Here is a 121896-nt window from a genome sequence, read left to right on the forward strand (position 1 = left end):
GAGAGGCGTGCACGCATGTACACACACACACACACACACACACACACACACACACACACACACACACACACACACACAATGTGAGGTGGCACCAGAAAGAACACCACAGGCCACATTCTTCACAAACACAGATAATCCCTGCAAGGTAGATGTGATCAGACCTGTTCCTTACTTTTCTGAGTTGATGTCCAGGACTTTTTCAAGTTGCTTGTGTCGATGTCTTTATCATGGTCATCAGTAGCACCATATTTTTGTTGTTATCATAGACAGGGTTGACTATGTAAGCCAAGCTAGCCCACACTAATGGTTTTCCTGCATCAGCCTCCTGAAAGCTGCCATTACGGGCAAGTAGTACTGTCCCTTCTTACAGCGTGGTGTCCTCCCATGGACACGAACAATTGCACAGGGTTGATTCTGCACCATCTCTAGACAACAAGGCTCTCCTCCAGAACAAAGTTGAGAAGGCATTTTTGATCACTAGTATTGTCATTTGGTTTTTGTCTTAGGATTTTTTTTTTAATAAACCCCCAGGTGACTCTGTGCTTGAGGTTTTTGATATTTTTCTTAAACATCGGTTGCTCTTTGTTGCTGCCTTTGCTTTTGTTCTGAAGCTGACCTTCACAGCCATATATTGTAAGCTATTATTAAGGCCTCTCTGACATTTTCATATAATATGTTCTAAAATGCTCTGGAAACTTGTTTAAAAGTCAGGGCATTTGTAGTGGGAGGCATTTAGTACATCTCTCCTGAGCACAGTAATTTATTCAGAAAGCTGTGCCCAATGCCACAGTCAGCCACTAAGCATTGTTTCGTGGGCCGTTGTATGACACACTGTAGACAGAGTCTCTTACGATAAGGCAGGCCTTACTCCTCTGCCTAGCCAGTCAGTGATCTCTGTGTAACCTTTACCCATGCATTTAGCAGTAGATTTAAACCTATATGGTAAGTCATTCTTATAGCCTCTGTAGCTCAAACAATTCTAAACAGGCGTTATAAAAATTCCCCCCATCAATTACATTTAAAACGTTCAAGCTGCTGGTGTCATGTTTTAAATGAAAGCAGTCCACAAGGCTGCCTGTAAAGTAGCCATGCTCGTGACCACTCCTCTGATACCCTGGTCCCACTGAATGAACCAGGAGGCCAACTCTTCTCAGATGACTAGGGAACAGGAGTCAACTTGAGGTTTTCCCAACCTATTAGGGAAAAAGAGTAAACAAACAGCACAATGGGGAGACTGAGATTTAACACACATATGCACACATCCACACCGTGCCCGATTCTGAATATTTGAATAGGGAGAGGCTCTGTGTCTGGCAGCCACTGGCTGACTCTGCCGTGAGGTGCTGCAGGATGGAGCCTCTGGAAACGCCTTCCATGGCTCTCCCTGTCCTGCCTGAGCCGATGCAAGGGTGGCTAAGCTCATGACTGTGTAACATTCTGCAACAGTATTTTCCTGCCCTCCTAAGAGCAGGCAAGTTCCACTGGGGTTCACAGTTATCCTGCTCTTGTGACATCAGGGACGTAGGCTATAAGAATGCAGTGGTCCCCTAGAGCTCTTTTCTCATAGCTTATAATCACTACCTTTAGATTCTAGAAATGTCCTAAACTATGAGGACATAAATTGCCATGGACCTGCAAAAGGAAGCCCATCACTTATGCTCTGTGTTAAGTTAGGAAAGGTGAGCGAGGGGGAACCACTAAGCCCGTTACTGGAGCTTCCATTTCCTACCAGCGTCAAAACACTAGTAGCCTGCAGAGCATGTAGGGGGCACCTGCTGTGTGGGTGACTTTGGTGAGCAGCTATGGATGCCTGATAGTGTTAGGAAGCTGGCTGAAGGCTGAGAGAGAATGAGAAAGGGTTGTAGAGTCATAGCGGATAGGGTCCTAGTTTCATGGGCCTGCTCTCTGTCCTCCTGGGAGAGGTGAAGGAGAGCATGGAACCAAGATTTGGTGACAACCTCACCAGGGGTCTATGACCTATTTTAATGCTATACAAGGCATTCGTCTGGTTGCTGGGAAAAGAATGTAGTGTAAGAGGATTGCAGTAACAATGCAGAGAATGCCCAGGGCACCTACTGATAAGCAACAGTGCGGACATGAGGTTGCTTCCTCCTGACTTCCTAGTGTTGGTCATTGTGAGTACATATGTCAGAGAGATGAAATTAAGCCCTCCCCCATCATGATCACTAACAACACCTTCATCCCTATCCCATGAAAAGCAACCCAGTTTTCTCCCATTCAAATGATGCTTTCAGATCTTCTGTTGACTTAGGGTAACTTTACTTGCAGATTAATTACTGAAGTTGACAAAAACAACATTTCCAGTTTTAGACTGTTCCTTTGTATGCTCTAGACTACTATGAAACATTTACACCACACATACATTCCAGTGAGTGTTTTTAAAGGTACGTTGGAGAACAGATATCTGTTAAGATGTTTTAATGATTCGGCTTTGTTTAGTTGCTGTCTTTAAAGACATCCTTTGTCTAAAAACAAAAGGCAAGAAAGATCTCCCTGCCTTCAGGTGTCTCTGCAGTTCCCTGTGACACCTTCAAACCTGACTATTCTTCATTCTACATGGTTTGTGTGTTCAGACTTGAAACAGTGGACTTTGGCTTAAGTAGCTAATGTGCCAACTGCCTTTCTATAGTTAACCAGAACTACTACAGAGCTCTCACTCAAACTTAATACTCTTTTCTAGTCAAAAACATATCTGTGCAGCTGGCAAGGAGAAATGCTGTGCTTCACGGTGGATTTTGCTCTGGGATTCACCTGCTTTGATGGTAAAACAAAGGTAAGATACAGGGAACCCCTGTGGATACTAGACGTGTTACATTGCACTTACTCAGAGATGTCTGAGAGCAGACAGCTCCCAGCAGCTGTGCATGGAGCCCAAGGTCTGACTATATAATTCATCCTCCTTCTGCTAGTTTGAGGTTCCTGGGTGTTCACAAGTCCTAGAACCAATGCAGCAAAAACTCCAATGAAATGGGGTTTAACAACTATGATTCAGAAAGAGAAAGGGGGGGAGGGAAGGAGAAATGGAGGGAAGGAGAGAGAGAGAGAGAAGAAGAAGAAAGAGGAGGAGGAGAAGGAGGAGGAGGAGGAGGAGGAAGAGGAGGAGGAGGAGGAGGAATGAGGACAGAGGAAAACGCAGAATGGGTTTTCTTGACGTCCCTGAAGAAAAAAACCTACAACAATAAAATTCAGTGAAAAGAATCCTAACCGTTGTTTAAAACCTGAGTAGTTTTAGTGACTTTAAGCTCTGCATGTTGGTAGAGCACGTCCAGGAATGGAAAACTGCCCTCAGTTCCAGCCTTATCGATTAAAGCTGCCTGTGTAAGCCGTGGAAATCACTGGATTATTTCCATCATCATCTCCTAATGACATGTGTTAAGAAATTGTTGGCCAAAGTGAAGAGCCAGTGCTTTGTCATACAATATTTATAAAAGCCTACTTAGCTAATTAAGAATGAGTGGAGACTGAGAAAGCATCCCTCTGATGAGTGCTGCTGTGAACACAGGGTGCCAGTCGATTTAGTTTAGAGAGCTCACGGGTAGGGGCTGTAAGACTGAGACCTCTAGAGAGATCTCTAGTCTATTCCCAGAGTCTCCACTAAGAGACAGAGTCCATTGTCGATGCAAATGCATAAGAATAGGAATTTATTGAGCCATCGCGGTGGGGTCTGTCCAGCTCTTTCAAACTGCAGACCCTGAGAAACAGACGCATGAGCCTTTTATAGGTTTTTGACAAAGAAATGAGTTTTACAGTATGTGATTGGTTGGCATTTGGGCAGAAAAGCTGCAAGCAGGCAGTTACAAGTCTTGGTGTTTGGTGGTTGGATAATGGGTAGACAGGCAGGTTAACCTATGGAAAAGATTGGTTGAAGCAGTCACAGGGGGTAGTTTAGGAACTTTTTTAGTTGGGGAGGGGTAGTGGAAATTTTAAACACAGCTGGTTGTCCTTGAGTCTAGCTGGACCCTGAACCCAGACTGAGACCTCGAGTCAAGTTGGACTCTTCAAGGTTTTTCCTGTCCCTGCCACACACATACAGTGATCTGATATCTGTCTGTCCTTGGTTCAAGATGGACCCTCTAGAAATTTACATGCTTTGGCCTTAATGGGGGTCCTTAATGGCGCTGGTTCCTTCAGGACAACGCTAACAGCACACTGCAGACTCGCGGGGTAGAAGGGTGGTTTCTGGGGGTGGCTTCAGCAGGATCAAGGAGCCTTGTGCTATGGAACCCTATGGCTCACAGAGTGCTGCTTCCTGTTGCATCTCTTGCAGAACAGAGTAAAAAAGATGTCCTTACTGTCCACTCAGACTAGCTTGGTCCCTTCAGATAGATTGCTGCCGGTCTGCACTTAGGGAAATCTGGACTGTTGGGGATATTCACGGTGAGCAAAGCTTCAGTGTGATTGATGCGCCACTAGACACGAGTGATGCCAACCTAGTCTGGTCTCTGGGGCCTCATGCTTAAGCTAATCCATACACAGGGATTCTACTAGATAGTGTCTTCATTTCTGTCGCTAGGCATAATCAGATTTCCAGAAACCTGCTTTCCCACACACATTCCTGTGTAGGCTCAGCTTCAGCCTTCCACTGTTCCCAGAGCCCACACTGAAGAAGTGAAGGCTCCCAAAAGCCAGCCACCGTTCTCTCGTAATTGTTCCCAAACTGACATATCTGAGCCTCTTGGGCTAGGCTCCTTTGTGACCCAGTCTCTGCAGCCAGTTGATAAGTACTCACAGACAGCAACTTTGCCTAGACCTCTTCCCTTTGCAGCTCCTTCTGCCCAAAGAAAGATTTCAGCCAGGACAAGTCTGCCCTCTAGGGGAGGAGGTTTTTTATTACCAGTTCCTGAAAGGGCACTTCTGCCACTTAGGGATGTCCATGATGGGGGATGCACTGCTGCTCAGCACCTGTCATGAAGAGGACAGAGCAGCACATGTGGAATTAGCATATCCGAGCAACCCGTGTGCAGAGGCGGAGAAATCCTGAGACAGAGAAGAAAGCTGCTTCTGTTATAGAACCCTGGCACCTGAAAATGCACTAAAAACGCTGTCACTTCACTTCCTCCCAGGGAATTTTCAGGATGGTTCCCAGTATGTACTCACACAGTGATTGTAGTAATAACTAAATGCATAAAACTAATTGCATAAAAATTTAATATCAAGAGTGGATTTCAATTCTGCATCCAACATCAAAGACTTAAAGCACAGAGTCCATGAGCAAATGACTTCCTGATCCTCATCAAGGGTCCTTCTTGCTGTCCCTTTCTGCTGACCATGGCAGCTGCACAGGTACCAGACCTGCACTTACTGTAATATGGTCAAGAATCCCTAGACCTGCATACTCTTGCTATGTGTGTCCTGCATGTGTGTGGTGTTACAGCATCTTCCGTGGAGGAAGGAGTGCACACCACGTGGTTTCTACCCCCTTGCTTTCATGTGGGGGCTGGTCCCATAGTGCACACACTTTCCCTCCAGTGTTGGGCTGAGTGCTTTGGGATGTTGAACACTTGTGGACGGTTGGAAGTGATGATGTTACATTATCAACTAAATCATGCATCAGCTATATTCCTTCACTTCTGAATCCCTTCCTGCCCCCTGCCCTCCTTTTCACCAGGGGATGTCCTTAATTCTCATGACAGGTCTCAGATGGGGCTCTGAAGACATGTCTTGCTATTTAATCTGGTATCCTTCCCTTAAAAGTAATCTTCAAAGTTTTTAAATGGTGTCATTTGTTTCATAATGCTGTACATGACTGCCGCGAGCCCTTGGAAACTGGACTCCCTGGTGAGAGACTAATCAATCTGAACTTTGGCCGTTAAACATTAGAATGTATGTCAGGCCTTTAATGCCTCCTTGGGCTAGACAAGGTTGGCTGCTCTTTACCCAGAATGCATTGCGTAATGATAGGGTAAGACTGTGGTTTCCCATGGAGACCCAACAGGTCCCTATCTCAGCTCAGCTCCCCCAGGTTCTCTGCTGTCCACCACCACTGTGAGCCTCGCACCTGATTGCTACCTCATCCAGTAGATGGCAAGTTTTCCTGAAGATCTAGTTATAGTGCGTTTTGTTCATCTGACCCTGAGCTTAGGCCACAACCTCCTGACTGTGCCATCTTTAAAGGTGAGCTGTCACTTCCCTGCCTTTGCAACTTTTTCGTGGCCACCTCTCCAAGTCTATACAGAGACAATTTCCCCAACTGAGCTGTGACAGGTAGACAGGGTCCTGAGTCCACACGGCACTACCCACTTGACATTAATGACAAGTTTCCCCGACTGAGCTGTGATAGGTAGACAGGATCCTGAGTCCACACGGCACTACACTACTTGACATTAATGACAAGTTACACTCCCAAAACAAGTGCTGCATTTCTAAGCTCCATGTAGGGAGGTTTAAATTATTGCTGTAAACTCTGAAATGACTGTGAATCTAAATAACAACCAATCCTGAAATACTGATGGATAGCTGTACTTTTCGCTCAAGTCTTTATGGGGAAAACCAAATAGACTACCGGGCTGGCCATGTTGAGATTTGGGTGTGTAAAACTTAGACTCGCTGGAGCTGAGGAGATGGCTCAGTTAATAGAATGCTTGCCTTGCAAGCATTAGGTCTAGTCCCAGAGCCCACATAAGGAAGCCAGAGGGGGCAAAGACAAGTCAATCTCAGGGGGGTTATTGGCCAAGCAATTTTACCTATTTGGTGAGTCCCTAGCTAATGACAGGGCTATCTCAAAATAAATAATGTGGATGACACATGAGAAACAACTGAAGTTAGCCCTGTGTCCTCCACATGCATACATATATGCATGCTTATACCAGCATAGACACATATACCTACACACACACACACACACACACACACACACACACACACACACACACACACACACGCTGTGCTGGGGTTCTGATAACTGCTCATGTTTTTGTGGCTATCCACACAGCCATCCCTCACGCACTAATGACTCAATCCTGTAATCAACACTTCTCTTTCACCAGGGCGAGATGAGCAGTTGTCTCCAAGCGTCATCCATTCTTATTAGCTATCTATTTCACCAACCTAAAGAATATCTAAGAAGGACCAGAAACATGGTCAAGCACATTTCCTGCGCTGACACTAAGTGAGAAGAACAGAGTCTAGCACACCTTTGTTCATTTCTAAAAAGATATTTTAAAACCATCGAAGTGCAAGTAAGAAGGACACCATCCAAGGTATACCACCCTAGCCTAGCCCTAACCCGGATGCAGGCTGGCTGGCATTAGAACACTGGTCACCACAACTTTGTTCGCTCCATGGCTTGATCCTAGCTGATGTTCTGGTTTTGTCCTGGCACATGGAAGCAGGAGAAGAGTTGGAGATGCAGGGGAGATCAAGCAGATAGTGACCGCTACTCGTTGCTCTCTAAGCTCCAGGCTCACATGTACAGCCAGATCCCTCAGGGAGCCCTTCCTCCTTCCCCGGCTATTGTGAACAGTTTGAATGCCCAGCCTTGTCTCTAGTGGGATTACAGTAGCAACCAAGGGCCAAGGGCTCTTATCCCTTGCTGGTATAAGCCACGCTCTGGAATTTTCTACCACTCAGGACTGGAAACGGTAAATATTTCTGGTGCCACTACTGGAGAATCCCTGGAATGCTGGGACGGCTTTTCTCACCTCACGGGCGCTCCTCGTTCACAGCAGCAATACACCAATTCACTCAGTGCAGATCTCCTGGTTGTTCAATGCTGTGCTGGTGCCTATGAACCCTGATCTCCAGGCTGAGATCCCATAATTCTGTGAGGTTAAGATGGTAGAGGTGGAGACATAGAGAGACCAAATTCAGAAGAAAAAGGAAGTGATGAAGGTATGGAGGTCATTCTGCCAGAAGCGAAACACCACCCTTCCAGTGACACAGCCTCTGTGGACTCCACCAGGCCACCTAAATAGGAATCAGTGTCACTTTCTATGTTCAACACCTTAAAACCCCAAGTAATTTTGAAGGAGCAAGCAGTGACTGACAACAAAACTGTCAATGATGAAAGCAAAGCAAAAGGTCACTGTGTTTCATATATATACACCATGTAACTGGAGACCTGTGCTTTGGTTGCTAAAACCAGACAAAGATGCTTCCCGCTCCATGATTGAGAGCTGAGTGGTGAGATGTCCCTCAGCCTTTATTACTCCAGTGACACCCAATGCCCTTTGAAGTCCATCTCCAGATGCCTGAACTAAAGTGAGCACTATCTGTACCCTGCTCTCCAAGCCTCCAATCTGGGCTCTGAGTTCCCAGCTTGCAAACCCAGACCTGTGTACAGAGTCTCAATCACATATTTAAGAAGGCCTCATAGTCTGGAACTTACTTAGACTACAGGCAGAATTAGCTTTCATGGTTTTCAGAAATAGTTTTCATTTAAATAAAAAATATATATATTTTAAGTACATGAGAGAAAGCTTGAGAAAACTGAGGTAAGTTACTATTGGTCATTAAAGACAACTAGATCTGGGTACCAATGGACAGAACACTCTCCACAGTAGAGTGAAGAGTGGGATATTACTTTCTCACATACTCTGGTACCTCACCTTTGACCATGTCCCCTGGAGGGGGAGACCTGGTAGCACTCAGAGGAAGGACAGCAGGTTACCAAGAAGAGACTTGATACCCTATGAGCATATACAGGGGGAGGAAATCCCCCTCAGGAACAGTCATAGGGGAGGGGAATAAGGGGAAAATGGGAGGGAGGGAAGAATGGGAGGATGCAAGGGATGGGATAACCATTGAGATGTAACAAGAATAAATTAATAAAGGAGAAAAAAAAAGACAACTAGGTATATAAGTGTCAGCTATCCAAGGGTGCTTATGGCATCACCGAGCTAAGGACATCAGGCTCAAACAAGAAAAAAAGGAAATAAGCCTGCCCCATTCACCATGTGTTTTGTAACACATCGCAGACCAGGAGAGTCAGAAGGACATCATTGCCTTACGTCACCCCAAACAAGGGCTACATGACAAAACAGGCCATCTTGAGCAGATCATGTTCTCATCCCAAGCCTCTGGTAATTCCTGATCTGAAGACACCCTGATCCCTGGATCTTCCAGAACAGGCAGAGGCTCAGCCTCGGCACCGAGGGAATGTCATGATGGAGTGAATGGTTCCCCAGACACCGTGGACCCCAAATGTCTTGAAATAGAGACAGAGCATGAGCTTCGAGACTTTTCCATTGACCTGTATCTTCAACTCAACATGAAGAGTATCACACGGAATCCTGAGGCTAGTGTGGATGGTGTGGGACATGGCTTGCCATCTGAAGGGACAAAAATGCATTGAGACTTTCCATTCCACCACCTCCCCCCCCCCCCGCCCGACCACCTCCTTTTCTGTCTGACACTGAAAAAGGCTTTGCTCATTATTTAGAAAATCATGTTTCCAATAGAAATTTAACCTGAAGGTTGCTAAAACACTGCTAGTTTCCATTGGTGTTTTTCTAGGACGGTAAGGATTGTATTTTCTTGTTCTGCGAGGCAGCTTCTCCCCTGTAGCCCTTGCTAGTTTGAAGCTCACTGTGTGAACCAGACTAGCCTCAGACTCATGCTTGACCTCCCTTCTCAGCCTCCTGAGAGTTGAGATTACATTTTACTTCTGAAGCACCTGAGCAGGTGCTAAGCAAACTGGAAACAGTAGTGGAAGGCAGCGCTTCCTATGGTATCCTGTTGGTTCTTGGGACCCTGAGGATGTAGCCCTGCTGGAGTAATGTAAGCCAGGATTCAAGCTCTCCATTTTTAACTGCACTACGATAGGTATCCTCCAGGCCAGGAGGCCTGCCTTCTGTAAGTTCTGTAAGCTAAGAAGGAAGCAAAGGTCTTAGGAAATGTCCAGGGTAGGTAAAATCAGGGTGAGCATTAGAGAGGTTAGTATGTAGCATGAGCTGGCTGGGCGCACACTGAAGGTGGACACGTCATAACAAATGGTGTTTACCCAGATAGGTGCTTTAAGTTATTAACAGGTAATAATTAAATGAATGAATGAATGAATGAATGAATGAATGAATTAAATGTATTCATTTGTTTCATTTCTTTGCAGAATGTACTCTGGAGGTTCAAGTTCTCTCAACTTAAGGGATCTTCAGATGATGGGAAAACTCGAGTAAAGCTGCTGTTTCAGAACCTGGACACCAAACAAATTGAGACGAAGGTAGTGCCTGGGCATCCTGCACCCAAAGACACATAGGGAGAGGGAGTCAGCTGATTAAAAAAAAAAGGTGGCATGAGGAGGGGGCAAGCGCACCCCAAAGCTGGAAGTCAACTTAACAAACCCAAGGCTGATATTTTTTTTTCTACTGAGAGTTTGTGACCTGAAATTGTGACAGATAAAGTGGAGTATTTAATTCTATAAAAATCCACAAGCTGCTTGGTAAATAGCAGCAGGAAGTTGGTACTTTAAAATGCTCTGGAAGCCACAATCTGATTGAAGAGTTTTGCAGGCTTCATTGTCTGATGGAATGTCTATGGTACTAAATGTAAGAAAAAGTCCCTTGTCCCTTTCCAAAGCACTATACTGAGGTATCTCTTTATTATTAATATGTGGGCTTTCATCATGTGTTTACATATGGCAACAAGCTAGCTTTAAGGCAAACTAAAGCCAAATGCAAGTATAAATTTAGTACACTAAGGGGTGTTTTGTTGGGGGGACACACCCGTTGTTTAGAAAAAGAATGTTACCTCTCCCCTTGCATTTCTTTCTTATAAAACTCATCTGAGCAACATGACCCACCTGACATTGTTATGTGTGAAAGCTTAGGGTCTCTTTTTATCCTTCCCTTGTCTCACTCCATGGAAAAATGTTTCAGAACTGCTTTCTACAAAGAAGAGAAATTGTGTAGTTACTTGGCTCTTCTGTGTAGAGAACTGACCAAAGCAAGTGGTCAATGTATACTGCGTGGGCTGTGGAGAGTTCAGGGTGTGGAGTCCTGAAGGGAAGTGGGAGACTGTGGGTTCCTTAGATGGGTCATTCAGGCTCTGGGTTCCTGAGGTGAAGGCAATCTATGGAGGGCTTAGGTGGTAAGTTAGGGGACACATGCTATGGAACCTTGAGTTCGGGGAAGAGGGGAGCTGTGGCGCCCTGAGCTGGAGGAAGGATGTGCAGCTCTGCAGTGGGTGGAGGCAATCTATGAAGCCCTAAGGTGGGGTAAGCTGTGGCCTCCATATTGAGGTTAGAAGTGGGCTGGGGTGGCGGGGGTGGGGAGGTGAGACTCTTGGCACAGCAGGCTGTCTGGGGAGGCTGCATGCTGCCACTCTGCTGCCAGCCAAGTCCTGTGGTCTGAGTGGGAATTACTCAGTGGGGAGAGTGTAGCACTTTCAGGTCAGGATGTCTTCTTCCCTCAGGTCTGTTCACTGATGGGGCACCTGTGGTGGGGCAGGGAGGGGTGTCTTACCTTTCCTTGCTTCCATCCTGTCAGTCCTTCAGCCTGGACAGGGAGGGGCCTGTCACCTTCCCTTGCATTGTTAGTCCTGTCACTTCCTCAGCCTGGGAGTCACAGGGCCTGAGGATTTTGGCCCATGGTATACTTGAGGCTCCGTTGCTTCCTGGAACACAAGCTGAAGGAACAGCACGTGCTTGCCTGGCACCGGAGATGCCCCTTAGCAGGTGGTGCTGTGGGATTTAAAGGTATAAGTTCCTATATTTTAACCATCAGTCAGTCAACTGAAGGTTAGCTGTGCTGATAAAGGGGAGGATGTGTCCACATGAGACGAATGTGAATTTGAAATAAATGCTCACTGTTCTGTGGCCCTTAGCTTGGGTTATATGGGTTTCCATCCTAGTTGGTAGAAAAAAGAAAGACTCAATATTAATAGAGGCATGGAGATGAGTATTGGGTAACTAATCATAAAATCTTAAACAACCTGTGAGCATCTTTTTAAGAAAAAATGAGATAGTTTATGAATATATATAAACATGTCTGAGAGGGGTGTGGATAATCTTAACAAATTCAAATGCATCAACTTGCAGCCCAACCCTGATCCTTCACAGTTCTCAGACTACCAGGGATTCTTTTGGAGCACAAGCTGGGGATGGACAAAAAAAGAGGCTGAGGCTTTAACTGAAGTGAAACAAGAACAGGGGCACGTCCCGGCCTTGAAGGCCTCTGCAGGCACAGCCCAGAGCTCATCATGATAAGGGAAAGATACAGGAGTGAGGACTCACCTAACTATCCCTGCCCATCTCAGAAATGACCTCCCCAGCTGCATCTGCTATAGCTTATGAAACAGGAAAAATGTTAGACCTCTGGGTGTTCTTGGAGTCAGTTCACAGCCTCAATCAATCAATCAATCAATCAATCAATCAATCAATCAGTATCTCTTTCTCTGTGTATGTGGCATATGGGTGTTCATATAAATATGTGCACATGTGCATGTGGGTGTATATACATACATATATGTCTACTATATATAGAGGCCAAACATTAATGTTGGATTTCTTCCTGTTTTTTTAAAATATTTTTTAATTTTTACATATACATTAATATTTTTACACATATATAAAATATACTACATATAGCAAAAAGAACCTCAAAACAATCAGAAATTATATAAGTGTTATATTCTTAGTGTTTTGGCTATTTGTATTTGGCAACCTTGAAGAAAACATCTATTCTATCTTGGTGAGTCTAAAATTCTGAATGCAAATCAATATCTATCATATCTCATCATTATCAACTTAAAACATCTCCTAAATCTAAAACCATCTTAACCCCTAAACAACTAAGCTTAATTGTAAAACTAAACTGTCTGGTCTTCAACTCCATTAGAGACTTGGGAAGGTATAAAATTAATTACCTGAGTAAACAGGGAGTGCAGGTTAGCAGCTTCCCAAGTGGAGAAAAAAATGTCCTTGTTTCGGCTACAGACAGAAGTCTGCCTGAAAACGGGCAAGCTTTGATGCAGGCAGAGTTGATGACCGAACTCTGCCAAACCAGAGTAAAGTAAGTCCTCAATAGTTCCTGCCTCACAAATATGTCTGCCTTATTTTTTTGAGGCAAAGCCTTTCTCTGGCCTGGGCCTCACTAATTCTGCCTGCCTGGCTGGCCATGGAGCTACAGGACTCCACCTGCCTGTGCCTGCCTAGGGCTTGGATTCAGGCACTGATGTGACTAGCTGCTGAGTATGTGAGTTTAGGGCTTCTTGCTTGTATGGCAAACACATCACCAACTGAGCCATCTCCCTCACTTCCAAAATCTTCATAAATGAAAGACTGACTTTGCTGGAGTTCTATTCAGCTGCCTGGTTGTATGACTTACCATGAGATTATGAGGAGGCAAAGAATAAGGTAATGGTGGAAGACCTGCCCCCACCTCCACAGCTAGCTCCTGCTGTGATGTGGTGACTCCCAGTCTTATTTCTCAGTGCAATGGATATATTTAAATTTCTAATGGTTTCCTCTGTTTCTGAGACTTAGCTTCACGGGACAGGTTTAGATAGGTTATTTTTGCAACATAAAGTCCACTGCACAAGTGTTTAATAAATACTTTTTAAATTAATAGGTTAACAGTGAAAGAGAGAGAAGTTTCACATAGAAAGTACTGTAAACTGTTGGGTGTGGTGGTACATGCCTGTAATCGCAGCCGTTGGGAGGTAGAGAGAAAAAGATGGCAGATTGAAAGTCATCCTTGGCTACATAGCAAGTTCAAGGCCACCCTGAAATACATGAGACCCTGTCTTGAGGAAGAGAGAGAATAGGGAGGATAAGAGAGAAAAAGGATGAGGGGAAGAAAAGAGGAGGTCTTACCAAACATATTCATAGTTTTCCAGTTTCTCAGGAAAAAATTATTCTCATTCCTAAAATGAAATGCTTCCATTATGGCATGCCAACGCAGTCACCTTACTCCTAACATCCCCATCTGTATCCCTGTAACAACACACAGTCTAATGAAGAATAATCCAACTTTGGAGGAAACAATAGCACATAATTTTCACTCTGTAAGGGTGGTCTCTGTGTCATCAGGAAGTCAGTGAAGCCTATCAGATGCAGAGAGGGAGACCGGCTGGGTGTGGGCAACCACGCACTAAGAGCATGCAGCGGAGAACTCCACTGCCGAGTCTCCCCGCAGAGGCCAATGCTGGGCGTGCACTGCTGATGCCGCTAAGGGAGTCACACTGGGAAAAAAAATGCTTCAGGAGGTCAGAAGGAGCAAAGTGGAGTGGACAGCCCAACCCATGACATTAGACAGCTTGTTGTGACATTGCTCATGAGGAGGAACCAGGGACAGCTGAATGACCTGTGCAGCAGCAAGAGTAGGGGAAGAGGTCCAGTACCCTCAGATGCAGTGCCCAGTTCCGGTGTTCCTCCGAGTCCTTTGAGAGTCTGCTCCCACACAAGCTTAACTACACAATTTAGTCATCACACCACAACAGGTGGCCTTCTTTGGCTGTGTTTTGTTTTGTTTTGTTTTGAGTGTGTCTTGTCTGTTTCAGAATTAGAATTACCATGTCCTGTCTGACCATGGAATTAGAATTGCCGCATTAACAGAAACACATCATTAAATGTAACCTCTAAGTATTGGTGTAACTCTTCTTCCAGCAGGGAGACACTCAAAGTAGTGACTTGATGACAGAGTTGCCCCATCTAGAATGCCACTGGGCTGGGGCTGGTTTCTGAGGCTCTCTGGCAACTCGTATCCTAAGGTTCCTGAACAAGCCGCCCTTGCAGTCAGGCAAGCAAGTATGGCGCCTATTCCCTAAAACAATCTCTGAAACTTTTGCTACCAACTCCTCTTAGGCTAGAAGAAGGAAGAAAACGAGGCCAAGGCAGGAAAAATCAGCATAATTAGACACTGGGATGCTCTTTCTGGGGTGGAACAGGTAGACACCAGATGGACATCACCATATAGCTGCGGCTTGCGGACAGGTCTGTTCATAGTCCTGGGAGCTCCAAATTTTAGGTCCAACCAGACCTGGTCTCTGGTGTCTGAGAGTTCCTAGTTCACAAATGCCACCTTCTCTGTGTCCTCCCTTAGTGGAAGAGACTTTTAGACAAGAGCACAAACCCATGAGGTGCTCTCCACTCATGTGATCCCCATCATCTCCAAAAAGTTCTTTGAGCACTGGGGACCAGGCTGTGACATGACTTGGGGTACACATGGACTCTTCAGCTGATAGCTCTGTTTTCTATCTGCATGGATAGATAGATTCACTCTTGCTGAATGTGCCTGTCTTCCACACTTGGCAAGGCTTGCGCAGATGCTTCTACCTGTGGGCAGGCGCGGGATCTGCTTCTAACCATCACCAATATTTCCACTCGGGATGGCATCCATACAGTGTGCATCAGGGCCAGCTCACCCAAACCTTTGGAAGTGATTCTTTTCTTTTTTTTTTTTTTAAATGAGCTATAAGCTTTTGGAAGGTAATAATAAATTGTAGTGTCTGTTTAAATTTTAATTCTTAATTAAAATGTAAAGGTTTTATTAGTGACAAGTAAATGCTACCTAGTTAGATGATCAGAAAGCTCCAAGAGGTCACCTATTCATATACTATGTCCCACATCCCTTCTAGAATGCATATACCACTCTCTGGGTGCCACTTATTTGGAGAAAGGCAGAGGACCCCCAACCCTTGGGAGTGAGCATGTTCTGAAACATCACAGAGCTAAGGCTCTACCTGGAAAGATAAGATATCCAGAAAGCTAGCTGAGTTCCTAGGAACTTTGTCAAAGGAGCATCTCCACATAGGAAGAAGACACTGTCCCCACAGCCAGGCATCACACGAGTGTTGGATACCCTGAGGCCCCGATGGCCTAGCTGCCCCAGCAGACACATGTTGTACACTCACTTTCTCTGTATCCGAGGCAAATGCCTACATTGTTTCTTCTACTCCCCAATTACAGCTTATTAAATAACAGATTCTACAAGCAGAGGCAGGGACCTGATTTCTGTCTATGTTTTGGAATGTGAGTGGACTCTCATTATTCACTCTCCCTGGAGATGAATAAAGGCTGGAAATTTGCATTCAAAGAAACATAACTAATGTTAATGACAGAATGAAATTAAATCTGAGCGCTGTGTTTTTAAAAGAGGGAAACAGAAACACAGCATGAATATGCCCCTAAACAGGGAGATGGAAGTTATCACCCTGCTGTCCTCACTGAGACAGGAAGCAGAGCCAGGAGGCTACACTGGGCAGCCTTGCAGAGGTTAATGATACTCTGGGTGGCAAAGTACATACTGTGGTGAGCCAGTGCCAGTTTTGTGCATTTGTAAATTATTTGTACAGCAGGATAACCTGAAGGTATCTTTGCAATGCATCACTATCAATATCTTACCCTTCACCATTAAATTAAAAATGAGGAAAGTTCTATACTGTCCTTCAAGATATTGACCTTGGTTGAATAAAATGTGTAGAGGTTATTTATCTTTGTCAGAATGTGAAATTTTCCAAATAAAATATTTACCAGCACAGGGGGGAAAAAAATAAAACTACACAGGTGCATTTGCGGCTTTCTCGCTCTCAGTGTGTATGTGAGCTACCCCAGAGCCAGTGCAAATTACAGAAACTAAATTAGTTAAAACAGCTTTGCCAAAAGTTGCTGTTCATCTTAAAATATGTGGAAACAGCAAAAGTGGCAGAATCATTTGGAGAAGTTGGCCTTTTTTTTTTTAACATCCTTCCAAAGTCAATAAAATGTATTAATTTGCAATTCTGTTATTTACCCAAGGAGAAAGATTAAGAGTGTGAACCAGAGATCCTGGGGAGACGGCTTAGTGGTTAAGAATGCACAGTGCTCTTGTAAAAGACCCAAGCTCAACCTGCAGCTTGTAGTGCTTATAACTCAGTTGTAGGGAATCTGATGCCTCGTTTTGGCCTCCATGGGGACTTGTAGTCACATGTACATCCCTGGCATAGACATACAGCCATACACATAATTTTTTTAAAACTTCTTCTTTTCCAAAAGAGTGTAAACCAGAGAAAATATAAATCTCATCGCCTAACGCAGACCACAGCCTACAGACATATTACAAAGCCAAATTTGAGGGTGGCAGCAAACATTTTTAAAACAAAGTATATACACCTTCAAATCCTGCCCAGCACGGTGGTGGTTTGAATAAGTATGGCACCTATGCCCATGTATTTGAATGCTGACTCACAAGGAGGTGAACTATTTGAAAGGATTAGAAGGCTTAGGAGGAGGTGTGTCCTTGTTGGAGGAAGCGTGTCACTGAGGGTAAGATCTGAGGCTTCAAAAGCCCATGCCAGGAGCGCTCGCTCTCTCTCTCTCTCTCTCTCTCTCTCTCTCTCTCTCTCTCTCTCTCTCTCTCTGTGTGTGTGTGTGTGTGCGCGCGCGCGCGCGCACGCACACACGCGTGCGCGTGCATATGCGCAGACCAGGACGTGAAGTTCTCAGCTACTTCTCTAGTGTCACGCATGCTGCCATGCTCCCTGTGATGATGATAATGGACTAAGCCTTTGAAACTGGAAGAAAGCCTCACCTTGGTCATGGTGTCTCTTCACAGCAATAGAACATAGACTAAGACAAACATAAACTTGGTAGAAAAGATGACAAGGTTTCCATTTCCAGAGAGCTTGTTCTTAAAAATCCCCGACCTGGGGGCTACTGGAAGCCAAGATAGTACCTGTTTTGAGTTGTGTCTGAAGTGTTCGGCACACATGTTTGAACCCTTGATCTACAGCTGCTGGTGCTGATCTTGACCTGAATGAAGTCTCTGCTTCTTGATCTGTCAAGGTGTAGGGAGATGCTGCCACATGCTCATACATTTCCCCCAACTGTGAGCAGCTCTCATCTGGAGCCACCATGATGACCTGCAATCCCCTGAAATCTTGAACCAAAGTAAAATCTCCTCCTTTACATTTCTTCTGTCAGATGCTTTGTCGCAATGATATAAAAGTAACCAACTTAACACTGAGACCCGTGCACCTCTGCTTTCTCCCCTGTGTGCCATACAACTATTCCTATACAAGTGTATGATAAACTTAATTAACTCTTTTGCTTGAGGGAAGCACTTTACGTCTTCTCATTGTCATATCTGAATTGACATTACCTATACTCTTCTACTTTGGGGGACATCATTAAGTAAAATAACAGTCACTGTGGTGCCAAGACAGTTGATCTGATAACAGATCGCTCCTGAATGACTAGCAGCAGGCAGCGTAGACAGTGTGTACACACTGGACAAAAGGGTGTCTCCCGTCATGGGTAGAACAGAGGGGACAGTGTGTGGCTCCATCAAGCTACACGAGATAGTGGGTAGCTTAAAACTTACATATTACTGACTTCTGGAAATTTCTAGTATTTTCATGTTGCAGTGAAAGACTCAGAAAGTAAAACCACAAACAGTCTACCCCAACTGTTGCAAGTAAATTCCGAATAAAATGAGACGAGCCTCCCCCTTTGAGGAGAGCAGTTTACTCTTATCATCCCTTTTAGTCCCCTCCAGCTCCAGACAGTACCTTGAGTTGATCTTCCCTTGTTGTGCTTCCTCCTCTTCCTTCCTCCCTCTCTCTCTCTCTCTCTCTCTCTCTCTCTCTCTCTCTCTCTCTCTCTCTCTCTCTCTCTCTCCGACCCCCTGCTGATTGTTTCACCGTTCCTGGAGAACACATCTCACATAGATGCAGTCTGATACTTTTGGAGGTCTCTTATCTGGGTTGTACCAAGAAGACCAATGCTGGCCCTGCATATAACTTCAGTTGTTCAAAGATGACATTGCCTTTCCTTTTTACTCTAACTCAAGCCCTCACCTATTCTCACGGACTCTTGTCCTTCCCCGTAGGCCTTTCCATCCTGTCTCATGCTGGACAGGTGTCCTTGCCCCACCGACACCTGTCTTTCTCCTACACAGCCGCCATTCACAGCTCCCGGCACTTCCTGAAGGGCTGTCCTTAGAGTGGTGTTTGTGGCTCTGTGCTGTGACCTCAAGGATCTCTCAGACCCTACTCAGCATTGTTCCTGCTGTGGGGTTACAGTTTCACTGACAGGGACATTTCCCCCAAGATACACAGTCTTCTGGCTGCCCACCTCAACCCTTTGCTATCACAGTTCCTCATGATCCCCATGCACAGACCCATAGCTACCAACTGCTTTTTGCTTTTGGTCCTTGGCTCCCGCCCTTCCTGTGACCAAATGCAAAAAAAAGCTTTATTCAGGGATTGATACACATAGGAGGTACCATCAAAATTACCTTCTCCTCCATTCCTTGACACTTACTGTGGGGTTACTGGCCATGTCCCTCCACTGTGATGGCACCTGGCTTACCTGGGTGCCCCTTCAACAGTACCACCCAGCTGTCAAGGTTTGCCCTAGACAAAGACAGCTGAGGAGTTGGGAGGCTGGATAAAGTTGAAATTCTGCACATTGGGGAATTTCAGGAATCCTGATAGTGCAGGATTGCTCAGGGTAGCTCTCAACATAGCTACACTATTGTACCAAGTTCCTACAGCTCTAGCAGGGGAAGCTGGGAAGCCCTGTGGGGCTTCCGGGATCCCTGACTTCAAGTGACATTTCTGCAACTAATTGGCCTTGTCACTTTGGAAGATTGCTTTGAACTCCGTTTCCTCATTTTAAACCTGGAACTGGCAGCCTTTGACTTTTATCTTACTTTACATTGTAATTTTGAGGCTAAGGAGATGTTATTAATTTGACAAAGCTCTGTTGATAAAGAATAAGATCCATCTCACGCTGATGTTGCTCCAGCGACTGTCCCCTGTTCCCTGTTCTCAGCCACCTTAATTAATCCCATGGGGATGCTAAGGGAGCTGCTGTGGGGTTACAGTTTCACTGACAGAGAAATTTCCTCCAAGATACAGTCTCGCAGCTGCCCACCTCAACCCTTCTCTGTATTTGATCAGAACCACACCAGATTTATGGAGTAAATTTTCAGAAAATGACTAGCCATGTGGTAAGCCATTAGTACTTTAAAGACCATCTTCATAGGACTGTTGGTACCAGAGAAAGGAACAAATGTTGAAAACATTGGGGTGGCAGTTAACAGTGCCCCACTACCTAACTGCACAGCCAGTAAATGGAGGAACGAGAGTCTGAATTGCAATGTTACAGCTCTGTGTCAAAGACATTAGCCATCAACTCAGTTCCAACCTGGCCTGGCCCTGGGTCCCTGGTCAGGGCTAATTTCCACATTTGCCTTCTCCACTGATCTGAGGCTCTACTGACAATAAGCTCTGACTAAATGTAGAAATACCACCCCCTTTTTTAAAAGCAGTATACATAGCACCCCTGCCAAGAATCATGATATTTTCATCCTAACCGGGCCTCCTCATGCCTTCATTACACTTGTGGCCAGTGGGCATCAGGAGGCCTCAGTCTCCAAATGTCAAATGTGTTTGAAAAACATAGCACATATCACTTTTAGAGAAGCCAGTGCAGCTGACATGGGAAAGGAGAAGCAACAGTCTACAGTTACACACACTATATGGCTTGCTCAGCTTTTCTTCACATTTGTTTTTAAAAGAATTGTATTTATTAAATATACCTCAGACCCGTGAGACAAATTTGGAGGAGGTTGCTGTGTCCCTACTGTGTGACTTCCTACTCAAGGGTACAGGTTCTCTTTCTCAGCAGTGGGAACTGGCAGCCCACCACCTCCTGGGACATGTGTTTGCAAGCCCATCAGGGAATGGCAGGCACAGAGATGGCTCTGGAACCACTGTGAATGTCCAGTTCAAACAGAGGCCAAACATGGCTCTGCCTCATAACACTTGCAGAGGTGCAGTTCAGGGTGGCCCTGCTGGCAGCATCTGCTTAGGAGCTAAGCGGAGCAGCAGGGTTATGACTTGGCCGAATCGAGGATGCTCTGCGAAATGTTCAGATTCTGTATCTGGATCAGGACTGACTCCTGCTTCTGAAGCTTGCACTTGACTCCTGGATGGGACCACTCTTGGCTGAGATGTTGCACGGAGTAACTCTCTTGTGATAGTCTTTTAAAATATATATATATTTTTGATGTGGCTTCAAATTACCATGCCAGGAAATACCAAGGCTGCTTTGAGATGTGTGCCTCAATGCCAGTGGCCATCTGGTTTCTTCTTCTTCTTCCAGTGTGTCACGCTGTTATTGAGTAAATCATAGGAATTTGTAAAGCAATTTTCAGCCTTTATACATAAGGCACAGCTGCTGAAGTGCACGTGATGAGGGCTCTTTGATTTTGTTCTTTCACTTGTCCCCTTGAGAAGGTGATTACTGCCAGGAGCGTACAGACTGTAGTAGAGTTTTGTTAAGCTTGCAAGAACCTTGTGTTTGTTTGCGAATTTTGCTTGGTCTTCCTCTCTTCTGGAGAAAAATCATAGCTAATAAACTATCTTGGCTATCATCTCAGGGTGTGCAGAAAACAAGTGGCTCCTGTGTGGGTTGACTTCTGGCAAAGGAGCTAGGTGACTCAACCCGTGGATTCTACAAACCACCAGGACGGAGGCGCCTGTGTAGCAAGCAGATAGCTTCACTATGAGATCCCTTTAGCAATGTGGAGAGAACCCTAAGCATCTACAACATCTTGTTCATTACTCACCCACACAAAAGTCAAAGCAACACATTCTTTCATGCAGGTATAATCAAGGTTAAGCTCCACCTGCATACAAAAGAGCATCTTGCATTGGCAGAAAGAAAAGAGAGCCCTTTGGCCACAGGCATAAGGAAGTGGAGGACAGCTTTCAAGGGCAAGGAACCCCATCCCCGTGTCTTTTCTATCTCTGGCCAGGTAGGACTTCATGGGATCCATTTTCCAGCTGGCTCACTCTCCACAAACTAGCAGCCAAACTTCTTTGTCATTTCAAAGTGAAAACACCTGTCCCCTTTCCTGTATCACCCTCCCATGGTACTCTGGTTGGCCCAAGGTCCCAAGTCCCAGTACAGGGGCAGTTTCTGAAAAGACAAGAGGCTAAGAGGTATTTGGGTGGAGTCTTCTATAAAGGAGGGTAGAAGGTTGTTTGACAGACTGGAATCCTTCGCTTAGGAAGAGAAGAGCCTTAGTAAAACCAACAGGGCTTCTGGAGGACTTCAGCACCTGCCGCCTGCGGACAGCTTCCATCCCTCCTCTAGGCAGGTGGGCTGACATCCCATCCCAGAGGTCCTTCCTAGCAAGCTTCAAGGAGCACAACTGGGGACTGACAAGCCTGAGCAGGCTGTCCTAAAAATAATGAATCTTTCTCTGTGGTGTTGTCTCGGCAGCTTAGAAGATGATAGAATTTTGCTCAAATTGAATAAGTGGGGTGTCAATGAATGAACAGTCACCTCAAAAGGAACCATGCTGTTCTGCACCATATTGAAACTTCACCATGTTGAAACAACACAGAGAAGAAAAAAGTCATCAGTGATGTACTTCCATCACCTCTTCTGCCTGTGGGTTGGGTGGCAGGTTGTGGTGGACTTGTATTCCAAGACACTAAGCTCGCTCTTCCCAAAAGGACCATGATATTTGAAGATGGCTCAACTTAGGCTTAGCCTTGCAGGCTCGTTGCCAACTTTTGTTGTTCGGAGCTAGGGACTCTGTGTGGGGAAGTATGGAGGGAAAAAGAATAGTCCCGGAGACCAGTGAGATGCCTCTAAGGCTGAAGGCCTATTGGAGGACCCAGCTGTTTGAGGTTGCAATCCTCCCTGTCTGGATAGCCTTTCTGAGCTCTGCATTAGATGGAGACTCCCTCTCCCCAGAAGGGCCTCCGCCGGCTCTCTGTCTGACCTATCTGGAGAGTGTCTTTAGGCATAGATACTTTCAACCTTATCTGGAATATGACATTTGGCACAGTTCCCTGCTAGCACTCCCCTCTCCCTGCTGCCCATAGGATAATTAGGTACCATGTTCCCATCCATATGATAGGACCATGCTGCCAAGTGCAGATAAAGCATTCCTGGAATTCCTAGGTATAATTTAACCAATTATGTACATCTACCCTGTAAACCCCCCCCCATCCACTCCCCAAGGACCATACAAACTTTGTTGAGCTATCTCGCTGTAGTGGCTCCCAGCAGTCATTCTGTTGTTTTTATGTGCTATCCAAACCCTCAGTTTGTCACTTCTGCTCCCTTGTTCCTGAGGACCGGTGGCCAGTGACCCCAGGAACATGGGAGAGCCACAGTACTAGAGGCCTGAATTGGATCCCCAAACCCATAGTAGAAGAGAATTAGCTTCACAAAATTGTACTCTGATCTTTCCAAGTGTGGCGAATTCACGAGATATGTAAAAAAATAAAAAATAAAAATAAATAATAAATTGATACTTGTGAAAGGATTACTACAGCGTATATAGGTTTTATTCTTAAACATTAGTGTTTGAGAGTTTTAAGGTGGAGAAGTAAGGACCAAGGAATTTAAGATATGTTTTCCTATAATCTGTGCTGGTGAAGTGTAACATTTTCTAAAGGATGGTGTTCTTGAGCATCATTTCTTCCTTTTGCTGACATGACAACTGGATGAGGAAGAGCCAAGGTCTCTCTCTCTGGGTGTCCTGCTCACACAACAGGACTCTGACTGTCCTTCCAAAAGTGCCCATTATGAGGCACACATGGAAGAGTGCACAACTGCAACAGGGAGAGCAAATACCCAGCTCCGCTACCATGAGATGCTAATCTCAGCGCCACCACTAGCCCTGGCACTTGTGCTTGTGGTGAAGACAAAACATACCTCTCATCTTTAGGTCTGATTAAGATCTAGAACAAACTAAGGAGGAGTGCCAAACAAAGGGTATGCATGTCAGCCAGGCACACGGTAGCACACGCCTCTAATCCCAGCATTCTTGGAGGCAGAAGTAGGCAGATCTCTGTGAGTTCAAGGCCAACCTGGTCTGCAAAGTGATCCAGGATAGCCAAGGCTACACAGAGAAGTCCTGTCTCAGACAAAAAGAGGGAGCATGCATGTCACCCTATGAGGAGACCAAGGAAACGCAGCCTACGTAGGCTAAGTAGCAATACAAACAACAGTGTACCCATCTTTATAAACACATGGTCATTGTGCTGCATGACCTTTATCACATCGACCTGTTTCGATGTGAATTTGTACTTACTTGGAGGAAAAAGTCTTGGAGCACACAAAAAACTCAACTTGCTAAAAGTTGCCAAAGTGCATCTCCCCAGTGACCACAGTCCTGTCTCATTTCCCCTCAGGAGCTGGAGTTCCAGGACTTGACGGCGGTCCTCCACTGCATCCACTCCTTCATTGCTGCCAAGGTGGCCTCCCTGGACCCCGTATTCATGGACAGCCAGAGCATGGCAAGAAGATACATGTGCAGCAGCTAAAGCGAGTCTGGAGAGTGCTGCGAGCAATTATATTATTTTCTTAAGAAACAAATCCTTCCTGCACAATGTTGCAACTTTGTGTGGTTTTATAATGAGCCTACAGTTGTGATACCAATAAAGACATCACTAGTTTCACAGATGGGTCAGACTGTTGAATCTGACAGTTGGGGTACGAACCTGACCAGGCACAGTGGAGGTAGGAACTCAGGGTCTTCTGAAACCATCCCACCTCAGCCTGTGGCAAACAGCCAGAGATGCAACACCATAGCCTACTGCTCAGATTCGTGAAACCCAAAGTTTATTTTTGCAGAATACGAGATAGGAGAGTGAGAAGCCGCCATGTGTTCTTTCATAGGAGAAATGGGATTTCCATAGGCAGGTTGGCAATGTTCCCTTTTGTCACGGGTGAGACCAGCATTTGATGAAATGAATATGGGGGTAAATGAATAGGAGGATGAAGGTATTTTAATTATTTAGTTTTATATTAAATGCTTACGTGTTTATTATGTAATTGAATTAAATATCATTTAAATGTGAATTCTATTTTTTCCTAATTAATCAAATACAGCACATTCTTTGGTTTCCTTGTCTTTCATATTGTTTATAATTTCTAATCTGGGAACTTTTCTATTTTTCTTATTAAAAGCAATTTAATGGAATTTCTTGAGTTTCCTTTCAGAAATTCAGGCTCTGGTTAGGAAAAACTGTGATCACGTTCTCATTTCCTAAGGCTTCTCTAAAAGGAGGAACATAGACCATCAAACTGCAGAGCACGGGAGCCTAAGGAAGCACAGGGGCTCTGTGGGAAGCAGAGCAGTGACACATGGCTGGAGCTGGCCATCCTTCAGACCTGAAGCAGAGTGACACAGCCGAGGCTAGCCATCCTTCAGACCTTGACACAGTGAAGGTTTTGGCCATCAGTCACAGCTCCTTGACTGCCATCCAGCCATGCTTATCTGTTACCTGGAAGGAAGGAAATACTTTTCACATATCAAATAGAGTTTGTGCTTCTTTGTTGAAATTACAACCTCCTTCCATCACAGTGTTTAGCCATCATGTATATAGAACGTCTGTTTTACCCCTCTGAACACTTTAGGTTCCTCTCAGACTCCAGTGGGAGTGGAGTGCTCCTCGGATTCTATCCTACCAACGGTATCCATGGAGGACCTGGCAGCCTTGTCTGTGCTGGGGTTGGTTCTGGTGTTTCTACTTAAACTTCCGGTTTAAGCTCCCGTCTGTAGCAACAGGAATTAATAGTTCTGTGAACACTCACTCAGGAAAAAAAAAGACAGAATAAGATTTCTTCTCTCCAAATCCTCTTTTGGGACATATTAGAAGATGCTCTGGACTAGAGTTGAGGAAATGGGGAAAGTTTTTATTTTGCTTTCATGAAAACACTCAATATTAAATATGGACTTTAGTGGATACCAGAGAAGGTCATGACATTTCTCCAGAAAATTAAACACTAAAGTTTATTTTCACATTAGGGTGAATTCACAGCTCTTCCTAGAAGATGAACATTTTTAAAAATGACCAGATGCCCACTGCCTTCTGCACATGACACAGGTTCCAAGAATTGCACCCCGGAATGCTCTCAGGCACATGTTAAGCCCATGCTTCTCCAGGGCATCACCACTTTTAGAACAAGATATCTCCAAGATCTCAGCATCTTCTCCTGCTTAGTTCTCCACAACAGGGATTGGGTCCGAAATTCCTTTGTTATATTTGGGGATATATAGCTGAGATTGTCACAGTTCCATATTTCTGTTGGGAAATAGCCAAAATCAGCTGTGATCTCTATAGAGGAAATTTTTGGATCCCCACGGGGTCCTTGCAACTCACAGCTCACATAGGTAAAATCAGTTTTGGGCTCTCACTTCCAGGTCAAAGATCCTGGGGCTTATGAGGCTCCACATGAAACTGGCAATGAGCCAAGCCTAGGCCAGCATCCGTAGTGCCAATCACACCCCACTTATTGTTTGTACTTCCACCAAGCAACCTGTAGACTCCGAAATGGTACGGGTGATTATCTTATAAGCATGAACATTCATGCATATTATACCTCATTTGAATACTAAGAACAGAAAGCTGTCTGTTAATGAAGGGTGAGTAATGGTGAATCTCATTTTGGAAATTATTTTAATCCAAGTTACCAACCCTCATTTAATTTACAATTCAAATATGGGTAGAAGATTATTCCAAGTAGATAATTCCCATTGGTTGTCTTTATTGATAACTGTTGCTCTTGATATTTTATTCACGACAGTCATGAGGAAGACTAGGAATGCCAATGACCCTAAAGGGCAAAAAATTAAGTTACATGGATTTCATTGTGTATGTGTCATGGAGTAGCACCCCAACCCATCTGTGTGTCTTTCCCTCAGAGTGGGCTTGTGGGGCTCCTGAACAGCACCTTGGATTTTAACAAAGGGAAGCTAGCTGATGCAATTGAACTCTGTTACAGATGGGGGAAAAGAGCCCCATCTCTATTAGAAAAAGATCAGTTGAGACATAATTTCAGCTTAATACTATGGTCTCGAGAAGAAGAAAAAATAGGTTTCAAAGAATGTAAGCTAGATTAAGAAAAAGAAATATACTGTATTTTTTGGACTATAAGACACACCTGACCATAAGATACACCCAGTTTTTAGAGCAGTAAAACAAGAAAAACAGTAAAAACAGCAATCAGACCATAAGGCATACCCTAACTTCCCCACACACACACAAACACACTGCTACTTTGGGGGGGGAGTGTGTCTTATGGTGTGAAAAATATGGCATTAATTTGGTAATGGGCTTCAATAGCTGACACCTTGCATATCAGGGCTAAATTTTAGTAAGAACAGGATGCATAGCAAATAGTCTTGAACCCTGGGAATGTTCTAGGGCAGCAGGAGATGCTCCCTCAGGCTGGAACCCCGCACCTTGCTCATGCTAGGAAAGCACTCTACATCTCTTCAGCTCTCTTTTTGCTTCTTGTTTTGAACAAGCCTTACTGACTTTCCCAGGCTGGCCTTGAACTCTGTCATCCTAGTGGGCTGCCTTATTCCTGCCTCAACCCCTCTAATAGCTGAGTCTACAGACCTGCACTATCAGATTTGAGTTAAGAGAGAGATTTTAAAGTTACATTTGATTTTACTCTGCTTTTGTGATCTGAATTTTGGTGACCTCTAGGTTCATTTTGGTATTTCCACTGCACTGGACTGCAGACAATAAGAACAGAGCCTTGAAGATACTGGCAAGTCACTCAGAGTCTCCTTTGATATTGGTTTTAACTCCTTTTTGAATATGCCACTCAGCTGACTAATAACCTTCAATGAGCCTTGAGTTCTGACACACTGACATACCATTTTATTGTTTACACTTTGTTTTCTTTCTAGGTATCTTGGTTCTGCTTATTCCCCTCTCTGTTCCAGTTTTTCTGCAATGTTGCTTTGGTAAACATGATTTTTTTTTTAGCCTGTTTTATAGCATGGAAAGTTGTGTCTTTCTCCTTCAACTATGGCAGAGAGTTTTAGTTGTCACAGTTTAGTCATGACAGCCTAAGCCAAGAGGCATGACCCCTTTGGGCCTGGAGTGTATTGCTACAGGCTCTTGTGGCTTCTAGAGTTTCTATTAAGAAATCAGATAACCGGGCATGGTGGCACACATCTTTAATCCTAGCATTTGAGAGGCAGAGGTAGGTGGATTTCTATGAGTTTGAGGCCAACCTGATCCACAAAGGGAATCCAGGACATGCCAAGGCTACACAGAGAAACCATGTGCCCCCACCCCCACCCCGACTCAAAAAAAGAAGCTACCCTGATGTATTTTCCCTTTCACGTGCCTCTTCTTAGCCTCTTGCAGCTTTCGATATACTTTCTTTGTTCTGTGTACTTAATACTTTAACTATGATATGCTTTGGGGAGGTTTGTTTATGGTCTTCTCTGTTGGCTGCTCTTTGTGCCTCTTGTATCCGTGTGGCTGTGTCTTTCCTAAACTAAGACATGATTTCTTCTATTTTCTTGTTGGAGATCTGGTCTATGCCATTGTCCTGGGATTCTTCTCCCTCATCCGAGCCTATAGTTGGAAGGGTTGGTTTGTTGTTGTTTTTGTTTTTGTTTTTGTTTTTTTGTTTTTTTGGGTTTTTTTTTCATGCTGTCTTATAGTTCTTGTGTGTTCCTTTCCTGCGTTGTTTCATACCTTTGCCTTGTGTGGCCTCATCCCTTTACTCTCCCTCTGAGGCCTGATAGTCTATCTTCTGCTTGATCCCCCACTGAGTTTCTGATTGGTTTATCGAATTTGTCAGTACTATCTTCAATTTCAGCTTGAGGTCCCTTCAATGTTCCTGTCTCTTTTATTGGACTCGGTTTTCTGCTTCTAGGCTGCTTTTCTGATTTCATTCAGCCTTCTGGTTGTTTTCTTGGGCATCACTCAGGTATTGCTCGAGTTCATTCTCTATAAGTTCACTGACTTATCAGTGTTTTCTTTAAACTCCTCTGATGACGTTGTTTGTGATTGTTTCCTGAGTCAGGTAATTTTCACTGAAGGCCATTTCTACAGGGCTGATAGATTGGGAGGAGGTGTGTACCTTTTTCTACTCTCCACACTCTTGTACATTGGAGATAAGACTTAGGCATGTGGATGTTTCTGGTGATTGTGTGTCTCCTGTGGGCACAGCAGGCAGGATCGACTCACAGGATGTGTGCATCCTGACCCAGACTTGAAGCTTGGGAAAGAGCAGGCAAAGCTTCTAAGGCTGGATGAAGCACTGTGCTCCTGGGCCCCACCTGAAGGGCCATAGGGATAGCACCGTGAACTCAGCAGGCTTGAGCAGAGCACAGGAACTGGGAGCTGAGATGGCCTGGAAGATGACTATGACATAGGGGTTGTCAGGGTAAAGTATTGCTGACAGAGTGTGCAGGTCGGGAGCAGATGTGCACCTTGGTCCAAGCCTGGAGACTGGGAAGGCACAGACACCACTTAGACTAGGTTGACACACTGAGTGTGGGACCAGAGCTCCGTCCTATGACTAGCTTTTTACAGAGTGATCAATATAAAGTGCCTACACCTACTGTAGAAGCCTTTTCACTCCTCAAAAAGGACAATGATATTTGAAAACTCCTGGAGGCTGGAGAGTTGGCCTGGCAGTTAAGAGCACCTGTTGTTCTTCCAAAGGACCAGCATTCGGTTCCCAGTACCCACTCGCCTATAAGTATAGTTATAGTGATCCAAAACCCTATTCTGGTCTCTTCTGGCAGCTCAATGAACATATGTGTACTTACACAGGCACACACACACACACACACACACACACACACACACACACACACACACACACACGTTCTTATTAAGCCTGATTTTTGTCAGTATTTTATCAGCAGCTAAGTCCAGGAACTTCTGTTTGAATCATGGAGGAGACACTTGTCCCCAGTCAGCAAAGATGGAAGCACAGAAAAGGACAAAACAAATGAAACCTATGTGGGCCCACAGTCCTGAGGGAAACTCAGAGAGATCATTTCGGTACAGGTCCTGCCAACCTTTGCTAACGTCAAACCCCAGATTCTTCACATTCCAACCTGGACTGAAGACCAGTGGCTCTCTAGAATCTTCCAGTCCCTCAGGGCCAGATTAGGACTGTTGAGGTACCAGACTCATGGGCTGAGCATCTGCTGGCCTCTCAGCCTCTTCAGCATGCAGATTGTCATTGTTGACCAACCCAGCCCCATATAAACCAAGCTAATAAATCCCATTTGTAACATGCACTTGTTTCATTACTTCTGTCCCTCTAGAGAACCCTGACTAATCTTGCAGTGAAGACATCTAACAGAAAAACTACATCTCTTGACAGAACAGCATCGTTCTAAAAGCTGAAGAAACTTAAATGATGCTGGAAGTGAGTGGAAAGCCAAATTCATATCTCTAAATTTAAAAATAAATCCCCCAACAGCTTTGGCAGTATGACAGCAGTATTAAAAGAACAGTGCATGGGGAGGCAGTGAAGACAGCTTTAGTGAACACTTGACTTTAAAAAAGATACTATTTTATATTTGGAAGTGGCAAATAGATTCCACAGGATTGGCTGGATGAAGGATGGGTGTTTTATTGGTTTTGAACTCTTACATTTTCACAAGAGTATCAACTAGAAACTTAAACAACATATATTTACCACCAAGAAAAATGTTTCTCTTGTGAGAAACTGATCATTTAAAACTGGGATGCAGAGCAAATGTGAGGCTTGGCACACACAGTGAAGAGGGAAGACGGTCCCCTTTGAGGTAGATTTGTGGCTGTTCTTTAGCTCAGTCTTCAGATCAAGCAGGGAGGCGGCTGCACACAGAGCAAGCTTCCTGTGCAGGTTGTTTTGGGGAGGATGTACAGTTCCTAGCAGAATCCCAGGGCAGGAGGAAAAGGGTAGTGAGTGACTTTTGCATAGCCATGACCAAAATGTTAGATGTGAACATCACAAAGGCAGGTTGTTATTTTGTTTTGTTTTGTTTTGTTTAATATATACTTTTATTTTATTACACATGTGTAAAACAAACTACATACAGCAGGGAGAACCATGTGACAATCATGAGAATACTGAGTACTATATATGTTACATTCATAGTGACTTGGCCATCTGCATTTGTCTCGTTTGAAGTAAGTGTTTTTCCTGTCTTTTTGGGTCTAGATTTCCGAATGAGATTCAATATCTATCTTATCTCAACTCTAATAGCTTAACTTCTTTATCTTGATCTAAAAAGATCTTCTCCCCTAACCAGCTAAACTTGGTTATAGAACTATACTATCTTGTCTTCATAGCGTTCGGTCTAGGGTGGTCTACCATATGCTTTTGGACATGGCACCATGTCGTTAGGAGTGTGTAACGGAGGAGCTTCTCCATCTCGTGTTAGCTCGCAAGCTGCTTCAAGCTCCTACTATATTGCCTTCCCCGCCCCTCGTGATGACCTGTGAGCAGTAAAATGAAATAAACCCTTTCCCCATAAGATGCTATTGTCGGGGTATTTTATCATGGCAACAGGGGAAAAAAACTGAGACAGCCACCAAAGGCTTCACTTCCCTGGATCAGTGTGTCCAGAAGGCAGAGCAGGTACATGCAGGGAATGGTGGCCTTGTTTAAGCGCAGTCACTAAGAAAATAATGAATTCCTCTGGACCCTTCCCCACTGACTTTAAACTTAGGACTAACAGAACTTATGTGGCTATCTCTACTATTTTTAATTGGTCAGTGTTTTTTAGTGTGGAGGGACTAGAAAATATCAAGTGCAGCCCTGCGCCAGCTCTGCATCTCTTGTCTACTTCTGTGAATTCCTTCACTAGACCCCAGCTGTATTCCTTCATCTCTGAATCTTCTAGATGTCACTACACCACAGTGGACCAGGCAGATTTGACTAACACTGTGCACTTGAAGGTCGATCAGCATGTGTGCTTCCCATTGATTTCCAGATGATGGCATCATCTTCCACTTACAAAAGGGTTTCCATGGCAGCTTTACTCATACCAATGAGGAAGAGTCAGAGATGATGACATCTGACCCTACTTATGGTACACTCAGGTTTGGAGAGAGGATAGGCATTTGTTGAGGGAAAAATGATGCTAGTGACCAGGATACCTCAGAGAATAGTATCAAACCCCACAGAGAGGGTGTACCCAGCCAAGGGGGTGAGGGCAAAAGAGAGCAAAGATCTGGAGATAGGGACAATATACACAGGACATCAATGGCTGCCTCTTGCTGCACTCCAAAGCTAGGATGCTAATGGAAGCCATAATGGTTAGCAGGAGATGGGGAATCAGGGCCTTAGGTGTCCTACATCTGCATCCTATCTCATGACCGGTCCTCCTCCTGCATCCATCTGTCCTTTCCACACACATATGTCCACTTTCCAGGCCAAGAATCCCAAGTTGTAGAAAATTCTCTCACTAGTTCCTTGCCCCTGCTGTTGATTTCTGCCACTACTGTGTGAAGCCTTCACGAAGTTTTCATGAAAATGTCCCTCTGCCGAGGACCCTTCCTGTTGCTGTGTTTATCGCTCTGCTAACTGTGCTGTCTGAAATACTGAACTTTGAAATTTATTTATGTTAAATAGATCATTATAACTTTGTCCATAAGAAGACTTTGACCTTGTTAGATATTCATTATTTATTAAACTTGGAGAAATGTTCTTTCCTGACCCCTTAAAAAATAATTTTGAAACCAGGCATAAAAAAATAGTTTTCCCAAGGAAAACCTCATTTATCCTATTGTTTCCTAAGGATAGCTGTATAACGTGACCGTAGTTTGCATTATCAGGCTTGCCATCACATGACACAGTGCTGTAGCATCGTCATCATTATCAGGGATTGAAACATTGAATCTTTTGGATGAAGAAAAAGTAACCAGTGATGACTTTATGGACTGGGTATTTCTAGTTCGTCTTGTCTAGTTCAAAGAATTAAAAAATACACATAAAGACCAAAGTAATAAGAGCGTTATTCAAAGGCAAAAGGAAAGTAGAAGAGATACACTGCATTAAGGCTGCAAGCCCTCTAGATTACGTCACAGGGCTTCTTTCCATGGGCCCTGGAGGAGTTGGTCACTAGAAGCAGCAGTTTTGATTGACAGGTTACATGAGCTTTCATCCTCTGCTCATAGTCTTTCCCAAGATGCATCTGATTTTAATAATGTGCATGGCCAGTCATGCATAGGCATAAGATGGTAAATAGAGGACTTTCTCTGTTCTAAAAGTTCATTTTAGGATGTAGTTTGCCTTACTGCGCACAAACCCCAAACCAGTCTAGCTTTGAATGATATAGTGATGTTAAGCCCAGCATGTGCTCGAGAATGTATTTGACAAGATGATAGATAGATAGAAAGAGAGAGAGAGAGAATAGATAGATGAATAGATGATAGATAGGATGATAGATAGATGATAGATAATGGATAGATAGATAAAATGGGAGGGTGTGTAGTAGGATACTAGGAAGATACTAGAGAAGAATGACAAATTGCTTTGTTTGGGCAGGTGTGTGTCTGTGTGTGTGTGTGTGTGTGTGTGTGTGTGTGTGTGTGTGAGTGTGAGAGAGACAGAGAGAGTTAGTGTGTGTGAGTGTGTGTATGTGTGTGCATGTGTGTGAGTGTGTGTGTGTGTGTGTATGTGTGTGTGTGAGAGAGAGAGAGACAAAGAGAGTTAGTGTGTGTGAGTGTGTGTATGTGTGTGCATGTGTGTGTGTGAGTGTGTGTGTGTGTGTGTGTGTGTGTGTGTGTGTATGATTGTAGGGGTCCCAGGTTGCTAAGCTATCACTGTAAACTACTTGGTTCAAAATTAACATATCATAAAATTTATTAATGAACATAAAATCTATTAAAACTCAACATGAAACAATTAAATTTTCAAAGAGTTAACTTGGGTAGGGTTAATTTTTTCCAGATTATGCAGGACTGTCTCCTGCATTTAAGTGAGTGTAGGTCATCTGTTCCAGCCTTCCTGTGTCACCTGAGTGTACAGTGCTGAAGCAGCCATGCAGAACTTAAGGCTGTAAAACCTCTTGAACACATTTTGACCTTAACCCCTAAGAGGAGGCCTATCAGGGCCATGCACAGAACTCAGAGACTTCCAGAGTCTTGGGGATGGTGCTCATGCAGAATAACATTGTGTTTGGACAAATAGCCCCAAATGGAAGGGATACAGAGATGTTCTCATTGGATAGCTACTTACAGTTCCTCTCTTCCTAACCCTTGATATACTTTCCATTGTCTATGATATCAGCAGCTTCCATGCAGATCATATGGAGTCAAAGAAGTGGCATCCATCCACATCCCATTGGCAAAAGAGCTCGCTTCCACCTGAACCCAGAAACTGTCCCTATGTGCCCAGCAGAGGAGCAGCATATATTTCTCACAGAGCATCATCCTTGCCACAAGTATGGAAAGTGTTGAAGTTGATTGATCCAAGGGTGTAAGAAGGAAGACTGCTCTGTGGCTTTTTAAAGACCATCTGTTACTTAATGATGCACAATTCTGGGCAAACCTGAAATACAGATTCACAGGTGAGAAAGGCTATCTGCCTGAGTGTCACGTAAAAGGCGACAACTGGTGTTGGAAGGACAACTCAGCAATTAAGAGTGTGTCCTATGTACTCTTCCAGAGGATTCAAGTCCAATATCCAGAACCCACAGCTCTTGGCTCACAGTGTGTGACTTCAGCTCCAGTGATCTGATGCCCTTTTCTAGCCTCCTCGGTACCTTCACTCATGTGCACATACCCACAGACAAACAGATACACAGTCAGACAGACAAACAGAAACACACACAGAGACAGTAAAATAAAACTTTTAAAACTTAGATTTATTTATTTCATGCACACGAGTGACTTAACTGAATGTATGTCTGTGTACCACATGCGTGCTTGGTCCCCAGGGAGGGCAGAAGAGGGTGTCAGATCCCCTAGAACTGGAGTTATGGAAAGGTTGTGAGCCTGGGAAATGAACCTAGGTTCTCTGCAGGAGTAACAGGTACTCCTAACCACTGAACCATCCCTCAAGCACCAGTTAAAAAAAAAAATTAAAGGGAGCCAACAATAACCCATTACAGAATCTCAATAAAGTGAATGCAACTCCTTGCCTATGTAAAGACTGCACTCCTAGCAAGTTGCCAACTCCCACTGGGAAAGGTCAGAAGACCACTGAGTAGTGCAAATACAAGGAGGCTATGTAAACACGAGCCAGCTGCTGTGTTGTTTTGAGAAGGATGAAAATGAAACCTAGCTGCTCAGCATCCTCAACCCAGAGGAGAGCCACAGCACCTGTTGTGCTGCTTCTTGTGAAGATGCCAAGCCTGATCCTAGCTCTTGCAGCCATGAATCACCCCAAACCCTTACCAAGAAGCAGAGCCATGCACATGTACATACGTCCATCTCAGGTCCTGAAGTCAACACCAGAAGAATTGAGTCATCTGTCTGACATGTACAAATGAACTTAAAATGACCTTCCTCTCTTCAGTCTCTGAACTTGAGGACAAGCCCCTTTCCTAAGTGGGACTTAAGTGGTCATTCTGCCACTGAATGCCTCTGTGTACTCTCCCATACTCAGAATCAGCATCATTCTGCTATTTGCTGAGCAGGAGAAGCTGTTCAAGAGCAGGAGATTAAAGCTGTCTGGAGTCACACACCCAACATCCATAAAGTCTGTCTTCAAGTTATCTTGGACCACACGAGGGACTGTGTCAATCAAACCAAATGTATGAGAAGGTATAAGCTTTCCTCCAAGGCTGGAAGGAGGCCAGTAATTTCTTAGGAAGGAGCTATACAAAAGCTTCTTTCTATGTTCAGGTGAGTTGGATCTTTATAGAGCTTGAGTCTTCACAATTTATATGGCACAGCATAGAAGTGAGGCACACCCCCTTCCCCAACACAGGCCAAAAGCAGTGCCCAAGGAGTTTCATCCCTGAACTCTTGTCATGGGCACTGTTGTGACCTAACAGCCACGTAGGACAGCAGCTGCCCAGGAAATGCTGGCTCGAGGACAGGAGTTTCACTTCCTTGAATGAGGTGTCCACCTGCGGATAGTGTCTCCCTAAGAGATGAAGACTTTGCACAGCTCGGCTCAGTGCAGAGGTAGTAACTCTAACCTCAGAGCCATCTTCCTGAAGGACGTTGTCCCACATCTGTCCAAGTCACCCTCCCGCAGCCACTCCCCCTACCAGCAGCATGCACCCCTACTTGTGTTTCTCCTGCTCCCTGGCTTCCATTCCCACTTACAGGAGAATCAAGGAGGTGGGGGGGGGATAAGAAAGGTGTTTCCCCCTCTATCATCTGCTCTCTAGCTATACATTGCCGGAAATGACAGACATGATGAAGAAAGTGGATTAAAAGGGAGGAAATTAAAATTTAGCATTCACTGCACAATGTGTGTGTGTGTGTGTGTGTGTGTGTGTGCACATGTATGCATCCTCACTCTGTAATATGGCTCACTAGTCTCATTTTAAGCAAGGGAAAGCTGAGATCCACAATGACTGTTATATGTCGTTCAATACAAATTCAGAAACCCCCAAACTATTGGGGCTTTAGGATTAGCAACTCGAAGACAGGCAGTCCAACAAAGGAAGGCTGGGAAAGAAGGGGTCACAAGGGCTTTTGAGTGCTGAGGATGGAGGTGCCTTAACAGTGGGCAAAGGAAACAGCCCATAAACAGAATGGAGATTAGCTTGACATCGTCCACCGCTGGCTGCGCAACATCCTGAGCTCTGCCCTGCCCTGGCTCAGCGTGCACTGTGTCTCATGGCCTGCTGAAGGCTCACACATGCATGATTCATGCTCAGCGAACTCTTGTTTCAACTTACTATCTTTGATCATTTCCTTCATTCTGACAAGCGTTTTAAAAACTTCCCTCTCTTCCCCTCTTGAGTTTCATGGGGACATCAGTCAGTGTCTCACCCTGTCCATCTCAGCCCCTTGCGATGTAAGGATGAGCAGAGATCACCGCTGGCTCTGAGAAAATAAATTTAAAGTGGCAATTCCAGCTCCTCCGAAAGAGGTTTGGAAGTGAGACCTGAGGGCTGAGCAGGCAGAGCTCAGGCAGGCCTCCAGCTGCTGGCTGGCATGGTGGGGGCGAGCTTTGATCTTCATCTTTGACCCTAAAAAACCACGGACACATAAAAAGAAAAAAGAACCCCTCCCCCTGCAGTGTGATTGAAGCTTCCATCTTTCTCCAGCTAAGAATCGAGAATTGCAGCACAATTAACTGAAATTGCCGTGGAGGTTGTTGACACGGAGAAGAACGTTCTTCCTTTTACATAGAGAAGAACATTAAAATAGCAATGCAAACAACTTAAGGCCTGAGCCTGTGCAACCTATAAGCAAGGCCTTATGGCTTTCCTGGACTTTTTTTTTTTCCAATCTCAAAAACAAGACTACACCTTGTTTGTAGTAAAAAAAAAAAATCTTAACTTCCCTGCAGGGTTTTACATCATCAGCTGTGATCCAGCAATCCTAGGCCATGAACAGCAGGAGTCAGCCTAAGATCTCCTTTACATGAAAACAGTAGGTCCTTGCCAATTGCCACTCTGGAGGCACCTAACCCTGGCCAGTGCTCTCAGAAACACCTTTCTTCCATAGGACCTCTCTTCCTGCCACCTGCAGGCCTAACATCTATATTTAAGGGTCTGGAGAGATGGCTCAGCAGTTCAGAGCACTGGCTACTCTTCTAGAGGACCCAGGTTCAATTCCCAGCACCCACGTGGCAGCTCACAACTGTCTGTAACTCCAGATCCAGGAAATCTGACATCCTCATATGGACATACATGCAGGCAAAACATCAATGCTAGTGAGGTACAAATACTTTTTTTTTTTAGATCCATGTTTAAACTGTCTTTAGGTAAATTTTAACTCTGCTTCCTAATCACTGTCTTTATCAAAGTAGGGGTCCCTAGGTTAATAGGATTCTCAGGCTGCTCCTAGAGGCAGTACAAAGCTGAGTCTCAGTCCCCACTGCTGCTGGCAACAGGGTGGCAGCACAGACTTAGTGAACCCTCCATCATAGATGCCTTGCCCAGGCACGGGACAACGGTTCTCAGAAAACACCTGAACTGTGGGCATCTGTATTCAGACTAGAGGTCCTTGCAGCAGGTCTGCCATGTGGGCAAGTTCTTTCAAGTTCATCAGCCTCTGCTGGAGATGAATTCCATGTATGTGTCCTGAGAATACTGACAGACAGGGAAGAAGCTCTAGGAATGCCCTGTGAACACCCCCAAGCATTTTCTCTCTCACCCACCTACATAGTGTGCCTGCACAAGATGCCAGACAAAAGTGGATTACTTCTGAGAAGTTTTCTTAGAAGGAACGGAATGTGCTGGAACATGGTCTTGGCATAAACACAAATAAATTCTATTTCTTCGGCCACTTTCAAGTAAGTGCAGTCTAACCCTCGGCTGGGTTCATGGCTCAGTGTGCATATGAGAGGCTCTCAAGCTGGATACTCCCAACTCTTGTGCTCTTGTGGTTGTTACACAGGAAGATGCTGGCTGATGTCGGGGGAGGGTGGGGGGAGCCTCCCACAGTGATGTGCTCAGTCACAGCTCCACAGGGATGCTGTGGCTAAACCATAGGACTGACCCCATCCTGAAGTGTCTTCCATAGCCCATAGCCTCTGTCTTAGTTAGGGTTTCTATTGTTGTGATTTTTAAAAGTCATGATCAAAAGCAACTTGGGAAGGATTTATTTCATCTTATATTTCCAGGTAACACTTCATCACTGCGGGAAATCATGATAGGAACTCAAGCAGGCGAGGAACCTGGGGGTAAGAACTGAAGCCGACATCATGCAGGAGTGCTGCCTACTGGCTTGCTCATCATGACTTATTCATTATGGTTTGCTCAGCCTGCTTCTTTATAGAACCCAGCACCTCCAGCCCATGGGTGGCACCACCCACAGTGGGCTGGACCCTCCCACATAAATCATTCAAGAAAATGCCTTCCCAGGCTTGCCCACAGGTCAATTTGATAGGGCTATTTTCTCCAATATGACTTCCAAAATGACTCTAGCTGGTGTCAAATTGACTATCCTATATCCCCTGTTTGATATTCTAAAAAGATGGTCTTTAACCCAAAGTATGACAAGTGATAGTTTGAAGTTTCTGGTGTGCCTTGTTTCATTTGATTTCAACCTGTAGTAAAAACTCAGGTGGCAGAAAAGAGGCTATCCTTATGTTATATATACATATATATGTATATATGTATTTGTGTGTGTGTGTCACATATAACACAGGGGCAGAAGCCCCCTGAGGAGAACTCTCTGCTTGTTTAAATCCACTCAAATTTGTACCAACACAAATCTGTTTATATAGCCCACTACAGTGGCCTTTACCTGCTGTGCTACCTCAAGGACACCCAAAAAGGTGCAACAGAGTCCCTTTCCTTCACCTACTCAAAGCCGGAGCTGCTTTTACACACAAGTACTTAAGCTCACAGCAAATGCTTGTTACATTCCCAACAGAACATGTGCATTTTGAGTCTTATCGCTGTTACATAAAACCCGCACGTCCTAATAGATTGTGCAGCAAGGGGTAAAGGTAATGCTGAGCCTTTTCCCCCTCTTTGACGAAAGAAACTTTTAACCCAGGATAAGGGACAATGATAAAATAATCAAAGAAACATGCGGCACAGTATTTCATGAAAACTGCTGTGAAGGAAAGCCCCAGAAGCCTGATGAGGTTGGCTACCTCTTCACACACCCAGGCAAGGTGACAACATTTGGGAGCACTGCCTGGACAGAAATCCTGGGTGGAGGGAAGGACCAGGGGAAAGGTCACTGGCAAGATATGAGGTCCAAGCACTGGTAACAGACCAGCACGTATTTCATGGTCCACAAACAGGATTGTTGTTGTCATTGGGAAATGGAGGATGTGGACAGGTCTGACCTTGGAGGAGAGCATTTATTCAGGCTGCTATAGTGAGAGGAGAGGACACGGGCCTCTCAGGAGGCCCTGTAGGGACTCAGATGTAGGAGGCTGTTTTCTGGGCCATCAGCCATGTACAGATGGTAGGAACGGTCTGTCAGAGGACTCAATGCTGGGTGAGATACTGGGTTATAAGCAGCTGTTACAGAGCCAGAGGCTCATGAGAAACAGGCTTGGGAAATGACTGGAAATTTACTTTTGAAATTGACACAAGATTGATGACAAGAGCAAATCTAGTGAACATTTCTTAAGGCCGGTAACAAAGTCCAGATGGATCCTAGAACACAGAGCATCGACTGCAGGCGGCGTTTAAAATTCTAAACTTGAATCTGACCGCACACCTAGTAGCACACTGAACTGGCATGACATGGCAGCCATGCTGGGGGCTACCTCAAGAGTTAGGAGACTAGCTAAGGGCTCTAAAAACAACACCGCAGGGAGAGTGGAGGAGTCAGGAGAGTGTGGTGCCAGGACCATTGTATTGGAAACAAGCCCAGGAGCAAGGACACGCTTGACTGTGTCAACGCTACTTGAAGTAATCTTGACCATGAGCCACATGGTCTTGGCTGTGGATTGTATCCCTCGATGGTAGAGAAGAAAGCCTGGAGCAGATGGCTGAGAATGGTAAGGTTTATGTCAATTGAGATAAAAACTCATAGCAAAGCTTGCAGTGCGGCAGTGTGGACAACCATCACCCACTCAAAGCCAGAATGCTTTTTATCCCAAACAGAGATCTTTCTGGTTACAGGTATCTCCTCATCCTACCCTCCTCACAGTCCTCCAAAGCTACTGTCTACTTCCTGTGCCGATGAAGTCCACCGTTCTAGGGACATCTTATAAGTTGCATTGCACAGTATGCACCCCTTCTTAACTGGCTTATTTCACTTTGCACAATACCATTGAGGTTCATCTATGTGGTAGTTTGCTGCATTTTTTCCCTAAAGCCAAATAGTCTGTTTTACATGTTTCCATGTATCTATATACACATTTATATGCACCTATGTGCATGTGCACGTGTGTGTTGAATGTGGGGGGTCCTTCCTCCTTTTGACTACCATAAGCAATGCTCCTACGATCCTGGGTGTACACACATCTATTATACAAATGTCTGAGTCTTTGTTTTCAATTCTTTTGGATTAAAAACTCAGAAGTGGAGTTTCTGGGTCTCACAGCCATTCTATTTTTAGTTTTTGAGGACCTGCCATACTGTTTTCCATTAACAGTCCCGTCGGTGCTACACAGAGGTGCTAGCAACTCCACAATAACTTTTGATTGCCTTTTTAAAAAGTTTAATTGCAAATCAGATCAGAGAACGTGGTAGGTCCTTTGGGAATGTTCAAAGGTGTGTTTAAATAATTCAGCACAGAATAAAATGCTGACACAAAATACAAAACCAACTGCCTGATGGTGCAGACCTGAGCAGAGAGACCTTCATCAATGACCCAGGCCAGGAAGAAGAACAGATTTGGGCTTTTTAAAGTGTTTTTATTCACTTTACATCCCAATCATAGCCCCATTCCTCCTCTCCTCCAAGTCCCACCCTCCTTTCCTCCTCTTCCTCCCCCCTCCCCTATTCCTCAGTAAAGGGGAGCCCTCCCTACCCACCCACCTCAGCTTATCAGGTCACATCAGGACTGAGTATGTCCTCTTCCCCTGTCATCTGGTGAGGCAGCCCCACCAGGGAAGAGTGATCAAAAAGCAGGCAACTGAGTCCATGTCGGAGGCAGCCCCTGTCCCCCTTACTAGGCAAACACTGTGTAGGGAGTCTTGTGGGAAAGTGGAGGGGAGATGGGCAGAGGTGCCTGAAGGTGACAGGAGCTCCATAAAACCAACAGAGCCAACTAACCCGGGCCCAAAGGGGCTGGCAGAGACTGAAGCCCCAAGAATGATGAATACAGACTGGACCTAGCCCCCCTACACAGATGTAGCAGACGGGCAGCTCAGGCTTCATGTGGGACCCCTAGTAAAGGGAGTGGGGCCGTCTCAGACTTAGGCTTCTATGCAAGCAATGCCGTAGGTGAGATCTAGCCTGCAGATCAGCAGGAGGAGGGCTCGCAGATAAGTCTTTTAATCCCTGCTCTAGCTAAAAGAAACAAATTTCACCAACATGGTGTGAGGTATCTTAGTCACGGAAGAGCTATGGGCTTTTATTAAATTTACTCAGGAGCCTTTTAAACCCACTTCTCATGAGCCAAATAAGGCTGTATAACTGGCCAATACCTGAGCAAAATGGGTACACATTTCCACCAACTACTGCAGACAGACAGATACAAAGCACCTCCGGAGAATATTGACACTGTAAGGAACACATCAAAGTGACTTATCACTGCTCCTTGATATTTCAATTGTAAGGCCCTGCTTCAGGTTCAGGCAGTACATGAACCTAAGAAGTAAGGCTCCATCCTTACCCGGGGGCTGAAAGCCTAGTGGGGATTCCCATCAGAGCTGGAGCCCCAAACACAGTGCAGAACCACTCACTGCTGCTATTGTTCCTGAGTCAGTAAGAAAGAAACTTGGCTGTGAGGGAAGCGGAGGATGAAGTTTTAGACTTTGAAAAGCTAAGGACTGTGAGATAATAGTCCATAGAAGGGAAAGTCAACCTGGACGGACAAATGAGAATTGCTGGGCAGTGGCACAGCCTTCTAAGTGGTCAAGCACTTGTGAGGGCTGGCAGCGTGGGATCTAATGACCATGGCCACTCTTCCACGTGAGGACTAAGTGTGAGGGAACTGAGTTACCAAGCAAGGTGTAGACACTAAAAAGGAGATGAGTTGCCATGGAGTTCCTCTTGGAGTTGGCAAATATCTGTTGTGGATAATATAGACCAGTAAGCAGCAAAGTCAGAGGAGTATTAAAAGTGCTCTAAACTTTCTTCTCCAATAGGAACTCAAAGCATCTTTCCAGGAATTGGGTTTTCTTCTTTGTTGTCCTTTTGTCATTTATACCAATGCATAATTCATATAAAGTATAGCTTTATCAGGCTTACACACAGTCCCCAATTCCATGGTGCAAAAGTAATGTGCATCCAATTTAAGCCACACTTCAAAGGTTACATTTGACCTTTCCCAAGGCTAGTGATACACAGTGTGACACTTTCTCATGATTCAGGACCTTGTCAGCTCCAGGCTGCCTCTAGGTCACAAAGGAACCCACAGATGTTGCAGTGTACTGTGCAGATGGGCTGCAGTGTTAGGTAGCTCATGTGCATTTGATCATATAGTGTGTCCCACATGAAAACTATCAAATGTGGAGGGGCATCTATATAAATAATATAATGCTGGATGCTTTTTAACATTTGAAACTAGGCATGTCTGTTGGTCAAGATCCCTATTCCTACAAATGGAATCACTGACATACAGTCCCCAAGCTGAGACAGTGAGGGCAACTTTGGAAAAATCCTTCACCCCTGTCGCCAGTCATTGGTGAAAACACCAATCACTATGTCATGTCCTGCTTCCAGGCTGTCTTTTTTATTTTTATTTATACGCCATATTTCTGTACTATTATATTTTCCTCACATGATTCTTAATGACATCAACTAATACAATTAAAACATAATTAGTGCTTTGTTACATAAAATGGTTACACATGTTTTACTTTACTATAATTTATATTAGGGATACTTTGATCTCAGTCATCCCCAGACCAATTTAATCCTGTCTCCAAGCTTCTCCCAAGATTCCACACAAAGGCCAAGAATGCCATCAGATATCATAGGAAACCTCTGGTAGGGAATTCTCTCTCTCTCTCTTTTTTTTTTTTTTTAACCTGCTTTCCTGGTGCTTCACCCAGTGTTTTCTACAGAAGTCTTTGTGGTATTCTTGTTCTGTGACTGTTAAATTTCATGAAATGTACTACTTTGGAACAAGGTATTTGGTGTAACTTGAATCTGTCCCCGGCTATGGTCACTCAAATATAACTTCAGAATAAACTCTCTTGTTCTTTTTCAAGTAAGAACAGTGCTTTGGTGCTGACAGCCAGATCCTTAGGGACAGTCCTCCAAAACCACATGAGCCCTAGAGCAATGTGAGTCCCAGCTGAGAGGGACCCACAGAAGTCTAAATACATACCTGCCATGTGAGATGTGCCAGCACTGGAATATTGGTCACTCAGGCACAAGTTACCAGTTCTGAGAGTATTCATTGGCCTTGTAAGGTAGTAACCATAAGGTAGTTGCAGTATCTGTTACCATGGGAACAAACTCATCTGTTGAAGTAAGTACTAGGGATGATACAGTGTTGCCAGCCACTCCATCTACAGAGTACAGGGAAGGTTGTCCTCTAAACAGAGAAACACTGCCTGAATGCCTTCTAGGTCAAAGGAGTATGAGCACTGTACTTGAGGCCAGTGATAGACCTGTGTGTGGGCCCACAGGACACAAGCAAAACTCTGCAAAAATAAATATGGAAAAATACATTTGCATTTCATCAGTCAATTATGTACAATTTAAAAATAATGAAGGCCATGTGCTTAATGGATTAATTAAATAATTAAAGTACTACTTAAGAATAAATCATAGAATACTAATTGGACATTCTTGTACTGCCTAAAACAGCATCACACTTGTTCAGGGCATGTTTGCATAGAAGGTATTTTTTGAATGAGACTTAATCTGTTCCAGACTCAAAGCTGATCATTACTGATTTTGTTCTCTCATATGAAAAAGAGAAATAAGGTAGATGTGACCAGGACTCGAAACATATGCATTTTAATGTGTCTCTGCTCTCTACTGATAATTTCAGTTGCCAGCATATGGTTGATGCTACAGTGTTAGTCTGTAAATTGTCTGCCCTTTGAAAAGTACTCTTCCCAAATCCAGTTACCTATGTATATTGTAAGTAAACACAAGAAAACAGACACCTGATGTGCAGCCCAGAGCATGGGGCTGTTTTAGTGCCTGGATACTAATGCTCTGCTCAGGCTGTCACTGATGAAAATACAAATCACTGTCCTATGTCCTCCTGTGGACTTTACTCAAAAGGAGGCTAGCACATTCTTCCCCACACTCTCCCAAGTGTGCCCCCAAAAGCATTGGCACAGCCTTGCTTAAATTCCAGCATCTTCCCTTGTTCATTCCAGGCTCTCCACACGTTTGTGATTCAGATGGGCAGGTACAGCCCACCTACACTGCAACACTATAGCTAGAAGCACAGGGACCTCTCTCCCAGTCTGTGCAGGAGGCTGAGCTGCAGTCTCTTCTCCGAAGATACTCACTGCCTTCTGGTGCCTTTTGGTCATAATTGCCCCCCTTTTCCTTACAGCTCTCCTGTAAACTGCAGTATCTGTTGCCCTGGAAACGCATACCTGTCCTGGCCCCTTGCCCCCTTTTAGGATCTTCCTCACTCTTTCAGGTAACTTCCTTTGCTCTCGCCTCCCAATATGTCTCAGCATAACAGTTTTATACCCTACCTCATATTTCAGAAACTCATTTTCCAACTCCCACTGGAATTCAAATATGCAGACATGCAAAAAAATTTCCGTTCTACAAAAGACGAGAAAAAAAATATTGTTTGAATATTTTGGGGCATTTATAACTTTACCCATGTACTAGGTTCCCATTACATTTTGTGAGAAAAAAAAAATGAGCCTGGTCACTCCAAAGAAACTCTGGTAGCCTAGAAATTTTCTCAGTGGCGACCACAATACTGGGCAGAACTATTGCAGAGATCTGTCCACTCCTTACTCTCTGCTGGTAGGTTTGTGCCTGACGACATCCAATGACATCATCATTGTGTCCTGGGAGTCATCAGGCGCAAGCAGGACATCTGTGGCTTCACAGTCTTCGCAGCTCAACATGCCCAATCCCTTTTCCAGGCCCATTACAACCTGGACTCGGGGTCTACTAGAAACTTATGGATTTAACTCAGAGCCTCTCCCCAGAGCTCCCTATGCCAAGTCCACGCTAGTGTGCACACTGCAGAGATATAAGGCTCTCGTTCAAACGGCTTCTCTAAGCTTCTTCTCTGAAGCAATGGCTACCTATATGTGTTCAGATTCCAGCCCACAAGAGGTCCTGGCATGCACTACAACTTCCATGCTCAAGCTGTTTAGAGACATAAACATACAGTGAGCCATTTAAATACAAAGAATTTCCAGATATTAAGTTGGTTTTTTACAGTGCTTGATACCTACCTGATGCCCATGGAGAGGCGGGTCTTCTCCTCTGCCTTGCCAGGGTTCCTTCAAAATCACTGTCCAGGTCTTCTATCAAGATGCATTTGCAAGATATAGGCGGCCATACCCTTTGTCTGTCAGTCTCTCATCCTCCAAGTCTACAAAATGCCTGGGATACTTATTGGGGACCTTGCACGAGTCGCCTGGTCTCCCCATGCTTCTGCGCGTGTTATCATCAGATTGCATTGTAAGCATTGCCATCATGGCAGCTGAACAGCTTTCAAATCCCTCTTGCAGCTGTGAAATCTCCCCCAAGATCCCTTCTGGCTTTGGCCAGCCCCACGTGAATTTAACTCTTATGTTCTAACATCCTACATAGGCTCCCCATCACACTACACGGTCATCTTATTTTCAGTGCTGGCTTTTATCAGAACACCACCATGTCATTCGCACACATCCACTGGTCAGAGGAATGCCAGGTTTCCATCACAGCTATCACACACTGCAGAGTCCACCTGTCAATTGGTTGCATTTGCAATCAATTGATTGATAGTGGTCACAGCTATGTGATTTCCACTATGAGTAAGCTTCCTGTGGTCACGGTAGCCTTCCATGCCTGGACTTCCCAGGAGGCCTTTAGCATTCCTCTGCCAGAAGTTCATCTCTTTTCCTCTTTGGGCATCCTCAGCCTTCATCTGCATTCTTCTAAGACCTTGTGGTGAGCTTGCCATGACAAAACATAGATTTACTTCTGTGTCTTTCCATAATGTAACAGTTTATTTAGTAACAACAGATTCATGTCAGTTTTGCAGAATAGTCCTGTATATGGAGCTGGTAACACATAGAGGTCCTTTCCTTCTTCTGATCTTGATTATATTAAGTCTCAAAAACAACATGCCATATAATAACTGTGTGTGTGTGTGTGTGTAAGAGAAAGAGAGAGAGAGAAACAGAGAGACAGACAGAGAGACAGAGAGACAGAGACAGAGAGAGAGAGAGAGAGAGAGAGAGAGAGACAGAGACAGAGACAGAGACAGAGACAGAGACAGAGACAGAGACAGAGACAGAGAGAGAATATGGCTGAAAGGAGGTTAAGGAAGCTGCAGCAGGATCCAGAGAGCTACAGGGTTAAGGAGATGAACTGCAAGACCGACTGGTGTCTCAGAGTTAAAGGGGATTTGTAGCTGAGTCAAGCTACAAAGTGAGGCATTGTGGAGGCCACAGCGGCAGGTGCAATACTGTAGAGCTTATGGGGGACACAGTGGCAGGTGCAGTACTATAGAGCTTTAGAGAAGAGGTACACAGTCAGGAGCAGAAGGACAAACAGGCGGATCTGCTGCTGGCAATTTGAGTCGCTGTGTCAGCTGAAGGGAACGGACAGAGCTAGAGCCCAAGTGAGAGTCAGGAGTTATCTGCCGGTTGGTTCTGTGATATGCAGACTGGGTGGTTCAGTGACAGTTCTGTGGGTGCCAGCCCCATCCCAGCATCCTAACATCTATGTTCTCTTCTCTGTGACATACAGAGAAGTTTGCAACCTTCCTTGGTCTGATGTGTTTGACAGCTTCTCAAATCTTGTTTCCGATAGAGTTTTAATGTGTCCTTGAGCTCAGGTGACTCTGTTAAATTTATAAAGTGGCAGTTTTTATTATTAGGAGGGAGTTGTTTACTAGTCAGTGCCTAGAGAGTGATGCTGGACCAGTGGTGGTGCTAATGTGAACCACTAGAAGCAGAGCCATTCCACTTTTACGTTTGTACTCAAAATTAAGCCAAATACTGTGGGCGATATCACCAAGGGCAACACACGGCCTGAAAGCTGCTGTTTCACGCAATAGGGAGCCACTTAGAGCAAGAGACAGCCTGCTCTGGACAGGCACTTCCCCCCTCTGCCTTCTGTAGTACCTCTTACCTATAGAAAACTTATTTTTAAAGTGTTGTTATGGAAAAACAGTGGGAGTTACAGAAAATACAGGAAATTGCAAGCAACCATTACTTTTTAAACAAGCTATTTGTGGCTGCCTCCATGTTTATCTAAGAATAAAATCCTTGCTGTCATGATGGGTGAAGCTTCCTAGGCAGGGAAGGTGGATGTGTGAATTTCCTGGGTGTCTATGCAGCCAGTGCCTGCTTTTAGAGCAAAAGTGAGTAGATTGAAGAGAGACCACTAACTTTACCACAAGATCCCCTTCTGTCCTGGAAAGTCAGCCAAAGGTCTATAAGTCTAGAGAAGGTTTTCTTTAAAATCCCTTTATCGTTTACAGAAACAGAGAGAGAGAGAGAGAGACTGCTTTCCAATCCTGTGTCCAAAATTCAAACAATCTAAATAAAAATAAAATGCTTTCTAAAATGTCATATTCCTACCCCTTTATAAATTTATTTTTTAAAGTAATTCCTTTAGCCTTAAAAGAGTAACTTTATGCCATGTATCACTTGCTCACTCACTAAAAAGTATCCTTATAATGACCCAGACACTTCCTAAAATGCAGCTATCATTCATTCATTCATTTGCTCATTTTACCCATCTTATACCCACTCTTCCCCGATCTGCCCATATTATTCCTGTGCCTATCAATGTATTCATTCATCAGTTCATCTATCTATTCACGTATCAATCCAGGTAACCACGCAATGTTTATCCATCCACTCACCAACCCTTGCATTATGTCCATCTCATACATTCAATATCTATATATCCATTCATTCCTCCATTACCACATTCATGCTTTCATCCATCCAACTATTCACATGTCCATCAATCCATCCACTTATCCTTCTACTCACATTCCATCCATCTATGCACAGCCAGAATTGTCTTTCCTCCTCGGCAGTTAGTCCTCCTTTCTGTTATTTCTCATTATGTCAAATAGTCAGATAACCCCTCTCTCTCTCTCTCTCTCTCTCTCTCTCTCTCTCTCTCTCTCACACACACACACACACACACACACACACAGAGAGAGAGAGAGAGAGAGAGAGAGAGAGAGACAGAGAGAGAGAGAGAGAGAGAGAGAGAGAGAGAGAGAGACAGAGACAGAGACAGAGACAGAGACAGAGACAGAGACAGAGATTACTTGCTTACTTGTCTTCTTGATCGAAATATAACTTCTACAAAGACATGGACATACCTTATACACTTCTCAAACACAAGTCTAAGCCCTAAAATGATGTGTAGGAATTTGTTGAATTCAAGAAGAAATGTATGTCATTTATTTTGATGAGTCAACATAAGAAATTTCAACTGAGTTGAAAAGCAGGGTTTACTCGCATACCCTGTGCTCTTCTTTCTTTTTACTGTCATAATATTATATCCAGGCCTACTTAGAAAGAGATCAGTTATCCTTTCAAACTGTAATTTTGTCTAGACAACATGCACTATCTCGTTTAGGGGAGAGGAGTCTGTGCTACTTGATGACATCAACCTCCTGCAAATTACTCTTCTAATTCAACAGAACCAAATGCTTCCTTGCTTCCTTCAGAGAAAGGATATGCTTACAAGTTGGGGGATGTTTGACAATAGCCAGCCCTGGCCTTAGTTAGGGTTTCATTGCTTGGAAGAGACACCATGACCACAGAAACTCTAATAAAGGAAAGCATTTAATTGAGGCTGGCTTACAGTTTAGTCCATTATCGTCATGGTGAGAAATATGGCAGCATGCAGGCAGACATGGTGCTGGAGAAGGAGCTGAGAGCTCTACATCTGCCAGCTCCAGGAGGAGACAATGAGACACTGAGCCTGGCTTGAGCTTGTGAGACTTCAAAGCCTGCCCCCTATGAAAAGCATTCCTCCAACAAAGCCATGGCTACTACAACAAGGCCACACCCCCCAATCAGCGCCACTCCCTATGGGCCTGTGGGGGCCATTCTTATTCAAACCACCGCAGCCCTCCTCTACAAATTATTCAAGTTCACTTATTTAGATTAGAGAGGTGTTCTTGGTGAGAAGCTCTGTATTCTGGTGTGTGGTTCCAGAACTTTTAACAACTAATAATTCTGAGTCTGACTAAAGAAAGGAACGTAGGAATGCAACATGTCTTTTAAGACCCCAAAATATTCCTTTTTTCCCCCCTTATAGCAACTGCATTGTGGTTGTCTTTCCATGACTATTATCTTGAAACGTGAAGAATCTAACTGAGCGATCATTATCACACCCACTGATGGGCACTGATCATGGCCTTCCTGGCTTGTGAGAATCTGGGTTGAAATCACCACACCTGGCTCACAGTCTTCATAACTTCAAAAGAACAGCAAACTAGACCTCTGACCACCATCACAGTCCTGCCTGCGTTTTCTACAGGGCAAGGACCTGGAAATAGCGTATTCCCTACTGCCTCACACCAGGGGATCAGCTTCCCACAGTGTTGAGAAATGAGGATATATTATTATCCTTAACACTTCATGCCCTGGCAACCTCTTACAGCACAGACAGAGGTCACTGCCCAGGAGTGAAAGCCTGTGCTACTTCTCTGTCATCACCAAAGGCTACCAGGACCTGCACAAAGGAAGCAGAACGTGTTAAGCAAGTCTGCCGTTTAGAAGCTCACAGACCCAGAAGGAGCATGAGTGTGAATTTGTCGTCACACCATTCAATAAGAACATTACCCCAGGGGCAGCAGCAAGTTCACTTTCCTACCTATGAATGCTGGAAGTCATGGGGTGATGCTGAGGGAGACACAGAGAGGAGTGAGAGAGGAGAGTGGTGTATAGAGGAAAGACAAAAGCTCATGGGCAGTCTTCAGGATCCTCATGAGGAATGGTCCTCTCTGCATGTCCCTGTGTTAACACTGGTGAGCGAGTGCTATGGGCACCATTCACTCCCCATGTGCTTAGAAAGGCAGTAGTGGCAGCAAAGCACTTTGGCATCCATGGTGACCCTCACTGGCAGCCCAAGGCATCTGAGGTGCAGGTCTGGGGCACTAGTAGTGATTTTATCCAGACATTAAAAAGAAGTGCTATTCTAGGGCTCTCAGACACAAGAAAATTATCTGAGTACTGTGTGAAAATGCAACTCCATTAGCTTTTACAACCAACTGAGCAGGTCCCTGAGATTACTTGTCACCGTAAGAAAAGCCACTGTCTTATTTCCTTTCTTTTTAAGATTGGCACATTTATTTTTTTTTATAAATCTCCCAAAGCACTCTAATTCTCAAGTGTTTTTAAACCAATAAATAGATTCTACATTTTAGAACAACCAAGCAGTTGTTTTTCTTCAAGCCATCCACTATCGATGCTGTAATGCTTAATATAAAATTCAGCTTAAAGCAGTCAAAAAGAGGTGGCACAATGCCTGCGATCCCAAACTCAAAAGGTGCTCAGAACATGAGAACTGCCAGTTCGAGGCCAGTCTAGGCTACCTAGTGAAAACTTGTCTTTAAAAACGGGGCTGAGTTTATCAGAAACATTAGCAAACCAGATGAGTACATACCATCTTAGGTTTATTGACATAGCAATCTTCCCTTTTCTGTTACAGCAACCTCAACTCACTAGAGTAAAAACAAGGATGCAATCTCCTCTGTCTCTTAGGTCAAGGATACGATCATCATGTTTGGAATCTCTTCTGCATTACCCTGTAAAGGTGAATTGTACGAGGCCTTCAAGTATCAGGTGCAAAGAATTCAGACTACAGCTCATTTATCCTAGCAGCTGCTGGGCCTGATGACACTCCGGCTCCATCTATGGGAGTATAATATGGCGGGGCACATGAATTTAGAGCTACTTGAAAACTCTTGACAGAAACGAAGGACCCTTCAGCGTTCCCACTCCACAGAGCAACTGTGGAAGACGCACACGGTCCTTGAGCATATGACGTCAAACCAGCACAGTCAGGTAAGGACTGGGATCAGTTTTACCTCTCCAGAAACAGGAACTTACTGTGTGTCCTTAATTGGGCACTCAGTGCTACCTGGCTTCCTGTGTTTCAGCTGGGGAGGGTATCCTCAGCCTGCCCGGGAGCCGGTGTCTCCTAGCCGATTCTGCAAGAGCTACACATAGCCCCTGGCAAGAGATTATCTGGTTTCCTGGCTTAGCAGATGGTGCACCCAGTTAGAACTGGGGGGCATAGTAGGTATTTCATAAAGAAACTAAAGCTCCCACTACAGTGCAGTTGAAGCTACATGCTCCTAGAAACTGGGGTGGGAGGGGCACCTCACTCTGCTCACTCTGCCTTCAGTAGCATCAGTTAACAGTGCAGAAAGCAATCCCTTCTCAGTCTTAGTGCTCAGGAAAGTGCCCACTATCAGCACAGTTTCTCAAAGGCACAGTGGGTCCAAAGCAGAGGATGTCGTTAGTAGTCTACAGATTCTTATTTCCAACACTATTTCATTCTATCTCTATATTAGTAGGAGAGACCAATGATAATGAAAACCTACAAAATGAACTCCTCAGAGACATGCGATTTTGACATTAAGCTCCTTCTTTTGTCTCTGTGAAGACTTTATGTCCTCTAAAGCAATGTGGCTAAAATGTCTAAACATCAGCAGAAAAGAACACCATGCTGAGAAGATGACTTTGGATGGGTATGGAATATCCCGGACATTAAATATTCTGAATTCCTTGATGAGACCCACTGTACAGATTTAGCGCACAGAAAGGAACTTGTGTACAGTGTGCACCTTTAGACATTAGAAGGGATGTGCAGCCATAGCACAGACACCATAAAAACAGGCATGTAGAAGACCATGGGCCTGACACGGCATCAAATTATGGCTAAGTCTCACTAATTGAATTGAGCCGAGTGTCGTTAGAGGCCACATGAATGAAAAGTGACAATCATAAATATGACTTCTACCCTGGACGGATATGGTGCTCATGGGCTGAGATAAATAAACCAATACACTCTGAGGCTCCCACTTCACATCTGGACTATGGAAACTGTCATCACTAGATGTGGAGGTTTTAAAGTGTGTGGGAGAACCTTTGTCTATATATCTAATTTCTGTCAACTACTATCTTTTCTGTACATATTTTTTTGCTTTATTCTGACTTATGTAAATTAGCAAATTGCCTGCTGACCTAAGTTTGAGTTTGAACAAAACCAAATGATTCTTTGAATTCTACTGGGTAAGTTAATTTTGAATGCAATACATTATTCATTTTTAAAGCCTAGGAAACTTTAAGATGATTCCCAAGTGAGCTGAAAGACTGCAGCGACCTTCACCACCTCCCCCACCAGGAACATTGGATGTAGCTACAGTACAGTCTTTAACCAGGAATGAAACACCAAGACAACTCTTCTAAAAAAAACTACTTTGTTCTGGTTTTCCTAGTTCTCCTGTTTATGTCTGTTTTCTATCCAGGGATGCAATGCAGGTGTTGGGGTCAAAGACCCTTAGTGTCCAGTACACATTAAAAACAATCATAGCCAAGTTTATAAATGAACACACACACACACACACACACACACACACACACACACACACACACACGACCCAGGCATAGAAGTAAAATACTTCACCATATTTGTTTTATGTAGTCACTAAAAATGTCAAGATTGTGGAAAGAGTAACAGACACCAGTGCCAGGGCAGGAGTATGGACTAAGGAGATTATGGTCTAAGTGGACAAAGGTTCATGTTCGCACGCCTGTAATCCCAGCATTTGAGACTCAGAGGCAGGTGAATCTCTGTGAGTTCAAGGCCAGCCTGGTCTACAAAGAAAGTTCCAGGACAGCCAAGGCTATTACACAGAGAAAACCTGTATCAAAAACAAAACAAAACAAAACAAAAAGTAAGTTCTGAAGCCCTAAGGGGCAGCACGGTGACCACATTGTATTGCATTTCCTCCTGGAAGTTGATTAAACTAGGTCTCAGGAAATCACATCACAAAATCCCAAAATTTGAGTAGAGTTTATGAGAACAGACTATGAGGAGACAATGTGTCCTAGATAGTTTTATGTCAACTTGACACTTGCTAACGTTATCTGAGAGGCGGGAACCCCAGTTAAGAAAGGGCCTCTGTAATATGGCGCTGTAGACAACGCTACAGCAGCACCCCTCCGGGGCTTCTGCATCAGCAACTCCTGCCTCCACGTTCCAGCCTTGCTTCAGTTCTGATCCTGACTTCCTTCCGTGATGAACTATGATATCTAAGTTTAAGCCAAATTAACCCTTTCCTTCCCTAGTTGCTTTTAGTCATGATGTGTCATCACAGCAGTACCAACAGAAGCAGGCACCAGGATAATGAGGTATTGTTGTGACAGACCTGGCCATGCTTGGGGGACGATTGTGGAAGAATTTTGGAACTTTGGGCTAGAAGAGCCATTGAATGTTGAGTACAATGAGCTGTTTTGTTGGAGTTTTGAAGAATGTTGAGAGCCGTGCAGATGGTGAACACCTGACTTTCGAAGTTTCCGAAGCAAAGCAAAGGCTCTACTAAGCAATTTATGTAAAGAATCTGTGGTTGTCAGCTGGTGCTGAAGAATCAGCTGTGATTAACAAGGGACCAGAACCTCTGAAGTAAAACCTTTCTTTGACTGAGACAATTGATGCTGGTCAGCTAAAGCTTAGAAATTAGCAGTGACCTGCTGTCCTTCCTCTGAGTGCCATCAGGTCTCCCCCTCCAGGGGACATGGTCAAAGGTGAGGCACCAGAGTATGTGAGAAAGTAATATCCCACTCTCCACTCTACTGTGGAGAGTGTTCCATCCATTGGCTAGATCTGGGTAGGGGTTTAAGATTTACCGCCTGTATTGTCCTTGGCTGGTGCCTTAGTTTGAGCGGGACCCCTATGCCCAAATCTGCCTATCATAATGTTCTACTTGTAGGTTTCTAGGACCCTCTGGGTCCTTCTACTTTGCCTTTCTCCCATGATTCTCTCATCTAGAATCCCACTACAATGTCCTCTCCTCTGTCTCAGTTTCCTGGTAAGTGAAGGCTTTCGTGGGACTTGATACCCTATGAACATATAGAGGGGGAGGTAATCCCCCTCAGGAACAGTCATAGGGGAGGGGAGTAAGGGGAAAATGGGAGGGAGGGAAGAACGGGAGGATACAAGGGAGGGGATAACCATTGAGATGTAACAAGAATAAATTAATAAAAAAAATGGAAAAAAAAAAAAAAAAGAAATTAGCAGTGATTAAGAAGAGACCAGCATCAGTGAACTGAAATCTGAAAAGAATTTCCTAAGAGTCAGCACACAGAAGCTGAGTTCCAGAGGCAGCCAACGTTGCCCCTTGGCAGTTGAACCTGGTAGCGTACGAGTCACACAGGTGGTGCCTGTTTTGAAAACATGAAGGGATCATGGAGAGCAGCTGAGGCTTCGCACTGTGAGCGGCCAGAAGAGGCCACTGGTGAAGGTGCAGCCTCAGTAGCAGTGAGGGCCTAGGATCGAAGGGACCATGGAGAGCCTAGGAGAGGGTACTGGTGAAAGTGCTACCCAGTTGCAGCATAGGACTCCAGCGTTTTGGAGACGCCAGTGTCCTAGGACAACCACCAAGAATAGCAGCAACAGTGGAGTGGACTGTGCCTGAGATTAAAAGACAAGCTATGTGTGCTACAAAGGGCAGAGCTGGAGAAGTGACCCAAGCCCTTTGAAAGAGTACAGAAAACTGTGAGTCAACCCCAGATATTTGATATTTTGTTATTTACATTGTTGGGGTTTGGGTTTGCTTTGATCTGATTGTAACTGTGCCCTGGTTTTTCCCTCTTGAAGTAAGAAATTGTTTAACTTAATTTTGATATTTATAGGAGCCCACAGTTGAGAGACTCTGAAGTTTTAAAGGAGATTTTCAATTTTTAAAGAGACTGGATACTTTAAAGGGACTGAAATTTTAACGTGCTTGAATTTGTAAAGACTGTAGGACTTTTAAGGCTATCTATGTCTTGGGGATGAATAAGAAAGGAAGATTTGCAGCTTACTAGTGATATATCTCTGCATTAAGTTGACAAGGGATCAATTGTCCTGGATAGTTTTATGCCAACTGACACAAGCTAACTTCATCTGAGAAAAGGTAATCTTAATTAAGAAAATGCTTCCACGAGAGCTAGGCATGGAGGCCCATGCCTTTAATCTCAGCACTCAGAGAAACAGAGGCAGGTAGATCTCTGTGAGTTTGAAGCCAGCTTGGTCTACAAAGTGAGTCCAGGACAGCGAGGGTGACACAGAGAAACCTTGCCTCAAATAAAAAACAAAACAAAGCAAAGCAAAGCAAGAAAAAACTGGGCTCTAGGAGAGCCTGTAGGCCATTTTCTTAGTTAGGGATTGACGGGTGAGGGCCCAGACCATTGTTGGTGATGCCATCCTTAGGCAGGTTATCCTGGATTCTATAACAAAGTAGGAAGAGCAAGCCATAGGGAAGAAGCCAGTAAGCAACACTCCTTCATTGCCTCTGCATCAGCCCCTCCCTCCATGTTCCCACCATGTTTGAATTCCTATCCTGGCTTCCTTCAGTGATGGACTACAATATGGAAGTGAAAGCCAATAAACCCTTGCCTCCTCAAGTTGCTTTTGGTCATGCTATTTCATCATAAAAATAGAAACCTTAACTAAGGCACAATGTGAATTGTAGTATGGTTATCCTGTAATATATGGCTATCTGCTTATAGGGGAATCGTGAGGAAGATACATGTGTCTGTCTGGGTCTGGGTTACCTTATTCGGAGTGATCCTTTCTAGTTTCATCCATTTGTGTGAAAACTTTATGGTTTCCTTGTTTTTAATAGCTGAGTAGTATTCCTTTGTGTAAATGTACCATATTTTGTTTAACCATTCTTCAGCTGAGGGATATCTAGGTTATTTCCAGTTTCTGGCTGTTATGAATAAAACTGGTATGAACATAGTTGAACATAGTTGAGCTGTAGTCCTCATGGTATGATAGAACAGCTTTTGAGTATATGCTCAGAAATGGTATAGCTGGGTCTTGAGGTAGTATTATTTCCAGTTTCCTGAGAAAACACCAGATTGATTTTCAAAGTGGTTGTACAAACTTGCTCTCCCACCAGCAATAGATGAGCGTTCCACTTTCTCCACATCTGTGCCAACATGTTCTGTCATTTGAGTTTTCAATCTTAGCCATTCTGATAGGTATAAGATGGAATCTCAGAGTCATTTTGATCTGTATTTCCCTGATGACTAAGGATGTTGAGCATTTCTTTAAATGCTTCTCGATCATTAGCAGTTCCTCTGGTGAGAAGTCTTGGTTTAGCTCTGTACCTCATTTTTAATTGTATTATTTGGTTTGTTGGTGTTTATTTACTTGAGTTCTTTATGTATTTTGGATATTATTCCTCTGTTAGATATAGGGTTGGTGAAGATACTTCCCCAGTCTATAGGCTGTTATTTTGTTGTTAACAGTGTCCTTTGCCTTACAGAAGCTTTTCAGATTCATGAGGTCCCATTTACTAATTATTGATCTTAGAGCCTACCCTGTTGATGTTATGTTCAGGAAGTTGTCTCCTGTGCCAATGAGTTAAAAATGGTTTCAACTTTTTCTTCTAATAGATTTCATGTATCTGGTTTTATGTTGAGGTCTTTGATCCATTTGAGTTTTGTACAGGATGATAAATATGAATCTATTTGCATTTTCTACATGTAGACATCCAGTTAGACCAGCACCATTTGTTGGATTCTAAGAAAGAAGCTAAGTAGCAAGGAGAGCCTAAGGGAGGTCCTCCTTGAATCTCACTCAGATGGAGAATTAAATAGACATTAGAGGTGGATGAAGAAAGGGAACTTAACAGGAGTGGGTGTGGGGAGGGAAAGAAGCAAGGAGGATCAGATGTGGGGAGAGTGGGGAGGGAAGAGGAAAGGGCTTGGAGAGAAAAGGGAAACTGAGGAAGGGGGATCTCTGAGAAAAGCTTGAGACCTGCAACAGGATAGGCTCCAGGGAAGATATGGAGATGACTCTAGCTGTGACTGAGGAGGATACCTTCTAGCCAGGCAGAACACCAATCCACATAAAAAACCTTTGGCCCAAAATTTACTCTGCCTACAAGATATGCAGAGATAAAAATAGAGCAAAGACTAGGGAATGTCCAACCCATGCCTGGCCTAACCTGAGACCCACCCCATGGGAGAGACCCAACACCCAACACCATAATGATATTCTGTTGTATTTGTAGACAGGAGCCTCGCATAACAATCTTCTGAAAGGCCCCACCCAGAAGCTGATCAAATCAGATGCTGAGACTCACAGCCAAACTTTGGTGAAACTTAGGGACTCCTGTGGAAGATGGGTGGGGGGAAGATAGAAGCACCTGGAGAGGACAAGAAGACCACATGAAGACCAACAGAGTCAACTAATTTAGGTCGTTGGGGGCTTACTGGGACAGAAGCACCAACCAAAGAGCAGGCATGGACTGCACCTAGGGCCCCTACACATATGTAACTGATTGGCAGCTTGATCTTCATGAGGGTTCCCTAGTAAGCTGATTGGGTGCTGTCTATGACATGGACTCTGTTGCTTGCTTTCCAATCACTTCCCCCTCCTGGGGCTGCGTTGCCCTGGCCTCAAGTGGATGAGGATGAGCTCAGTCCTGATGCAACTTGATGTGCTGGAGTGGGTTGGTGATGGGGGGGGAGAGTGGTTCTCTTTTCTGAGTAGAAGGGGAGGGGGAAGAGGGGAAGAGGGTGGAAGGGTATGACTGGGATGGTATGACTATGATAGGGATGTGAAGGGAATATATAAATTAAAAAGAAAATTGAATGTGAGGAGGGAATTAGGAAAAGATACAGGGAGAAGCTGAGAAGTAAGGGCTCAAGAGAGATGACGAGAGAGGGATGCGAGGAGCTGGTGAGAGAAGATGTAAAGAGAGCTTGTGAGGAGAGGGTGCACGGAAAGAATGTGAGGGGGAGAATGTGAGAAACCACACAGAGAGGATGTGGGGAGAGGATAAGGAAAGGGTGTGAGAAGCAGTCATGAGGAGACAGAAAGAGATGAGAGGAGTAGCTATAAGGGGAATGAATGCGGGAGATGATGGGTGTTTTAAGTAGATTCAGTCATTCCTTGCTGTTGTACACTAAAGTGGTGTCCGCAGATGGATGTAATTTTTATTCATCACTATAGTTTGATAAAGATGAGAGGAAACAAAAAAAAAAATGCAGCCTATAGTTCAGAGGAGAAGTAGTTTTCTAACATTCACTCTGCTGCCTTCATAGGCATGATTTGCTCTAAGGAAAATCTTAGTGTTCTTCAGCACTTTGTTTTGGCTGCAGGTGACATTGAAACGGAGAGAGATGACAAACATGTCTGCTCACCCAGATAGGGAACTGATGACAGACCAAAGTATGATACCACCCAAATCCAACTTAGTGAGCCAGTGGTTTTTATTGGAGTTACTTAGAGCATTGTGGGTGAGGGGTCACTTACAGGAGCAGAAATGACTCAAAGACAGGGTGTCACCAAAGCCCACCTCAGCACGAGCAACAGCTCACAAAGCTGGGAACCTGGAGCACACTGTACAGCAGGTTTGAGGGGGTCGTTTCCAGGTGCCTCACTTGGTCTCAGAGTTTCCTTTGCACCATGGCTTCTCTGAAAATGACTCAGCTTCTACTGTTCACTCAGACAGGGAGGAACCTAGTGAATACACTCAGTTTCAGGGATGGTGGAGTAAGAGATGTTGCTGTGGGGGGCGGGGCTTCAAGTACAGCCTGAATGAGACTCTTTATTCCACCCTTAAAAACGAAGATGTAGATCTCAGGGATACACAGAAGATCCAGGTTGCCATTGACACTGGGGACCAGCAGAGCACAAAATCCAGTTGATGTTGGGTGAATCATATCTTCGTTTTCATGTGGTACATTTTAAAATTCTATTTATTCTTTTACAGTTTCTCAAATGTACTGTGTGTGTGTGCGTGTGTGTGTGTCCATGTCTCATTGGTTTCATCATCTCAGAAAAGTGCAAGAGTAAAAATGGTTGGTTTTAAATAAGTGTCTTCTTTCTCTGAATATCGCAATTCTTTCTGTCTTGGTTAAGCAGACAGTGTGTCTTCTATGAGCATCACCTTTCTGACCAGCCAGTACGAACAAGCTCTTGGCAGAAACACAATGCTAAAGAAACAGAGAATGGAGCCACTCCCATCAGAAACTTGAGTGGGTATCAGTGCAGAGAGCCCATTTATATGGTGGGTGAGCAAGTCTCAGAAAGTAATCAAGATCCACATTTCAGAAGCTAAGGCCACAAAGAACGCGTCCAGCTGTGCACACCCTGCTCCCTCAGCTGAGAAAAGGGAAATGGTCAGGTTGTAAAACTTTTTATTTTCCCATTTTCTAAGAGAAATCCGTCATGAAAGTGTAAAGTTGTCTAGGGGAGGCCATTTTTGGGCTGTGTGGCAAATAGATGATTTCCCTAGCAAAGTCTGGTGGTGCCCATGACTCCAGTTCAGGTGTGCTAGGTCGTTTATCAGCCCACATTCACTAGAATGTGTTCCCCTCAGGTTGTTCTGATTAGCAAAGTCAAGGATTCAAAAACATCTATGTCTGAGACTAAGAAAGCCAAGATTTAAGGAGTGGACGTGATCAAGTTCAGATCTTCTGTTTCATCTAAAATCGCTTCATTAGAATCCTGGTGCCTTAAGAAATGCAGCAGGTGCCAGAGATTTATTTATCTGTATAAGGCTAAATGCCTAACCTTGGCTATTTGCTTCACATAGATGTTTGAAGAGGTTAAGTTCCCATTCACTACCCCACTTTTCTGATGAAGAGAGGACCAGATCTGAGGATGGTTCGATGTCCTAGGGAGGGGCAGCCTTGGACTTGGGAGGACCCACCTGAGGAGAGGCCTGGGTATCTGTGTGCTGCTGACTATATGGTTATCTCTTTTCCCACGTCAGCTCCAGAATGAGAGCGCTTAGAGTCATGGCGATCACACTGGTGGTGTTAGGAACTGGAATTTTCCTCCCTTTCATCCTGAGAGGCAGAGAAGTCTTCTGGGGTAAGTAACAAATAATACATGATCTTTAGTCTTGTAAAGCTGTTTATCACACTCAACAAACCCAACATGTCATGCCAGTTGCTGAGAACCAGTTAAGATCTTGCTGTGCTTTTCAAAGAGAATAATGTAATTCTTCAGTTTAGAAGGATAAGATATATTTCCTCCTTTAAAATAACTGATTTTTCCATGATTGTAGAATAAATCATTTCCAATTTTCACACATACACATATGTATGTGTGTGTGTGTGTGTGTGTGTGTGTGTGTGTGTGTGTGTGTGTGTGTGTTCTGAGTATTTTTGTTTTTTGCTATGAAATCATCTTTCATTAAATGTCTCTGGTATAGTTTGTGAAATTAGGCAGATGTATGGGAAATTGTGGTAAGAAAGCTTCTGAGATGTTATAAAGGGGAAAAAAGGAAGAAAAGATGGAAAAAAGAAAGAAGGGAGGAAGGACAGAGGGAGGAAACAAAGGAAAGGAGGGGGCAAAGATGGGTAAGGGAAGGGAAGAAAAGAAGAAAGGGTCATAGGGGAAGAAGGGGATTAAGGACAAGTGGTCACACAGAAGCAAGCTTGCTGATGACCGGACGCTGGGGATGGGACACTTGGTGTGCCCCAGTCTCTCAAACACAGCCCAGCCCTTGGGCCTTAACATCCTCATCCATACTCAGACCTGGTTCCTGCTAGGAGCTACATTCTGCCTATTTTTTCTGACTGTCTGAACATCATGACTGTATTGAAATCAGTCTGCTGCCTCCTTCCTCCCTTCCTCCTGGGTCTCCACACCAGTTACTCTGCGCCCTGCAAAGCATTCTTTCTGAGGAGCTTGCCATTCCCCCTTCCAAGTCTGGGTCTTCAAGTGACCACCACCAGCATTCCTGGTGAGCTTTAACTTTGGAAGTGTGTTGCCATGACAACTAAAGAAAACAGGCGGGGTGCTCATTTTAAGCCTTCAAGAGAAACTAAGTATACCCCTTCACCCCAGTCCTTCTAACATCTGGAACATGACAAGTGTTCAGCACACATGGCGGGGGGGGGGGTAAGGGGGAGCGAACCACTTTGTCCTTTGTTCAATAGCTATTAAGACCCTAGAGGGAGAAAACAAGACTGAAAAGCTAGAGGTCACGTGGTTAAAGCTATTGCACCTGCGAGCTGTTCATAAAAACATCTGCACAGCGTGGCTTTGAATTTTGAAATTATATGATTTTCAAAACTCAGGAGATGAGGTATCTATAACTCTACCTACAGATTATTTGTTTTGTTTCTTGAGACAGGGTGCTAGTATGTATCCCATGTACTCACCATGTAGAACACGCATAGATCTGCCTGCCTCTCCCTCTGCCTCCAGAGAGCTGGGATGAAAGCATGGTTTATAAGTCTGTAATATAGTCAACTCTTCTCCTTTTAATGGTATATAATAACGTGCAACATGGCTTGTATAATGATAATGCACCTTGGAGTGTACTTTACAATTCATTAGGATATTTTTAAGCCAGCTTGTTATCCATCTACCCTATACATTTCTTATTTAGAAAATATACTAGCAGTACTGCGACACATTGGTAGGCAAACACTAAAGAGGATGGAACAAGAGAAGCTCAAAGTCAAGGCCTGCTTTGGGTGTTGCTGGGATTACGAGGTGCAGCTATGTGATGGATGCACGAATCATGCCACAGGCACATGAGAGGTTTTATTGGGGGAGGAAGTTAGAGAGAATGACTCTAGGGAGACAGAAGGAGAAAAGAGATTTGGGAGCGGGGAGTGTCCCCGTATAAGGCGACCCCAGCAAATGAAAGAGTGCTTAGGGAACCATGGCATCTTGGCAGCTGCTGAGGATGTGTTCTACTGTCACTGAGCCTCTGGGGTGGCCTCAGAGATGCCTGTTGTCCCATTCTAAGTCCCCTGCAGCAGGCCACAGAGATACCTGACTGCTAATAGCTCTAGCTTTGGTCTGGTATAGGTCAGTGGAGGGGCACTGGCTTGCCATGTCTGAGGCACTGGGTTTGATACTAAGTTTTTAAAAAATCACTAAAACCACTGCTAATGTACTTTAAATTCTGATTGGTGTGTTAGCACACCTTATAATCCCACCAGAGGCAAGGAGAATCAAGCGTTCACGGCTAGCATCAGATATGTAGCAACTCTGAGTGAACTCTGGCTGGACTTCATAAGACCCTGTCACAGAAAACCAAACACAAGCAAAAAGTATTTGTTTTACAGTGGTTCAATTTTATGTTCTTTAATGTAAGAACTTTTTTCCCAACAATGACTTTGAAACTAAATATTCACCGGTAAAATGTACTTGAAACATAGTTTTCATCCAGTCTATTTCACTACAGTCCAAATGCACTCGGGAGGCAGAGGCAGGCGGATCGCTGTGAGTTCGAGGCCAGCCTGGTCTACAAAGTGAGTCCAGGATGGCCAAGGCTACATAGAGAAACCCTGTCTCGAAAAACCAAAAAAAAAAAAAAAAAAAAAAAAAGGAAAATAGCAATGCAGATGACTTTGTGCATTTGGAGGACATCAATGACACCTTGAGGAATAAAACTATAGGGGACACAACACACACACACACACACACACACACACACACACACACACACACATTATTGTGCAGAGCCAGATGGCTCAAAGCACAGAAGAAACCCCAGTACCTGGGAATTCAGTAATAAAGTACTGAAAATGAAAAAAAGGTTTCATTTTCTCTTAAAGTATACCCACGGCCATTATAAATCTAGGAAAACCTTGCTCATAGTGCCTCTTGACAGCCTTCATTAGCACGTGCTTCATGAAGACCTGTGTATTCCTCTCAACAGACTTGAGATGGGCTTCTGGTGTTTTTGCAACACTAAGATCCATGCGAAATTATCTTTATGGCGAACCCGGCAGCTAGTTGTAGCTGTGAAAAGAGAATAAGATGCAAATGAGCAGCAGGAGCAGGAGAGCTGCCTGCAAATCCTGAGACTGGGAAGCCAGCCTCGTGGGGGAGTGTGTTTAAAAGGAAAGCTGGCCAGCTCAGTTCACCAGACTTCTGAAAACAGCGATCATCAAAACAGCATCCGCACACGGCTCTGAGCAAAAGCCAACTGATCTGAGTTAGCCAAGGGCAGCTCTTGGCAGCCTGGGGCCTCGGAGGCTTTGGCGAGGAAGAAGACTTTGGCTTTCCTTGCTGCCTCTTTGCAGTGGTGAATATATTTGGAACTCTGGACCTGTTTCTTTGCCCTGACATATAGCATCTTCTTGTATAATGGCCTCTTGCGTTCCAGTTATGGATATGCAAGAGGTGGGAGTCTAGAGGCCAATGTACCTCCTGTAGCAGATGGCACTTTCAGGACATACACGTGGAAAGCCAGATGACAGATGCTATCTCCAGGACAGGGAATGAGTCCAGTTGCACTCTAGATTGTGAATTTCTGTTCTAGACAAGCAGAAGAGACCAAGTTGAAATTCTTGGGGATATTGACCTACCCTCAACCACAACCAGAGGTAGCCTGTGCCCCTGCTTGGTGGCTTTTGAGATGCAAAGAATGCCAAGGGTCTTAGAGAAGCACTCTATCTCCCCCTGCTGGTCAGAAAGTGCATTTGTAAAGTGTCTTACCACTCTCTACTTGGGAGGAAAAAAAAAAAAAAAAAAGGAGACTCCAGGTCTCTTGGATGGCATAGACATTCAGGAAGCCACATTACAAAGCCAGCTGCCAGCTGCCTGGGGGCAATCCCCATTTATCAGCCCCTTCACAGCGTGCTCCCTAGTAATTAACAACCTGTTCCCTCTTCCATCCATCCCTCCCTCCTTTTTTCTTTTCTTTCTTTCCTTCCTTCCTTCCTTTCTAGCTGAGTTCTCTGCTCTGTCAGTTGCCTCTGGCAGCTCCCATGGGATGTCAGCACACAGACTAAGGCTTGCTGGCTGCCAGTTTTCCTCTTGTTTATCCTTCTTTTGTTGGTCTTATTTATTTGGCCCCAGGAAGTTCATCTACGAAGCGCAAGGGAAGACTCTCTCCTGTGTTCTGAATGAATGAGACACCAATGATATTTATGCAAAATATCATTAATTTAAAATCTATCCAGTTCCACAAAGACTTTTTTAACTGTTCTTATCATAGATAAGAAGTGTTTCTGCAGGAAATTTTTCAATAGGAAAATCTTGGGGTTCAAAGACAAAACTTAAAATAGTAAACTTTTCTTTGAAATTTGGTAAAAATATTTTATAATATAGCAAATTAAAATATATGATTATTTTAATTGAAATATCAACTAAGCATTGGTCAATAACACATTCTTTCATGGCAGCTACTACTCAATACAATAGTAAATGCACATACACACACACACACACAATTTTTTATTAAATTATTTAACTCTTATGTAATGAATAGAAAGTGTCTACTAAGTCCAGTTTCCAACTGGGTACCAAAGAGGTAGAGACCATGTGGGCTAGCCCTCTTAAGATTCATAGTGTATAGGGCACCGAGTGAAGAACTGGTCATTTTCTTCCGCTGCATCCCACTCAGAGGGCCATTATTTTGTTAAGGAAGAAAGAATGAGTTGGATATTTTAAGTAGGTACTTTGGGAGGGGCGCAGGAGGTGTACACAGGTGTGTAAGGGTGTTTGTGCCCACGTGTTTGTTATAGAGGCTAGAAGAGGGCATCAGGGCTGCTATTCCATCACTCGACCAGAAGAGGGCATCAGGGCTGCTATTCCATCACTCGCCACATGTTTACCCTAAGACAGGTCTTCTCACTGAACCTGAAACTTGGCTGGCAGCCAATGAGTCCCAGTGGCCCTCCTGTCCCTGTCTTGTGTAGCTTTGCAGCAAAAGGTGCAAGCAGCCATGCAAAACTTTGCCATGGCTACTGGGATCCAACCTGAGGTTCTAATGCTTCTGTAGCAAATGTTCTTTTATTCACCAATCCATTTCTTTAGTGCCGGAGGATGATACATTTTAAGGTAAGGGGGAACCAAGTTATTACACCCAGAGCTTTGAAAAGTAAACCTGGTCCTCTTAGATTGTAAGGGTCTTGGATTCCATGGAAAGGAGTGTGGATGTCACTCTGGGGTATCAGGGTCTTTGTGTTGTGAGGAGAGGCATAGCCCCACAGGTCTGTATTTAGATGGCTCAGAGGTTAAGAGTACCACCTGCTCTTCCAAAGGTCCTGAGTTCAATTCCCAGCAACCATATGGTGGCTCACAACCATCTGTAATGTGATCTGATGCCCTCTTCTGGCATGCAGGTGTACATGCAGGCAGAGCACTGAATACACAATAATAAATAAATAAATCTTAAAAAAAGGAGGGGGGGGGAAGGGAAAGAAAACTACCTGACTGACAACAGGAGCAAAAGAAAGGTGAGATGTGTCAGCCATAATTTTTCCCATTCAGTGATGGGGTATACAGCACTTCCCAAATGGCACTGAAAGAGTGAGAGGAAAATAAACACATCTTCAAGTGTCTCCAGTGGCACTTGACTCCAGACAAACTATCAGAAGCTGTCTCGGTCACTGTGCTATTGCTGTGAAGAGACACGGTGACCAAGGCAACACTTACAAAAGAAAGCATTTCACAGTTTTAGGGGATTAGTCTAAGACCATCATGGTGGGCAGACAGGCATGGCGCTGGAGCAGCAGCTGAGAGCTGTACATCCTAATCCAGCAAGAAGAGAGAGAAACAGAGACAGAGAAACAAAGACAGAAGGAAGACAGCAGGGAGACTGGACCTATCATGAGCTTTTGAAGCATCCACATCCATCCCCAGTGACACATCACTTCCACAAGGCCGCATCTCCTACTCCTTCCAAATAGTTCCACTAACTGGGGGCCAAGCATTCGAACATATGGGCCTGTAGGGACCATTCTTATTTAAACCACTGCAAAGGCCATGAACTCTAACAGACACTGAGGAAGTTCAAGCTGAAGATGAATATTTGGGGGAGAATAAAAGATAAACAAAATCCAGAGGATTGAAAGATGTCACAGAGGAGGGGAAGGGTCAGCAAGGAAGAGAAGCCGGTGCCATAGACAAAAAACAAAAATCCATTATTCTATGGACCCTCTGGGCTCAGCAGGTCCTCCACAGAGAGCCAAGCAATTTGTGTATAAACAGAGCCAAGAAATGACCATGCTCAAGTGACAGCCCTGAGCAGAATGCAATGTCCCAACACCACTCAGCCATCACACCTTAACCAGGTGTAGTATCCTGACGCTAGAGCCCAGACGTACAGCCTCCCTGCTGGCAGGCCAGCAATGCCCTCCCAGTCTAGGAATGAGTGCTTTTCCCCCATCTGGTCAATTCAGGAATGCAAATGAGAACTGGATGTAGCAAGGTACATTTAGAAGGAAAATGAGAAGTCACACTCTGCCCCAAGACGTGGTCTCAAGCGTCTCAGACTCTACATCTTATTGCTGCTTCTTGCGTCAGATATCAAAGGTAGATGCTGTCAGGGCCTGAATGCTGCAAAGTTCTCTCACTGATACAGTGTCTGGAATATGCGGTTACTTGGTTTACCTTTATGCAATTTGTTTCATTCTTGTTTAGATGTTAATGCTCAAAGGCATCCCAATACTCTGTCCATTTCTAGAGACTACATGGTGGTCACCATGGCCATCTTCCCTTGAGAAGAAAGCTAAAGCTGGCCGAGGTGCTGCACTGGGGGTGGGGGGTCTGTTCTGATGGTGCGGTGTTTTATATTCTAGGGAAGACCAGGAAGTCCCATGTTATCAGTGTTGTGGAAGCGAGCCAGCTCATGGTGGACAACGCAGTCTACAGCACCATGAAAAGGTGAGTGATGGTGTTCACCATTACCCACTTCTACAATCGACGCATTGAAGCTCACGTGAGGTGACTCATGGTTCCGTTGTTGTTGGCAGCAGTGAAAAACAATGCTTAGTCTTAAAATTCTGTGCAGAGAAACAAGGATCAAAAGCCCGTGGTCTAACCATAGTTCAAAGTGCAATAATAACAGAGTCTGGGGCTTGGACAGGAATAGGAGGCATTAAGGAGAAAGGGATGCTGTGCACTCAGGCTTGGTGCCTATCCACTGTAATGGCACCATGACACTACCTCAAGCATAGAAACCGAGCCCCAATCTGATCATCACTTTTTCTCAAAATAATTGACCTCATACACTCTTTTATATTTTTATTTAATAATTTTTTTGTTTTTTGTTTTTTGAGATATGATTTCTCTGTGTAGCCTTAGCTGTCTTAGACTCACGCTGTAGACCAGGCTGGCCTCAAACTCACAAAACCCTGCCTGCCTCTGCCTCCCTGAGTGCTGGGATTACAACCATCGCACCACCATTCCCAGCTCATTTTAAATTTTTGAATAAAATGTTTTATAATCGTATTGTATGTGTGTACATGTTTTACTCACAGGCATGTCTAAGCATCATGTGCATGTTTTGTGCCTGCAGTGGGCATCAGATCCCCTGAAACTAGACTTATAGACAGTTCTGAACCCCTGTGTGGGTGCTGAGAGTCTGTGTCCTCTAGAAAAGAATCAGTGCCCTTAACTCAGCCACATCTCCAGCCCCTGACATTACACTTTTAAATATGTGACAGACACCAATTCTAATGGCATCATGGTGTCTCATTAGATGTTTAGAAAACATCACATGTGTTAAATATGAAAAATAAGAGGCAAGGCAAAAGATATGATATGGAGAAGGTTATTTGTAGAAGTGTGGGAGAGCAAGAAAGGAGGAGGGGCACGAGAGAGAGAGAGAGAGAGAGAGAGAGAGAGAGAGAGAGAGAGAGAGAGAGAGAACAAGAGTGAGGAACAGAAAGAGGGGGACAGAGGAAGAAAGGGAGATGAGGTGTTTGCCCTTTTTATACCCTGTGTAGCTGGCCCACCTAGTGGTGGGTAGGTGATGATGTCATGGGTTGCTAGGCAGACTGGTGGCAGGTATGCTAACAACAGACATACAAGGTTTTGCCTTCACAAGCGTGTCATTTTATTGGAGGTTGGTGAAAAGTTACAACATCTCTCAGGATACAAATTATTATTCAACATCTTCTGATTTACTTCAAATTTCTATTATTCCAAGTAGAAAATTGTTTCATTATTCCACATTTGCTACAGAAAAATTGTTTCTGACTTTTTTTTTAATTGAAGGTGGAAGAATGAGGAAACAATATTCCCTGAGCAGATGAACTGATGGAATCATTAGAAAAGAAAGGGAGTTTTCAGTAATGTGGGATGCTCTGGCATTCTTAGAGCCAGAGAAATTACCCACTGGAGGTGGGAGAGGTGGCAGAAAATGTCATAAACCTCAGAGTCTCATGGTGTCAACGTCAGTGTAGGACCTACACCTGATGACATGGAGCGCCGTGACTGCACCAGTAGGGGAAGAAGAGGCGTGAGGCTGTGCTGACAGCATGGCAACTTCGCCTGTGGTCAGCAGCCTGTGCTTCTACAGTAGAAAGTAGAGCCAAGTCTAAAAACTGGCAAGTGTGGATAGAACCTGCTGTCAGTCAGGGCTGGGCCATCTAGGTCAGACGTGCTGGTAGGAAGTAGCTCCACACCCCTGTATGGGGGACACCTTACACTCAGCCCTTTCTGGACCCATTGTAGTGAAGCCACCAACTCCTCGGCTCTCTTGAATCAAGAGTCCTCAGGAGACCAAGATAAGATTTTTTTTGTTTCAAATTTTCATTTGTGCATCTACAGAACAAAACCTAAAACCTATATCTATATATTTTATTAGGTGGCCCTTTCTCTCCCTCTCTCCTTTATATCCCTCCAAGACTGCAGAAAGACTACTTTCCCTGCTTTTTCTCTGCTGAGAGGCAGTGGGTCTGGGGAAACAGGAAGCTCTAGACAGCACAAAGTGCCAGAACCACACACATCCTTACCACTTCCTGGAGGGACAAATTCGTTCCCTTTCAGCATTCTAAGTCAATTTCTGATTCATGGTTGCCCGTGCGCTCCAGGCTATACTCACCTGGATTATCTGTGCTCAGATGACATCATCCCAGGCTGCTGACACTGAGGATATTCTAGGTTCTGCCCGGCAGCAGAATGACGTAATTAGGCCGACACTGTTGCGCTGCATCCTCCACTTCTCAAACCCCCGGGAGTGGGGGGGGGGGGGGCGGGGGAAGGGACTAAAGAGAGCATAAATCTGACACTGGCTCTCCTCCTTGGCTTTTCATGTGAGGAATGCTGAGCCAGCTAAACACAGAGTCCCCAAAATGCAAGTGTAAAATCAATATCCTTCTGCAAATATAAGGACACACACTTCTCATTGAACACCCTCCCAGGGTCTGCAGCTAGACTGTTAAATATGAGCCCTGCAAGATGGCTGGAGACCTTCACTGTGATTGGAGGATTGACACACAGAGCTGCCAGCTCTGCATTTCCCTAGAGGCAGCAGCATATAGACAGCTAGCTGGCTGGGCATTGATAAAACACCCCACCAAGCCCCTAAGATCAGAGCACAGGGCAGGCTGAGTATGAGGGGAGGTAACCCACCAGGGAGGGCCAGTCCTGTTGAAGAGCTGTGTGGTAGCTAAGAGGACAACCAGAGGAAGATAAAGGCATTGATCCCAATGATAATGACCACTATCATCAGCAAGCTGTGAGGGCTAGAATGTCCAGCCTAGAGGTCAAGGCACAAAGACAGCCTGAGTCTAGTGCTGTTCACCTCTGAACAGGGCAAGGTACTGGCATCACCAATCAGCCAGCCAAGAGTTCTTTTGCTCTATCCACATAGGAATTCTGGGCAGGCAAGGAGAAGCTCTTCAACTTCCCATCTCTAGAAGCTTTCATTTTTCCCTTTTGGCAGCAGTGAGCAAGTGTATTGGGCTTGTAGAAGCAGCCGTGAGTGGCGCCCTCTAGTGAGAGTCCCTGTGAGTCTCGGGTATCAGGACCTACAATTGTACCTTTCAGGCCTGGAGTTTTAGACGTTTAGCCTGTGGCAGGAACCAGTATTGTAGCTCTCAGCCTAGAGTCTGAGGTGCTTGACTCTTAAGGAATTGATGACTTCTTGAGAATATTCTAGCAACCAGGATCTACAGGTTCTCTTCTCTGGCTTCTTAAAAACCTGTCCTTCCTCTGTCTCAACAATCCACTCGCTCAACATCTTTTCATTGTTCCTTCTTGCTGCCCTAGCGGCTGTCAAGCTGTTCTGCTGCTTCCTCAGCAGTCAGGTAACTGGCTACTCAAGTCATCCTCATTCCTAGCACCACACAGAGCCATCAAGGCTTGTGTTTTGGACCCGCTGTGCCCTTTGCCCCAGCACCAGTCATAACAGTTCTGCTAGAACAGCAAGAGAAGTGCCCCTCTAATGAGGTAGAAAATGCTCATCAGGGCTCACGGCAGCAAAAGGCCTGGAATAGAGTGCCTTCAGGAGCTGGGGCGAGAAGCAGAGCTGCAGTATTTGTTGCAGCGTCTGTGGCGTATTCAGTGGCTGGCTGTGACATCATGATAGGGAGCAACAGGCTGTTACACTGACAGTCTTTCTCCACAAGGCAGCTCAAGCAGCAAGGGAGAGAGTTCATTGACCACTAAATAGGAAGACAAATAACCCTGTTTACAAAGATGAACATCAGAAGCGGTGCTCACAGTACAAACATCAATACACCACATTTTCCCTTAGCAACGTCCTCTGCCCAGATAAATTTTAGAGAAATATCTCTATCTGTAGGGGCCGTGCTTCTGTCTACCACTGGCACCTCAGGAAGATGTAGCCCCACTGATGGTGAGTGTCGATGACCTCTACTTCTGAACTGGGGTCTCCTGCCCTCAAGCCCACAAAGCTTTGATCAGTTCCTGTCATAGTGCACAAGTAGGAAAACCTGTCTCCTCAGGGCTCAGGACTTCGTTGGATCTTTTACAAATATGTGGGCATGTAAAAAAAAATATGAGTATTTCATGTCACATTTTATATCATGAACTTTGGTAAACAGAGTCACTCATTTCCAGTGTGTGTGAGTTCAGTGTACCTGTATTTCAACATTGCGGCTGTCACATCTACCTTATAAAAGCTGTTCAGGTAGTGTGAATTAAGTGTTAAATTCCTTGCCTACATAATTGTCATATTATGGAATTTATTTTCTGAGGTTTTCAATGGTTTTTTGGTATTGTATATTTTGAGATATAATGCACGCTGTTTGGATATACACATAGATATAGAAATGGCTACAACAGACACTGGCCATTACCTGAAGTAACTAGTTTTGTTATGTGGAAAGAGTAGGCAGCCCCTCTTGGCACATTTTCAGACCAAAGTATGATGTCACTGCACTGGAGCATCTGAAACATGACTTATGCTCAGAGATCAGTGTGTATTTTAGGCTATTACTAATACATGGAAAATGTAGACATTCCACTTATTCACAGTATGATAACACTGAGAAGAGGGCTGTTTCCCCAAAGTACACAGTGATATAGACCTCGGACCATCTGGGGCAGTTGGCAGCAGGAAAGGATATTTGTGCCAGCTTCAGGGTTCTGCCTGGCGTCAGACCCTCAGACTCTGGAGCATTTGGTGAGCCTCCCTCTCCAGCTGAGACTGCCCTGCATAGGTTTTGATGAAAACCAAAGAACTGCTAAAGAGAATCAATTCAGATATCGATTTTTTATAAAGAGAAAACAATGACCATTTTTTCCAGCATCTAATAATTGATACTCTGTAGCTGTGTTCTATCCCTTTTACCTGACCCCAGCAATGCTGTGGCTCAGAACTGTGCAGGCTTTTTCTTTGTATGCGCCACATTTCATCGTATGCACACTCACTTACTGAATGTTTCGCTTATTTATTTATTGAGTATGTAGGCATATGTGGGAGATGTGTTGGTGGTAGGGAGAAGAAAGATGGGGGAATGCATGTTTGCATGTTCATATGTACATGCATGAGGAGTCCAGAAGTTAGCCTCAAGAGCCATATACCTTGTATTTTGAAATTTGATCTTTCATTGGAACCCTGGGCTTACCAGTTAAGTTAGGCTGGAAGGAATCCAAGAGATCTACCTGCCTCTACCTCCCCAGCACTGGAAATACAGGAACACGACACCATGCCCAGATTCTTCCATAGGTTCTGGAAATCAAATCTGAGTGCATACATGCTTGTTCATCAAGTACCATTGCGAACCGAGTGCCCCTCGAGCCACGTCTAACCTAAGTCTCCTTGTCTTCTAGAAACCTCAAGAAAAGGGAAGTCCTTTCCCCAGCCCAGCTTCTCTCTTTATCCAAGCTGCCAGAGTCCACCAGTGGGGCTGTTTCCCGAGCAGCAGAAATCATGGAAACATCGATACAAGCCATGAAACGTGGAAGGTCGCAGTTCCCCACGGGTAAGCAGCCCACAAGCCTCCGCCTCTGCTTAAACCTGCTCACAGTTTCTTATTTCTGTTATTCTGGGAAATGCAGCTTCTCCCCCACTCAAATTCTATTTGGTGAAACATCTAAACACGCCTTTTATGGTCTCAAATATATTGGGGAATTTCCTGTAGCCTTCCCACCTCATGAAACTTGGGAAGCACGTTCAGCTGTAGGGGCTCTCTAAGGAGACAGGCACTCAGGTTGTGCCTTGTCACAGCAAGCAAAGGACTGGACAAGAGCCTCAACTTCCCAGTTTGTAGCCAGGGCCTTCTGACAGTCTGTTACCCAAGGAATGTGACAGCGGCCTGGGCTTTTCAAAAATGAGATGAGCCTGGAGTCGGCTGTGGCCCTAAGATACGGAAGCCAAAGTGGGTACTATCCAGAGATGCAACGTAATTTCTGTGGTGCCGCGCTCAAAAATAAGCTTTCGTTTTAGCAAACTTGGTGAGATTTATTTTCAGTGTGGAGTGGCGAGACACTTGATCTCTAAGTTAATCTAATGCTGCTTTGCCTGATGAGATGAACTCATTTAAACCAGTATTAACTACAGTGCTCAGATCCTATGCTGACTAGTTGAGTTGGATTTTTATAGCAACCATAAAGTCATCCTGAAAAGGGTTTTGTTTCAGCCCACATAGAAAGACCTTTCTACAGACACTGCTCCCTGTCCAGTAGTGACATCATCTTAGACAGTGGTAGAAGTGATGGTGGGATGACCTGTCTCCAGGATGGGAGCCTACTGGCTCCTGCTTCCTGTTGTAAGGCTCTCAGGCCAGGTGAGAGTGAGAGCACATTGGGAAGACAGGCCATAATGTGAAACTGATATATGTGAAATACCCTAAAGGATATTTTAACATAAATAATATAGATTTAGCCACTCCAGAACATTTAAGATATAAGGAAAGTGAGCCAATCCAGATACACTTCCTGTCACACATCCATAAACAAACAGTAAGTGCACTGGGTAGAAGCACCAGGTTGTTCTGAACATCTGGTTGTTGACCAACAAAAGCTCAGTCATCTGAGTCTTTTTACAGGATTTTGTTTGCTGTGCTCCAGCAAATAAGAACCACACAGCCCTCATACAGGTATAAGCAAACCCTCTTGAGGTTGCTCACTGTGGCCTGAAATGAAATACTCACCGTTGAGATGCTTGCTCCATTTCTCTTCTATTTGAATATAGCATGCATTCCTGTTGGATTTTCTTTCCCTAGGGAGCATCTCAATTTCATCAATATATATTCATCACAGTTTTATAGGTGATCTTTGAGCTTCCTTACCTTGATTTGTTGAATAACATAAACAGTGACAAAATTCTCAAGAAAAACAGTAAACATCAACAAACAAGACTGTTTTCAGAGGCGCTAATCTAGAGGAATTTATGAGAGAAAAGAATCAATAGGAGAACAAAAAAATAAAGGCTTTTATAGTAGAAGGAATGAGCAATATTAGCAAGCTTAACCAAAGTGGGTCTCTACAGGAGGATGCGCATCCTCTCTTAGTTCTCTCCTGGGTAATTGTGAGATGGGAATGTCTTGTTGTACAGATATAACAAGCTGGCTGCAGGCATGTGTCCCACGAGAAGGTGGGCATATCTGAGAAGTAGCCTACTGCCTTGTCTTCCTGGAGCTGCATGGCACCTAGCTTGCTTTTCTGAATCAGCACAAAGCAAAAAGTAAACAAAACCCCACTCTCCTAGCGTTGAAGATGCTTGAGGAGACTGAGCGAAGGAATGAAGGGATGTACGACTGAGTGGGGGATGGTAGGTTTTCTCAGAACAGTGACGAGGCTGAACAGGAAGTGCAGACTTGGATGTTGAGACGATGGCGGCTACCATATTGGACAGGAAGTTTATCTGGTGTAGACGTCATACACGGTCTCCTCTGTCCTGTTCTGCAGATGCCCTATCAGCCGACATTCTGGGCACAATCGCCAACCTGTCAGGATGCTTGCCTTTCATGCTGCCACCAAGATGTCCTGACACCTGCCTGGCGAATAAGTACCGACCCATCACAGGGGCTTGCAACAACAGGTACGGTGTGAAGACTCTCTACCATCATGGGCCCCTCATGGGCTTGATCATGACTACAAGACATCATGTTGTAGGCCCTAGATCCTTGAGTTGTGACCATCCACCACTTCATGTACCCCATTCTCCCATACTCCAACTACCTGGCATCACTACCCCCATGCTGCCCTGCACTACAGATAGAGATGACAAAGGAGAGATTTTTTGCTCTGCCTCACTCTCATATTCTCAATCACAGAATGGATTACCATCACCTGACGTCTCAAGCCAGATACCTAGAAAGCATCTTTGATCTCTCCAAATCTCCTGCCTGTCTCTAGTGTATTACCAGGTCTGTCTGCTTCCTCCCACCAACCTTCACCAAAGGAAGAATTTGACCCTTTGCCACAAGGCATCAGCCCTTGTGGCATGTAGCTCTTGCTTCCCTCTATGTATGTGCCCTATGTTAGATACAAATCATCACAATGCCCGATCCCACCCCACCCCGCCCCCATCACTTAGCTTCAGAGCAAGATCCTAGCTCAGTATAGTTTTCTGGAGGCATCCCACCTAGTCTAGCCAACCAGCTACATCAGTGCTGTGACCACTTTCTTCATGTTTCTCCATTTTAACCCTTTCCTTTACCCTCTCCCAATCCTACACCCGTATATAGTGGAGGTGCATAGTCCTGCCTTGGGTCTACACAGTGCTGCGTATCAGGGCTGGGTAGAGAGCTAGATGAACACCCAAGAAGTGTGTGGAGTGAGTGTGGGTGAGAGCCACTGTCTGCAGGCAGCAAGCCTCTTGAGGGGGACATTGCATACACTCTATCAAATCTCCTCCTAGGTTGTTTCTGCTCAGTTGCCAGTCGATGTCAGCTGTTTCTGGGGTTCTTCCAGCCCTCCGATGGACTGCTGTTAGAGAGTTTCCATGTATCCTGGCTGGCCTTGCTTCCCGGGCTTGATTCTCTATGTCCAAGGTACTAATGTGGCCACACCCACACTATTGCTAACCCCTTTCAGCTGGACAGGTTCCTCTTCCCAGGACTCTGGCTGCCTCTGTCAGAGTCTGCTTCTGCAGTTAGCATGTAGCTTCAGATCAAGCCACTTCTCATCATGTCTTTTGACACATCTCCCCTGTGTTCAGCAGTGTGCCTCCCAGCTCCTGGGTCACCACTTATCCAGGCAGGAGCAGGATGTTTCCTTCTTAGGTCATTCCCTCCCGATTCCCAGTGAGGCTCGGCTTCCCGCACACTTCAGCCTCTGTCTACAGAGCCCGAGCTGGTCTTCTGTCTCTGCTGTATCTACAGCCCCTGGTCACATTTGTACAGCCTTCTCTGGGTTCTCCAGCCCAGAGTTCCTACCATGTATGTAGCTGGGGGATCTCTCTGGAATGCCTACTAGCCTTGGCGGGAACCTCATGGTTTTGCCTACGGAAAGTTCACCTGGTACATCCTCTCGTTTCCCAGCTCTTGTTAAGATAGAGACTATTGCTTATTGTCCTATTTTCTCTCAGTGGGTTACACTGAGGTTTTCTTAGTTTCTTTTCCCATTATGATGATAAGATTCCATAAAAAACCAATGCAAGGGGGAGAGGATCTAATCTGGGCTATGTCATTGTGGGGTAGTCAGTGCGGCAGGATCATAAAGCAGATGCTCACATTGTACCCACAGTCCTGAATGAAGAAAGCACTGAACGCTGGTTAGTGCTTGGCTGGCTTTCTCTCCTTTATATAGTCCAGGATCCTCTGCCTAAGGGACAGTCTTATACCCAATCAAGATGGGTCTTCCCACATCAGTTTTCCCCCCACAGGCATCTACCAGATGATGCTAAATCATTTCAGGTTGATGATCAACACTAACCATCGTCAGAGGGAGCTTCTGCTCCATTGTCTTACCTGTTGGTCCCTCATTTGTAGTGGGCGCCGAGGAGAGCTTTGTGCATGTCTACATAGATGATGCCTAATGTATTTCAACAACTAATACTTTATCCTGAGCCAAGGATCCCCATGTATGTGAGGGTTCACTGCTGAACTCTGGTAATTAGGGGAAGAGGTACATCTAATCACAGAGGTTTTAACCCTACTAGAAAAACAGAATCCAACAGAAACAAAGACTTCGGTCATAATCTGAAAACCAGTGTGGATCTCACCAGCAAAGCATAACCACCTGGACACTGGCTTTTTCCACTCAAGGAGCTACGGTCAGGTAGCTGTGAGGAATGAGACAAAGCAGAGCTCCTTCCCCAGTCACCATCACCTGTAAACATGTCTTTGTAGGCAATCTAATTTTAATTGACTGTACGTTCTTGCTGATTTGATTGCCACTAGTCCCTGGGAAACTCCGGTTGGCTGCCCCACTGTTGTTGCTTCCTCTTCCTGCCAGCTGAAGCTCCACTGAGCACCAATGACTTCCATGGCAGAAGTGGTTAGAGCCACGTGGCTACAGTAGCATTCTCCCTCCCTGGCCGCTGTTTCCTTCCCTGAAAATACAGCCCTTAAGTACTACTTACCAGGGAGCTTATACAACAAACCTGCATCTTAAGAAACTGAAAACTGTGCCTCGGGTGCAGGAATTCTTAAGGCACAGAGAAAGGCTGGGTCCACCCTCTAGCAACTTCCCTGTGGGTAGAGTTTAGAGGCCTAGAACTGCCTACCTAGAGGGATCTGGAGTCTAAGAAGATAGATAAATTCTCAGCCCTTCCATCCAGTAGTTGTCTTTCAGAATTGTTCATCACACCTGAGTGTGTTCTGCCTACCCATGGAGGCTTTTTCTCTAACCCTTGCTGTCATTTTACTATTGAGCCTTTCCCTTTATGAGGGTTCATTACCAGGAGCCTTCAGCTTTACCCATGAAGCCCTAAGGAAGTGATGGCTGTTCTTCACACTCAGGATTTATAGAACCATATCTGCTTCCTACCCCCAACCCCACATAGCTCAGCACCTACCAGTGGGAACCATGGATATCCTTTCATCTTTTTAAAACAGTCTTTAAGAAATATTCTAGAAAGAGGAAAGCAAGCTACCTAAAATCCAGCCAAAAACAGAAGCCTTTGATGTGTTTCAGTAGACAGTAAGCTCCCACTGAAAGGGGGAGAAAAGGAAGTGCTCTTCCAGGCAGTAGCTGGAGAGGCAAAGATGCTGAGTGGGATGGACAAACATCCTCTTCATCCAGGCTTGGCATTGTGGAGGGATCCCAAGCATGAGATGCTTCAGGGTCATGCCTCTCTCCTAAAGACTTAAATATATGGTTGGAGTGGAGCAGATACCATGTTACAAGCACTGTGTTAAACATGTGCCTCCACAGACACAGAGGAGGGATGTGAGCCCCAGATAATTGAGGGGAAGCAGCTCTTCTAACAAAAATAGATTACCAAACAAGCCATGTCCATGAGGGTCTGCTGCTGTTTGGCTGGCTTTCTCGGCTTTACATAGACCATGATCCCCTGGCTAGGGAGTGGCCCACTCAGTAGTTCCTTCTAAGTAGTTCCTAGGAGTAGGGATGTCCACCTACCTTGGAAAGCAGTTTTCTACTTAAGAAACTAAATGGAAAAGAAGGGACACGTGGAGCCCTAAGAGAAGTGAAGGAACAGCAGCAAGGGTGGATGCAGATATGTGTGGTACTTCTTAGAGCTCAGCCTGGGATCCAAATCTTGGTCCTTGAGGAGGAAGTATGACCCTTCCAACAAGCTTAGGAAGAGATAAGATCAGGGCAGGGCAGAGCATGCATCCCAACCCTGTGATATCATGTCCAGCCTCTGGTAAAGGACATGGATGAGAATGTGACCAACCAACCATACACGTCCTCTGGAGCTCAGTGATAACTACTCTGACTGTCACCATGAAGCGACTCTTCAGCATCTGACTCCCTTGTTCTTGTCCCCAGTCTTGGAGGGTTCCCACAGTAAGTAGATGACCTGACTAGCTCAGGGTACTACCGCATCTCAGAATTAGAGCAGGCCTCTCAGCTTCTGCAAAGTGTGTGATGAGCCTGATGACCTAGGCTCTCATGGTCTTATTATCCCCTCACCAGAGTTGACTTGAGAGAGTCTAGCCTTTGCCTAGCCAACTGTGCCTCCCAGTTGCTGTGATCTACAAAAGGTGAACTCTGCTAAGGCCAGCATGTCAGCTTCCCTACAGGCTGACCTGTACTCGTTCCTTATCTAGAGGGACATTTCTCTTCAACAGAGTCTAAAGGCACAGAAATATTTTTTTTAGGGGAAATGACAAACTCTGAAAAGAAAATTTGATGGATGTGTTTCTGTTTCCAGGAGAACTCCCAACTCCATCTGCGCATCAAAAGTAATTTGTTGTGCAGGTGTCTATAATCGTTCCATAATAGTTAAACTTTGAGTTTGCCTTCCAAACACATTGTGAGATAATCCAGTCCTGATAACTGACAGCTTCAATTAGGACCATTCCAGCTGGCAGCAGGTGTGATGCTCTGAGGTAGCCTGCTGACTTCTGTGCGTCTACATGCACAGCAAGCCCTTTCCAAAGATGTGTGTCTTCTGGGCACATCTTACACACTCCTTTACTCACTATTTTTTTATTTGCATCTTAACATAATTTGTGAAATTGCAATACTTTTTGAAACATCCCTGAGAGAAATTAACACACTCATCTCCTTTGGGAAAAATCTATAAATTGATAATTAAGTTGCTTTAAACAATAGTTGTTACAGACATGGGCCTGTTTAGAACCTAAATCACATTTAAATATTCAAAAAGGGAGATATCACTTAACAATGTAGAAACTAAACATTAGACATCAAAAGAAATCTTCTCACTTCAGTGTGAGATCAGTGCCCCCTGAACAATCTAATTAACCTTAAAGGAAGAGGAGCCATTGATGCTGGTGTCCTGTACAGCCCTCAGACATGGGTACTAGTGGCTCCAGAAGAGAGATTTTTCAAAACTCTTGAAGAAGCTCACATTTATACCAGGTAAAGAAAAGCACGTTTCTCATCTGAGAGACCCCGACATGCTCACTGCCCACAGCAATGAGAAGCCCACCTCTAGGATGCTTGAATTGTGTCCAGTAAAGCAGCTCCCACCAGAGATTCCCCCAAATCAAGAACCAAGCTCTTCTCACTCTTCCAGGCCACCTTTTGGGAAGGTAGTGAACTTCTTGGACCACTCCAGGATGCGTGCCTGCTAAGATGTGCTGAGCTGCTGTGTGTGCCTGCCCATGCAAAGCAGCCCCCACCCTCACTCCACCTCATCCTACCTTACTGCTGGAAAGCAACATGCATGTAGAAGTAAAAAGAAAGACTAATCTCATATATGACCCAGGGATATTCTGCTGCTTTTTCCTATGCGTTGGGGCTGGGTAGATGGGCAGAAAAACAAACAGAATGACATCTCCTTGCATAGTAGCCTCACGGCCCCTTTTGAGACCGAAGTACAGGGCCTCTTCCTCATTAGAATGTGGAATACTGATATGACAGCAATATCTGGCACCTCTGCCTAAGTCCTGGTCACTGAATCTATGAATGAAGAACAGGCACCACACCCCTGAAAAGCACTTGCAGAGACATTTCTGTTCATTGCTGCCGTCAGCATGTTTGCAATACTGTCATTAACCCAAGCCTAATGAAGATAAATGCAGTGTGATGCATCGACTCCAGGGATGCACATGCTGATAGGCGTTCCCATGTGGTCCAGAGCAGCAAGAGGCATTCAGTAATGTCCACCTAGGCTCTTGTTAATCAGCTGACCCTAGCTGTACAGGTCCGGTGACACATTGTGTGTCCACAGCAGCAACCCGGTGTTCTTGAGTACCTAAGACCTCCTAGTGAAGTTTTGAAATGGGGAAGAAAGAACGAAAAAAAGAAATCACAGCAAGGCCGTGTAAACATGTTAGTTTTGCCTGGGTGAAATAAGGCCTCCCGAGAGCTGTACTTTATGGAGGGAGCTACAGGAAGGAACAGCTGACTGTAACAAATCTGTGCAAAAGGCTGGCTGCCTTCTTGTTGCTAATTAAAAGCACTACTCTAAATTGAGCCCACTGGTGGGCTAGATGTCAATGAAGTATTAATAATAGAGTTGTTTTCTACTTACTGTCTCTCCGGGCATACAAAAGACATCCTGGCCTGTTACTAACTAGTCCTTCTTCTGGAATGTTCCTAGGTGAAGCATCAGACATGCAAACAATGAGGACTTCCCCCTCCAAGGTTATTTTAAGCAGTTCTTTGTAATGCATAACTGCCACCGTCCCCCCCTTTGCCCCTGCACCCCACTGTCTGCAGAACATCTCCATGATGAAAAGGAAGGGTTACAATCTCTATCCACAAGAGGATGGACAAGGAAAAACAGTGTTGAAACACTCCAAAAGAGATTAAAACTCATTTACTGGGCTAGGGAAATGGCTCAGCTTGTAAAGTGCTTGCCATTCAGGGTGACCACTGGGTCTCCAGAGTCCATGTAAATGCTGGGTGAGTGTGGCGGTCCATCTATAACCCCAAAGCTCAGGAGGCAGGGACCAGGGATTTCTGGAGCAAAAAATGGTAAGAGGATAGTTTGCCCAACTTATCCAAAGGAGTGGAGCACTGGCTCAACAAGAGACCCTGCTTAACGTAGAAGGTGAAGAGGAATAGAAGAGGGTACCTGACATAAAGCTCTAGATACACATGTGAACACACACACACACACACACCACATATGAACACACACACACACACACATGCAAAGAAATAATCACTTTCCTCATTTCAGTTCTGTATTCTAAGGGCATATATATCCATTTAAAAATATATATATAACATATATTTTAAGATAGATATTAAAATATAACTCTTTTCTTTTTCCCATTATTGAAAATAGGTCTTTTCTCGTACAATGTCTCCTGATTATAGTCTCCCCTCTCTCTCTGCTCTTCCCAGTTCTTCCACAACTTTCCTCCCATCTGGTTCTACTCCCTTGATGTCTCTCATTAGAAAAGAGAAGGCTTTTAAGAGATAACAGCAAAACATAAAATGTAATAAGATAAAACCATCGCATCAAAGTTAGACAAATAAAAAAAAGTCAAAAAAGAGCCAAGAGAAAGCCAGAGGCCCACATGCTCACACACTCAGAAGTCCCATAAAACCACTAAAGTGAGAGCTACAGCGTATACGCAGGGGACCTGAAGCACATCCATGTGGGCCCCATGCTTGCTGCTCAGCCTGGGTTCATATCAGCTTTGCTCAGTTAATTTGGTTAATTGTTCCCCTGGTGTCCTCCAGCCCCTCTGGCTCTTACTCTCTTTCCGTCTCCTCTTCTGCGGGGTTCCCTGAGCTCTGAGGAGAGGGATTTGATGGAGACATTCCATTTAAAGATGGGTGTTCCAAGGTGTCTCTCTCTCTCTCTCTCTCTCTCTCTCTCTCTCTCTCTCTCTCTCTCTCTCTCTCTCTCTCTCTCTCTCTCTCCCCCCCGCCCCCGTGTGTGTGTGTGTGTGTGTGTGTGTGTGTGTGTGTGTGTAATGTCCGGCTGTGAGTCTCAGGGTTTGCTCCCATCTATAAGCAGGAGGAAGCCTCTCTGATGATGGCTGAATAAAGCACTGATCTCAGTATAGCAGTAGCAGAATATCACTGGGAGTAGTACCACTTGAAATCAGGAATAGTGAGACCTCCATCAATTCTTTTATTCTTTTATTATTCGTGATGGTTTAAGCTAGCCTAGGCTTTCTTCTTTCTTTGTTTCCATATAAAGCTGAAAATAATCCTTTCAAGACAGGTAATAAATTATCTTGGAATTTTGGTGGCAATTGCACTGAATCTGTGGATTACTTTCGGCAGGATGACCATTTTTACATTAATCCTACCAATCCATGAGCATAGGAGGTCTTTCCATCTTCTGATATCTTCTTAAATTTCTTTCTGCAAAGACTTGAAGTTTTATCATATAAGTCATTCTCTCTTGGAAAGTCTGGTAAAAATCTGTACTAAAACCCTCTGGCCCTGAGCTTTGTGGGGGTGCTTCTAATGACTACTTCAATTTCACTAAGGGTTAAAGGTCTGTTTAAATTGTTTATTTGATCTGGATTTAACTTTGGCAAGTGGTACGTATTGAGAAAATGACCCATTTTTGTTAGATTTTCCAGTTTGGTGGAGTATATGATTTTAAAGTATGTCCTTATAAGTCTCTGAATTTCTTCAGTATCTGTTGTTATGTCCTTTTCATTAATGATTTCTTTTATCTTAATGTGTTCTCTCTGCCTGTTAGCTAACTTGGATAAGGGTTTGTTAACCTTCTTAATTTTTTCAAAGAACCAGTTCTTTGTTTCATGGATTCTTTGTTTTATTCCCTTTGTTTCTATTTTGTTGACTTTGATCCTGAGTTGATTATCTCTTAGCATCTACCCTTTCTGAATATGCTTTTTTTGTTTGCTTGTTCTAGAGCTTTCAGGTGTACTGTTAAGTTTCTAGAAAGAGATCTCTCCATTTTAAAAATTGTAGTCACTTAGAATTTGCTTCTTAGAACTATTTCAGTCTGTCCTATAAGTTTGGGTGTGTTATATATCTATTTTCATTCAAGTCTAGAAAGTCTGATTTTTTTTTTCTCTGTCTTGAGCTGTTTCTTATTCAGTAGAGAGTTAATCACTTTCCATGAATTTGTAACCTTTCTGTTGTTGAAATCCAGCTTTAATCCATGGTAGTCTGATAGGATGCAGGGAGTTATTTCAATTTTCTTATACCTGTTGAAACTTGCTTTGTGTTCCACAAGATATAGAGAAGGTATATTCTTTTGTGTTTGGGAGAAATGTTTTGTAAGTATCTGTTAGGTCCATTTAGCTTATAACATCTGTTAATCCAGCATTTCTCTGTTTAATTTTTGTCCAGATGACCTATCTATTGGTAAGAACGAGGAACTAAAGTTTCCTAATATCAGTGTGCGAGGGTCAGAATGTAATTTAAGCTGTAGTGTTGTTTCTTTTGAAAACTTTGGTAACTCTGTGTTTAGGCATAGATGTTAAGAATTGAAATATCATCTCAGTGGATTTTTCTTTTGATGAGTACAAAAGTGTCCTTTCCTATCTCTTTTGATATTTTTGGCTTGAAGTCTAATTTGTTAGATATTAAAATAGCTCTACCAGCTTCCTTCTTAGGTCCATTTGTTTGGAATATCTTTTTCCAACCCTTTACCTTAAGGTAATGCCTATCATTAATGATGAAGTGTGTTTCCTGGATGCAGCAGAATGTGGGATCCTGTCTTCACACCCATTCTGTTAATGTTTTAATAATTCTTTTTACTGGAAAATGAGTCCATTGCTATTGAAAGATATCAATGACCAATGATTGTTGATGCCTATTATTTGGTTGTTGGTGGTAGTGGTCTTGGTGTGTGCATCCCTTCTTTTGATTTTACAGGTATGAGATTCTTTATTTTCTGTATTTTCATAGTTATAGGTAACTTTTCTATAGGTAACCTTCCTATATTGGAGTTCTCCTTGTAGCACTGTCTGTGGGGCTGGACTTGTAGATAAATATTGCTTAAAGTTGGTTTTACCATGGAATGTCTTACTTCTCCATTTATGGTAATTGAAAGTTTTGCTGAGTATATTAGTCTGGGCTGGTATCTGTTGTATCTTAGAGTCTGTAGCACATCCTCTCAGGCCCTTGTGGTGTTTAGAGGCTCCATTGAGAAGACAGGTATAATTCTTTTTTTTAAATTAATTTATTCAGATTACATATCAATTACTATCCCCTCATATGTATCTTCCCATTTCTCCCTTCCTCCCTCTTTCACCCTATTCCCCTCCCCTAGGTCTGTGACCAAAAGGGACCTCTTTCCCCACTTGATAGGTCACAGCCTATCAAGTCTCATCCTGGTAGCCTGATTATCCTCTCTCTGAGTGCCACCAGGCCTCCCCACCAAGGGGCAGTGGTCAATAATATAGAATCAGAGTTCATGTCACAGTCAATCCTTGCTCTCCACACAACTATGGAGAATGTGCTGTCCATTGGCTAGATCTGAAGAGGCGTTCTAGGTTTACTATATGCATTGTCCTTGGTTGGTACAGTAGTTTGAGCAGACCTCCCTGGATCCACATCCACCAGCCTTGATGGTCTTCTTGTCCGTTTCTAGGACCCTCTGGATCCTTCTATTTCCCCATTCTCCCATACTTCTCCTACCCAGAGTCCCAATAGGAAGTCCCTGCATCTATCCCATTCTCCTGCTAAGTGAAGACTTTCATGGGGACATCCTTTTAGGGCTAGTGTCCAATTATAAGTGAGTATATACCATGTGAGTCTTTCTGCTTCTGAGTTAACTCACTCAAGATGATCATTTCTAGTTCTATCCATTTGCCCATAAATTTCAGGATTTCCTTGTTTTTAATAGCTGAGTAGTATTCCATAGTGTAAATGTACCACAGTTTCTTTATCCATTCTTCGACTGAGGGACATCTAGGTTGTTTCCAGGTTCTGGCTATTACGAGTAAGGCTGCTATGAATATGATTGAGCAAATGTCCTTGTTGTGTGGTGGAGCATCTTTTGGGTATATTCCAAGGAATGGAATAGCTGGGTCTTGAGATAGCCCTATTCCCAGTTTTCTAATAAGGCACCAGATTGATTTCCAAAGTGTTTCTATGAGTTTACACTCGCACCAGCAAAGAAAGAGTGATCCCCTTTCTCCACATCTTTGCCAGCATGTGCTGTCACTTGAGTTTTTTATCTTAGCCATTCTGATGGGTGTAAGATGGAATCTCATAGTCGTTTTGACTTGAATTTCTCTGATGACTAAGGACGTTGAGCATTTCTTTAAGTGTTTCTCAGCATTTGATATTCCTCTATTGAGAAATCTCTGTTTAATTCTGAGCCCTATTTCTTAATTGGGTTATTTGGTTTAGTGGTATTTAATTTCTTGTGCTCTTTATATATTTTCCTGGTCTAACTGGATGTCTACATGTAGAAAAATGCAAGTACATCCATATTTATCACCATGCACAAAACTCAAGCCAAGTAGATTAAAGACATCAATATAAAACCAGAGACACCAAATCTGTTAGAAGAAAAAGTAGGGAAGAGCCTGGAACTCATTGGCACAGGAGACAACTTCATGAACAGAACAGAACTTCAACAGCCCTGGCCTTAAGGTCAACAATTAACAAATGGGACCTCATGAGGCTGAGAAGCTTCTGTAAGGCAGGAGACACTGTCAACAGAACAAAGCGACAGCCTACAGACTGGGAAAAGATCTTCACCAACCCTACATCTAACAAAGGACAGGTATAATTCTAATAGGTCTCCCTTTGTATGTTACTTGGCCTTTTTCCCTTTGCAGCTTTTACCTTTCTTTCTTTGTTCTGTATTTTTAGTGTCTTGATTATTATGTGCTGAAGGGACTTTCTTTTCTGGTCCAATCTATTTGGTGTTCTGTATGTTTATTACACTTTCATAGGCATTTCTTTCTTTAGGTTAGACATTTTTTTCTTGGATGATTTTGTTGAAAATATTTTCTGGGCCTTTGACCTGGTTTTCTTTTTTCCTTCCTCTATTCCTATTATTCTTAGATTTGGTCTATTCATGGTGTCCCAGACTTCCTGGATGCTTTGTGTCAGGGGTTTTTTATTGTTAACATTACCGATTGTGTTTTTACGCTGGCGTATAGGCACCTGGGGTTGGGAAAATTATAGTTCTAGGTGCTGATATCTGGCCTTGTCTTGGTTGGGTGGGTGTTTGTTCCTTGGTTTTTGTTTCCTCTCTGGATTTTAGGAGAGTGTGTTAACTGTGTGTTGTCTGGTGGGAAATTTTCTGTGTACCTGATAGGTGTGGCCACCTGGGGTTCCAGGTAAAATGTGTTTCTGGGTATTGGGAGCTAACACTTAGGGATGGGGATAAGCCAGGGAGGGGCCTGAAAGGGTTCACAGCAGGAGGAAAGCAGTGGGTGAAGAGAGGTCACCTCAGAAGATCTGCCATAGAGCTGGGGATGGAACTGGGGAATTGGATCTGAAGGAGGAAGGAGAGGGGAAGAGCTGCAGTCAGCCTGCCTGCTTCCCTGGCAGGAGTGGCCTGTGGGTTAGCAGGGAGAGGCAGCTGGAGTAGGAGGCTGGGATAGCGGGATGAGTCGGAAGGGAGGGTTGGAGGAGAAGGTCTTCCTGATCTGTAGGAGATGGGGTCAGAGAGGAAAGGCAGTCTGCAGCAGGTGGTCTGCTGGAGAGCTGGGGTGTGACTGGGCATTGGATCTGGAGGAGCAGAAGCAGAGGTGATGTTCTGCAGGTAGCTTCCCTGCTTCCCTGGCAGGGCTGCAGATCAAAAGTTTCAAAATCAAATTCCCAGGTATTTCTTTCAGATTCCCCTCTCTGTGACCTCTCAGGCCATATACAATAGTTACCCACCCACCTCTAACTCTTCCACACTTTCTAATTGATTCCTCCCTCTCTCATGACTCAGACTGAGTCACTGATCTCAGTTCCCTCTGATGAGGCACAAGATGGACAGTGACCAACTTTCTCCTCTTCAGTAAAGGAACCTGGAGAACCTTGTACATGTGAACTTGTAGCCAAGAACAGAAGTTTTATTACAAAATATGAATCGGGTTTCAAAATTCTTTCTGAGATACACAAGAAAATGAACACACTAATGAACTTTCATGAAAATTGCCTATTGGGTCTGAGGAGGCAGCACAGTTTGCAGAGTGCTTGCCTAGCATGCACGAAGCTCTGGGTCCAAGTGTCAACACCACGTACATTGCACATGGACATGATAATACATGCTTGTAATGATAGGAGGTGGAGGCAAAAGGGTCAGAAGTTCAAGGTCATCTATAATGAATTCAGTCTGTCTGGGCTACGTGAGGCCATCTCAAAACAAAACATGTGTTGATTTATCACAAAACAACAAAAGCCAGGTGGTGGTTCTACTGAAACAAAACTTGGAACGTATCTGCTTTTCACTGGGATGAGTAGCCAGTCATTAACATTGCAATTTCTCAGCTTCTGGAGAAGGTGGCAGAAAGTATCAAACAACATCTAACTATCCCCTTTTGCCTTTGGCTTAGAGGCGCTGTCCCTCACATCCTCAGAAGCAGCTTGGGAAATCAGTAAAAAATCCATCAATACACCTTTGCTTTAACATGGGCCTTAAGTATATTTCTGCCAACTATGCTTTGACTAAAGAATAAAATCACAGATCTATTTGGGTGTAGAAGACATACCCCTTTAGCTTTGGTGATGGGTTCATTCTTAAGTCAAAGCAATTAACTCAGGAAAAGGCCTAATTGTATTTTTAATTCAAGTGTACCTATTAATATGTGTCCCCTAGATGTTCCTCTCACTTCTACTCATTTCCTAAGCACCTTATTTCTAGTACAAATACCATCATCATGATAAGCACAGGGGCCCTGGATGTGTCTTGATTAAAGGTGTTTAAATATTACAATATTTCAAATAGTCCCTTTGAATGTCCCAAATATCTGTCCCCATAGTACATTCTAGAAAGATGAGTACCCTACTTTGAAGAGATGTCTGACAGTGTGATGAGGCGACCAGCAGGCTGATCCTTGAGGTAGGAGTCCCACTCAGAAAGGTTACAGCCTGAGGTCCTAGCAGTCAGTTCCCTCCACAAGCCCAGGGAAATTCATCAGGAGGATCAGCCAATAGGAGCTACCTAGAGACTTGGAGATGCCATCTTGGTGCATCATCTTGAGTGAGGTATACTGTATTTAGACCCCCAACATTTCTTTATTCTCTTCCATCTCAAACACATCCCTTCATCTGTCTCCACAGAGATCACCCGAGATGGGGAGCCTCCAACACAGCCCTAGCAAGATGGCTGCCTCCTCTCTATGAAGATGGCTTCAGTCAGCCCAGAGGCTGGAACCCTAATTTCTTATACCATGGCTTCCCCCTTCCCCCGGTTGGTACTCATTTACAATCTACTCCAACAAGACAGGAACGGGTTTTGTATACTGCTAACATACTCCCCACACCCTATTGAAGGGTAATAGGCAACTACTGGGATTCAAACAGCCCCCTCTGTTCCCAGACTCCTTAAGAAGGTGGAGCCCTAGGGTATAACACCTATGGATGAGGTTCTGAAAGTTAGCCACACTTAGTGAGTGAGGAGAACAACTGAGATTTAAAGTCACTGCCATCTAATTTTACATCTCTCCTCTTGATAAGCACTTTAATATTCTCAATTAAGTTCTCCTGTTCATCGGGTGGAAGACGAGGTTGAGCAATGACATGACTTCACTGATGAATTCACTCACACACACTATGTATGTGCAGGTGCTGGGTCCTGTTTTACTACCAGAGACACATTTCTCAGGAAATGTATTCATTTCCTATTTGCCCTTTGCTTCAACATGTGCCATTGGGTCCACTGAGCTACTTCATCAAAACATGGTCCATTCTGGCCCGAGTTTGGCTCTTCACATCAAAGGATAAGCCAGTATTTGTTTTCATGCCACATTCCAAAAGAGAGTTCTCAAAATGCAGGAGCAGGTCCTCAGCACAATGTAGGGAAAAATCAGAGCCTGAAGAGAGGAGCTAACACAGTGTGCTGGGATTGACGCCTTTACTCTCACAGAGTTCTCCAAGCGAGACTTACTCCTGACATAGGCAGTTTTTCAGGTGTCTTTTCAGTGAGATAGCCAAGTGTTTCTAGCAGTTGGAGAGGACCAATGGGTGGAGTTGGGTGCCAAGGTTCACTGAGAAAGCATGGTACTCCTGTCCAGCCTTAACATGCCCCAGATGTTTCTCTTGCCTCTTGTATATTTGACATTGGACCAGTTCAAATCCTGAGGTCTTCTGATCTGAGCTCTATAATGATACTAAGAATCTACAATTTTGTGTTTGTTTATACATTCTTACTATTTACAAGAATCCGCACTCACCTATGTTTACATGTAGCCTTTTCATTTCTTGATTTTTTTCTAACATTAATACAATGTTAGAGGCTCATACTAATATGAATATTTAACATTTCAGTTCTGCAGCCCAAAAAGTCTAACGTGTCTAAAGTCAAGGTGTCTCAGGACTGTGCCCTTGTAGAAGTCCTTGGGGGCAAATCCATCTCCTTGCCTTTTCTGCATCTGTGTATGGATGGGGTGCTAAGGTTCAGGTCCAATGCCATGCACATGCAATACAAGGCAGGCGCTTTTACCACTGACTATCTCCTGAGCATCACATTTTTTTCCTAAGTTCAAAAAGCTACACAAACTCTTACTCTATGGCTCCTCTACCAAAGTCTACAATGTGGTAGCTCTCCATAACTTCCACCCCAAGTCACAACTCTCTGACAATAGTCAAGAAGGCTCTCAAAATTTAAAGACCCATGTGACCAGAGTGCATATACCTGGAAAACTGGAATAATCTCTGTATCCCACAGTCTTTGATCTAACCACACATTCAGGTTATATATTATAAAGCAGACATATGCAGGCTGTTATTCTGTCTATTATAATCTACTTTATGGTACACACACACACACACACACACACACACACACACACACACGCACACCACATGTCCCCACTTCTATCACAGTATCCAAGGCCTAATGTCCAACCCACATCTTACCATTGTAAGTCACTCAAGTCATATAGGGAGAGGTTATAAGCCTGACCCACCTGGGAACAAATTCTCCTCCATGTTAACCTGTGGCTGGTGAAATGGTAAAAGCACTTGCCATGCAAGCTAATGTTTATGCCCTGGAATCTATAGTGGAAGAAGATAATCAACCTGTGATAAGGAAACCTGCTTCCTGTTATCCAAATACACCTTCCTAACAGCCATGGTGGCAGCTTCGGCTATCCTAGGGAAAAAGAGGAAGAAAGGGAGCAAAGAGGGAATGGCTGCTCCCAAACTGTGAGGAGATCAGCCAGACAATTCTGTTAGTACCAAATCCTGCACGTCGGCTCTATGTTCTTCACATACTTTCCACAATGACCTGGGAAGTGATAGCTTTCTGTCCACTTACAGACATTACATGCACTTCCTAAGGCTCTGAGAAGTGCCCTAAAAGACCCCTAATCTTTTCCAAACCCCAATGTGTCTGTCTTCCATCTTGGCTCCTGACATCATGTCTGCAGTGACAGACGGGTCTTCTCCTGTCTGTCTAGAGCCTCCTCATGAATTTAAGACCCCGAGGAGGTCTCCGTTATTGGCCAGGGTGCAGCCTAACTACAGTGTTGCAAGCTATTCTCTTTACCCAGGTACGGGAGGTGACAAGGCACCTCATTCAAGTTTCCAATGAGGCTGTGACAGAAGATGACCAGTACTCTGATTTCCTGTCAGTATGGGGACAGTACATCGACCATGACATCGCTCTCACACCACAGAGCACCAGCACGACAGCCTTCTGGGGAGGTGTTGACTGCCAGCTGACCTGTGAGAACCAAAATCCCTGCTTCCCCATTCAGGTAACTTTCCAAACCTCTTCATCAAGTATTAAACAACACATGCCTTTTAAAATTTAAACAGAAAGACATGAAATAAATTCATACATCTCCTTTCCATGTCCTGTCCCCAGGAGCTTCCTGCATATGCTCCTTGGATACTCAATGAACTCTTGGGTAGAACACCATTTTGACATGTGCATGCTCTAAACCAGGGATGGTCATTCAGCAATAATTATTACCCCTTACTCTATATTATTTAATCAATACAAATGTATTTTGATTTAACATTCTAAAAGGGCCCAAGAGCCCGAAGTGACATCCAGTCTCCCCTTTGCCATAGCTTCCCTCGAACTCCTCAGGGACCACTGCTTGCTTGCCTTTCTACCGCTCCTCAGCGGCCTGTGGCACTGGAGACCAGGGAGCACTCTTTGGCAACCTGTCTGCAGCCAATCCGAGGCAGCAGATGAATGGCTTGACGTCCTTCCTTGATGCATCCACTGTGTATGGCAGCTCGCCAGGCATTGAGAAGCAGCTGCGCAACTGGAGCAGCTCCGAGGGCCTGCTGCGCGTCAACACTCGCCACTTAGACAGTGGCCGTGCCTACCTGCCCTTCGCATCCGCTGCCTGTGCTCCAGAGCCTAGTGCTCCACGCGCCACCCGTGCGCCCTGCTTCCTGGCCGGCGATGGCCGGGCTAGTGAGGTCCCTGCCCTGGCAGCACTACACACCTTGTGGCTGCGTGAGCACAACCGCCTGGCTGCTGCTTTCAAGGCCATCAACGTACACTGGAGCGCCGACACTGCCTACCAGGAGGCTCGAAAGGTGGTGGGAGCACTGCACCAGGTGTGTGCCTCTGTGGACAGGTGGGAAATGGGAGATGGGCAGTACAGACACGAGCAACTGGGTGCCCCTAGGCTATGTCCGCAAGGCCACTGTGAGCACCCCAGGGGTGTATTAGACAGGGACACCAGAGGCTTAGCAGTGGCTTCCAGGAGGATGACCATGGGTTTTCTGAGATTCTGACAGCATCTCTTTGGGATACTCAAGTGGGGACCTCCAAAGCACAAGTATGTGTGAGCAAAGTGATCCTAGTACCAGGAAGCTCTCTGTGGTTCTATTGTCCAAGCACTGGGTCACCGTAAAGCCACAGACCTCCTGCATCCACAACTGTGCCCAGCAGTCATGGGTCCCTTCATTGGCTGCTACCTGGTACTTGCAAGTCACAGAGCCAAACAGGCTCCTAATACTCTTAACAGCAGCCCTGTGAGGAGGGCACGCAGCTGAATTCTGGTTTGTTTGTGTTTTCGTAATAATGGAGATCCTGATCATTCTGTCAAACTAAACTAAGAGTCAGGTTGTAGATCTTTAGTGGAGATTCCTGTTGGTCACTTATCAGTTGTGTGACAGGGAAAAATCATACTAGAAAACACACACACACACACACACACACACACACACACACACACACACACAGAACTGACTCCACATTCTCCCTGGGCTGTTATGGAGGATCGCATTGCTTTGCTCTGTACTAACCATCTTCCAGTGACAGGTTAGAACAAGCTCTGTGCTGGGCCCTTGGCATCACCCTTGTGTCCTCCCAGACACCCTATTGGAAGATGCCTTCAATCTTGCCTAACAGAATAGGAAGAGAGTGCTGTCCTCCAGTGCATAGTTGAAGAAGCAGCCTGGAGGACCTGACCTACCAGCGCCTCGGGTACCTGAGGAGCAGGCATTAGCCTGTGAGTCGCAGGGAAAGGAGGATATGCTCATCTAGAGGACACGAAGACAGGAGGCATTAGGGGCTAGAACCTTTACCAACCCCACAGCAGTGGCCAAACACTCCAGGACCTGTGTGTACACAGAGGTGCACATTGGCTGTCTGTTGGCTCTGGTTAAGGAATCATGTGCATTATTTATGTATACTGCATCTGTGCTCGGTATTTGCCTCTGTGAGTTTGAATTGTGCTGTGCATCTATTTTATTTGTATGATTCTCTACTGGACTGTGTTTGTGACTGTCCATTTATATCCACATGTCTGTGTGTGTCTATGTTGTGCTGGGTTAAATAAGAAATTAGAAATGATATATACGGACTTTGAAACTGAGGCTTATAATAAACTCTGAGTAAAAAATGCTGCATGGAGCAGCTATTACCTTGCTTGGCAGGCATATATAAACAGGTATTTTCTTTTGTTGTTTTAATCACTGTGGGTATCCCTAACAGAACCTCACAACAGTATCTATGAGGGTAGAACCAAAACAATCCGTATAGTCTCTTTTTAACATGACCATGAGCCTCACAGCCCTGACATTTTCAAAGAGCTGGCCAGATACTGATTTCCTTGTGTAGAGTGGAGGTGTCAGTTCATGGTGACTGGAACCCCCAACCCCAAAGCTGGCCTGGGAAATGAATCTGTGATGATTCTTTCCCTGGTCATGACTTCCAGGCCTGGCCAAAGGTGGATGTCAGTCTGGTTTTTGTTGTTTGTTTGTTGTATTTCCCCTTCTCTGAACATAAGCTTCACGGGGACAGGCATTTAGACCCGGTTGCTCCCTCCTTCTTTCCTAGCAGCTAGAATGTGCTGGCAAGTGTAGGTGCCTCATGAATATGCATGAAGTTTCTACAAAGGGAGAAGTCTCAGGAATCATCCCAGGAGTCTCTCCCTGCCACCTCCTTTAGAGTTCATACAGTCTAAGTGAGGGTTGGCCACTCAACCAGGGAAGGCCCAAGGAGCCGCTACACACAGGTCCACAACTGACCATTTGCATGTATGAAAGTGCAGAGATGGGTGAGGCCCCTGTTTCCATGTTTCTCCTTAGTAATATTTGAGGTGTGAGTCATTTGGTATGTCCTAAACAAGCCCAGTAGCTGTAAAATAGAAGGTTTAATTCTGCATATCTGAAGATCATAACTGACCTGGACATTAACCATCCAGAGGCTTATTCTCAATAGGGGAGTAACAGCCTCAATGAATGGGAAAGATTCTCTCAGATTTCTGTGTTGTACTCCTCAATCTAGTGTGTCTTCTCTACTTGTATTTTTATTTTTTCTTTTTTTACATTCTTGTGGGTTGTGCTCTTACCTGATGGTCATGTCCTCTCCCACACCTCTCCCTGTGTCCGTGGGCTGTGTTCTCCTTTGGGAGGCTCACCAACCCCATGATGTTCTATCATAGGATGCCTAGGCAGAATTCCTCCCTATTGCTTAATCGCTAACCTTCCACTGGCCTGCAGGCATCTCTTTGCTGAGAACTTTCCCTGCTCAGAGAACACCTGCCTCCCTCTCTATAGATCATCACCATGAGGGATTATATCCCCAAGATCCTGGGTCCTGATGCCTTCGGACAGTATGTGGGCCCCTACGAAGGCTATGACCCCACTGTGAACCCTACCGTGTCCAACATCTTCTCTACGGCTGCCTTCCGCTTTGGCCATGCCACAGTCCATCCACTGGTGAGAAGGCTAAACACTGACTTCCAGGACCACACAGACCTCCCCAGGCTGCAGCTACATGACGTCTTCTTCAGGCCCTGGAGGCTTATCCAGGAAGGTATTCCATCCTCCTCATCTACTGCTGTAGCTAAGCACAAGCCAGGGACCCAGCATGAGCCTTCACCGTCCATGCTGGCTGCTTAGGTGAATGCTATCTAATCTGTTAGTATTTAGAGGGGATAAGTGAATTCAAAGCCTTTTTCCCATATGTATGTATGAATGTATGTATGTATGTATGATTATGTGTGTTTGAGTGCATGTGTGTACAGAGGCTAAAGGATAACCTTGGATGTCATCCTTGCGGAAGCAATCTACTTCCTTTGAGAAAAGGTCTTGCATTGGCCTGAAGTTCACCAATTAAGCTAGACTGGCTGAACAGCAAGCCACAGGATTCCTGTCTTTGCCTCCCCAACAGCAAAAATATGAGCACACACCATCACATCCAACACATTATTCCCTTGGGTCCTAAAGAGCAAACTTGGGTTCGTGTGTTTGCCTTGCACCACGTGTTACTGACTGAGCCACCCCACCAGTCCAATGTTCAAAGTTTTTAAAAGGTGAAATGTTGGTGAGAAAAGCCTTGACTCCTGTGTGGAGCACTTCGGTGCTCAGGATAGATTATCCAGGGGCAGTGAGCTCTCTTTGTGTTGGTGGACAGAGGTAAATGTAGCCTGGTGGTCATACTGTATAGACGGTGCTGTCATTTCTTAAGCACTAAGCACTAGACCTGCTCCCTGTGAGCTGCAGGATGCTGGAAGCTGAAAAACAAACAAACAAAAAAACTGTAGTTCTCTGGTTCTCCTGTGGAGGATTGCTTTCATGTGTTCCCCCCAGTTTCCCTTTCTGTTTCTTCCCCCCCAGGTTCTTCCTGTCCCTCTGATAATGTCTATGCTGTGTAGAAAGGGGTTGCAGGGACAGGTTGGATGATAGAGAGGATGGTGGCTAACAGTATGCTCCCTCATTACTGATAATCAAGTTGCTTTCATGCAAATCATGAGGGGAGAGGTTTGGGGTCTTCCTATTATGCATTTGCCATTGGAGAGTAGGAGAAACCTAAGGCAAATGGTTCCTCATGTAATTCTGGATTCATGCAGCTATGGCTAAGACCTTAGAAACGGCTGGTTTGCTTCCTTTGGGGCCTTCTGTGAGGATGCCCCAGGCTTCAGTGGGTGACAGAGCAAGGTCCTTGAGAAACTGAGAGTTTGCCAGACCAGGCCACATCTTCCTGCCCCAGACACTGAAGGGCAGTGAATATTTCATTCGACTCTCAACATTCTGCTGCTGGACAATAAATAATAATAAATCTGAGTAATGTGGCCCTGCTTATGGCTAGTCCCTGAGGTGCTGAAGGTGCATCCTCGGCACACAGTTGCCAATAATGGCAGTGTCCTAAGGAACCTAGAAAGATTTGGGATTGCATAAGGTAATTTGGTGGAGATGCACAGATGTTTAAGAATAAACACACACTACAACCGAGAATCTGTCCCTTGTTCCCAGAACTCATCAGGGACCTAAGAGCACCTCTAACTCATGTGTGATGTTTTTCAGGTGGTTTGGATCCAATAGTAAGAGGCCTCCTGGCAAGGCCAGCCAAGCTGCAGGTCCAGGAGCAGCTGATGAATGAGGAGCTGACGGAGAGGCTCTTTGTGTTGTCGAACGCCGGCACCTTGGATCTAGCATCACTGAACTTGCAGAGGGGCCGGGACCATGGCTTACCAGGTTTGCCGTATCTCTAGATGGGATAGCTCAGTGTGCACAGAAGGAAGGGATATGCGGTCAGTGTCTGGTGTGAAGTGAAATGCACCCACAAACCTATTGCACTGCCAGCTTCAAAGGAATGGATTTGTGTGTTTCGTTTGTTGGATTAGTTGGCTGGTTTCTGTGTCTTTAGATGAGGTTTTGCTATGTAGCTCAGACTAACTTCAAACTCATGATCCCTCTGCTACAGCCTCCCAAGTAGCTGGGATTGAAGATACTTACCAGGCCTGTAACTAACTACATACCTGTGTGTAGTAGACTACCGCCCCCTGACCCATGCAAGGTCACCAGAAGAGTCTGTGTCTCTGTCTGTGATTTGGGCTTGCAATGTCTTTTCTGATGTGTTTCCCTGTACTCCCTGGGGACACACCACAGTCTGTGAAGGACATCCAACTACAAAATTGCAGTCTCCCCCAGGACCCTGATGGAGTCCCCCCACCACCACCACAGACATCTGCAGAACACTAGGGTTCCCCAGGAAGTACCACATCGATGCCTTGTCTAACCCAGTGGCCCAATCACAGGGCCGGTGGCCAGTGTCCTCTGCATCAGAAAAGGCCATAGGTGCAGCTGCTTTTACCCTGGCTGCTGTTCTGAAGCTCTGACTACAGGGCACAGCTGGTGCCATTCTTCTGTGTCACTCATCCCTTACTGCAGCCTTCATAGGGACTGTAGCAACTTGGATTTGGAGAGCAAGTGTATCCTGGGAAGTTATAGAAAGGACCCCTTCTGCATGTGTTAGGAGGCCACACATGTGCTGGCTTCCTAACTGCTGACCTCTAGGCACTTTTGCTTTGGGGGGCTATGGAAGCATATATCTGAAGCTTAGGGTCCCTGGGAAATATCTCTCCCAAATTTTGAGTGTAATTCATTTACTCTTTGTGCTTCAGTTATCCTAAAAGTACATGATCATTTAAGTGGATATTTAATGAAGTAACTGCTATATTCCCCAACCTCTGTGGGACTATATGTTTTTATACAAATCAGATGCACTGACTTTATGTTGCTTGTCATGAGATTACAGGACCTGTGAGGGTCTGTCCTAAAGTAGTCCGGGATGTAGTCAGAATGCTATGGGACTTGTCAGGAGTGGGAAGACAGGAGAGGAGGAAGTTGTCATCTTGCTAGATGGCTCCTGAGAGAGATACTGAGATGACCCATCTGGGATTATAGAACAAATGGGGGACTTCTCAGTGAGTTACCACTCACCAGGTCCAGCTGTGAACAGCACACAGAGTTGAGGGAGGGCAGTCTTGTTGGTCAGGAAGATCGGGAGCCCTAGCTCTGGAAAAAGGTGGTATGATGCTTGGCTGCATCAAATATAAATACACACACACACACACACACACACACACACACACACACACACACACACACACCAAACACACAGCTGCATAAAACAGACACTGGCTTCTCCTGCATCTGAATGGAGGGAGTCGCTATCACCAAGCCACCATCAATACCATCAGATGGCAGGATTCCAAAGCACAGATTTTCAATCTCATCAGTGATTCTTCTTCACTTTGGCTTCTGTTTAAAGTAACCTGATGCCTCTGTGTTGTTCCCTGGAGCTGGATGTGCCCAGCCCCCATTCAATGGCTCAGCAAGGCTCTTAGCACTCCAGCAGCCCTTCTGAGACCACCCAGGAGATGCGTGATCATTTATTTAGATGCTATGCTATCAACACATGGGGCTCACCATGAGCCCCCAAAGTTTTTATCCCATTAATGCCTTGTCAGCTCTGTGGAGACCTGGCCTGGTCCTCAGTCCAGCTCTCTGTGTGTTGCTAAGTGTCTAGGTGCAGAAGGCAGTGGAAATAGCGCGAGGCAGACTCTGATGGAATAGAGATGGCAGAATGGGCAGGCGAAGGGAGTGACAAAGAACTGTGCAGCCTGCTGAGTGCCTCATAATGGAGTCTGTGGCAGGCTGTGAATAAGGAGGGTACTATAAAATCATATCATATATCAAGTGAAGAAAGCAACCCAGCAAAGCCTGAGCACTGCATGTAGGCACACTGAGGAATGCGAGATGCTGGAGCTGTGATGCCAGGGCTGAAATCACTCTCAAACAGGCAGATAATCTACAATATTAGAGACAATCAGACAAGGGAAGATAGGCATGTACGTATGTGTATTCCCTGTTTGTGTGTCTGTGTGTGTGAGTGTGTGTATGTGTGTGTATCATGTACACTGTGTCTGTGTGTGTATATGAGTGTATGCCTATGTAAGAGAGAGTGTGGTTTGTGAGTCAGTATGTATAATAAAAGTATGTATGTTACAATAAAGTATGTATCTGTGAGTATGTATGTGTGTTGTCTTGTGTATATGTGTGTGTGTGTGTGTGTGTGCAGAAGAGAGTGTGTTTATATTTGTGTAAGACAAAGTATGTGTCTGTGAGTGTATCTGTATAAGAGAGTATGTGTTTATGTCTGTTTATAAGAGTGTGTGTATGTGTATAAGAAAATATCTTGAGTGAGTTTGTGTGTATAAGAGAGTGTGTCTTTGAGTGTGTCTATAAGAGAATATATCTGTGTTTGTGAGTGTGTGTATAAATGAATGTCTATGTTTTTGAGTGTGTTTATGTGTATGAGAGAGGTGAGAGTGTATAAATAATTGTGTGCTTACATGCATATGTATGTGTATGTGTACGTGTGTGTGTGTGCGTGTGCGTGCGTGCGTGCGTGCGTCCTGGTATGCTTTTATTCTCCATGAGCTTCCAGTGTCCTTCTGGAGCATCAACAGCTCTGAAGAGGGTGTGACCCATTGTCATAGTTCTAATTCCAATCCATCCCAAAATATCCTCTTTGTAAGTATATACCCTCAAGCCTGTGCTACGTGGTCTGTCCTGTTGACCTCCATAAAGCTGAATGTCATGCTGCAATAACATGGTCACCGTGTAGCCAGAATTAGCAGCTAGGACTACATCTCTGCAACCCTGGCTTCCAGGGGTCAGCAGAATCCATGGGTTGACTGGTGAAACTTAAGTCCTTGTAAAAACACACCTGCCCCCTCTCTCTCTTGTGCAGGCTACAATGAATGGAGAGAGTTCTGTGGCTTGTCACGCCTGGAGACACCAGCTGAGCTGAACAAGGTCATTACTAACAGAAGCATGGTCAACAAGATAGTGGACTTGTACAAGCATGCAGACAACATAGACGTCTGGTTGGGAGGCCTGGCTGAAAAGTTCTTGCTGGGGGCCCGCACTGGTCCTCTGTTTGCATGTATCATTGGGAAGCAGATGAAGGCCCTGAGGGATGGGGACAGGTAAGAGCCTGTGGCAAAGCACTCTACGCATAACACAGTGTTCCACATTAGTCTTGTATGAAACAGCTAGATCTGGGCTCTAGGGCTTACATGACCCTGGCCAGGTTTGCTCTCAAACATATCTCTGACTATAAAACAATGTTGTCACCAAACAGAAGGACCACTTAGAAACATGACTATTGTTTTCTCATATTTCTAGCCATGTAGATGAGAAAGCATGAAACAAAGCTCGAACAGTGACAATCTTCAACTTCCATCTTTGGCCACTCGCTGACACTGTTGACACTGGACAAATGGACCTGCCTTAATGCAAATGTGCACCCTTGCTGGTGCCAAGGAGCAGTGTTCAGCTGAATAGACTCACTCCCACTTCCCTACCATGCCTCCACCTCCAGCCCCACACAGTTGGTTGAGGGGCATGCCTGCCCTTGCACTTGCTCCTTCCTCCATTTCAGCCTAGAATTTTGAACTTTATGCACGCAGAGGAGGATTGACAAGTAAGGGCTTAATATGTCATACCTCATGGTCTGATACCAGATGGTGGCCAGGGCATGGTAAAGCATTCACACAGCTAAGACACATGAAAGAAATCCTAGAGGTTTTTATCTCCCTTGAAACTGTGTTTTTAGAAAAAATCATGTGTCTTGACATAATTAGGACACTAGAAGACACAAACTTGGGAGGCAGATCATTTCCTGGACTCCCTTGAGTATGACATGACCCTTGGGTCAGGTTCAATGGCAAAGTCCAAGAGCCTCTGCCAGATGCTTGGAGTGATGCTGTGATTTTTCACTCTAGTGTTTATGACTGGATGTCTCCAAAAAGCAAGACGTCAGTCGACCAACTGATAGAGAGGAGACTCCTTCTAGTGCTTTCTAAGGTCATTTGTGGTCCTTTTGCAGATTTCATCTCCTTCTCACATTCTAACGGAATGTGTTCCCAAGTAGGAATGGAGACATTCTTTGTTTTTGTTTTTTGTTTTTTTGTTTGTTTGTTTGTTTTTGGTTTTGCTTTTTCAAGACAAAGTTTCTCTGTGTAGCTTTGGTTGTCTTGGACTCACTTTGTCCACCAGGCTGGCTTTGAACTCACTGAAATCTGCCGCCTTCTGCCTCCTGAGTGTTGGGATTAAAGGTGTGGGCCACCATGCCCTGCTGGAGACATCCTTTTTTTTTTTTTTTTAACTTTAAATTTATTTTTTACAATTTATTCACTTTACATCCCAATCATAGCCCCCTCCCTCGTCTCCTCTTGGTCTCACCCTCCCTTCCTCTTCCCCTTTATTCTCATCCCCTTAGTCCTCAGAGAGGGGGAGCCCTTCTCCCTTAACAACTGACTCCAGCCTATCAAGTCTCCTCAGGACTGCCTGCATCCTCTTCCTCTGTGTCATGGTAAGGCGCCTCGCCAGGAGGAAGTGATCAAAGAGCAAGCAACAGAGTCCATGGCAGGGGCAGTCCTGCTCCCTTTAACAGGGGACCCATATGGAGACTGAGCTGCCTGTAAGATATATCTGAGTGGGGTGAGGGGCTAGGTGCTCTCCATGCATGGTCCATGTTTGGCGCACCAGTCTCCGCCAGTGCCCCTGGGCCCAGATTTGTTGGCTCTGTTGGTCTTCTTGTGCAGTTCCTGTCCCCTCCAGTGGAGACATTCTTTATAGTGTAAAGGGATGTGGAAAAATGGGAGCTTTGTCCATGATATGGATATTCTGAGAAGAACTAACATTATTTTTTTTCTCTCGGGTGACCCTGGTCCTCAGGTAAGAACAAGAACAACACTTGGTTGTTGGGCTGACTAACACTTCTTCGTGTGGCTGACTTTGCTGTTGCCTCATTTGTTTCTGAGGCAGGGGTATACCCATACAGACTTACTGTAGCCATTCTTTTACAAGTAGGCCAGCTCACACTGTCCTACAGATGGCCCATCCCACAGATAGCCTCATCCCTTCCTTTTCTCTTCCGTGTCCACAATGTCTGGTTCTCACAGACACTAGGTGCTATGGCTACCCTCTGATAGCCTGCCTTATAAGGGTACTGAGGACATGAGGGAACAGAAGTAATACACCCCCACTCACATGTCCTCTCCTGTGCAGGTTTTGGTGGGAGAACAGCCATGTCTTCACAGACGCCCAGAGGCAAGAACTGGAAAAGCACTCACTACCTCGAGTCATCTGTGACAACACTGGCCTCACCAGGGTACCTGTGGATGCCTTCCGTACTGGAAAATTCCCCCAGGACTTTGAGTCCTGTGAAGACATTCCTAGCATGGACCTCGAAGTGTGGAGAGAGAACTTTCCACAAGGTGACTCTGAGCCACTTGTTATTTTATCATGACACTGAAGCTGGCGTAGCCTCTCAAAGAGGCTGATTTTAAAGCCGCGCTGCTGAGAAAGTACTGGTGAGGCCAAGCCTTGTCTTCTCCTGAAGAATGGTAGTACATTGAGGTAGTGCAGTGAGAGCTAAGTCTGCAACAGTTGACAGACCTGAGCCCCGACCAGGTTCACACTCGGTGCTTGGTAGCTGCTGGGCCTTGGCGCTGGCAACCCCCAGGTTCTCCTCCTCTGTCATGGGCTCTATGCTCATGAAGAGTCAAACAGTACTATGGAGTTCTGGCCCCTGTGAGTACAGAGCCTCCTGGGATCCTACTGGCTCAGTCCTCCTGGGTGAGAAGCAGCAGATGAGCTCTCATTTATGAGCATGCAGTGCCTGGCATTTGGCTAAATAGAGCAAATGTGAGACTGAGCAGAGCCCTACAAATTCCTGAGGTGTAATTAGCAAAGTAACTGTTCTCACCTTGGTTTTAGTTCCACACATGCTGAGTAGAGACTAAATTCTATCTCATGTATTACCACTGACACAAGAGATTTATTATTTTTGCCTGTACGTATATGTATATGTGTGGCACATGTATGCTGTGTGGATTCATATTTTCATGTGTTTGGGTACACACCTGTGTGCACATGCATCTGGATGCCTGAGTTGACGTTGAGTGTTCTTGATCTGTCTTCATCTTACTTTATTGATGCAGGCTCTCCCACTGATCCTAAAACTCGCTGGTCTGGCTAGCCAGGTGGCTCTGAGAATTCTTTGTCTTTGCCTCCTGTGCTAGGATTGCGGACATAGCAATATCCAGCCAGGATTTAGATGGGCTTTGGATATCCTAATTCTGACCTTCACACTGAGGAATGTTCTCAACTCCAAAAAGTGTTTATTCTTTAACTATGACATCAGTTTTGTGCCATGTTAAGACTTGGCTGCAAGTGGGAGCTGAAGAATTAGCGACATGGCAGGCATGTCTCCAGGGCCTGGGACCCACTTGCCAAAAGAAACAGAGGGATGCATGCTGTACATGCCCATAGAGAGAGACAGACATACAAACCTATTGACAACTTTCATCCCAGACCAAGAAATGACCAAGGAAACCTCTCTGCAGTCTCTATCTCCAAATGTAGTGCTACACACACACACACACACACACACACACACACACACACACACACAGCATGAAGTTTTGATTGAGGGGTGCAGCTCAGCCCACAGCAGGGGTGCTGGTCTAGACTCTTTCTTGTGGCTTCCCTCATGTGGCTTCACTGCACTGTGACCTTCAACATTCCACAGACGACAAGTGTGTCTTCCCAGACAAGGTGGACAATGGGAACTTTGTGCACTGTGAAGAGTCTGGGAAGCTGGTACTGGTGTATTCCTGTCTCCATGGATACAAGCTGCAAGGCCAAGAGCAGGTCACATGCACCGAGGACGGATGGGACTCAGAGCCTCCTGTCTGTAAAGGTCAGTGGTGTCACATGGTGTGGTGGTTAACAGCAACTACAAAACAATCTGTATTTCCCAGTGGAGAGTATCAGAGCCTTCACCAAAACACTATTCTGACCACAGGTTCTGGCACACAAAGAGAAGAATCTCCCTCTGTTAGCTACACTTCATTGCTTTCCCCAGATGGCAAAACATGGAGACAGTCACATCAAATCTGGACTCGTGGTGATTTAGGCAAGAAGAAGAAAAGGAGCCAATTAGTTCTAGACAGGTTGTGGAAAGAACTTACAGAGCCCATTCCACAGATGAAGTAACAGAAGGCGCTCACTCCACACACCCATAGAAAGACCCACAACTATCACCCCCACATCCCCACCCTCTTGAGCATCTCCTTCCCAGCTATGTTCTTGGCCTCCGCAGGATCAGGGACTCACTTCTGAATCCTTCTCATGGCCACTAATAGGAAAGCAGAAGGAAACAGGCACTCTCAGGTCCTGCTGTAAGGCATCCCCTGGCTTCCTCCACCTGCCTCTCTCTTGTGACTGTGCTGAGTAGGGATCGCCCAAGATGCTTAGAAAGTTGGCAAGGTTCTCAGCCTCTGGTGGAAGAGCTTGAGTCCTGGGTTTTGTCTGCAGAGACAAGTCTGTGGGAAAGGCTGCACCTGGCCTCCAGTTCCTTGCCAATGAGCCTACTGTTCCAGTAGCTTACATCTTCTGTTTTCCTTGACATCTGCCTCCTGTGAGCAGTGCTTCTGCAGGGGGCAGGGAGCAGGGAGAGAAGGCACGGGGAGGCCTGCTTTTAGACAGCATATCTTTTCTCAGTGTTCATCAGTCACATGATTGAGAGCCTCCTGAATGGAAGTCCCTGCATACCAGGTGGTCCCACAGAAGGAGTGGATTGCCAGAGGCAGCCTTCCGTGGCCTGCTGGCTGTGGGATATAGTTAGCAAAGTCTTTGAATACAGAGGTGATGTCATGAAAGAACTTGGCTGGTTTGAAGAGATAAAATGCAAAAATTTTTGTCTTTTTTAAGAGCTATGGAAAGGGGGTATGACTCTGCAGAGCACTGTCAACATGCCAGACACCTCTGAGCACCTCTGAGGGTGAACATTAGTTTACATATCCTTTGCCACAAGGATGAACAGTTCATTTCAATTGTGAAAGCTGCAATGCTTTGTTCTTGAAGGGTTGCAATGCTCATCACTTCTAAACCCTCATTAGGAAAGAGGCAGAAAGTCAAGTCTCAGCCTTGGCCATGGCTGACTCCCGTGTTCTGCATGCCATGGCAGATAGTCATGTCGGGTTCCCCCAGTGCATAACTGTAGTCTAAGAAAACAGGACAAGGAAGAGAGGAAGCATGGTTAGGAAAATGGCTGGCAGCAAGGTGAGCTGCCCAGGAATCAATGGATCTGAAACCCACCATGTAAGAGATGGAAGCTACAGCAAGAAAACTCCAACCTAGGCTGGAAATCTGGATGTAAACCAACACTTCCACTCTCCCAGATTTGTGCCAGTGGAATGTGGGTTGTGAAGGCCCAGAGCTGACAGACCGCCAACTCCAGTTTGGGTCTAATCATGAGCAATAGTAAGCCAGGGAACAAGACAAAGGATTTTTATCACTGAGAACACCATCAGAAATTCCCTGCTAGAAGACAGAATGCCTATGATAGAGCGACAGAAACCCAGATGTTCTATGAAGTGGCAACATCTGTGTGCATATTTTGCTTCTGACAACTGGTCCTTTGATCACTCTGAATCATCACATTCTGTAGTTAATCTTCAGTAACATTATGACAAACCTGGAACCTTAAGGAATGCTCACTTGACTAGGATTGCTGGTCCTCCCTACTGGCAGTGTCTCACTAGGGCGTGACCCTCGGGGTTTGGCACAGTGATGTTCTATGGCTGATCAGCCCTTGGTAGTGTGTGCCCTGAGCTTGGATACCTTAATTCATTTTGTCTGAAAACCTGAACTTTGACATACTCACTCAGGCTCTTTGTTTTAGGACTTATGCCTTTAAAGGAAAGCTTAGCTAAGGGAAATTCTGCATGTTCTCAGTATGCTTGGGTGGACCACTGACCTTACTCAATATGAGCTGACATAACGGTTCACAAGGCTCCTCTCTGATGAACTCTTAAGAGCAGCACATCCTTCCTGCTTCCACTCAACAATTTTATGTCATAGAAATTACTTTTTGTCCCCAGTCCACACCCTTCAGCTGTTTTTATTTGGCTTTTCACTTCACCAGTTCCTGGATTTCTAAAGTTAAGGACATAGCCACAATGTTCTTGATAGCAAGGGTGGGCCTGGGTGGTAGCTGGCCCAGGAAAGGTCTGCTCTAAGGTGCTGAGGACACAGGTCTTTTTCCCCTACTACTGACTGTGCACTGTCCTGCAGATGTTAATGAGTGTGTAGACCTGACACACCCACCTTGCCATCCCTCTGCAAAGTGCAAGAACACCAAGGGAAGCTTCCGATGTGTGTGCACAGACCCCTACGTGCTAGGTGAGGATGAGAAGACCTGTATAGGTGAGTATCTTCCTTGCCTTGTCCGTTGACCAGTTTCTTTGAAATTATATATATATATATATATATATATCTTGTTTGAGTCCTTAGACTTTAGGGATGTTCTTTGAGGGTGTGCCAAACTGAGGCTCCCCCTGCCTAGTGGCAGGAGAACAATGTGATTGTGGAGAAATTCATGGAATGACACCCTGACAACTTTCAATAGTGTACCTGAGATGTCTTTTAGATGTAAATCTTGCTTCAGAACGTGTAGAGCAGAATGGGAGGCCGCCTCTGCCCACATTTATAGTTGTAAATTCAGGAAAGCTAATTCAGAAGGAAGCCTACCAAGGTGAGCCACGAGGCACCAAAGTCAGTACGCTAATTCCCTGTAGGCCCAGAAACATTGCAAAGCTCCTGTCACCCCATGAGACAGATCCAAGGGCCCAGAATAAAGCTCCAGATGCTGTCACTCAGCTAAAGGGCACCCGTCGGCAATTCTAATGCTTGGCCCAGGTCGTCTTCAGAATTCCTCTCTGAATGCTTAGCACTGAAGCCAGAGAGGTGTTGAGGACAGAATTTCTTCATTTGATGTGTTAGCACCACATAGCACACACTCCAGAAACAAGCAAGAAGAGCAATGGCCCTTGAATGTGTGGGGCTGAGGTCTTAACCAGGGCTGAAATTAATCTTCAAGTCATTCCAGAGTGACAAATGTGTGGAGGTTTTGCACCCTGCACAAAGGTCTCAGAGTAGAGCAGGGTGCACAAGCCAAGTTTTGAGAGTCTACAGTCACATGCAGGCAGAGGCATAGTAGGTGGCCTAATGGAATGCTAAATTTGTACTGGGCAAGGACAGAGAGGTCTTGGTAAGTCAGTGCCTAGGAAAGAAGCCAGGTAGAATGTGGAATCCATCTAAATTGTTTTTAATTGGAACACTGCCAAATTTAAACCTCATGAGTCAACATTAAGAAACTTTAAAAAATGCTAGTGTCCTCAGCTTCCAAGAGGGTCAAACTCTGAGAGCTTTTAGATTCTAGAAGAGAGAACAGCTGGGGTGCAAGTCCCAGTTGCAAATCCAGTCTAAGCTAGCAGGTCTCCACTGTCTCCTCTCACGCAGGATCTTCCCTAGCCAGCATTGACCCAGCTCCTGCAGCCTCCTGCTGGGACTGTTCTCATTGCTTTACTGATGTGGCACCTTTCCCAGTGATGGACACAGTATGTGACATTTAAAAACCAGCATTCTGCTGGGTGATTTCTAACAATGCCAGGGAGCCAGTGGTAGACAACTGACAGGAGAGTCCAGATGTTGCAGGCCCCTGGCTAGACTGGTCCAAGGGTTCTGCCCTTTGCTAATTTACAATGAATGGTTTGATTCATCTCTATATGGGGAAGGTCACTGGGAAACTTGCCATCTGTCTCCAGATCCTCCCAAAAGCTCTAACTGCACAGAGCTACAGTCTGCCTTCCTGGACCCCAGCTGCATCTCACAATCTTTGCAAATCCCAAAATGCATATGAAGACAGTGCCATGTTCTTCAGGTGCCCACAGTCCTGTCCCATCTGAGTCCTTTAGGGGCCTCAAGAAGTTCATTTAGGAAGCTTACTGTCCTAGTTGAGAAAGGAAGAACATCCCCGTCCCAGCCCTACCAACTGTGGCGGTCACTAGACCTGAGCCTATCTCCCAGTTAAAGGGCCAGTTCCTGCCAGCTCTCCCTACCTACAATTCACTGGAGGTAAGGCATATTATCTGAAAAGTTTGCATCTGTCCCGCATCTGGGGGCAGGGAGGTTGGGAGGGCCTGGGTCCCATTTCTGGGGGGCTGATCCAGGCACTGCTTGCCCCCAGACAAGAACATTTCTCGCTTAGGGGCAGCTAGATCAGTGCTTTAGGGTGAAGCTCATAGCCTAGGCACTAGGACAGGTTAGAGGTGGAAAATGAGTTTTGTACAGGGTATCACAGCTTAGCTCATTTTTTAATGAGACTGCAGGTCTCAAAAGGCCGTGGAGACTTGGGAGTTCTACAAGGCCATGACAATACCAAGTGTTACAGCTCCTTGTTTGAGCAGCTATGCCAAGTGCAGAAGCAGGCAGATGTCTGAAACCTGCTGGCAGGCAGGTTTGGTAGGACACAGGTCTGGTGGTGCATCATGTGGGGTCAGCACCAAGGCAGGGTCAGTGATGGAGCAAGCCCCAGTGGCTGCAAAGGCAGTTCCACCATTGCTGCCTGACCACTGGGCATCCACTGGCAGTTCCCCCCTCCCCCTGACCCCCTCCTGGCATAAAGGAAGTCTCAGATGGTCATGGTGGAAGAATGACAAGCCAGAGAGCAAGTGAGCACCCCAGCCAGCCAGCTTTTATTTATAAACCTTGGGCAGTGGGGAGGGGTTTTGAGTGTAAATGTGTCTGATTCCATAGGCCTAAGAGTGCCAGGATACTTAATATACATACAGTGGTACGGTACCTCATTTCTATATAGTAACTCTAGCTCAACTGGGGGTGGGGGACTGGGAGGGTGGGGGAGTGTTGGGGGAGGGGAGGTCCTATTATAAGAAGGAAAAAGCCGTACTTAATTATCCTATGCCTGAGGGGATGTCTTCTAGGTACAATTAAAGGTCATTTGCTCTAGGCTAGGATCTGCTCAGCATAGGGTGTGGTATTTTGAAGAATTCCCTGTGCTTGCTTGTCAAGTTCCTTATCAGGAAATGGTGGGGCTTTTAATCTCTCCTGAGGGCTATGTGATACTTCTTTCAAAATCTGGGGTTACCAGATCAGGTAGAGTGAGAACCCCACTAAGAAAAGGGAGTCTGCCTTCATAGATCAAGCATGAATGGCTATCAGGAAGTCAGACTTCACCCTTATCCGGCAGAGTCCCCCAGAGTTGTGCTAGAAGCCAGCCAGGTAGGGATGTGGCCATGCTTGGTTAGATCTGCTGACCCGTGTCCTCTGTACAGATTCTGGCAGGCTACCCCAAGCATCCTGGGTGTCCATCGCACTGGGCGCACTCCTCATTGGTGGTTTGGCCAGTCTCACCTGGACTGTAATTTGCAGATGGTAAGTTCTTCCTCCTGCTTATTTCCTACCCAGGCTGTTTCCACTCTTGTGGGTGTGGCTCTTCCCAAGCTCCCTTATTACGAAGGATGTTGAAACCCCAGTCTTACTTATCACAGGCGCTGTATAGCAGACTAGACTATTGGGTGTGATTTAGGTAATAAGGGTGGATCAGGTGATGTAGGGGCAGAAGAGAGCTGATCTTATTCAGCAGAAAGACCAAGGTCATGCTCATAACTGGTTGTATGGTCAGAGTAGTGGCCAGATGAGGCAGTTACTACCCACCAACCACTGTGGCAGGGCTTTATAACGTGTCATGAGAACCAGTCAGGATGCAGCTATGGTGTCCCAGTAAGCAAGATTATCCTCTAAGATAACAGGATAAACTGGAGGATGGGCATGCTTCCAGTTTTCCAGGAAACTGGGGCACTATGACAGATCTTCCACTAAGCAGTTAACAAGGACCCCAAGTCTGTGCCCACAGTGACCACCAGCCTGAATTCAGGTTTTCTCCCACCCATCTTTCTTTCCTCCTGCTCTCCCTACCCCACATTTATCTTTCACCTTTCCCTTCTTTTTTCTCTCCCCATCCTGCCTCTGGAAGACAGATTTTCCTTTATATCCACAGCATTCTTTCCTAAGCACACACACACACAAGTCAACCACGGCCTACACATCTTGCATCCCTCAGGCAAAGATATTTACACACTACATGATGCTTGGTAGCTGTTGTAGGGCTCCACAATACAGGACTGGTTCCTACTTTATTTTCTTGGAAAGGTGTTTCTTTAAACCACCTTCAGCAATCTTACAAAAACAAAACAAAACAAAACGTATTTTGTTGTAAGAGGGCTAGGATTATGCCCATGACAAAACTCATACTTCAGAGAAATGTACAGACAGAGGCAGCCATGGTTCAAGGATGGGAGAGAGCATAACTCATCTTCAAGAGTCACACAGCCACATGCATGCACATGGGAGTGGGGGGCCATGGAGTGCATGGGCTCTGTGATGTGACAGCAACATGGCCTTACACATCTGCAGGGCGGCGTGTAAACCTACAGCTGCTGCGAGTGTGACAGCCATTAAAAAGATACCAGCAGTCAGTTGCAAACTTCTGCCTTACAATTTGGTTTCTCCTTATGGGCACTGCACATTTCTTTAATAATTAAAAGCATGATACATTAAATGAGGCCGGGTGAGGCTTGGATGCAGCTTACTGCAGCTACAACGAATGACTTTTCTAGCTACTGTGCCCTGGGACTCCTCCTGACACTGCCAAAAACCCACAGGCCCCACTCTCCACGGCCCCCTCTGGAGTCATGTTACCAGTTAACGACCTGCGTGAGGCCATAGAGAAAGCCATTCTCTGTGGTCCCCTGAGTGACTTCCCTGACTTTAAGTCTAGAGAGGTGGCTGCTGTGTTCATGTCTGTGTCCAGCTGCTGTGAAGCATTTTGGTCACCGGCCCTGGAGTGGTCTTCAAAGTTCTGACGACAATGACTAGATGTGTGTTCATTCACAGGACACATTCTGACAGGAAATCCACTTTGCCGATCACAGAGAGAGAGGCAAGAGTGACCACCCGGTCAGGATTCAGAAAGAGTGAGGACAGGGGGATTTCACCACCCGAGGTTACAGCTCAAGACACTGGACAGGTGGGTACACACTGCTGTTATCTCTATCTCCCCAATCCCGGGGACGTCAGCTGGTCTACAGGTACGCACAGGTGCCTCCATGCAGCTGTTTAAAGCAAACACCTGTTCTTCCCTCCTTCTGCTTTGTCTCAACACTAATTATATTTATAAGAGACTGATAATTTGTCAGAAGTTGAACCTACTATTTAAGAAGTACCAGTGAGTTAGACTTAGTAACTGTTGGGTCCAGTAGAAATGCGGGACAAATGGCGAACCGTGGTGCCTATAACATACCAAAGTACATGCTGGCCTCCAGGCCCTCAGCACAGCAAGTACTTGTTACAGAGGCCATGCTGGTGTCCTACCTCTTCTCAGCTCTTCTCAGTCTGCCCCCTCCCCTAAACTTCTCCAGCTCGTGGGCCTTTCCTCATCCCTATATAATTTTGGCCATGTACTCTCTTGAATCTTGGTCTTCTCTCTCTCTCTCTCCCTCCCTCCCTCCCTCCCTCCCTCCCTCCCTCTCTCTCCCCCATCTCCACCCCCATTCCCCTTTGGTCCTCCTCTCTTACTGTCCACCACTCTGTTTCCTCTTCTCTCCTTTCATGGCCTGGTTCAGTCTACTGGCCATGTTTAGTCTACTACTTCCTTTCTTTCCCTGTGCAGGACTCTTCCAGATGCCTCTGGCTGTACTTTCCCTCATATCTACAATAAAAAGCTTGGAGCAGTCATGTCTTCACTTTATACATCTGGTGCTGAAACCCAGAAGAGGGATATAGGGATATATGAGCGCCCTTCCAAGTGGCTCAGCCACTCCTAAGCCGACCAATCTACTCATCTGACTCCCCTAAGTATGTTTGAATCATTTGATTCTGCTGACATCTAGAAACCACCCACCACATGGGTCTGCCTCTTCACCCTTCTCCTCCCTCCCCCTGCTCTAACCATTCATCTTCCCTTGCCCACCGAATAATTGTCCTGTTAGTCTCTCTGGCTCCTGGCGCCAACACGTGGACACCTCTCAGCTAAGACAACTTGCCCTCTTTCTCCATTGGAATCCTCCCTTCTCCTAAAAGCCTCTCCAGTCCACCTCCTCAGCTGCTTTCCCACCCACCTGCTCTAACCGCTCATTTCTCCTTTACTAGGTAAATATCACTGCAGAGCTGCCTGTCTCATCTATAGTTATAGTGACTATAAAGCCTGATGTATCAACATGCTCCTCTTGCCCCCTTGGCTCCCCATCAACATGGAAAGGGGTGCCTCTTCTCTGTGATTTGGGACATTTCTCTCTACACTTGAGGATGACCAGATTAAAATTCTTGTCACCAAGACACTTACCCCTCTTTCTCCAACCCTTTCTCCCTCCTCACCTCACCCTAGGGCCTGTTCTCTAAGTCCTGCACCTTCCTTATGCCCCCCTGGGTCCCTACCATCCTCACTTTCGCGATGCTCCAGCTTGTAACCCTTGTCCCTCATGGCCACCCTTTTCTCTTCTTTTTCTCAGCCACCTTTGGGATTTATTGGAGCTTATTGGAACTTTCATCTAGTAGAATTCTGGTCTGTGAGTCTTTCTTCTTCCCTCCTTGGGCTTAGGGATTTCACTGAAACCTTACTGTCTTACTGCAAACAGGTTGGCCTCATGGTGGCTCAATGGCCAAAAATGGCACACTTGGTTTCCAGATTCTCTTGTATGGTAACAACTTCTGCTGCTGCACAAATAAATAATCCCCAAATTATCTTCTGTATAAACTTTCTTTGCTCTACACTCTCAAAAGCCTCTTATCTCTAAGCCCTTTCTACTTTCCACTCTTAGAAATCATTTCTCTATATAATTTCTTTGTTCTACTTTCAAAAAAAAATCTCTTAAAACTATTGTATAAACTATCTCAGGATTTGTAAGTTCACTGATATGGTTTAAAAGAATCTGTAAAATCTGCAACAAAAGGATTAAGTCTTGTAACAAATGGCTGATAATTTTTAAAACTATACATAGATAATCTTAAGCTGCTATAGCATCCTATATATATGATTCAACTCTTGTTTAAACAAATAGATCTATGACAGCATACTGTCTATGTAACTTGAATTTAACTCTTGTTTAGGAAAATAGATGTTTTAAAATAGCACCCTTGTTGCTTACCTGCATCCTGGCTGATGACCTCAACAGGATGGAAGCAATCATGCGTCCAGCAGTCATCTTTACTAAGGTTATAAAAAGTATATGTAACCTCACTACCATTTCTTTCTCATGGGAAATGATGGGATGAAAAGAAAAGGTTTGGAGCTTATGTAAGTTGTGAGGGTCTAGAAGAGTAATTTAATATACATAGAATGCAAGTTGTAAAGGTCTGAGTATGGGAAAGCTTAAATACCTTGAGTCTATCAAAGTGATTTAAGATGCATAAATGCAAATTATAAAGGTCTAAGAAAGTGATTTAAGAGATGTGAAAAATGAGAAATGTTTCAGATTTCTTTCTCTCTGAGTATGCTATTGTTATATCTTCTTTCCCTCTGAGTATGCTATTGTTATATCAAGACTTCAAAAGTCCAGAGTCTTAACATCAATCAATGGAGCTCTGGTGAAGTACAGACTACTATTATCATAGTCACAGGCTCAAATTTTTAATTTTCCTTTGGTTGAATAGACTTAAAAGTACTTCCCATTGTGCTGAAAACATCTCTGTCCAGTCTCTGTATCCAGCCCTTAGACAGAGGAGTGTTCATGATTTAAAACCAAAACCCACAGCTTTTTCTATGATTCAAATGTGTGAGCCCACTCCAGCTGTGTCCAGACACATACAATGAGGCTTTCAGTGCAGATTACAAACAATGGTCATGCTAATATATCTAAAACTTTAAATTCCTGTGAGCTTCAGAGAGTTGAGACTGGGGTCCACTTACAGGTCAATCAATAGCCTAAGCTCCCTACTGCCCATTCATGAGGATGGGCTATCTCTCTCTCTCTCTCTCTCTCTCTCTCTCTCTCTCTCTCTCTCTCTCTCTCTCTCTCCCTGTGTGTGTGTGTGTGTGTATAGTGTATTGGGGAAGTAACAGAGTTGGAAAACAAGGACCATGAGCGAATTTGTTTATACACTGCTAAAGCTTGAGTTGTCACCAGGAGGAGTTTCCTGAAATTGAGATGTTAGTATGTGAGGGTGAAGGGCAGGACTGAGTGAGAGAGTGGTTATTGAACAGACAGTCACCTATCTCCAGACACTAAAGAGGCACCAGAGGTGATGGGGTAGGGGCTGAGGTTATAGAAAGTAGAGTTTAGGATTACATGGGCAAGAGGGATAGCTGCCCCTAGGGATTGCTGCAGCGGAACACATTAAGGCCTCCACTGTTAATGCTATAGGTATGGAGAAGACTCAGATTCATTTAGAATAGACTTTCAAAGGGCTGGGTTAAGCGAGGTCTTGGGCAGCTTGGGCTTGCAGGGTGATTTCAGATTGTTGAATTACTTCCACCCTATCACCAAAAAGGATGATGGGTGTTTCCTTGAGGGATATGAATATTACCACTCCCCTTTTGCCAGATGAGCTAGCCCCTCTCCTATAGATTTAGATTTGCCCCACAATCCTTTGGACCTATCCTCTAACCCAGGGGCCCAGGATTGTGAAGGTGACCAAAGCTGGCATGAGGCTACTAGACATCTGTTGAGGCTATATGCCCCACCCTGGTTTAGAATAATAGTACTTACAGCTCCAATGTGGGCTCCCTTCCCAGGAAGGATAGTCAGTGCAGGCCAGGTTTGGTCTTGGAGAAGACAAAGGTACTTGAGATTGTCACATAAATTGGAGCTGGACTGCTTCTTGCTGCAGTTGTGGAAACAGGCTGCTTATGTGTTGAAAATTAGATCTCTGAGTGGCAGCCAGAGACTAGACAGAAGGCAAAACCAAGGAGTCTATTTTTTGGGTAGCATATATCTGTACTCCAGGCTTGTCATGGTCCTGCTGTCTGGGAGGCCAAGAGAACAAAGAGAGCCCTGATCAGGAGGGGAGAAATGAGGCCATTCTCAGGGATATGTGGTAGGTGGAAAAGCTTAAGCTATAGAGGTGCAGTACACTGGCAGCCGTACTTACCAGATAAGCAGTCTAGGCCCATTTGAGCTATGACAGGTGGACCCAGGCTTTAATTCCTTGAAGTTTAGTTGCCACTGGTGTGGTAAAGATGGCTGGATGTGGACCCATCCAGTACAGGTTGAAGGCCTGTGGGAGAGAGACTTTCAAATAAGCCCAATCTCCTGGCAATATGATTGGGGTGACAGGATCAATAGAGGGCTGGAGAAGGACAAGATCAGTGTGTTCCTGGACAAGGTGTTTCAAGAGAGCAAGAGGGGGTACATAGAACAGTCGCAGAGTGGGGCTGGTTCCAGGTAAGGTAAGCTTCCTAGAAGAAAGGGACATAGATTAACTCAAATGGGCTGAAGAAGGAGGGGTGCGGCCCAAATTCCAGAAAATAGTTTTGATGAATGAATCCTAATAACTCCATTAGCCCTTTCTACCTTTCCCAAGGACTGGGGTTGGTAGGGAATTGGAGGTGCCACTGTACCTCTAAGTCCCTCAAGACTGAGTGACTTTAGAAATGAATGTTGTCTTGTTATCTGATCTGATTATGTGGATCTGGGAAGTCCAGATCTGGGTGGGCTGTCACTCATACGGGAACAGATCATCACTTCTGTAGCCTCAGCTCTGGTAGGAAAGATTTCTGCACAGCCTGAGAAATTGTCTACCACAGTAAAAAGATACATTTGTGGTTTTATTAGGAGACATTTGTGTGAAATATATCTGCCAGTCTGTCTCCAGAAGAATACCAGAATACCCCCAAATTGCTGTGGGTTGAAAGACAGAGGGGATCACAAGGTCCCCTGATGGGAGGTTTGAGTACAGGTAGAACATTCCTGGGTGATAAAAGTCTGGTAGAAGAGGAGTTAGAGGAGTCAATAGAAATGTTGAGCTCCAGTGTGACAAGATTTGTAAATAAGGCTCTGCTTGGGGGTCAGGAAGACAGTACCTGTATCATAGAAGGACCTGTGACCTTTCCCATAACTTGGAGGGCCTGGCATTGGGACTTGGAGTACACAGGTATTAAGTTTGGAGGAGACTAGAGGAAGGATGGTAGGAATGCCAGCTTGCCTCTTTAGCAGTAATGTCAGCAAAAGCATTTCCCAAGGCTGCATCATTGGTAGGCAGCTGGTGCCCCTTTGGAACATTAAGAGGCTTCTAGCAGCTTTAGAATTAGAGGCCCCACTGATAAATAGATGTTCCTCTAGTGGTGAGAACACCTCTCTCCTGCCAAATCGAAGCATGGTAATGTGGAATGTGGAAAGCATATTTAAATTCTCTGTATATGCTGATAGTTCTGTCTAGTACGGCTATGAGCTCTTCCTTCTGAGAAGTAGCGCCTAGGGGTAGAGGGATGGATTCTATAACCAGGTCATAGGAGACTATGGCATCACCTGCTTGGCAGGAGCCCATGGAGCTGAGATGAGCACCCATCTATAGACCAACTAAAGTCATGCCATGACAGAGGGGAAATAGAAAGTTGTGGGTCTCTGCAGGTAAGGGCTTCAAGTGGCTCTCAGCAGGGATGGTGAGGATACTGGTCTTGGGAAGGCGAGTAGCAGGGGTTGAGAGCAGAGCCGCAACCACATGAGATATCAGGGTTTCTAGGAAGGTGATGTGAAAAAGATGAAGCTTAGAATGGGAGACCTTTGAGGCGGTGTGCTGAGAGAACAGAGAGGGCTACCAAAAGTGAGCTTAGGAGCCTCCCGGGAGGCTGTTGGTAGTGGCCATAAGCAAGGTTTCCACCCTCTGACTGTTGTGTCTAGCTGTTTGAAAAGGTAGCAACCGGAGCAAAGGTGAATCCTCTCAATTGTCCCAAAAGCCCTAGAGCCATCTACCATTTTTCAGTCGTATACAGGCTAAAGGGTTGGTCAATGTCGGGGAAAGCCAGGGCCGGGTCCTGTGAGGATGCATCTCAGAGGGGAGGGAAAGCAGGCACGACAGGCTTAGTAGGATCTAGAAGCTCAGTTAGGGAACCCCTAGCTGCAAGCAAGAAGAGCAATATTAGGGATGCTGGTTCTAAGGTACTCACCAGGCCAAGGAAGGAGAGAATCCTTTCCCTGATGGGTGGAGGTATGCAGGGCCATAGGTGCTGCCTGTGATCAAGAGAATTCACAGCTGGTAGGGAATAGCAGAAAGCCTAGATACTTGACCTAAGAGAAAGGCAAGCTTTCAAAAGGGAGACTGTATCCTTTGTTTCTTTTGACAGCTCAGAGGCTGAGCAGTATGTTGTTGTGACAGTGGGAATGAGGGAGTGCATAGTGGAAGGCTGTCCACACCTTGAATTAAGTGGCTGTGGGACAGATCTAAGGAGAGGAGGTCAGTGGCAAGAGCCTGACTTTTTAAAAAAATGTGAGTTATCTTGGAACCCCTGTGGGAGGACTGTCACAGTAAGCTGGAATGCTGCCCAGGTGTCCAGACCCTCCCAGGTAAAAGCAAAGAGACTGTATGAATTTGGTGAAAAGGAATGGTATAGAAAGTCCTTAAAGGCTAGGACAATAAAATGAGAGGTAGAGGAGGGAATCTGTGACAGTAGGGTATAGGGTTAGGGACTACCTGGTGTAGAGGAATGGCACCCACGTTAATAATCCTGGGGGCTGGAGAGATGGCTCAGAGGTTAAGAGCACTGACTGCTCTTGCAGAGGTTCTGAGTTCAATTCCCAGAAACCACATGGTGGCTCACAACCATCTATAATGAGATCTGGTGCCCTCTTTTGGCCTGTAGGCATACATGCAGGCAGAGCACTGTATAATAAATAAATAAATAAATAAATAAATAAATAAATAAATAAATAAATCTTTAAAAAAATAATAATCCTGAGGTCAGGACTAGACAGTAAGAACCATCAGGTTTTAGTACAGGCAAGACAGAAGTGTAGTGGGGTGAGTGTGTGCATGTGAGAATGCCTTTATCAAGAAAGCACCATATACCAGGCTGGAGAGATGGCTCAGAGGTTTAGAGCTCTGACTGCTCTTCCAGAGGTCCTGAGTTCAATTCCCAGCAACCACATGGTAGCTCACAACCATCTGTAATATGATCTGATGCCTTCTTCTGGCCTGCAGGTGTACATACAGCCAGAGAACTGTATACATAATAATAAATAAATATTTTTTTTAAAAGCACCATATGATAGGTTTTTAACTCTATGTTTTAGACAAATTTGGTATTGGGAGCAACAGGGTTAGGAAATAGAGTCCTGGAGTAGGATCTTAATATAGGGATGATGTGAGGCCACTGTGGGAGAGGAAGTGTCCCATACCTGTGGGCCAATGAGGAGATAGGGTGAAACATTGTTAGTCAGTGAATAAGGGGGCTCTTCAGAGGCTAGAAGGGGAAGATTTTTCAAAGGGAGTTGATTGGAAAGGAAAAGTGTAACTTAGCCATGATATCTCTGCCCAATAATGTAATAATGAGGAAGGAGTGAGCTATCAGGTGACCTCAGAGGGATCAGAGGAGAGGACCTGTAGCCCCAGAATAGTGGGCTGACCAGTGGGCTGACCATCAACAGCCACCAACACTCACCACAGAGATCTGAGAAGTTTTATAACAGTAAGCAAGAAGTATAGGCCCAATAGCTTCTAAATATGTTAAGAATGGCAGAGACTTACCCACTACCTGGAAAGTTATCCTAGGCTCCTCTGTGATAATCTTGATGGGTTTGGGGGCAGGGGAGATGGAGGTCCCAGGGTAGTTTCAGTCTTTGGCCACCAGGCCCAGAGGATCCAAGAGACTTTCCTGTGTAAGAGAAACTTAGAGCACTGACCTACCTTGGTGGTGTAGTCAATTCTCCAGTGTCCTGCTTGCCCATAGTTCAGGCAGGGTCCTGGAGGTGGGCAAAGGGAAGGGCAATTTTCCCCCAGTGGCCAGCTTTGCCACTTTAAAGCAATCCCCGGGTGGAGTTTGTTTGTGTCCCCTCATTGTCTTTGGAGGACACTGTAGGCCACTGCCAGGAGCTGGTACTTCTGCCTGTCATGGGAGGTCTTGTCTATCTTTTCCTACCCTCTCTTCCATTAAACACCTTAAATGCCATAGTCAGCCGACCTCTCTGGGGAGTTTGAGGACTGTTATCCAGCCTATTAAGGTTTTTTTTTCTCACCTAATATGGAGCTAACTGGGCAAGGAAGTGAGAGAACACACATGCCCTCTTGAGAATTCAGATCTAGCTTTGTGTGCTGGGTAGAGAGAATCAATTCCCACAAGTTTTCTTCCTCTGACCTCCGTGTGTATGCTATGGCATGTACATGTCAATAAAACACATATACTAATATTTTAATAAACTAATCCAAAGCCACCTATCACATTAGGGGCCTGTCTGGAATGATCATCTTCACCCTAATATTGATTGCTGGGTGGAGCCCTAACACTCCATCCCTTAAGGTGGGCTTACTGCAAAGTTAAATGTGGCTGAGCCTTCCTCTTGGGGCTTACCCTGCTGGAAGTGATCAGTTAAATGTAAATGGTACCTTTGAGTTTAAGTTCATGCTTAGATGACTTGAGTAGCACCTGGAATGTCATGGGCATTAGTAGAGGGGACAATGCTTACCGTGCCTTCTCTCCAGCAGGCACCTGCTTATGGATCCCAGGTCCTCCTGTGTGAGTAGAAGTCCTCACCTCTTTCAAGCCAGGCATTGGCAAATGAGGGTGTCAAGCTGCCTGGGTAAAGACATGCTGGAGTCAGAGGCTTGAGGAAGCAGGATGGCTAATCTCAGCAGTAGTCCTAGGCTGCAGGTGCTCCCATCTCATGTTTTCCCACGGAAGCCATCCAGGCCACATCTTGCGAATGTTTCTCCTCCTATACATCAAGGCTGATGGGTGAGTGAGTGGAAACCTGAGAGAATCACATACAAGCCTGAAAGGCCAGATTGAGAGAAGCTGGCCTAGATCCTTCAAGACAATTCCATGTTCATTCAGAGTCACCAAGACTCTCTTCCAAATGCATGCAGTTCTCTCATTACATTCCAGTCACCACAAAGCGCAGATGAATAAACGCCACAGCCCTATTCTCCTCCGGTTCCGATGTCCTCCTTCCCTGGGCTTGCATTAAAAGCACATTTACATATTATGTATCTTTGTCAGCAGTGGAAATGTTATTTCTCCATAGCCATCTTAGCCATTTCATTAACACTCATGGCCCATCTTTAATCCTCCCTTGTCCTCCCAGTCAGTGTTAGTCAGCTTTGCAATTACTGTAACTGACACTTGGCATGATAAAATTATAGGAAGAAAGTTTTATTTTTGCTGATGATTCTGGGGGGGGGCTGGTCCTTAGCTGATAGACCACATAGCTTTGGGCCTCTGGTAAGACAGAAGATAGAACACTATGGTGGGTCACATAGTGCACCAAAGCTGCTCAACTCCTGCCTGAAACACAAAACACAAGGAAGGGCAGGAGTCCTAGATCTTGAGAGTTCTAGCACCTAATTGTAAAGTGGTTTGCAGCCACTATTGATGTCACCTTGGTGGGTTCCCCCAAAACTAAAACTAGTTACTGTTACTGTATGATCTGGCCATGCCACTCCTGAGCATGGGCCCGATGGGCTCTAAGTCAGCACACAGGTCCACAGACATCCCTGCACAGCCATGCTTATTGCTGCCCTACTCATAAGAGCTCAGGGATGGAACCAGCCTAGGTATCCATTGAGAGGTGAATAGATAAAGAAAATGTGGTACATATACTCAATAAAATGTTATCCAGCCTTAAGGAAAAACTGAAATCCTGACGTCTGTGTGAAAAATGGATAGAGTTAGAAATTATTCGTTTAATAAAAACAAGCCAGATTCTGAGAAACAGACATGTTTTCTCTCACGTGAAAATTGTAGATTTAATTTTTATAACTGTATATGTATGTGGGAAGGGCATACATCATTATACGTCATAAAACCAGAATGGGGACCAGGGTGGTGGGGGGAGATCTCTACAAAAAGAAAAAAGGGGGAGGAAGGAGACAACCAGGAAGAGGGGGTACAGGAAAGGATGGGGATAAGCAGGAAGACAGGAGGATATTGAAGGGGCCAGCCAGAGGACAGGAGGGTATGAGAAGGGGATGATGGGGACCAGCAGGAGCATAGGAAGATACAGAAGAGGGTAGGATGAGGTCAGCAGGAGGACATGGGGGTATAGGAGAGGGGACGATGAAGACCAGGAGGAGGATACATAAGAACGGAGGATGAGGACCAGTTTGAAGACAGAAGGGTATAGGAGAAGAAAGTATAGGGACCAGCAGGAAAGCAGGAATGTATAGGAGGTAGGAGGACTGGGTCAGCTGGAGGACAGGAGAGTATGGGACCGGAAGGATGGGGACTAGCGGGGGCATAGGAGGATAAGGAGAGAGGAGGATGGGGACCAGCAGGAGGATAAGAAGAGAGGGGGATGGGGACCAGCAGGAGGATAAGAAGAGAGGGGGATGGGGACCAGCAGGAGGATAAGAAGAGAGGGGGATGGGGACCAGCAGGAAGACAGGAGGGTATGGGAGAGTGGAGGATGAAGTCAGAAGGAGAATATAAGGATATAAGAGAGGGAAGAATGGGAACCAAAAGAATAAAAGGAGATGGAGACAGGTGGGTGGGGAGAGAATAACAAAAACAAAGAATAATTCACAAACCTAAGAAGCAATCTTGTAAAGCCATTTTAATATTGCAAAATAGACTTCAAACCAAAACTAATCAGAAGAAATAGAGACGGAAACTACATATTCAATGGAAAAATCCAAGATGACATTTCAATTCTTAACATCTATGCCCTAAATACAACGACTCCCAAGTTTATAAAAGAGACACTACTACAACTTAAACCTCATATTGAGCCTCACACACTGATAATTGGGGTGCTTAAATACCCCACTCTCATCAATAGACAGCTTATCCAGTGAAAAACTAAATAAACCTAATTTCCGTTATAAAATAAATGGACTTAAAATATTTATAAAACATTCCACCCAAACTCAAAAGACTATACCTTCTACTCTGCACATTATGGATCTTTCTCCAAAACTGACCACATATTCAGCTGCAAAGCAAGTTCCAACACTCACGAGAAAATAGAAATGAATCCCTGCACCCTATCAGATCACCATAGATTAAACTCAGATATCGGCGATAGAAACCTTACAAACTCAT

General features: G+C 44.9%; 2 protein-coding genes across 4 annotated transcripts in view; both read left to right on the top strand.

Moving 5' to 3' along the window:
- SNTG2 (syntrophin gamma 2) overlaps positions 1-24877 on the top strand; it is a 206709-nt gene extending 181832 nt beyond the window's left edge. For all 3 annotated transcript variants that reach the window (XM_084791712.1, XM_084791713.1, XM_084791714.1), the window contains exons 15-17: positions 2702-2794; positions 10067-10177; positions 24097-24877. In XM_084791712.1, coding sequence (XP_084647838.1) covers positions 2702-2794; positions 10067-10177; positions 24097-24228 — 336 coding nt within the window. In that variant the 3' untranslated portion in view covers positions 24229-24877. The remainder of the gene's footprint in view (positions 1-2701; positions 2795-10066; positions 10178-24096) is intronic.
- Positions 24878-59656: 34779 nt separating this feature from the next.
- On the top strand, positions 59657-119381 carry TPO (thyroid peroxidase; the record flags this gene model as incomplete). The annotated part of the gene is made up of 17 exons (XM_084792936.1): positions 59657-59770; positions 60511-60611; positions 67295-67379; positions 72741-72892; positions 74820-74952; positions 88635-88764; positions 91067-91273; positions 91593-92093; positions 94545-94803; positions 96294-96464; positions 99529-99766; positions 101853-102061; positions 103378-103548; positions 105927-106058; positions 108986-109085; positions 110607-110739; positions 119343-119381. The coding sequence occupies exons 2-17, from the start codon at positions 60518-60520 to the stop codon at positions 119379-119381; spliced, it is 2754 nt and encodes a 917-aa protein (XP_084649062.1). The 5' UTR covers positions 59657-59770; positions 60511-60517.
- Positions 119382-121896: the final 2515 nt, after the last annotated feature.

Source organism: Acomys minous (assembly GCF_964271855.1).
Source record: "Acomys minous genome assembly, chromosome: 8".
Taxonomy (NCBI): Eukaryota; Metazoa; Chordata; class Mammalia; order Rodentia; family Muridae; genus Acomys; species Acomys minous.